The sequence below is a fragment of the Pan paniscus genome, chromosome Y, assembly GCF_029289425.2.
Source record: "Pan paniscus chromosome Y, NHGRI_mPanPan1-v2.0_pri, whole genome shotgun sequence".
Lineage (NCBI taxonomy): Eukaryota > Metazoa > Chordata > Mammalia > Primates > Hominidae > Pan > Pan paniscus.
In genome coordinates, this window is record NC_073273.2 from 44,309,906 (window position 1) to 44,438,576 (window position 128,671).

Sequence of the window (128,671 nt, forward strand, 5' to 3'; positions counted from 1 at the left end):
GGATCATCAAGCAACGGTGATCCACTCCTGGAGGCACCCTGGCCCCCCTACACCCCCACTCCCCTCCAGGGTCGGGAACCTGTCAGAGGCGGGCACTGGGGCCACAGAACAACTTGCCAGATGTCACCCCTGCTCCCAATACCATCTCTGCACTCTGCAACCTTAGGGACCTGGGAAGGCACCCCTCGTCCTCCAGGATCAGGCTGTCTGCTCCCACTGCCCTCTCCTGGCTCCCAGAGCCTGCTCCAATCCTGGCTGAGGAGGGGAGCTGCCCCATGGGTCTCCTCTGAGCTGTCCTGTTGCTCAATAAAGCTCCTGTCTTGCTCACCCTCCACTTGTCCACGTACCTCATTCTTCCTGGACGCAGGACAAGAACTCAGGACCCACCAAATGTCAATCCTAATATACCTGTAACACAAAAGAGCTGATACATTCCCCTTGGTTGCCACATTGCAGGCAATGAGGAAAGAAGCCCTGCAGTACTCTGGGGAGCCAAGACCTGGGAGCTCCCTGAGCCAGGGATGTGGGCTCCCCATTTGAGGCCGTGCAGTTCCTGGCATCTCCAAGCTTCTGAGTGCTAACGTGTTCCCCAGAGCCAGCTGTGGAAGCTGTTGTGGTACACCTGGTCCAGCTGCAGCTTTAGAGAGAGCCAGCACCCATCCTGGCACCTGGAGCTGCCTGCCCAGTGGCAGCAGCCAGCATGTGTGACTGCAGTGGCCAGACCTCATGCTTGTTCACATACCCCTCACTGGTCCACGCCTGGTTTGCCCTTGGCAAGCATGGGATCCAGGCCAGTATTATATGCCAAGCACAGCCTGCGATGCCAAGTGGGCAGAACGAGCCCAGCAGGCCAAGCAAAACTCAGGCAAAGGCGCCACCAGCCATAGAAGTTTCTGTAAGAAAACCAATATCCAAAGATCCTATAAATATGACATTAAAGTGACAATCCATGAGAATAAGAAGTTATTCTAATGGGCCCTTAAGTGGAGAACCATTGCCGAATGGGTCAAAGAAAGACCAAAGACTCTGTATGTGAAGGACCTGACCTGCCACTGCTGGCTTTGAACAAGATGGAGAAATGGGACATTTAGGCAAAGAATGCACATAGCCTCCAGAAGCTGAGAAAAGCCCTCAGATTGCCAGTCAGCAAGGAAAAAGGGACCTCTTCCTACAGCCACAGGATTTAATTTCTACCAATAATGTGAACAAGCAAGAAAACTAAGACCATCTCCCATAGCTTCCACAAAAGAATGCCGTCCTTTCTGAAATGTCATACGTTTTTTGTACTTCGTTTTGGAATGCTACTCCATCACTCTGCCCACAGAGATGGTGTGGGTAACATGTATGAGGGAAGCAAAGGTTTATTTACTGGAGGGTCAGAGGAAGTATAGGTGGTATTCCTAGAGATCTTAAGACAGTGCCAAAATCATGAGCAAATTCAAACCCTACTATTATCCACAAGGGGGAAAAAAACACATTAGGAAACGAGAATTCACTGTTTATTTGTGCAAAGAAAAAAAGATATGCTGCTACTGCAATTTAGCCACTGCTCTGTTTGGTGGCCAGCCTCTTATCTCTCTCTGCAGCAACAGTAAGTCGAATGCCCTTTCCCCTGGGCAGGGAAATCCAAGGTTTATTGCCCTGCAATAGAAGAGGAGATAAAAATAAGTACAGAAAGAAAGGGAGGAGAGAAAAACAACATCCCACCAAAACACACATGCCTCATACCTTCCTTCACATTAATAGCCAGCTAACAGAACACCACCCAACAAAATCTAAAACAAAATAAACACTTCCTTATACATGTCTCCTGAGAGGTTATCTGCCTCTCACAGTCCCTCCCACTCCTCACTGCTGAGCTGCTAAATAAAGGTCTTCCTGCTTCTATTTTATGTGAAGCAATCAGCCAACAAGTTTTTCATAAGCATCTTTAAAGGCAAGGCCACTAACTTCAGGTTCTCATAGTTTTGAAGTCATGTACTGTCAGCACCCTATCATCAGCTTTACAGAACTTTTACATGCATTTACTCACTTCCCTGATCCCCTGCTTTCAAAGGTATAAACTGAGGTTTCATAATTCAATACTGAGAAGAGGAATGGCCCAACTATAGAGCTTCTGAGTGGCACAGCCAAAAAAACAACAGCAGGCTTTGCCTCTATACCACTTCTCTCAAATATCCTAAGGACTGCCAGGGTACAAGTGAAAGATGCTGCTCCCGGGGCTGAATAGCTTGATGAAAAGCTTTTCAGTTGGCCAGGCATGGTGGCTCACACCTGTAATCCCTGCACTTTGGGAGGCCAAGTTGGGTGGATCACCAGGTCAGGAGATCGAGACCATCCTGGCTAACACGGTGAAACCCCGTCTCTACTAAAAATACAAAAAGAAATTAGCCGGGTCTGGTGGCGGGCGCCTTAGTCCCAGCTACTCGGGAGGCTGAGGCAGGAAAATGGCGTGAACCCAGGAGGCAGAGCTTGCAGTGAGCTGAGATCGTGCCACTGCACTCCAGCCTGAGCAACAGAGCAAAATTCCGTCTCAAAAAATAAATAAATAAATAAAAATAAAAAGCCTTTTCAATTATGTCCGTTGCCCTTTCCTTAAGTCTTGGGGCAAGTGACTCCATGTAAGGATACTGCATGATTTCAGAGGTGCTCCTTCACTGAAAAGGTCTCAAAAGATCCCAGAGCAAGATCATCTTGAATAAGTAAACTAACAACTGTTACGTGCCTTGTAAATGCCCTTATTCTCAAATTTGCAACTCACTCATAGCCCCCTTGCATCAATCTCCATCAACTCCATGTTCACTGATGAACTGTAAGGTGGAGTCTCAGAGGGGTTTAGCAGACTCACTTACAAAAGTAAGGGGGCATAGCACTACCAGGATTGGAGCCAGTGACCTTAATCCAGCCCATACCAGTGATGTAGCCCTGCAAAAGTTGCAAGGCTGAGTTTAACTTAATTTACTGAATGACACTGCTGGCATCTCACACAGACCACCTGAAGAGGCAGGTGTAAGGCTCTAGATCTAATCTTGTTTCTTCTCAGAGGCTCTAAACAGAGAGCTTGCTGCACTCTGTGAACCTTAACACTGGAAAAAGAACAAACAGACAAACACCAGTAGTGGATGCAGGTGTTTATGCTTTTTAGGATGAGTCTTCTTAGAAAGAAGTAAAGAGAGTGTAAGTCTTACATTGCCAATGACAAAAATGTTGGAAAGCGTCGTGGCAAAGCTGTTGCCATTGGCATCCTTCACATGCACCACATCAAAAGAACCAGGATGTCTTTCCCTGTTGGTGATCACACCAACACGACCGAGGTTGGCTCCACCAATCACCATACACAAATTGCCTAGAGGGAAAGGAAAATAAACGGAGAGGAGTCATTTTAAAACCAGACAGGGGCGTGTTGCCTTTAAAACAAATTAACACACACGGGCTCACCAGGAAAAAAAAAAAATGGAGCATCATCCCAAAATTGTAATTTCAAGAACTCTTGTCACTGTAAACGAATGCTATTTGTGAATTAGATTGCAGTCAGCATTTAAAGGCAGGCCCCTAATGATTTTTCAAATCATAAGCTTTCCCTGCATTGTTTGTCCAACAATAATTCTTCAAAGGTTGAATAAATAATCATTTTGGGGTTGACAAAGATGGCATGGAACAGCACTGGGTAGGGTGGATGGGTAGAGAGATAAGGAGGATGACTGAGAGGGAGGGAGAACTGGAGAAATTCAGGCTATGAGAAAGACACTAGACAATAATGAAAGGCTTTAACTGGACGGCTAGCTAATCCACTCTTTCAATGGGGAATCTTCTAAGGGCTCTCAGGGTACCCCTGGAGGAATACATTTGTTTCAGACATCTAGAGTTATTTTTGCGGGACATAACCATCTAATATAAGTATACTATCTAGGACACAGGCTACCTTGTCAAGGAAGTTCTACCTATCACAGAATAAACATGTTTTAAGAAAAACTTTCCCTCAAACCACTGCTAATAAAGACTCAGCCACAAGTCCTCTTTTTTATGTGAAGACACATTTAAAAAAAAAAGGAAAAAGGACACGTCCTCTTTTTTTAAAGAAGACACACCACCAAAGCCAGAGAATAAAGCCCTGTCTTAATACTAACAAAACAAAACACAAACAAGTAACCTAGCCTAAAAAACTCCAGGATAAATTTGAAATTATAACCTATGAATCAATGGCACAAACATATTACACTTATTGATCTGTCAAAAACTGATGGGAAACAGAAGAACCCAACTCAATCTGAGCATCTTAAAGATGAGGCTCTAGGATGCAAGAAAACTACAATTATCTCTAAGGTAAAAACAGATTTCTGCAGTTTGACCCTTTCTACCACAAATATATTGGTTGATCCAACATGCAGATTTTTAACAGAAACCCCAGGCCAGCTGCTTATATGTGTTTTGACATGGTGAGAAGCCATAGGAATTAAAAGGACCAAAGGTTTTGCCTCAACATTAGCAACTGTACTGGAGAGTTAGAGAAATGATTTGAAAGTAATTTTGTGTAAGATGCTATGGATACCCACTAAAGTCACAAGAAAGTACCCACAGACCCGTATCTGAAAGATAGCAAAATCACATAAAAGGCCCAAGATTTTGTTTCTTAAGTCAGCGTACTTGGCCAGTCCTTTAGGGTCCTTGTGACAACTACTAAGACAGTAAACAAGCAGCCCCTAACAACCTCAGTTACAAAGAACTTTCTTATACTATACTTTAATGTAGAGTTAAGGAAGGTTTGGATAGAAGCACCTGCTCAGTAACAAAATGCAGGGCTTGAGCTAGCTGGTAAGCAGAAGATAATCCCGAAAAAGCGGTAAGATGAAATGTCAATGAAAACTTACTATTTTGCTCAAGACTGAATTGCAGAGCCTCCTTTAAGAGAAAATCAGTACTTAGGCAAGAGTAGCAGAAATGCCTTGCAATGCTTATGTCAATTAAAAGGTGCACAAAGTTTTTTTTTAGTTCATTCTCCAAAGCCCTCATGTGGGAACACTATGGACTTAGTATGCATAGGGAAAAAAACAGAGCTAATTATGGTAAAATTCAAATTGTTAATAACAGTTCCTTCACTTCACTTGTTTGTCACTGCTTCTAAAAGTGAAGAAAGGCTACAAATTGATGAAAACATTGATTCTTTCAAGATGTGTTAAGTTCCAGTAAAAAGCCCCTGACATTTAGAATGGTGCCTACTACGGCACATTAGTAAATGGAGGTTGAAAGCGGAGACCCTTCACATGAATCACTATTTTATAATTCTTGAATGTGTCAGCTCTATTCTTTATGTCTATCAGACAACTCCCAGGAAAACAGACTGAGTGCAAACTACTGTTGACTTTTGTTGTGGGACACTCCTTTCTTTTTGATGGTCTCACAGGGACAATGGAATAGAAATCAAAGCTCCGGGTTCAGTCTCCAGGTGAAAACAGCAGACACTTCCCATGATTAGCTGGACCCCAAAGGCAAAACCCTCACAAACACCTGAGCCCAAAACAATCCTTCTTCCTAATAACTTAAAATCTGAAATTCACCCTCTCTGGACAGCCAGCAAGGGAATCTCAAGTCTTGATCAAGGTGATCTCACGCTGCTAAGACAGCCCAGATGCCAGACAGAAGCAAGGCAGAATCATCTTGATCGCATAGTTTTCTTACTAACAGTACTTTACATGTAGTGTCTAGCATGGAAGGAACTAAGACACCGTGATAAAGACCACCACCCTCAACATAGCACAAACCAAATGCAGAACTTGGAACTGCCTTAAAAGGGTGTACAAGGCTAAAAGAAAAAACAAAACATAACAAAACTAATGTAAATCAACAAGAAGCCCACCTTTGCAGAGTAACCTAGTGGATTTGAAAATCAAACAAATAATGAAAAATGTGGTTACCAAAATTAAGAATGGAAAGGAATGGGTTTAATGAAACATGTCTATAGTTGGTTGAAGACAGAATCAGAAAAATAGAAGGTGCTGAAAATAACTGCTCATGATGCACCATGGAAAGACAAAAGGATGAAAAATGGAGAAGACTGGACAAGTGGGTCTACTGTGAAAAGCTCTAATACAAGTTAAATCCAAGTCCCAAAAACTGAAGTGAGAGGAAGGTTATGGACAAAGCAGTATGTGAAAACAAAATTTTCTACTGCAGTGGATCACAGCTAGGCATGGTGGCACACACCTATAATCCCAGCTACTTGGGAGGCTGAAGCAAGAGAATGCTTAAACCTCAGAGGCAGGGGTTGCTGTGAGCCGAAATCATGCCACTGCACTCCAGCCTGGGTGACAAAGCAAGACTCTTGTCTTGAAGAAAAAAAAATGCCAGGCACGGTGGCTCATGCCAGTAATCCTTGCATTTTGGGAGGCCAAGGCAGGCAGATCACCTGAGGTCAGGAATTCAACACTAGCCTGGCTAACATGATGAGAAAACCCTGTCTCTACTAAAAATTACAAAAATTGCCAGGCACTGTGGCTTATGCCTGTAATCCCATCACTTTGGGAGGCTGAGGTGGGAGGATCACCTGAGGTTGGGATTTCAAGACCAGCCTGACCAACATGGAGAAATCCCGTCTCTACTAAAAGTACAAAATTAGCCGGGCATGGTGGCACATGCCTGTAACCCCAGCTACTCGGAGGATGAGGCAGGAAAATCGCTTCAATCCAAAAGGCGGAGGTTGCAGTGAGCAGAGATGGCACCACTGCAGTCCAGCCTAGGCAACAAGAATGAAACTCCATCTCAAAAAAAAAAAAAAAAAAAAAAAAAAGACATACAGGGATGGGGGTGGAGCAGGGTATATGAGACAGTTGTTACAACAGCAGAGAGGCCATAGTACCACAGACAGGCATCAGGCAAAGCAAGAGGTTAGGGGCTTCAGAGAAGCACAGCCAAGAAAGTACACATGCAAGCCCTGAGATGAGATTCCCAAAACCTCTAGCCTGGCTGACTGGTGAAGGTCATACTCCCTGTATGAAGACACATAGGGAAGACTGGAAGAGGTGGCTGTTTTTCTTTAGAAAAATGAGCCTAAAGAAACGATGATGTATGAGTTACCAGACAAAAAATTCAAGCTAACCATCTTAAAGATGCATATCAAACTAAGGAAACAGATACAAACAAAATCAGAAAAACAACCCATAAACAACATGAGAATTATCAACAATGTAAAGGAAACCCACAAAAAAGGATCAAACTCTGGAACTGAATACAAGTGAACAGAATTTAAAAATCACAGGTCCAGAAAGAATCTGCAAACTTGAAGACAGGCCACTGAAATTAACAAGTCAGAGGCGCAAAAAGGAAAAAAAAAAAATAAAGGTGAGCCTAAGAGAGGGAGTAGCAGACACCATCAAGAGGAACAATATACAAACTACAAGAGTCCTAGAAGGAGAAAAGACAGAAACAGAGAAAATGAGAACAGGATTTGGGGGAAAGACAGGGAGGGGCAAAAAGCCTACTAGAAGAGAATAATGGCGTAAACTCCCCAGTTGTGTGAAAGAAGATGGACATACAAATTCAAGAAGCTGAACTCCAACTAGGGTAAGCCCAAAGCATCAAGAGACAATATAATCAAACTCTCAAGAGTCACAAAGAAAGAATCTTGGAAGCAGCAAGTAAAAAGTGACTCATCATTTACAAGGGAGCTCTTGCTAGATAAGCTATAACTCTGCAATCCAGAAGACAGTGGGATGACATATTCAAAGTGCTTAAACCAAGTGACAACGAAGAGTCTAACTATAAAAGAGCCAAATATGAGTGACAATGGCCCATGACACAACCCTCAAGAGGAGGCCCTGAGAACATGTAACCAAGGTGGTCAGGGCACAGCTTGGTTTTATACATTTTGGAGAGGCATGAGGCATCAATCAAATACATTTAAGAAATACACTGGTTTGGTCAAGAAAGGGCAGGGTTGGTGGGCTAACAGGTCCAGTCTATTGGTGAATTTAAACATTTTCTGGTTGACGGTTGAGTTTGCCTGGGATTGGTAAGAAGGGAAAGGGAATGCTCAGGTTAAGATAAAAGATGATGGAGACTGAAGTTCTTCTGAAGTCTTAGGGAAGTGGTTGCCCTTAGAGACAATAAATGACCAAGGTTTCTTATTCAGATTTTAGTTTATCTCTTTCGGATTGGGAGGGTCTGGAAGAAAAAGATTTATCTATTTTAATAGAGATTCTTTACAGATGCAGATTTCTCCTCCACACCCACGAAGAGCAGCTTTGCAGGTCCATTTCAAAATATGGCAAACATGTTTTGGGGTAAAATATTTTTATTTTCTTCATTGTCTCGTAATGTTATCCCAGAGTCAGACTGGAACGTAAGTCATGAAATATAGGGTTAAATAAAACCCATCTGATGATGAGTCATGCTCATTTGTAGGGCATAACTCTCCAGATCCCTTAGATAGGGATTTGGGCAAGATAATTATCAGGGTTTAGTCCTCACAAGAATACCATAACTTTCAAAATGAAAGAAAAAATAAGACCTTCCAAGGTAAGCAAAAGCCACTAGGCTGGCCTTACGAGAAATGCTAAAGAAAAGCGCTTCAGGATGAAACAAAAGGATGTCAGACACAAAACCATATGAAAAAAAGAAAGAAAGAAAGAAAATATGAAGCTTTCTGATAAAGGTAAATATACAGACAAATAGAGAATCCTAGATCACAAAGGTGTATAAATCACTTTTAAGTCTGGTATAGAACTTAAAACACAAAAGCATATCAACAACCATAAACCAATGGTAAAAGGATACACAATAGAAAAACATTCATGTGTGCCATCAATAACAAAATTTGTCTGAGGGGATATGGAGATGCAACTGAAGGCAACAGTTGAAAACAGACTGTTTTCACTTTAAGATAATTTATGTAATCCCCTTGGTAACTACAAAGAAAATAACCATGGAAGACACACAAAATCAGAAAGGATTCAAAGTGTTCTTTTATTTTTTGTCACTATAAAAAGTAAAGAGCAGCAGAGCACAAAAAGGCAGGTAATAAGGGAGAAAAAATAGGTATAAAATAGCTACAGAACATACTGAAAATAATTAACAACAGAGCTATACTAACTAATGCCTTCCTTAACAGCAACTATTTTGACTGTAAAACAGATGAACTCCTCACCCCAATCTAAGGACACAGACTAGCTAAATGAATAAAACCAGCCAACCAACTAATCAAGTTACAACTATATGCTGTTAACAAAAGACCAGTTTCAGATTTAACGACACACACAGGCTGAAAGTGAAGTGCTGAAGTTGATGTTCCAGGCAAATAGTAAGCAAAAGAGAGCAGGGGTGACCAAACTTGGGTCAGACAAAATAGACTATAAGTGAAAAATTGTCACACAAGACAAGGCAGCTCAAAAATGCTTATGTTACAACAGAAGAAAGATCTCAAATGAATAGCCTAACTACATTACAAGGAACTAGAAAAACAGCATAAACCCAAGGTTGGCAGAAGGAAGAAAATTAAATAAAGACCAGAGCAGATATAAAAGAAAAAAACGGTAAGAAAAAAGAAAAAAAGCTAAGGGTTGATTTTTTAAAACAGATTAACAAAAACTGACAAAACCAAAGTTGAGCATGGTTGACTCACTTGGATAACACACTTCCTAATTTGAAAACAAAATACAAAATGACAGTAATTCAACAGTGTGATACTGGCATAAAAGACAGGCAAACAGACCAAAGGAAGAAAATAGAGCCCAGAAATAAACCCAAGCATATATGGCCAAATGATCTTCAACAAGGGTGCCCAGACCTCTCAATGGAGAAAAGACAGTCACTTCAACAAGTGGTGCTGGTAAATCTACGTCCCCATGTAAAGAAACAACATGAGAATACCTTACATCACACCATATACAAAAACCAGCTCTAAACAGATTAAATGTAAGGCCTTGAACTGTAAAGCTCCAAAGACAAACACAGAGACCACAAGCTTCATGACATAAGAGATATAATTTCCTGGACATGACACCAAATGCAAAACCTGACAAATTTAAAAATGCCTGCCAACCAAAAGAAACAATCAGTAAGGGTGAAAAGGCAACCTATGGAATGGGAAAAAACATCCACAAATCTTATGTCTGATACTATCTAAAGATGTCCTACAACTCCACAATACCAGAAACAACCTAGCTAAATACTGGACAAAGGACATGAATAAAACCTTTCTCCAAAGACATACAAACACTCAAAAAGATGTTCAACATCTTACTCATCACAGAACTCCAAATTTAAAAAAATAATAATGAGATATGACCTCATACCTACCAGGATAGCCACGAGGAAAAAAAAAGAAAATATATAAAAAGCAAACAACAGCAAAGTGTGGGAAGGAATGTGAAGAAACTGAAATTCTTCTACACTGTTGGTAAGAATGTAAAATGGCAAGGCTGCTATAAAAAAACGCACAATGGTTTCTCAAAAATTTCAAAACTATCTCATCCAGCAATGCCACTTCTAAGTGTGTATACAAAAACATCCAGCAGGATCTGGGAGAGTTGTCTGCACCGCTGTGTCCCCAGCAGCATTACTCACAGTAGCCAAGAGGTGGAGACAACCCAAATGTCCATCCACAGAGGAATGGATAAACAAAATGTGGTATACACACACAACTGAGTATTACTCTGCCTTAGAAAGAGGAAGGAAATACTGGCCAAGTGCGGTGGCTCACGCCTGTAATCCCAGCACTTTGGGAGGCCAAAGAGGGTGGATCACCTGAGGTCAAGGGTTTTGACTCCAGCCTGGCCAACATGGCGAAACCCCATCTCTACTAAAAATACAAAAATCAGCTGAGTGTGGTGATGGGTGCCAGAAATCTTAGCTACTCAGGAGGCTGAGGTAGGAGAATCACTCGAAACCAGGAGATGGAGGTTGCAGTGAGCGGAGATAAAGTCACTGCACTCCAGCCTGGGCGACAAGAGTGAAACTCTTTCAAAAAAAGAGGAAAGAAATACTTTCACATGCCACAACATGGATGAACCCCGAGGACATGACGCCAAGCAAAGTTAACTAGTCGAAAAGGACAAACACTATCAATTCCACTTATTAAGACACCACCCAAAAGAGTCAAATTCACAGAAGCAGAGTGGTATGGTGGTTGTCAGAGGTTGTAGAAAGGAGAAAGTGGCAAAGTTGGTTAAAGCACATAGTTTCAGTTTAACAAGATGAAAGAGTTCTGGAGATCTGCCACATAAGAATGTGAATATAGTTAACAACACTAACGAACTGTACACTTAAAAATGGTTAAGGTGGTAAATTTCTGACGTATCTTTTTTTTTTTTTAAACCGCAATTAAAAATTATTTAAGCATTTAAAACCAAACAAACCAAGAACTACAAAAAAACCTTTGCCCTCACTCAGTGGGTTTCTTGTTACTAGGAATATTGGCTTTGTCATTCTGAGATTATTTTATGTACACTCCCAGGACTAAACTAAGTAAACTAGTAAGTAATAAACAAATAAGCAAAAAAATTAATACCAAGCATGTTTGTGTAAGACAAAGGGATATATATTTCAAATAAAGTTAGGGCCGGGGCGGTCGCTCACACCTGTAATCCCAGCACTGTGGGAGGCCAATGCAGGTGGATCACCTGAGGTCAGAAGTTTGAAACCAGCCTGACCAACATGGTGAAACCCTGCCTCTACTTGGGAGGCTGAGGCAGTAGAATCACTTGAACCCAGGAAGCAGAGGTTGCAGTGAGCCGACACTGTACCATTGCACACCAGCCTGGTCAACAGAGCAAGACTGTCTGAAAGCAAAATGAAACAAAACTCCCCCAAAAACAAAACAAAACAAAAACAAACAAGTTAGGTGGGGGAGAAAAAAAATTCTGTTGAATTTTAACTGGGAATTTGATTTAATAAACAAATGAGATACAACATATCATTTCATTGGAGATAAGAAGTCCACATCCATTTTAAAAATTATTCTCGGCTGGGCACGGTGGCTCACGCCTGTAATTCCAGCACTTTGGGGCGCCAAGGCGGGCGGATCATGAGGTCAAGAGATCAAGACCATCCTGGCTAACATGGTGAAACCCCGTCTTTACTAAAAATACAAAAATTAGCCGGGCATGGTGGCAGGCACCTGCAGTCCCAGCTACTCGGGAAGCTGAGGAAGGAAAACAGCGCAAACCTGTGAGGTGGAGCTTGCAGTGAGCCAAGATCGTGCCACTGCACTCCAGCCTGGGCGACAGAGCAAGACTCTGTCTCAAAAAAAAAAAAAAAAAAATTATTCTCAAAGGTATGCAAAAGTTTGAGAGACAAGCATAAGATGCTCCTACCTACCCACTCTCCAGCTTTGTAACATTTTTAAACTCCTGGCCAGCTTTGATTCATCTTTACCTATGCAGTCCTGCGCTGGATCACTTAGAAACAAATGGCCAGTACCAAATCATTAGAACCTGAAATATTCTCGCAAGCCACTCGAAAATCTAAGTAACTCTGCAAATGTTTCTTAAGTGTGTTCCAACATATACATTTTTTCCTTTGTCCCTTTACCCAAGTTTGTCTTCATTCTTTGATAAGAATACTTCCTGAATGTAAGTATTCCTGCTATTACTTCCTGCTATTACTAGGAGGTGCATGATATCTGGTTATCTCTGTGGTCACACTGAAATCAAACAACAGGTTTAGGTATCACAAGCATGACACATCCTGTTTAATATCCCCTCTCAATGTTTTCCCCTAATGGGAATCCCTCTCAACTTTCACAGCGAAGAAACAAACGTTCTTGGCTAAAATTTTCAGGTCAACAGTAAATAACAGAAGTGCAGGCAGCACAGGTACAAGGTCATAGTGGTCAAACAATCAGACAACCCTAGCCTGTGGAGTACTCAACTCAAGACAGCCAGCCTAGGCTCAAACACCAAGGCAACTGAGGACTTTGGCTAGGTCTTAAATCAGAGTCCAAGTGAGGACTGTGGGGGTGCCATAAGCAGGTAAACAGGGAGGGCAGTTAAGCAACAGAACAAAATCAAAAAAAGCAACAGAAAAAAAGTCACTGAAGAATGGCACAAAATGAGTTGCCATTGTTTGTTGTCCCTGACCTATTCTTTCAGTGTTTCTGCATGTCTAAAAATTTCTGTTAAAACAAGTCAGGCAAAATATTTTACTTCCTTAGCTGATCAGGTATTAGCAAGCACTTGGGTATAAACCTGTCAGGAGTCAGAGCCTGAGGTGTAGGGAGGAGAAATAAAGCTGTAGACACATCTTTTTCTCATCACTAGCTTAAGATTGTCTGGACAACTTCAGCCCTTCACCTCAAGGAACACAGCTAAACTTTATCGCATTTAAAACAAACTTCCCCTCTTCTGACAAACAGAATGGACACAGAGTTTACATAGCTATGGTTTACATTCTTGAATGAGGCTGGGCTACTGGAGATAGCCCAAAGGGACATCACACCTCTACTCAACATCAAGAACCCACTGCAAACCCAAGAGACCATGACACAATATGCTCTTAGAGAAAACCAAATGTGTTTTAGTTCTCTCTAATCATAATGGGTGCACAGACAAAACAGAAGAATAAAACAGAAAGACAGAAAAAGAAAAGACAAAGAGGGAGGTGGCAGACAACACAAGGGAAAAAAAAAACTTACCTGTATCAAATTTGATAAAGTTGATTATCTTGCCAGTCCCTAAATCAATCTGCACAGTATCGTTCACCTTGATGACAGGATCTGGGTAGCGGATGGTTCGAGCATCATGAGTCACCAGGTGAGGGATTCCCTTCACTCCCACAGTAATCTTTCTCACTTTGCACAACTTGTACTATAAACACAGCAAGGAAAATCAATTCAATATGTAAACATAAAGCCAGCCTAAAGCAGTCACCCAGACATTACTTATCCCATCGATTTCCAGTATTTCCTCGGTCAGAGAAGGAGTGCTCTTGGGAAAAACTACATTAACCAGTCACAGAGCTGATGACCTCCCATACTGATTTAGTAATTTAGACATTTGGGAAACCTTGCCAAGGGGGAATCTGTTTCAGAACCCTCTGGTGGCTGCTGGAAGAGTGCTCAGCTGAACTAACCTCTGGTCCTTTATCACAGGCTAAAAGCCTGTTGCCTGTGTATCTGAGTGGTAACACACAATCAATTGGTATATCATTTTTTCCTCAGGGACATATTTCCAATTGATAGTCCTCAATGGGCAACTCTGGAGCGGTGGTAACAAAGAGCCCCAGAGACAAACTTAACTCTACCACTACTAAGAACTGCTAAGAACATGTGGCTTTTGCCAGGCGCAGTGGCTCACACCTGTAATCTCAATACTTTGGGAGGCCAAAGCAGGCAGATCACCTGAGGTCGGGAGTTCAAGACCAGCCTGACCAACATGGAGAAACCCCGTCTCTACCAAAAATACAAAATTAGCCAGGGTGGTGGCACATGCCTCTAATCCCACCTACTCGGGAGGCTGAGGCAGGAAAGTCACTTGAACCCGGAAGGTGCAGGTTGCAGTGAACCGAGATTGCACCACTGCACTCCAGCCTGGGCAACAAGAGTGAAACCCTGTCTCAAAAAAAAAAAAATCATGAGGCTTTTATGACCAGGTTAGGTAAAACAGCTGTCTCGGCCAGCTACATGCTCTCTGTACACAATGCTGCTCTTCCTCATCTCATTTTTAAATGGCACAACCCATTAACTACTTCCTTTATTCCTTGTTTAACACTTACCACTCTGGTGTTGCTCGTGACATCTATCAGCAGGAGCAGTTCAACATATCTCATACCAAGTACATGTATCAGCCCAAGAGTTATCCAAGCCCCATTTTGTTCCAGAAGCAATTTTCAGGAGATTCAAATGGTATACTATGTAATCTCAAACAAACATAATCCATTTATGGTTGCCAATGCCCATCCTACATACCACAGGCTCCCCATGGACTGTCACTGCTCAGAAGTGACAAAGTGGGTTTTCTTTCAGCTTTGTTGAGAGAAAAAGCTTATAAAAGTTAAAAGATATTAAAAACTCCACATTTAAACTGAGTACAGTCCTCTGAAGTCTCAGGACAAATTCTGGGTAAATGTGAAAATGACAAGGACAAACAGAGTGCCAGATGACAGAAAAACTCCCTGAAAAGATGACAGAAATACTCCAGAAACTGTACAATAAATGAACTCAAGGAGCCACTTTTTTGTTTTTTAATCAGCTGCTGCATTTCCTCTCTCCCGTATCTTTGGGCTCTCAGGACTAACTAGGTTTGCCAGCTTCTCTCTTATCACTGCTTTTAACCTGCCTAGGAGGTGTGGAAAGAGACACAGTAAGTAAAGTAACTACAGCTTGGGCTCATTCTCCTATAAAAAAGGCCGCAGTTGAAATACTGTCCCCTTAAGCTTCAGAGGTGCAAGATGGGAATAATTATTGCACACTACTACATCTTATAAATTTATGAGATAATGGAACATAAAGGACCTGGCAAAGCAGTAAACGTCAGCTAATATTATTTCTGCTGCTACTATAGATTTGACACCATTCAAGGTGCTATGGAGATGTGAGGCCATTTAATATAAGCCAGCAGTCCAAAAAGGTGACAAAGGCTCCTATTCCACATGTGGAACTTAGGCCACATTAACTCCCCAGTTAAGGTAAATCTGGAATTCATCAGCCTGGCATATCCAAGCCCACTTATCCATGTTAAGGCCTGGATCCTATGCAGTCAATCTAATGAGAGCACACTCTTCAAATCAAAACTTCACAGTTGACACACCCCTCCAGGCATTCTCCAATGAGTGTTCAGTTTGTTTGCCACCACCACCTCACATTTACCACCACTACTAATAGAAACTCAAGATCATTTCCAGCTTTCCTGGCCAGTGAGTTAAGCAAAGAATTGAAAGCTGCGTAGCTTCCCTGATCAGAACTGCCTACTGGACCAACCAACTGAAAACTTCAGAGACTATAATTCAGAAGTCAAACATAAATGTAGAAATTGAAGAAACTCCCAGATGCTGCATGCAAACATACCAATTAAAGCTCTTAAAAGTTGGAAGCACTTCAAGGGACAATTATGCTGACTGAGCCCTTTTCTTCCAAAAGGAAAAGGAAAACCACATCCTCCTTTCCGGCTGCCCTGCCACTGTGTGTACCACCCCCAAATTAACTTTAGGAGTGCCTTTGGGTCCAGAACTTGGCCCTAAAGGACAATACATCAGAAACCTGCTTGCATACAAACAAAAAGGCCACAGTGTGTAAAACTTTTGTTCTACTGCCTGTCATAGTAAGGCACAGCAGGACAGAAGCCCTTTGAAAGTTTGGATGGAACTTGGAGGGAGTGAATGGTGGCAGAAGGAGAGCAAACCAAACACAGTGCAAACCAAGGTGACTATAGGAATGGCCCCACCATCCAGCGATGTAAGTACTTGGCCATCCATAAACAAGTGTAATGAAGGTAATGTGAATGTGTGCAGAGGCAGGGTAGGGGGTGCTGTCATTAAGATACTGAATACAACTTGGCACATTCCTTCCAACCAGGTATAAACATCCCCATAAGAGAAGACAGATCCAATATGCAACCAAATTCAGCAGATAAGGTTATGTACCAGAACAGAAAATCATCAAGCTATGGTGCTACAGTAGGCAAAATACTTACGTGTGATGAGGCAGAGGGAGAATATGGACACAGACACAGAGTGTCCAGGGTACTGAAAGGAGGTTCACTGAGCAGCCAAGCAGAATTGCCTCAGACAATAAATGATATAACAAGGGCACAGAGGGATACTAACCTGCCCAACCTCAGGGTGAATACATGTGGATGGGGTATAATATGCCTATCAAAGCCCATTCTTCTCTTTGCCCTCTAATCCAAAGTGGAAAAGTACGAAGCTATAGTCCATAAGCACCAAAGCAGTGGGCTAAGATTCCAGGTTTCTTTGAGTCTACGGTTAAGTAAGGCTAGAGGTGCTGAGTAAGCAGACAGAGAAAACACATTTTCCCCTTATACCTCCCAAAGCCCTGGGACCAAACCATAAGAAAGATTACACCACTCAGTATACATTCTGCAACCAGTGGAGCCAGACTTAAAAACAATCTGTCAACTTCACTCTTCCATCCTTATTTAAAAGAGTAACTTGCACTTTACCTTTAAAATTTGCTATCCAATCATCAGTACCAATCCAGTGACCACTTACTAATGCAGTGTTACTTTAACCAACCTAGGGCTACTAGTGGGCATTTTCAATCTCTCCAGCTCTACTCCACGCTAGATATAAGAAACCCTCTGTCCCTGATAACCAGAGAAAGAACTCTGAAATGCAAGCTCTAGTTCTGAAATGGCTCTACACACAGTTACTGAGGTCACTATTACTGATATCCCTATTACAATCACTGCTCCGTGTTCAAAATAAAATCTGGCCCTCTCTACCTCTGCCCCTCCAACTTCACGAAGCAAGTCTTTGCATCACGGCCTGCTGAATGCATTCCTATCACCCAACTGTCCTCCACATTTTTTGCATGTGACATCCTGAAACTACTTGGGTGATTCTAAAACGTTTCCAGTGAAAGTTAATCTTGTCCCTTTTCCACCCTGGCTCATTAGCTCCAAATAGCCCAGGTAAGACAGGTCCAAGCAAGTTCTATGACTGTGAACTCATAGAAGGCCTATTCACACCTCAAAGCCTACCTGCTGCCCTCCACTTTTCATGTACATCCTGTCCAGTGTACTGTCTCAGCTGAGCTGAGAACAGTGGTAAGGGAGTCAAAATAGTTAGCAGGTACTGCTGACAGTCAGGAGAAAGACAGCAAAAACAAAACAAGTAAAAACATTTTCTTCTCCTATATCCTCCACAGATCCTTTCACTAACCAACAGTTTCTGCATGGATAGCAACAGCACCATGCAGTTCACTGCTATATCACAACATCAAACTTGAAGCCTCGTGCCCAAAGGTCCTCTGCCTTTAACTGCACATGTGAAACACCTCTGAAAAAAGATATGGCCTCTCTCTTTAAAGGTGCCTCCAGTTCCAAGTGGCCTCCCTCCATCCTGTGAGATGGTTCCCTCTGGAACTGTTAACCCAAGCTTCACGATGCATGTCAGTCCTTTAAGCATCCACAGATGACTGTGAAATACAGATTACACTTAGCAACTATCTACAAGTGAGTGAAATGCCTGTAAGCATGCTAGCACATTAACGGGTAACAGTTCTGTGTCTAACCTCTATACAGAGCTGACTGACCAGGTCTCCAGTGCTTCAAGACCAGGACAAAGGCAGGTTAAAAACTTTTGAACACTTTTATTAGTGGGAGTGCTCCTGCAAAAGCCAACTTTAGCAGGCTTTCCTCACATCCACCTCAGACGACTTTTATTACCTATGCACCTTCATGTGGCCAAAACAGCTCAGGATTTAGATCTTGGGTCCTCTCGCTTAGTAGAGGCCCATCCTGCCAGGAAACTAGAGGTTCACTAAGGGTAAGACTGGCCATATCATGAGGGGAACTTCCAGTTGAGCTAAACCTCTTACCACAGGGGGAGCCTCAACATCTGCAGAAAACCAATTATTTTTCCTCTGTCCCACAGCTGAAAAGACTGTCTTCAGATTTTAAAGATGTGACACCCCATCACCTGTCCTCCAGCCCCAAGACTCCCAAAGACTGTAGGGCTGGAGGACAGGTGAATTACCTGAGTTACCACTGGCAAGTGAGAAAGGCACAACAATGACAGCAAACAGGAGACTGCTCTGAGTTCAATCCTTAGTTCCTAGTATGGGGCTCAGCCTCTATGTGGTAAAGGAATCAGAGTTCGGATTGAGTCCTGCAAGTAGGCAGGCTGAAAGCCACGAAGGCAAGGATACAATGGATGAAAACAAAACAGTATGAGCTGAAGGACCCCAAACCAACTGCTTATAATAAAATGTCTGAGACAAAAGGAAATGTCTGAGAGAAAAAGAGAGGGTTGGGAGCCAGGGAAATAAAAGGTAGCTGAGCCTAGGTATATGTAAGCCACGCATATCTAAGCAAAATGCTTAGACAGGGTAGCCTCCAGAATGTGTCAGTTTCTGAGCACTCTCAGAGACAGAAGTTTGGAGAAAAACAGCCATTGAAAAGAACAAAATAATGCCTTTTGCAACAACATGGATGGACCTGGAAGCCATTATTCAAAGTGAAATAACACAGGAGTGGAAAACCAAAACCCCTATCTTGCTATGAGTATGCAAAGGCATACAGAGTGATATAACGGGCTTCAGAGACTTAGACGAGGGAGGTTGGGAGGGGGCCAGAGGCTCAGACGAGGGAGGTTGGGAGGGGGCCAGGGATAAAAATAACTACACATTATGTTCAATGTACACTACTAAGGTGATGGGTGCACTACAATCTCAGAACTCACCACTGGATAATTCACTCATGTAACCCAAAAAACACCTGTATCCAAAAAAATTACTGAATTTTTTCAGATTTATTTTAATAGGAGAACTACAGAGAAAAAGTTTATTCTTAACTGTTGAATAGCACTCTACCACAAGAAAACCTCAACTCTACCATCTGTCTGCTCAGCAGTCTTGACCAGTCATAATTTGTAATCACATCACCACCTACTACAACATGCCTGCCCCATTGACACCCTTTCCATACAATCTTGACTGCAAGGTGAGGCCTCCTGTCATTCTCCAAAATGAATGTCAAAGGTGAGGCTCCACTGAGAGCATTCTACGCTGTCCCTCTCAAACCACAGATAAACTCTTCGCTTCAAGTTTCCACTGCCCTTTGTACAACACCTACACAAACTAGTATGAAATCTTTCCCAGCTGGCCTCCCTCAGAAACAGATCTAACTGCCCAGGTTCCATCTTTTCTGAAACTTAAACTTCAACTGCCTATTCCCTCCACCTGTCTTCTTCCTTGCCCACCAAAAAGGCGCTAGTCTCCCCACTCATGGTCTTGATCATCTCCTTTTGCACCAGTCTCCAATTCTCTAAAACCAATTGGCAAACATCACCCACTATCTTAAAAGAAACTCCCTCTTTCTGCCTCTTTCTAGTCACTGTCCCGTATCTTCTACTTTGAGAATAACTGTCACCTTTATGAGATTCAGTCTTCTCAACGTTCAAGAATGGTAATCCATAAACCCAAGTCTCTGTTTGGTTGGTTACTCTGATTTTCTCTTTTTGATTTCTTTAACCAGTATTTTCTACTTTTCAGGAAACAGAACCTGCACCACCTAGATCCCGTTCATAAACCTTCTGCAATATGAAATCTCCCTCTCCCCATGCACACCTATCACTGAACACAAGCTGCCCAGTATCAATGAGGTTTCTGTGGCAACTATTCAGACAGCATCTACCGTAACTCTTTTGAGCAGTGTTTCAGTCCTCTATTTCAGTCAGCACTTACTTCTGTCTTATCATCTACTTGCAAGTTGCAAGGCAAGCTGAACCCAAAGCATTAAGGTACTGTCCTTCCATCCACAACTCTCTCAAGCATCCATGTATTTCACCAAGATCTGCAGCTACCATCTTATCCTACCACCAAATATTCAATCACCCTGTTCCACATGTGCTTCCTCCACACCACAGCTGGGGATGTATATTCTAAACCCCTGTCTTCTTTGCCATCTTCCAGGTGATACTTGTGCTCTCTACCCCCACTCACAATGGGAACAGGCACTGCCTTAGTTCCCATTACTCGTGTGCAAGTTCATCATGGGCTCACCCAAAGTCTTTCTTTTTCTCCCATCCACTGTAATGGCAATCACCCACAAAAACAGACCTAATCTCCCATTCTTAAATCCAGTGACTTCCATTTCCTTGGTCTTCAACAATTAATACCAAGTTGTTACGGGGAAATATTATGTCTGAAATCCATCAGGCTGTTTTCCCAAGACCCGCAAAATACCACTTTTCTAGTCTTATTTTCAAGGGTGGAGGGCTGTTTGGATGTTCTGTCTCTCCACTAACCTATGCTACCTGGTGGATTAATAAACTATGAAAAGGCTCCCTGGTGTGTCCCTGACATAACTGACATCCCAGGAGCCTCTGATTCTCCACTCTGAACTCGCTGTGTCCTTGGCTCAAGCCAAGCTAAACTGGGTGGGGTTTGTGACAGGGAATGCTCCCTTCCAGCTGCCCAAAGAAACAACCAGCAAACAAATAAGCTCAATCAAAACTTCCCCAAGTCTCTCACCTGTTACACAAGGATAAGGCCAATACCCTAACCCAGGGCAACCATTTGGCACTTCTCGCTACTATGCGATAGTCTCCTGGACACAAGATTTTTACACCCTGGCTGGCCAATCTGGTAGGGCCAGTACTAGGTATTAACAACACTCCAGTATCTCCTTGTCCCACTCCATCTCCCCCTACTTAAAAATTCACAGGGACTACCAATCTGCATTGTCTCTTGAGATCCAAATTACATACAAAGCAGAAACCAGTCATCAGATTTGATTTCCTCTGTGCTTTCTACCTTTTAGGTACAAAAGAACCCAACACCCTACGCGCCTGAACACACTGCATGATTCAAGGCCTAGTTCCTACCATCTAAAACAAAGTACCTCCTGTGGGCGAATCCACAAAAACACAATGGACCCTGCATCAAGGGACACGACCAAATAAGTCAGAAACAACCAAACAACCGATATTTGTCAATTCCTTTAGGGACTCTAATGTGTTTCCCCCAGAGAAATAACAGAGAAAAAGGCAAGCCGGTTAAACTAAGTAGAAACACATCCAATGAAACGTTGTGATTCACTTACAGAATGCATCTCATATTCAGATGGCATCTGGTCACTGTAACAGTGATTGGGTCATGTGAAAAATAAAGTCACCCCATGACCCTAAATCCAGGGAAAAGAGGAATGGATGACTGAGGGGTGATCCTGGTTTCCAAAGAGGTCTTCCCTACACAGAAAAATGGAAGGTGCTGTCCACACAGAAAGCAACTCCCTTGAAAGTTTCCTTGCAACTTCAGCCATTAAATCTGGGGAGGGAAGAGGGAGTTTTAAGGGCAGAGGCAGACATCAGGAAGTCAATCATCTTCTATGTCTAGCAAGTGCAAGGCAGCACTACTACTAACATAGTCACAGCAACCTGGCAGGAAAGCATATTATCACCATTTACAAGGAAAACAAAGACTCAAAAAAGGTTCTATGTACTGTTGCCTGCAGTTACACAATTAATGAATGACAAGAAATCTGGATTTCTACCCAGGCCTTCCTGGTCAATATCACAGATCTTTCCTGTACAGAAATATCTTGTCCTTCAGAGAACTCCTTACTTGTAATCCCGTTTCTAAAACAGTCTCGTGTGGAAAATCCATTACTTTCTATCAGTGTGCACTTACATGCCTGGATTAAACAACCAGACAAACAAGTAGAGATAGGAAATATTCCTGGAATCTGGCTTAAACACCCTCTGACAAACTTAGCAACAGACCTATCTGTCTGGAAATTACAAAGCTCACTTGACTTGCGCCAACGTACCTTTGCCTCTTCCACTGTGATGCGGTGAACAGCAAAACGGCCCTTGGTGTCATAGACCAGGCGGAAATGTTCACCTGTCTTCTCGATGCTGATGACATCTGATCACAAAAGGGTATAAGGAACATCGTTAACACAAAGTTTCTTTTGCCTGCACAGCAGAAACACTCTATGCCAGGTTGAACCTGAGAACGTTTTAGCAGCCTAGGAGTCCCCAGCGCTTGACGGAGGTGCTTGAATGAAACCAACCTACCCCTGCTCCTGTCCCAATACATGTCATCCAACAAAAGAAAGTGAATACATTTATGGCTGCTCTATTGCTTCCTATGTTCTTGTGCAATGGCTGCTTGAGACTGTGTTCTGGGTTAACGCACTCAGGATCCTGAGGAGAAAACATACATGAGCACACCCACAAATACCAGGAAACCAAATGAACAAGCAGACCTCACATTTAAGCAAGCAAGGCTCCAGGCTCAGCAGGCTGCCCAATCAATGTCCTGGCCCCCTTTACGCCCTCCATGACTTCGCTTATCAGGAGTCCTGCCTCACTCAGGATTTGGGGTTTTGAGAAAGAAAGCAAAATGCTAAAAAAAAAAAAAAAGAGGAAGGAAGGAAAGTAAGAAAAGGAAGGTCTGTCTTTTCTAACTCAGTGGCTGGATCCTAGGAATGTCCGGCCTGGAAGCCCATCCACTCGGTAGCATCCACACCTGACAAAGTAATCATCCCCCTGCTGTCTGGACAATGCTAGGCTAAAAAGCTGTATTGAGCCTTTCACCATGAAAAGGGTGAACAAAGCACTAGGTCAGAATTCCTTACCTTTCCCTACCTCCCCTCTTGGTACACTTTTTCCCTAGAGGTGTGTGACCCTTCTGCCCCTCCTCCCCCCCAAAAAAAGCTGCAAATCCATCCTTGGAGATCCAGAATAGTTAAGTCATCAACGAAGTGGGAAGACAGAGCCAAAACCCGGTTCACTGACAAAGATTCTCTCCTTGACCAATCGTTAGCCAGTTTCCTCTGAGCCCTCTTCTTGGCTAAGCTTCAACCTTGACCTATGAAGACCTCAACACTAACATAGCTTCTAAAAGCTCAAGATGAGCCCAGTCTGCCTCAAAGTGCCTGCCTGAGAAAACTCAAGGCTGCCAAAAGAATTTACTGTTTGTTCCAGCCAACACCTAAGGACAGCTCCTCTGTCTCCTAGTCTCTGACGGGAAGGTAGGAGCCTAACTTTGATAATCTGCCAGCATGCAGCCACTGCTGGCCTCATCCCATTTACATTATCAACCCCTTTCCAGCTTTTCACTTGAGCCTTGCCACTTCTCTCCCTATCCCTCCTTCTGAAAGGACCAGCAGTAACTTCCGCAGAAATCTGAAGTTCAGTGTCCGGTTTTATCACTGGCAACATGAGAGCCCTACATCTTGTCCTTCTCTCGACCTGTTCCTTCTTCAAAACAAAACAAAGAACTCTTTCCTTACCCATGAATCCAGCAGGGTATGTAACATCCACTCGAACCTTGCCATCAATTTTGATGAAACGTTGCATACATATCTTCTTTACCTCATCTCCAGTCAACGCATACTTGAGTCTATTCCTGAGGAAGACGATCAGGGGAAGACATTCCCTCAGCTTGTGGGGACCTGTCGATGGACGAGGTGCCTGTAGAAGACAAGGAAAGGTAACCTAATCTATGAAGATCCACTCCTTATGTAACCAGATTGAGCAGATGACGTACTTTAGTTCTGCATAAGTTCAGCTGAACTTAACTTGTTGTGGGGAAGAGGAATACAAGAGGGCAATTATTTTATTAGTTTAGAGGTCTGTCTTGTTAGGAAGGTCATATCCCCAACCATGGAAATCTCATTTTGTGCCCCTTCCTTCCCGAAATCTAGCCTCACAACCATCTCCACATTTTGCCCTGCCCCAAGCACCACTGCCACTCATACTCCTTCCTCAAACCTCCCTTGAACACAACACTACATCCCATGTATCTCAAGTGTAGCTTACGCTTTACCCAAAACCTTATGAAGACATATTCTACTACTCTCTCACCATGCCAGGCTTCAAAGTTCCACACAAGCCCTGCTGATGTTGCAGGACCACCCTGTAATACCCAATGTGTGTTCCTCCTCTCTTGGCTGCTTGCCGGCTTAAGTGTCATCAAATTCACACCGCAACAAATCCTGTAACCTATACTCTCGCAGTTTTGGTGTTATACTGTCCTTAGGATATCTGCTACCAGTACATATAAAGTCTCAAGGTCTGTCTTGAACACCACTCCCCAATTACCTTTTAAGCTTGATCACACAAGAATCCCTTCCAATGGAGACCGTTCAAGCTGCTTCTACAGATCCCTCTCTAGCTTTGTCTCTCTTAAAACGGACTCGCGATCATTAACCACACACTTTCATCAATGTCACAGGGAAAAGGAGAGGAACCCACAAGACTAAGGGACCAAGTTCCCAGCAAGTCTTCTTAAAAACAGTGCCTTGCTCATCCACTTAACAATAGAGAAAACAATGGCCCATCCAGGGAGGTCAAATAGTAGGTGACAGTAGCAGAGGTAGCACTTGGAAGCAGAAACTGACAGGGACAGGTTGCAAATCCAGGTCCCCAGCCAACACACTGCCTATGTTCTCTCTGAAAATATCAGAACAAGGAAGACAAGTTTCTACTACTCAGTGTTCAGAGTTCAAACTGTACCAAGAAGAGGCCAAATCAAGTTAGTTACTAAGTGCCTCCTAAATGGAGACCCTCAGAGCTAAATATAGTCTCTTACCACATTTATTCCTGCTCAAAAAACCCTTGGCATCTTAAGCGCCTCGATTCTGTCTTCTTCACACTGGCTCCTCTCTGTCTCAGAAGACCAAGACTTTACAGCTTTAACCACTCTCTCCTAGTGTGACCACACCATCAATGTGGAAATTGCCTAGTCTCCTTGTGAGATGCTTGCCTCCTGTGCCTCTGAGTATACTGCCCTCATCCTGCCAGGTATTCAAGGTTGGGTTCAAGAGCCTCCAGACTTTCTCACACAACTTCTTGCCCTTGTTTCGTGGGCTCCTGTAGCCTTTACTATTAAACCAGTAACTCGGGCTCAACGTAAAAAGCAGCTACTCCACCCTCTAAAACAAGGGGTAACTTTAAATTAAACGCATTTGATTATTAATGGGGACTCAGCGGACTGTCACTGAACTCCTTTCTTATGTGGAATTGGACACATTCATTAACCCACCCAGCTCTGGGCTCAGAAGTGCCCTCTGAAGTGGGGAGCTAAAACAGCAAAGGAAACCATCGGGACGTGACATCCTGGCCCTTTGTGGCACAGAAAAGTGCAAGGACAAGTTCAGGGTGCGGGAAGTCTTTACCAACGAAAATCCCACATAACAAACAAGCAAACGCCGCCCCCAAGAAATACCGAGCCACAGGTATTTAGCATGTACTCTTGACAAAAAAAAACAACAAAAAAAACAAAGTTATACTCACAAATACACCCGTTAGTTTGTCAAGCATCCAATGCTTCGGCGCTGCAACACGCTTTAAGTGCTTCTTGGGGCCCCGGGCCTGAAAAGGACACGAAACTCAGAGAAATTCGTTTCCGCTGACAGTGAAATGTCCTCATCTTCAGCTGTAGGAACTGCTAACGGGTAATACCTGATTCAAGGAGAAAAGATCGTCCAGCCCATACTGACGCCCCGTTTTGAACAAATATTACTTCCTGCCAGACCCCAGAAGAGACCACGCAAAGCACAGACCTTTGAAAACTTGGCGGGTCTCCCTAGCATCCGTCAAGAGAGCGTCCACAGTGTTCTCCAAGCGAATCTCAGGCTGCTTCAACGTGTGAAAATAAGCTAATCCGGGTAAAAAGCCACTGCCGGGCTGCGTCAAGGATGGACTCACGTGACGGCCCCCAGACCGAGCACAACGAGACACACTCTTCTCAGACCTCCCCTCTCCAAATCGGGTTTCCTGAAGCAGCACCAGCAGCATTCCCACCCACCAAGTAGGGGCGACCGAAAAGTGAAACATCGCCAAGGTAGAACGGCCCTTTTTCAAATGATGGAGGCAGATATACTAGGAGTTAGGAAGTATCGGTCTTACCATAGCGAAACTCTGCGACGGAAGAGAATCTGTTCTTTTCCGGTGCAACCAAATTCTGTTGTCGTAAACCGCAGGAAGTCAGATGAGTGAGAAGTTTAGTTCCAGTTTCTTATTCTTCCGCTGTAGAGTTCACATCCTGAAACTGAATTTCTTAGCATTTTCAGTTTCTGATACTGATTTACAGGTGTCACTTATGCCGCAGGACTTTTTGTTGTGCCTACCCCCCCGTCAAGTTGGCTGAGCTGGGAGGACGCAGTTTACACTCTTAAACTTATCTTTCGCCGACCTTCAAAATATTTAGCAAAAGTCCTGAAACAGCACGATTTAGGAGCCTTAAAAAAATGCCAATCGTAAGAAATAACCTATATGATTCTTTGTGACTGTGACATGCTGTGATTGCAAAATCATGATTTGTTTCGAGACAAATCATTCGTTGTTCAGGATTGGGGCCAATTTCATAGGTTTGGGAAAGTACTAAAATCGTCTGTACCGTAAACATTGAAAGGATAGGTTTTATGGCATTTGAATTTTAAGTCGAATACCTTGCTTTGGATTAGCTCGTGATGATGGCTGCACAGCTCTGTCCATGTCGTAAAACCTGCAGAACAATTCACTTTTAAGAGAGTGAAGTCGGCTATGTAAATTGTACCGCGCAGGCGTGTGTGTGGTCACAGCTTCCATTGGAATTTTTCACGCGCGTCCGCCTGACAGAATTGATATACAAAAAACAACCAGCCAGGCCGGGCACAGTGGCTCACTTCTGTAATCCCAGCTCTTTGGGAGGCCGAGGTGGGCGGATCACGAGGTCAGGAGATCGAGACCATCCTGGCTAACACGGTGAAACCTCGTCTCTACTAAAAATAAAAATGCAAAAAATTAGCCGGGCGTGGTGGCGGGCGCCTGTAGTCCCAGCTACTTGGGAGGCTGAGGCAGGAGAAAGGCATGAACCCGGAAGGCGGAGCTTGCAGTGAGCCGAGATCGCGCCACTGCACTCCAGCCTGGGCGACAGAGCGAGACTCCGTCTCAAAATAAACTAAATTAAATTAAATTAAAACAAAAAAACAACCAGTCAAATGAAGCTGCACTTCCTTAATGTGTACAATTTGATGAGTATGGACATAGGCGTAAACCCACGATACTACCATCACAATCGAGGTAATGAACATCTCCATCACCTCCAAAAGTTTCCTTGTGTTCCTTTCTGGTTATTCATTCTCTCTCTCTCTCTCTCTCTCTCTCTCTCGTGGCCAGTGCACAGGTTGGTTTCATACATTTTAGGAAGGCAAGATGTAAGCTGTAAATGGTGCAGGACATTGGGGTGGCTTGGTGGGGGGCTGGGGCAGTGGGAAGGTAGAATTTGATGTCATAAGAGACAAATGGTTGCATTATTTTGGGTCTCTGATCAGCCTTTCACTAAATACACAATTTAACTGTAACAGGAAGGGTAGAGGCCGGGTGTGGCAGCTCACACCTGTAATCCCAGCACTTTTGGAAGCTGAGGCAGATGGATCACCTGAAGTTGGGAGTTCAAGACCAGCCTGACCAACATGGGGAAATCCTGTTTCTACTAAAAATGCAAAAATTAGCTGGGCGTGTTGGCACATGCCTGTAATCCCAGCTACTCAGGAGGCTGAGGCAGGAGAATCGCTTTGGAAACTCTGACAAAAAAAACAAAAAACAAAAAAACAGGAAGGGTAGAGGAATAGTCAATTACTTTCATAGTCTGGCTCAGTGAGTCTGTATTTTTACATAAACAGCGTAGCAGAGGAAACAATGAGATAGGCATTTGTTGCAGATGTGCAGATGGAGGACTTTCTGTCTTGCACCTGTGAAGATGAGCTACCAATGTAGGTCGCCAGGGTGAAATTAAACAGAACTGCTTTGGAGTAAAGATCTTGAGGTGCATGGCTGGGCATAGAACCTCTGCCCTTTCCAATTTGAGACCCTTGGTGGGCAGTGCCTAAACACAGAGGCAACTGCAGGTTTCTGGCTGTGGGCAGTGAATCTAGGAGTTTCCGTGTGGAGGCACCAAATCACCACTGCTCAGTTTGTTTAAGGTATCTGGGTCTTTTATAATTTTTTTTTCCTTTTCTTTTTTGGTCTTTCAGTGGCTGTTTCCCTGTAGTTCCTTGGAAATTGAGGGCAATTAGCTAGGATCACTCTCTTGTGTTACCTGAATGCCAAGGAGTGAATAGGAATAATTGTCCTGCCCAGAAGGGTGAAGGACCTGTTTTTTTTTTAAATCTGTTCCAGGTGTGGTCCCTCATTCCTATGTGTGATGCAGCTCAGAGTAGACTTGCAAATGTTGCAGGAGACGTAAACCTTCTTTTCTTATTCTCCCGTTATCCTACTCAACTGGCTAAGAACAAAAAACGAACCCAGCTTCCAGTTCCTACCATTAACGTTCATGGAATGGGGAGCATGGGAAATCATGGCCTTATCAAATTATAAGGATGCCAGCAGTCAAGCCTTTCCTGCAGTGACAAAAATGAAAGCTCATAGTAGAGGCGGGCAGATCACGAGCTCAGGAGATCAGGACGATCCTGGCTAACACGGTGAAACGCTGTCTCTACTGAAAATACAAAAAAGTAGCCAGGCATGGTGGCACGTGCCTGTAGTCCCAGCTACTCGGGATGCTGAGGCAGGAGAATCACTTGAATGTGTGAGGCAGAGGTTGCAGTGAGCCGAGATCGCGACACTGCACTCCAGCCTGGGTAGCAGAGCCAGACTCTGTCTCAAAAAAAAAGACCTTGAGGTCCACAATGAATTTCTCTTTTGGGGCAATTGTGAGGAATCTATGTAGCTTTTTTTTTTTTTTTTTTCTCAGACAGAGTCTTTCTCTGTCACCCAGGCTGGAGTGCAGTGGCACGATCTCAGCTCACTGCAAGCTCACCTCCCAGGTTCACGCCATTCTCCTGCCTCCGCCTCCCAAGTTGCTGTTACTACAGGCGCCCACCACCATGCCTGGCTAATATATATATATATTGTATTTTTAGTAGAGACGGGGTTTCACCACGTTAGCCAGGATGGTCTCAATCACCTGACCTCGTGATGCACCCGTCTCAGCCTCCGAAAGTGCTGGGATTACAGGCATGAGCCACCGCTCCCGGCCCTATGTAGCTTTTTTTTTTTTAGCTTTGTCTTATTCTCATCTCAGGTTTGCCTGCCACAGTTCCCAACTTGACTTTTCTCTTTGGCCTCGTAGTGATTTGGGGGTTCCAACATTTACTTTTCCTTTCACACTCTCTTAGTTGAGTAGTGCCATATGCATAATTTCAAAATAATCAAGGTGTAAGAAAATGTAACAAACTACTTGGCAATATACACTCCTACCTTAAATCAGGGATTGGGTGATAAAGTTTCCTTCCAAACAGTAAGCAAATTGATGTGTTTACTGAGCACTTATTCTGTGCCAGGCATGCGTTTTCACTTTTCACATGGCCTAAGTGTGTTGAAAGAGCCTTAGCCAAACGGGCTAAGGGATGTGGTAATGTGGCAGGCCAGGTCTCACCAACACAGACCTCTATAACAACTGTTTCAGCACTGACTGATGGGTTAAGTTAAATATTAAAAGCTGAAAAAGCCAGTGTCCTTATACAAAGGCTGGAATGCAACAAAAATCCACCAAGAGTTTTCCCCAGGCCTTTCCTGAACCTTAAAAGCATGATTAAACAAGTTTTACTGGGGATCTGAAGAAACTCTTCAGGCCTTCACAAAAAAGTTTGTTAGGGGGTCTGAAGGAACTTCTCAAACCTTTATGATTTAGCAGGAGACAAGTGTAATCATCCCAGCACCTGCACCCACTGAGATTAAGCAAATTTACCGAGACTCCAGAGGAAAGTCTTCAGGACTCAGACCTTGCTTGTAGATTAAAAGAAGTAATCACATATGTCACATAGATGAATGCACACTTACATGTAGATATAGAGCTTAGAAGCTATAGAAGCTCTGGAAAACTTTGTAATTTTGAGTTGGCCTGGCAATAATTTCCAGGCCTTCTCCCTGTAACCGGTTGTAGAAATAAAAACTCTTCCTCCCTCCCTCTGGAGGGAAAACATGCAACTGGCACTTGTACACTCCTAAAGTCAGAGACATCTGACTCTAAGATTGGGGGATGCACAGGTAGGGGAATTCTTCAGACCTCACCCTCTCCAAAGGAGAGGCCCTTGGCAGGGGTTCTGAGGTCTAGTACTAAGCCCTCCTTAGAATTTTCTCTGAATTGCCATACTGCTTGTCCCGAATATTGTTTGGAAAGTGGAGTTTGCAGTTGAATGGGAAAGTGGGATGACATTGCATGTATCCAGGTTTTTGTACTGCTGTCTTAAGCAAGGGGCCTGGTTAATGTGTGACACTCTCATTTAGTGCTGTTTGGCCCCAGTACCCTTTGGAGTCGGGGGAGGTTTGGCCTTTAAAAATCTGCCATGGAGGCTCCTTCAGCAGAAATTTTGGTTCAGACTTCACTGAATTATCTGTTCGGGCAAACAGGCTAAAATCAGCAAGCTTATGTTGCTATCTCATGGCTGATGTTCCAAGCTATTGGATCTTTGTTTATGTGTGTGTATACAGGTCTAATGTGTTAATTTATATGTACACTTATTGTCATATGGTGTGTCTACCAAATTGGCTTATAAGTAAGAGTGCTCATAAATTAAGTAAATAAGTATAAGCAATTTTCAAGTTCATGTGACTCAAATATAACTTTACTGAACAAGGTGGCTTTAAAATTATTTAAAATAATTTTTAAAATTATTTTAGAATAAAAATAGAAATGCCTTCTGAATTGTCAGCATACATTTTGTCTGAATTTTATGTTTGTCTTTGCTAGCTATTTTAACATGTCAGTGTTTGGCACAGAAGGTTATAAAACTATAAACTCAGCCAAAACAAAATTATCTTGGTTTGCATGCTTTCTGTTGATGAATGAGAGTAACTTATGAAAGGAAAATATTTTGGGCTCCCCAAAATCACTAAGCTGAAGAGAAAATTCAAGCTGGGAATGCTTAGGGCCAACCTGCCTTCTATTGTATTCAAACTCACCCCTCTGCTCATTAAGATAAATGCATATCCGACTGCCTCCCTCAGAAAGGCTTATCAGAAACTCAAAAAAATGCTACCGTTTGTTTCCCACCTATCTGTGACCTGGAAGTTCCCAACCCCCCTCCCCACTTTGAGTTGTCCTACCTTTCCACATGGAACCAATTTCATTTTACGTGTGTTAATTGATGTATCATGTCTCTCTTATTCAAAATGTCACATTTGGGAGGCCAATGCGGGCAGGTCACAACGTCAGGAGATCGAGACCATCTTGGCTAATAAGGTGAAATCCAATCTCTACTGAAAATACAAAAAATTAGCCTGGTGTGGTGGCAGACACCTGTAATCACAGCTACTTGGGTGGCTGAGGCAGGGGAATCACTTGAACCTTGGAGGCAGAAGTTGCAGTGAACCGAGATTACACCACTGAACTGCAGCCTGGGAGACACAACGAGACTGTCTCAAAAATAATAATAATAATAATTAATAAAGTATAACAACTGAGTACAATGAATGGAATAAATGTTTTAGGTAAACCCTTTCTGTAAATTAAAATCTTAAAAGTTATTTTCGATGCTCATTTCATATCTGCGTCATTTCCAATTAAGAAAGGGTTGTAGTGTAGGGAAATATGTTCTAAAATTGTGGAATTGTTCTTATCTGTAAATGTCCATATCTGATAGTTCAGAATTTCTTACATTTTAGGGTTTCATTAAGTGTTAGGATAAAAATTCTAGTTAACATGTAATAATGAAAGGAGCCGGGCACATTCCTCAGCCCCGGGCTCAAAACAAACAAGCCCAGTACAAACACATCCCATCCTCCCATCCCACCACATATCGCCATATATCTCTCAAACTTCCTGAGCCCAGTACAAACACCACCAGGAAAGTCTCCGATAAGGGGACAGCCGTTCAAAGTTTTACTGAAAGAGCGGGAACCAAAAGAATTCCTTTGTTCCCCTGTAACTTTCAGGCTATAAAAAGCAAACACTCACATTGTTCAGGGCCCTCTTGTATGCTGTGGAATGGAGGGACCAGGTTCGAACTTGTAGTAAAGATCCTTGCCGCTTGGCTTTGACTCTGGACTCTGGTGGTCTTCTTTGGGGAACTAACGGTCTGGGCATAACAATTCTGTATACAAAATGTGCCGGAAAAGGTTATGTTATTAGGATTATGTTATTAGTACCTCCCCAGACTCCAAAGAGACAAAAACAAACAAAAAAAAATTTGTCTATTTCAGTAGTTATCCAAAAGGTAGTTCAGATTACAGATTTGAAAAGGTTATTCTTGAAACAATGTGGTAATGAACCGTTCAGTAGGTGAGAAAAATGTGGAAAAATTATATTATAAAATATTCTTTAAAACCTGATAAAGAATTGGACACATTTGGCTAATTAACATTTTCATAGCTAAAGCTCTTCCTCTTGATTAAAGCAAAGTAAGAAGTATTGTTAAAAATGCATTGACAATTTGACAGTTCTTTTTTTTTTTTACATACAGTTAAGCCTGAAGCTGGATTTAGTGTGGAGCCAAGTTTCAACATACATGCTGATGTTATGCCCAGACCGTTAGTTCCCCAAAGAAGACCACCAGAGTCCAGAGTCAAAGCCAAGCGGCAAGGATCTTTACTACAAGTTCGAACCTGGTCCCTCCATTCCACAGCATACAAGAGGGCCCTGAACAATGCGAGTGTTTGCTTTTTATAGCCTGAAAGTTACAGGGGAACAAAGGAATTCTTTTGGTTCCCGCTCTTTCAATAAAACTTTGAACGGCTGTCCCCTTATCGGAGACTTTCCTGGTGGTGTTTGTACTGGGCTCAGGAAGTTTGAGAGATACATGGCGATATGTGGTGGGATGGGAGGATGGGATGTGTTTGTACTGAGCTTGTTTGTTTTGAGCCCGGGGCTGAGGAATGTGCCCGGCTCCTTTCACTTGCATTGCTTCACACTACGTTTACTATTTTATGTGGATAGTGCCAGTACTGGAGTCCTTATTGGTCATGTTGACAGAACAGGAGTATTGCCATCATGAACAAGCACCTCATTTTAAAATTCATCTTAATCAAAAAACAGCCTAAATCCAAAGGACAGCAGCCTAATGGCAAAAGTCAGCATAATCCTAAACCACAAATAACATCTCCAACAAGAAACATTACAAACTCCTCCCCATCCAGAGACACACTAGCCCAGAGATAACCCCCTACTGCCAGAAAGATGTCAGCCCCAAGATAACCTCCCCTCCTCCCAGAGATATTCCAAACCTTCCATAAACTTCTCCCCCATATAGAAACATTCCAAACTTGTAATAAACTCCCTCAGCCTAAAACCAATATATACTCATACAGTTTGTAAGAGAAAGTGCTCCTGACTGAAATTAGCCAGAAGCCCCTCTCAAGTTTTATCTAAAACAACAACAACAACAACAAAAAACTGTCTTTCACTGTTAAATTGCATTTCATGTTTCTTCCCTTTTTTTTTAACTCTTAAAAATGTGTTTAAAGTGAATTTCTGAATTGCACAGGATGGATGATGATCTTAATAAACTTAAGGACATTGAATTGTGTATCAGGAATAAAATATTATGCATAGTTTTTTGAGGGGGTTCTGGGTAACACTGTAGCCTCCAGAGAAGATTAAATACAAAAACTTCAGGTTGATTTTCTCTTTATTTGTTTTTGCTTCTAGTTTTCATTTGTTTGCTGTTTCCTTCAGATTTTGCTTATGCATGCATATTTATATATATATATAACCATGATTTTCTTTTAGGTTCTAGTGGAAGGCTCTTATTTGGTTCTGTGAATAGTTATTTTTGTTTCCTATGCATTTCTATCAAGTCACCCTTTGTACCGTTTATCTGGAATTCCTAAGCTATCTTGGTCAGGCTTACAGGAGTTAATGGAGCACACTAGCCTTTTAACCTTAAGCTAATTTTTTGGGTTTTAGGCTTCTTGATACTTTAAGCATGTTGAATATACTTTTGTAAATAGAATTTGAAGTTAAGAATTTCTTACCAGTCAGTTTGACAGTTCTGGTCTCTTTCTCTCTGTGCAAACCAAAGTCATTGTTTATCTCCTCTGTAATGTTTTAATTACTAAAAAGAGCTTTAATTAATTCGTTTAATAATGAACTTAAATCAAATATTTTGTTTTAAGTAAGTAAAAAGTGTAATGCCTTTTAGTTCACATAACTTTAGTAATCTTATAAACAGTTTTAAAGATTATTGGTAAAATACAAATGTCTTCAAAATGTAAACATGTGGTCTAAATTATGTCCAAATATTAGGTTTGCTAAATGCTTTAAGGTTATAAGCTGCTTCTTTGTCTTTTGAGAATTGTTTAACTTGCCTGCTTTCCAGCTAGGTAAGTCCTGGGGACAAGTGGAGTTGGCCACACCCCTAGCTATGCTGGAAACAATCAGATCTTATCAACACCTAGCACATAATTAACATAACAGGTTTTATGTTAAAATTAAATTGCTAAGAATCAACATCGTAACATGCAATTAAGACTGCTAGAAACAGTTTTACATGCAAGGTGTGTAAGAACAGTATAATTTTTTTTTTAAATAAAAGGTTATATGAAAGGTTTTCACTTCTTTAAAATTTCCGAGTCATGATTTTGGCAAAATACATAATTTATGGTAATCTGAAATTCAAAAATCTAACTTCAGTTTCAATGTCTTTCCTAATGCCTGGCTTTTTGGATGGATCAGAGAGAGGGCCCCTGAAAGCATCCAGAAAAGAGATTAACAGGATTACTTGACATGCTTAGTTACTTGGGATCGTCAAAATGATGTTCAATCTTTATTTTATATTTTGGTGAATAACACTAATATACATTCCAAAATTGTATGGGATTTCTAAAATTCTAATGTCTAAATATATGCTATCCATTATAATTATGGTTATTCTTGTTTTTTTGTTTTGTTTTGTTTTTGAATTTTGAGTCTCGCTCTGTTGCCCAGGCTGGAGTGCAGTGGCACAGCCTGGGCTCACTGCAACCTCCACTTCCTGGGTTCAAGCAATTCTCCTGCTTCAGCTTCCTTCATAGCTGGGATTACAGGTGCCTGCCACCATGCCCAGCTAATTTTTCTAATTTTAGTAGAGACGGGCTTTCATCATGTTGGCCAGGCTGGTCTCAAACTTCTGACCTCAGGTGATCCACCCACCTCAGTCTCCCAAAGTGCTTGGATTACAGGCATGAGCAGTGGCTTAAGTTATTTTAAATCACAGAATAACCAAATTTTCTTATATAAACCTACTAACCCAAGAACAAAAAATTAAATACCAAGAAACTACCTTGTCAGATTTTCATGTTAAACCGGCTGATACTGAAATTGTTTAAATATACAATTTGAATAAACTCCACAGTCTCAAGTCGTGTTACCTATGATAATCCATTAGTTATCAGTGCTAATGATAAACCCATTTGTTATCAGTGCTATGCACCTAATTTGGAAAATCAACTGGTATTCAAGAGGCACTAATATTAATTAGGTATGGACTCATGGAGAACGAGCAGGATGGCCACCTTGTCCTTCCCAAGTCTTTAAAGCCTTTATTATTAAAAATTCTGCATTCCATGACTCATCATGGAAAAGATAAAATAATCCAAATTGAATACATTTGTGTGGTAACTTAACAAATTACTAAAATAGCTTGTATCCAATGTTTGGTCCCATATTCCTGGGAAAACAAAATTTTAGGTACACTTGGTCAGCTGGTGGGCCATTTAAACACTTTTAAGGGATTTCAATTGTAATTTTCAGTGCATGTTTTCTGGTTATATAAAAGCTTTAGCATGCAAGAGAGTTGATGTTATAACAGTAAATTATTATGCTACAGGGCATTTTCACCAGGTAAGGGAAGTTTTTTTTTTTTCTGGCTTCACAATTTTGTTTTATCAATATGCATCTGTGAGCCAGTATTGCATGCATATACATATGCATGTGAGCCAGTATTGCACTATCTTAATGACTCTGTAGTAAGTTTTGAAACCGGGAAGTGTGAGCCCTCCAACTTTGTTCTTTTTCAAAAGTGTTTAGGCCATTCTGAGTCCCTTGCATTTTTCAATTTGAAGTTCAGCTTGTCGATTTCTGCCAAAAAAAAAAAAAAGGCAGCAAGGATTTTGATAGAGATTGTGTTGAATCTGCATGATAATTGGTGGGGCATTGGCATCTTAAAGGCTTAATAAGTCTTTAATTTTAAGATAATAATCAATATTATCCATGAACATGGGGTGTCTTTCACTTATCTAGATATTTTTCAACTTATTTTAACAATTATTTAGAGTTTTCAGTGTATAATTTTTACATTTCTTTTGTTAAAATTTTCCAAAGTATTTTATTCTTTTTTATTCTATTGCAGATAGCATTGTTTTCTTAATGTCACTTTTTGGATGTTCATTGCTAATGTATAGAAATACAACTGATTTCTTTATATTTGTCTTGTATAACATAAACTTGCATAATTAGTTTGTTAGTAGTTGTGGGTTTTTTTTAAGGGATTATTTAGGACTTCTTATGTAGATGATGTCATCTGCAAATAGAGATAGGTCTACCTCTTTCTTTCCAATATATATGACTTTTATTTCTTTTCCTTTCCCAGTTCCCCTAACTAGAACCTCTAGCACAATGTTGAGTGGAAGTGACTAGAATGCACTGATCCCTTTCCCGTTATGTAATGCCATTTTTTTCTCTTTTGATATTTGTAGGTTTAAAGTCTGTTTTATCAGAGACTAGGATTGCAAACTGTGCTTTTTTTGCTCTCCATTTTCTTGGTGTATGTTCCTCCATCCGTTTATTTTGAGCCTACGTGTGTCTTTGCATATGAGATGTGTCTCATGAATACAGCACATCGACGGGTCTTGAGTCTTATCCAATTCGCCAGTCTGTGTCTTTTAATTGGGACATTTAGCCCATTTACATTTAAGTTTAATATTGTTATGTGTAAATTTGATCCTGGCATTATGATGCTAGCTGGTTATTTTGTCCATTAGTTGATGCAGTTTCTTCATAGTGTTGATGGTCTTTACAATTGGCATGTTTTTGCAGGGGCTGGTACTGGTTGTTCCTTTCCATGTTTAATGCTTCCTTTAGGAGCTCTTGTAAGGCAGTTCTAATGGTGACAAAAATCTCTCAGCATTTGCTTGTCTGTAAAGGATTTTATTTCTCCTACATTTATGAAGCTTACTTTGGCTGGATATGAAATTCTGGGTTGAAAATTCTTTTTTTTAAAGAATGTTGAATATTGGCTCCCACTCTCTTCTGGCTTGTAGGATTTCTGCAGAGAGATCTGCTGTTAGTCTGATGGGCTTCCCTTTGTGGATAACCCGACCTTTCTCTTTGGCTGCCCTTAACATGTTTTCCTTCATTTCAACCTTGGTGAATCTGACAATTATGTGTCTTGGGCTTGTTCGTCTCAAGGAATATCTTTGTGGTGTTCCCTGTATTTCCTGAATTTGAATGTTGGCCTGCCTTGCTAGGTTGGGGAAGTTCTTCTGGATCATATCCTGAAGAGTGTTTTCCAACTTGGTTCCATTCTCCCCCATCACTTTCAGGTACACCAATCAAACGTAGATTTAGTCTTTTCACATAGTCCCATATTTCTTAGAGGCTTTATTCATTCCTTTTTATTCTTTTTTCTATAATCATGTCTTTTATCTTTATTTCATTAAGTTGATCTTCCATGTCTGATATCCTTTCTTCCTCTTGATTGATTCAGCTAGTGATACTTGTGTATGCTTCACAGAGTTCTTGGGCTGTGTTTTTCAGCTCCATCAGGTCATTTATGTTCTTCTCTAAACTGGTTATTCTAGCTAGCAATTCCTCTAACCTTTTTTCGAGGTTTTTAGTTTCCTTGCATTGGGTTAGAACATGCTCCTTTAGTTCAGAGGAGTTTGTTATTACCCACCTTCTGAAACCTACTTCTGTCAATTCATCAAACTCATTCTCCACCCATTTTTCTTCCCTTGAGGATGAGGAGTTGTGATCCTTTAGAGGAGAAGAGGCATTCTGCTTTTCAGAATTTTGAGCCTTTTTGCGCTGGTTTCTCCCCATCTTTATGGATTTATCTACCTTCGGTCTTTGATGTTGGTGACCTTCTGATGGGGCCTCTGAATGGATGTGCTATTCCTTTCTGTTTGTCAGTTTTCCTTCTAACAGTCAGCCCCTCTGCTGCAGGCCTGCTGGAGTTTGCTGGAGGTCCACTCCAGACCCTGTTTGCCTGGGTGTCACCAGCAGAGGCTGCAGAACAGCAATGATTGCTGCCTGTTCTTTCCTCTGGAAGCTTCATTCTAGGGGGATACCCACCATCATACAGGAGATGCCAACCAGAGCTCTCCTATATGAGGTGTCTGTCAGCTCCTACTGGGAGAAGTCTCCTAGTCAGGATACACAGGGGTCAGGGACCCACTTGAGGCAGTAGTCTGACCCTTAGCAGAGCTCAAACGCTGTGCTAGGAGATCCGCTGCTCTCTTCAGAGCTCACAGGCAGGAACATTTAAGTCTGTAGAAGCTGCTCACAGCTACCCCTTCCCCCAGGTCTTCTGTCCCAGGGTGATGGGGGTTTGGTCTATAAGCCCCTGACTGGGGCTCTTGCCTTTTTTTTTAGAGATGCCGTGCCCAGAGAGAAGGAATCTAGAGAGGCAGTCTGACCACAGCAGCCTTGCTGTGAAAGCTTTTTACAGTTTGGATCTTCTGAGAACATCAAAGAAAACCTGACCTTGCCATCCACACTACAGCAAAACTTAAGGACCTTGAACTTTAGGTTTATCATCTCACAGTTCCACACTCTTGGAACTGTACATCCATTGGAACCCTTAAGGTAAAACTAACCAGGGAGGTTTCTCCCCAGAAGAGCATGCTGTCTTTGATGTAAGCAACTTTTCTAAAGTTCACAGATTAAGACTTCTACTATCATGAAACTTATCTTTGGAAATTTTATCTTGCTATTCCTCTATGAACAATAGAAATGGAAAGGAGGTCTCTTATATGCACTTATGGGGTGTACTTTTATTTGTGAATGTGTTTACAGCCAGCCTTATACATGGATAACTTTATACTTTGGTGGATACAAGATAAAGGCCCAATGTCAGTAAGAAACTTTAATGGTACATACATTGCCTCATAATCAATCAGAAACAAAATATTGGTTCATTCGTCTTAACCCACATCATGGGTTAAAGAGAACATTACCAGGAGGCCTTCACTCTTCTACAAGGGCATCATTTGTTAGGTTTTTCTTCCATGGTTTAAAATAGAAGAAGCAATGATTACAAATGTATGCTCATGATAGGCTGTATAGCAAATTCCACTGTAAAGGATGCAACAAACTTTAAATTCTCTTTTGGAGTTCACACAGAATTGGCAGAACAGAGAAGTATCTCTCCAGTTGCTGGTACTCATGGCCTATTGGAGAAATTCACTGGTAGAAGATTAATGAAAAGACTGCTTAGTTAAGTATGTAGACTCTTTATCTAGCTTATCCTTTGATCTATTTAATCTTAAGTGTTCTGGTTTGTGGTACCTTAGGTAAAGAGCATACTCCAACTTCTTGGTATTATCCTCCCAGTAGTCATGATAATACTCTCCCTGATGTGCTGTTGTTCTCTCAAAGGTTTTAAATGCTTGCCTGCAGCCATCTCTAGAATGGTCTCTCTTCAACTGGAATGACAAGAGCTGAAAGAAATCTGCAACCAGGCCAGGCGCGGTGGCTCACACGTCTAATCCCAGCACTTTGGGAGGCCATGGCGGGTGGATCATCAGGTCAGGAGTTCGAGACCAGCGTGACCAACATTGTGAAACCCCGTCTCTACTAAAAATACAAAAAAAATTAGCCAGGCTTGTGGCACGCACATGTAATCCCAGCTACTCAGGAGACTAAGGCAGGAGAATCGCTTGAACTGGGGAGGTAGATATTGCAATGAGCCGAAATCACACCACTACACTCCTGCCTGGGCGACAAGAGAGAGACTTCGTTTCAAAAAAAAAGAAAGAAAGAAAGAAAAAGAAATCTGCAACATAACCTATGAATGATGTGCTGAGATGGGAAACCCAAAATGATGGTAAATCAGAGTGGCACTAAGGCCATTGTCTCACCATGGCAACCCAAAAAACAGCAGTCACAGTCTAGGTCTTTCCAGAAAGTAAATGTAGAGCCCCTGACAGAACACATTCCTCCTTACAGCACTGTAATGCTGGAGAAGTGTCTGCTGCAGCTGCCATTGTTGCTGTTGTTCCATTTGCAACTTCTCAGTCTCAAAGATGACAGCAAGAACCAGGATCATAAAGGAGGTGGTCCTAATTGACAAGGCTGCTATGGAAAACCTATGCATAGTCTTAGCCACAAAGAGTGAAAGATCAAAAGTGGCTTCATCTATGGAGCCATTTTATGTTATTTGATAGCATAAAATTAACATGAAATGAAAATGTAAAGAGATGGGCGGGCATGATGGCTCACACCTATAATCCCAGTGCTTTGAAAGACTAAGGCAAGAGGATTGCTTCAGCCCAGGAGTTTGAAGTTGCAGTGAGCTATGGACCTGCCATTGCACTCCAGCCTGGGTGACAGAGGAACATCCTGTTTTTAAAATAAAATAAAAAAAGAAAAAACATAAATAAAATATAAAGAGATGACTTTTCAAGCAAAGGGTCTATTTGGGAAAATACAAGAATTTCAAAGCCAGGTGAAGTGGCTTATTCCTGTAATCCCAGCACTTTGGGAGGCAATGGCGGATCACATGAGACTAGGAGTTTGAGACCAGACTGGCCAACGTGGTGAAACACCATCTCTACTAGAAGTATAAAAATTAGCCAGGCATTATGGCATGTGCCTATAATCCCAGCTACTCAGGTGGCTGAGTCAGGAGAATCACTTGAACCCGGGAGGTGGAGGTTGCAGTGAGCTGAGATTGTGCCACTGCACTCCAGCCTGGGCAACAGAGCAAGACTCCATCTCAAAAAACAATTACAAATACAAAATTACAGGGCAAGTTAACAGCTAGAAAAAGAAATAGCAGTAAAATACATTTTAAAAAGCAGACATATGAAATCTCAGTTTTTACATGATTATGACTATGTAAACTGTATTCACTGCTAGACAACATTACGTGTGTGTGTGTGTGTGTGTGTGTGTATGAATGTGTGTGTTTGTGTGTTTCCTTTCCCTGTGTTTTTGGTGGGTTTAGCACCATGTACACATACATTACCAAGCTCTGAGGTTCATACACACATATTCTTTCAGTATATTGAAACATACCAGAATATGGGTGATACATTTTTAATATCTACATTTATTCATATTATCCTGAAAGCAGACCCCAGGTTCCTGGAGAAGAGAATGTATTAACTATCACCAACTTGCTGCAGTAACTGTTCCAGATCCCGTTTACCCCAATTCTCTCCTTTTCTGAAGAGAAGTGAGGAAAGCTAGTTCCATGTCACTCTACACAAACCATGGTCTGTGCTGTAGATGAGGAACCCAGAAATTTTGAAACTGACTTATGTATACATACACTCTGTCCATTAATCTCCTTTGAGAAGGAGAGAAAGCTTTATACTCTCCAAAATAAGTAGTTTCTTTTTGGGGACTGTCTCTATGGAAAAAGGGGCATCTGAGTCTTAAAACTCCTGGAATGTCTCCACAGTCTTAAGCTCCATCTGCCTTCTGAAATGTAAAAACACTCCTTCGAAGAGGTGAAATAGTCATAACTACTTATTCAGGAATCTTTTAAGATTGCTGAGATTGTGCCACTGCACTCTAGCCTGGGAAACAGAGCAAGACTCCATCTCAAAAAAAAATTACAAATACAAAATTACACAGGAAAGTAAAGAACTAGAAAAAGAAATAACAAAACCTTTTAAAAAACAGACCATATAAAAATATCAGTTTTTATATGATTATGACTATAAACTGTATTCAGTAGACAGCATTATGTGCGTGTGTGTGTGTGTGTGTGCACGTGTGTGCTTCCTTTCCCTGTGTCAAGGCTTGTTCTTTGACCAAGGCCAGTTCTCTGTGAAATTTGTTCAGATAGCCCTAACTATTTAGACATGTAACTGTATTTTTTGTATAGCCTCACATGGGGACTTCAATGTAATCTTTTGGAAGGAAATCCTATTAACACCCTCTGCACGTCCATCCTATGCATGTTAAACCTACTTCAACTGTTTTCCAAATTGAATCCAGAATCCTGCATTATAATAGCTCTGTTAAGGCTTACAGTCTCATTTTGATGGAGCGTTTCTATCCACATTTCTTGTTAGAGAAACCATTCTCAGTATATAAACTCTAATTCTGGGTATCTTTCATAACTGTTTATTTGATGATTCCTTACTTCTAACCCTCTTGTCTATCTTCCATTATTCTTTTTTCTTATACCAAAGTTAGCCTGCTGGTCTGAAACTCTATTTACTTATCTCTTTTCTCATTTTAAAGTGAAATGGTGACATCCCTGTCTTGAAAAGACATCAATCTGCCAATGTATTTACAGATTACATGAGGTGTAGTATAACTGTCTCTTCATTAATTTTTGCATAAATTTTATGTAAATTATATGGATTTAGATATAATTAACATTATCTCTACTTATAAATATTTAGGTTTACTTCCCCTGTTTCTATTAAGAACAACTCTGTGAGCATATTACATCTTTGCACACATTTTCTTGTTTCCCCAGGAAAGATTCCATTGTGCATAATTCGAAGTATCAAAAAACATGCATACGTTATTTAAGTTAAAAATTAACTGGAAAATAAACTCATTTGAAAATATAATGCATTCACAAAGTTCAAAAGTTAATGTCCAATACATGTCCAAACATCAAGAAATCCGTTCCCATCAAACCCAGTCTAGTAATGCTAGCATATAAAATATTCCAGAAAATATTAAAGTCTTTTATTTTATTTTATTTTATTTTTTTGAGGTGGAGTTTCACTCTTGTTGCCCAGGCTGGAGTGAATGGCATGATCTTGGCTCACTGCAACCTTGCTTTCCGGGTTCAAGTGATTCTCCTGCCTCAGCCTCCTGAGTAGCTGGGATTACAGGCATGCGCCACCATGACTGGCTAATTTTGTAGTTTTAGTAGACACGGGGTTTCTCCATGTTGGTCAGGCTGGTCTCAAACTCCCGACCTCAGGTGATCTGCCTGCCTTGGCCTCCCAAAGTGCTGGAATTACAGGAATTTTATAATATCTTTTGCAATTATATGATAAGTGATGCTTATTATTTACTATTTCCTAATATTTTGGCTATTTTTCTCCTGCAAAACATAATGAATGTTTTGAGAGAATCACATAGCAGGATAACTTTTAACTAAAAAGAAGAAAATCAAGCTTTCAAATAATTAAAGTTAAGGTTATTCATAGTCTTAGTGAGAATTACACCCCAGGAAAGTCTTTTGGAAAGTTTTTGTTAGACTACTCCAACACGGTGATTCAACCAAGAGCGACCGCCATACCCAGGTGGTGGTGCATCTGCGTGTGCTCAGAAATTTTATCTAATTTTTAAATAAAAGTTACCACTAAAGCAAAATATCATCAAAAGTTTGGGTGCAAGGGTACATCTGGTTATAGATTAAAGAGGTGTAATCATGAATTCCTGTATCTTATGTACAGGAAGAGGCAAGGGTCAGGGTCATTAGACTTATCTTTTCTAAAAATGCAGTGATTCATGCAACAGACATGGAAACCCATGATCTGTCCTGCTTATCATTTTCAGGGCATTCTTCCAGAGGGCTGCATTCCATCACGATATGAGGGCTTTGTAAACTTCTGCAGGCAAGCAGAATAAGCAAGCCTGGCTACTTACATCTGCTACTTTGTCACAACTTAAAATGACATCCTTTATCTTCTAACTTTCACTGGTGTGCCTAATAAATCCATAAGCAAAAGAAGCAGTAGAGTGATATGCGTAACACTGACCTCTGATATTAACAACATGTGACAAAACCATAAGTAAATTTTGCCTATTCACCTTGTTAACACAAACTGGTAGAATACAAACTTGGTTACTCTTAGAGGTTTTTGTACTGAAAGAGATAAGATTAAATTTATTACTTTCTAAAATGCAACTGTGTATTGTAGGACTTGTTATAATAAACGTGGATGGGGATTTTGTTTGTCTAAGGGCCAATTAAAATAACACAGAAGAACTTACTTCTGAAAATTTGTTTTCTTGCTTAAGTTCCATCAATAAATACAGTGTGAAATGTTAATTGATATTTTATTTACAAAATGTGAAGCTTGCAGAAATTATATAATCTGTGTCCTCCAAATTTATATTGGGAAATAAAGTGATTCTCAATCACAGGGAACCATAACCATCTGATTGTTATCACTCCTGGAATATAATATGGCTTCTTCCTCTGCTCAAATATGAGTGATTATGTTTTAGTGGCATTTCCCAAACTCCCTGAGGTTGACTTAAAAGCAAAAACTTGACCAGGCACAGTGGCTCACACCTGTAATCCCAGCACTTTGGGAGGCCAAGGCAGGCGGATCATCTGAAGTCAGGAGTTTGATACCAGCCTGCCCAAGACGGTGAAACCCCGTCTCTACTAAAAATACAAAAATTAGCCAGGCCTGGTGGTGCATGCCTGTAATCCCAGCTACTTGGGAGGCTGAGCCTGGAGAATTGCTTGAACCTGGGAGGCAGATGTTGCAGTGAGCACACCAGTGTACTCCAGCCTGGGCAACAGATCAAGATCAAAACAGATAAAAACAAAAACAAAAACAAAACAAAACAAAAAACAAAAACTGTCCTCTCATCCCTTAGTACTTGGATCACTGTGGCACTATTCCATATGTTTAGAATCCAGGTGTTGGACTCTTCTATAAAGGAGCAGGGAAACATGCAGGACCTATTCATTTATGTATGGATCATCAGTGCCTGGTGCTTCTGTGAAAAAAAACAAGGAGTTACATACAGGAAAATACTTAGGAGGATGTATAGATTCTTGTGTTTGCTGTAATAAGTTACCACAAACTTGGTGGCAGACAACATAAAATGTATTTTCTCACAGTTCCACATGATACAAAATTCACACATCAGTATCCCAGGGTGGAAATGAAGGTGTTGGCAGGACTGTGCTCCTTTCAGAGGCTCTAGGAGAGAATCTATTCCATTTCTCTTTAGCATCTTGTGCTTGCTGCCATTCCTTGGCTGTGGCTGCATACTCCAGCCTTGGATTTTATCGTCACATCAGGTTCTCTATGTGTTTGTGTTATGTGAGTTCACATGTCTCTTCTTTATAAGGAAAGTTACTGTGGCATCTATGGTCCACCTGAATATTCCAGGGTGATCTCTCATCTCAAGGTTGTTTATCATATCTGCAAAGACCCGTTAGCAATAAAAAAAATTATTGCAGTGACAAAGAGTAGAAAATTAACGTCTTTGCAGGGCCCAGTTTTCAACCCATCTCACAAGATTTGACATAAAATTGCTGGATAATAAGGATGATCCAGTCAAAACCTTTAACATTATTTCAGAAATTCAGGGCCGAGGCAGTGGCTTATCCCTGTAATCCAAGCACTACAGGAGGCTGAGGCGGATGGACCACTTGAGGTTCAGAGTTCAAGACAAGCATAGCAAATATGATGAAACATCATCTCTACCAAAAAATACAAAAATTAGTTAGGTGTGGTGGCACATGCCTGTAGTTCCAACTACTCAGGAGGCTGAGGGGGAAGGATTGCTTGACCCAGGAGTCAGAAGTTGCACTGAGTTGAGGTCATGACACTGCACTCCAGCCTGGGTGACAGAGCAAGACCCTGTCTCAAAAAAAAAAAAAAAAGCCAGCATATCTGAAAATATGCTTTAAATCACTAATCCTGATAATCAGGGAAACAGAAATTAAAACTACACCGAGATATCACCAACATGTTGGTGATGATGTGGAGGAAAGAAAACCCTTGTACACTCTTGGTGGGAATATAAATTAATATAGCTACTTTGGAAAGCTGTATAGACATATCTCAATGAATTAAAAATAGAACCACAATATAATCCAGCAACCTCCTTCCTAGATATATCTCCAAAGGATAATGAAATCAACGTGTTGAAGATCTGCAGTCTCATGTTCATTCCAGCATTATTCACAATATCCAAGATACAGAATCAACCTAAGTGCTTATCAGCACATGAAGAAATGAAGAAAATACGGTATAAATGAACAGTGTAATACTATTCAACCTTGAAATAGAAAGAAATCTTTCCATTTGTTACATTGTGTATGAACCCAAAGGGAGGTTATGTTAAGTGAAATAAGCGAGGCATAGAAATAGAAATACCACATGATATCACTTATATGTAGAATCTGAAAAGTTTGAACTTATAGAAGTGGAGAGTAAAGGCGTAGTTACCAGAGGCTGGGAGAGATGGGTGGAAAGAAGAATGGGAAGGAGTTGGCCAAAGTTTTGGTAAGTCAGTGGAGATGAGTTTTACGGATCAATTGTATAATATGATGACTACAGTGATAATGCATATTTCAAAATTGCTAAAAATAATAGACTTTAAGTGTGCTTACCTAATTAGCCTGATTTATACATTCAACATATATACATACAGCAAAAATGTCACAATATACCTCATGCATACAATTTTTTATGTATTAATATTTTCAGCTTTTTTTGTTTTGTTTTGTTTTGTTTTTAGATGGAGTCTTGCTCTGTCGCTCAGGCTGGAGTGCAATGGCACAATCTCGGCTCACTGCAACCTCCGCCTCCTGGGTTCAAGCAATTCTTTCACCTCAGCCTCCCGAGTATCTGGGACTACAGGCATGTGCCAACACACGTGGTTAATTTTTGTGTTTTTAGTAGAGACGGGGTTTTACCATGTTAGCTAGGCTGGTCTCAAACTCCTGACCTCAAGTGATCCCCCAGTTTGGCCTCCCAAAGTGCTGGGATTACAGGCATGAGCCATCACACCAGGTCCTAGGTATTTTATTTTATTTGTGGCTATCACAGATGGAATTACTGTTAGGCCTCTGAGCCCAAGCTAAGCCATCTTATCCCCTGTCACCTGCAAGTATACACCCAGATGGCCTGAAGTAACTGAAGAATCACAGAAGTGAAAATGGCCTGTTCCTGCCTTAACTGATGACATTACCTTATGAAATTCCTTCTTCTGGCTCAGAAGCTCCCCCACTGAGCACCTTGTGTCCTCCGCCCCTGCCCACCAGAGAACAACCTCCTTTGACTGTAATTTTCCACTACCTACCCAAATCCTATAAAACAGCCCCATCCCTATCTCCCTTCACTGACTCTCTTTTCGGACTTAGCCCGCCTGCACCCAGGTGAAATAACAGCCTTGTTGCTCACACAAAGCTCGTTTGGTGGTCTCTTCACACGGACGCGAGTGAAATTTGGTGTGAAAATTACTTTCCTGGTTTTTTTTCCTCAGATTTTTTGCTGTTGGAATGTAGAAATGCTACTGATTATTGTTTGTTGATTTTGTACCCTGCAGCTTTACTAAATTTGCTTATCATTTGTAATAGTCTTTTGATGTAGGTGTTAGTTTTTTCCAACTATAAGATTACATCATCTGCAAAGAAAAAAATTTGACTCTGTTCTTTTCAATTTGGATGGCCTTCATTATTTCTCTTGTCTGATTGTGCTAGGTAGAACCTCCAGTATGATGTTCAATAACAGCGATGAAAGTGGGCATGTTTGTCTTGTCTTTCGTCTCATCTTGTTTCAGATCTTAGAGAAAAGACTTTCAGTTTTTCCCTATCCAGTATGATACTAGTTGTGGGTCTGTCATATATGGCTTTTATTGTGTTGAGCTATGTTCCTTCCATACCAAGTTTTTTGATGTTTTTTGTCATAAAGAGATGGCACATTTTATCAAATACTTTTCAGCATCAATTGAAAAGATTGTGTAATTTGGAGAGGTTGTTTTTCATCTTGTTGGTAAGATGTATCACATTGATTGATTTGCATATGTTGAACCACCCTTGCATCCCTTAGATAAATTACACTTGGACATGATGAACAATCTTTTAAATGTGTTGTTGAGTTAGGTTTTCTCTTCACAATTTTCAAGCATGAAATTGGTTATTAACTATAGTCACCATGTTGTACAATAGATCTCTTAAACTTATTCCTCCTGCTTAACTTAAAAATTATGTGCTCTTTGATCGGCATTTCTCCAGTCCTCCCCACCAATAAGCCTCTGGTAACCAGTATTTTACTTTAAAATTTTAATGTTAAGACTAAAAATGTTGGCAGGGCACAGTGGCTCACACCTGTAATCCCAGCACTTTGGGAGGCTGAGGTGGGTGGATCACATGAGATTGGGAGTTTGAGACCAGCCTGGCCAACATGGTGAAACCCCATCTCTACTAAAAATACAAAAATTACCTAGGCATGGTGGCAGGCACCTATATTCCCAGCTACTAGGAGGCTGAGTCAGGAGAACCACTTGAACCCAGGAGGTGGAGGTTGTACTGAACTGAGACTGTGCCACTGCACTCCAGCCTGGGTGACAGAGTGAGACTCCATCTCAAAAAAATAAAAAATAAAATAAAATACCTAGGAATAAACTTACTCAGAGAAGTAAAACACTTCTATAATGAGAATTATGAAACACTGATGCAGGAAATTAAAGAACACACACAGACAGACACACACATACACACGGGCACACACACACACAATGGAAAGGCATTCCCTGTTGATGGATTAGAAGAATCCATCTTATTAAAATATCCATACTACCCAAAGCAATCCACATATTCAGTGAAATCCCTATCAAAATACTAATGACACTCTTCACAACAATAGAACAAAAATATTTCTTAAATTTGTATGAAACCACAAAAGACCCAGAATAGCCAAAGCCATTCTGAGCAAAAAGAACAAAACTGGAGAAATCACATAACTTGATTTGCAGTTATTCAGCAGAGCTATAGAAATCAGACAACATGGTACTGGCATAAAAACAGACACATAGACCAATGTAACAGAATAGACAACCAGAAATAAATCCATACATCTATAATGAACTCATTTTTGACAAAGGTGTTAAGAACATACATTGGGGAAAAGAAAGTCTCTTTGATAAAAGTGCAGGGAAAACTGGATATTCATATGCATAAAAATGAAACTAGGCTCCTGTTTCTCACCATAAACAAAAATCAAATCAAAATGTATTGAAGACTTTAAGATCTCAAGCCATGAAACTACTGGAAGAAAACATTGGGAAGACTCTCCAGGGCATTGGTCTAGGGAAATATTTCTTGAGTAATACCAGGAAGCAAAGGCAACTGAAGCAAAAATAGAAAAGTAGCATCACATCAAGTTAAAAACCTTTTGCAGGCCAGGCACAGTGACTCACTCCTATAATCCCAGCACTTTGGGAGGCAGAGGTGGGCAGATCACCTGAGGTCAGAAGTTCACAACCAGCCTGACCAACATGGAGAAACCTCGTCTCTACTAAAAATACTAAATTAGCTGAGTGTGGTGGCGCATGCCTGTAATCCCAGCTACTCGAGAGGCTGAGACAGGAGAATCACTTGAATCCAGGAGGCAAAGGTTGCGGTGAGCCAACATTGCACCATTGCACTCCAGCCTGGACAACAAGAGCAAAACTCTGTCTCAAAAAATAAATAAAAATAAAAAATAAATAAAAATAAAAAGCTTTTGCACAGCAAAGGAGCCAATAAAGAGAAGAGGCAACCCACAAAATAGGAGAAAATATTTGCAAACTATCCATCTGACAAGTGATTAATAACCAGAATATATAAGAAGCTCAAACAACACAGTAGAAAAAAGTCTGGCAAGAGATCTGAGTAAAAATTTCTCAAAAGAAGACATAGTAATGGCAAATGGGTTTATGAATACGTGTTCATTATTATTGATTATCAGAGAAATTAAAACCAAAATTACAATGAAATGTAACCTCACCCCAGTTAAAGTGGTTTTTGTTCACAAGCCAGGCAATAGTAAATGCTGGCAAAAATGTGGAGAAAAGGGATTTCTAATACACTGTTAGTGGGAATGTAAATTACTAGAACAACTGTAAAGAACAGTATGGATGTTTCTCTGAACACTAAAAATCCAGATTGCTGGATTGTGTGATCCAGCAATCTCACTGCCAAGTATATACCTGAAAGAAAGGAAATCAGCATGTCGAAGACATACTGTCATCCCCATGTTTATTAAAGCACTCTTCACAATACCCAAGATTTAGAAGAAACCTAAATGTCCATCAACAGACAAAACAGGCTGGGCGTGGTGGCTCATGCCTGTAATCCCAGCATTTTGGGAGGCCGAGGTAGGCGGATCACGAGGTCGGGAGTTCAAGACCAGCCTGGCCAACATGGTGAAATCCTGTCTCTACTAAAAATACAAAAAAAATTAGCTGGGTGTGGTGGTGGGTGCCTGTAATCCCAGCTACTCAGAAGGCTGAGGGAGGAGAATCGCTTGAACCTGGGAAGCAGAGATCACGCCACTGCACTCCAGCCTGGACAACAGTGTAAGACTCTGTCTCAAATTTAAAAAAAAAAAAAAAAAAATATATATATATATATATATATATATGCACACATACACACACACACACATATATAATATATATACACACACACACAACTGCATAGTATTCAGCCATAAAAAAGAATGAGATTCTGCCATTTGCAAAAATATGTATAAAACTAGAGGACATTATGTTATGGAAATCAGCCAGGCAGATTTTTCATGTTCTCACACATTTGCGAGAGCTAAAAATTAAAAGAATTGAACTCATGGAGATGGGAAAATCCTTACCAGAGGCTAGGGAGGGTAGTGGGAGGGGGATGATAACAATAAAGAAATGATAAATACTTGAGATGATGGAAACCCAATTTACTCTGATGTAATTATTTATACATTGTATGCGTGTATCACAATATCTCATGTATCTCATAAATATATATACCTATTATTTACTCATAAAGTAAAAATAAATACATGCAGCTAGAGGTCTGTGAAAGTCAGTTATATCAATTGGGGCATTCTTGTCACACCCATCACTCAGGACACATACTATTCTTTCTTTTTATTTATTTATTTATTTACTTATTTATTTTTTGAGACAGAGTTTTGCTCTTGTTGCCCAGGCTGGAGTGCAATGGCACAGTCTCAGCTCACTGCAACCTCCGCCTCCCGGGTTCAAGCAATTCTTCTGCCTCAGCCTCCCAAGTAGCTGGGATTATAGGCACCTGCCACCACACCTGGCTGATTTTGTATTTTTAGTAGAGATGGGGTTTCTCCATGTTGGTCAGGCTGGTCTCGAACACCCGACCTCAGGTGATTTGCCCACCTCAGCCTCCCAAGTGCTGGGATTACAGGCATAAGCCACGCACCCGGCCTATTATTTCTGCCTGCTGTAAGCACAGTCCAGTTTTATGTAACAGCTGCTGAGACAACCTGCTGCTAAACTAATATGAATTCTACCCACCACAATCAGTCACCAATCACAGCTCCCCCAAACTTTACTAGTGCCAGTGAACTTTCTTGAAGAAAATAATGTAACATTTTTCTCTCTCTCACTCTCTCTTTTAAATAAAATCTCTAACTTTCTGTTTCTTCCTCAAACTACCAAAGTTCACCTGGTCTGTGTCTATGCCCCAAATAGCAATTCTTTCTTCCCAAATAGAGTGTTTTAATTTCAGAGAAGTTGAAATATTATATTCTCTCCATATCTCTATATTCTATTTGACCTTGACATGCTTTGTGTCAGAAACAGGATTCCAGAGCTGACTCATTTTTGAGAAAATTGCAGGCCCATACAACTATAATGTGAGGAACTGACACTGGGGCCCTTTGAGCTGCCCTACTTCTGCAGGTTGCCTCTTTCCCCTTGTAATTTTTTCTATTCTAGCTTGATGCCCCAGAATTCTGAAACTATTCTCAGTATTCTTATAAAATTAGGATTATTTACATAAGTTCAATTAAAATATTCTCTATACCAAAATACAATTGAAAACATTTGGTTATATTTCCAAGACTGATTAAAATGTCACTTTTTTTGAGACAGAGTCTCATTCTGTCACCCAGGCTGCAATACAGTGGTGTAATCTCATTTCATTTTCATCTCCACCTCCTGAGTTCATGCGATCCTCCCACCTCAGCCTCCCGAGTGGCTGGAATTATAGGCATCCGCCACCATGCCCAGCTAATTTTTGTATTTTTAGTAAAGACGGGATTTACCATGTTGACCAGTCTGGTCTCAAACTCCTGACACTCATGTAACTTGTACATCTCAACCTCCCAAAGTGCTGAGATTATACAAGTGTGAGTCACCACCCATGATCTAAAATGTCATATCTAAATGATGTTTGAACTGAAGTCTCAACTTTGGTCAAATTCTGTTTTATTTGGACCTGGATAGAGAGGGGTCTTGCCCCTCAGGTGGGAGATCTCGTTTGTGAGGACTCTTCTATTCCTGGTTGACTTCAGTCTTAAGGTCCAGGTGAAAGAACTGTTCCCTTTGGATTGAGTTTTTGTTAAAAAAAAAAAAATTCCTTCTTTTTTTTTTTTTTTTTTTAGATGTTGTCTCACTCTGTCACCAGGCTGGAGTGCAGTGGTGCAATCTCGGCTCACTGCAACCTCTGCCTCCCAGTTTCAAGTGATTCTCTTGCCTCAGCCTCCTGAGTAGCTGGGACTACAAGTGTGAGCCACCGTGCCCAGCTAATTTTTGTATTTTTTTTTTGGTGGAGACAGGGTTTCACCAAGTTCGCCAGGATGGTCTCGATCTCCTGACCTCGTGGTCCCCTGCCTTGGACTCCTCCCAAAGTGCTGGGATTACAGGCATGAGCCACAGTGCCCAGCCAATTTCTTTTTCTTTTTAGTTGGAGAGGACAGCTTATTGTCTTTCCTGGTAAGTACATAGTTTGTTTTCCATCTGTGCTTGCATTTAGTTGGCTTTTGTGTATATGGTATTAAGCCAGAGCAACCCCAAAATGGGTTCTCAAGGTTGAAAGGCAAAATATTTTCTGGGATTCCAACTGGAAACATATTCAAACACTAGAGAGGATATCAAACAGTCTATCATCCTTACAACTACACTAAAAGATGACACGTATAAAATTACACACTCCAAATAAGCAATGTGTATCAGCTAAACAACAACAGACAGCAAAAAGAAAGTGTTCAGAAACAGTAATAAAAACTTCCCCAACCTGTAATAGCACTGGATTTGGCTGGGCATGGCGGCTCATGCCTGTAATCCCTGCACTTTGGGAGGCTGAGGCAGGTGGATCACGAGGTCAGGAGACTGAGACCATCCTGGCTAACACAGTGAAACCCCGTCTTTACTAAAAATACAAAAAATTAGCTGGCCTGTTGGGAGGCGCCTGTAGTCCCAGCTAACCAGAAGCCTGAGGCAGAAGAATGGCATGAACCCGGGAGGCGGAGCTTGCAGTGAGCCGAGATTGCGCCACTGCACTCCAGCCTGGGCAACAGAGTGAGACTCTGTCTCAAAAAAAAAAAAAAAAAAGAAAAGAAAAGAAAAGAAAAGAAAAAAGAAATAGCCCTGGACCAGGGAAATGTACAGCCAAATTCTACCAGGCATATAAAGCAGAGCTGGCAACAATTCTACCGAAACTATTCCATAAAACTGAAGAGGAGGGACTCCTCCCTAACTTATTCTGTGAAGTCAGCATCACTCTAATACCAAGGCCTGGCAGAGATGCAACAGCAGCAAACACAACAAGAAAAACCTCAGACCAATATCCTTAGTGAACATAAATGCAAAAGTTCTCAGTGAAACATTGGCAAACCAAATTCAGCAGCAAACCAAAAAGCTAATCTACCACAGTCAAGTAGGCTTTATTCCTGAGAAGCAAGGTTGATTCAGCATATGCAAATAAACAAATGTGATTCTTGCCATAAACAAGAAAAATCACATGATCATCTCAATAGATACTGAGAAGGCTTTTGATAACATTCAACATCCCTTCATAATAAAAATCATCAACAAACTAGGCATTGAAGGATCATATCTCAAAATAATGAGCAATACATAACAGACCCATAGCCAAAATTGTAATGAATGAGCAAAAGCTGGAAGGATTCCCCTTGAGGATCAGAAAAAGACAAGGATGCCCACTCTCACCATTCATTTGTTACATAGTACTAGAAGTCCTTGACAGAGTAGTTATGCAAGAGAAAGAAATGAAAGTCATCCAAATAAGAAGAGAGGGAATCAAACTATCTCTGTATGCTGACGATATGATTTTATGCCTAGAGGCCACATAGTCTCTGCCCAAAGGCTCCTAGATCTGATAAACAACTTCAGCAAACTTTCAGGATAAAAATCAGTGTACAAAAAGCAGCAGCATTTCTATACAGCAGTAACGTCAAAGCTGACAGACAAATCAAGAATGCACTTCCATTCACAATAGCCACAGAAAGAATAAAATACCTAAGAATACAGCTAACCAGGGAGATGAAAGGTCTTTACATGAGAATTACAAAACACTGCTCAGAGGAATCAGAGCAGACACAAACAAATGGAAAAATGTTCCAAGGTTATAGATAGGAAGAATTAATATCATTAAAATGACCATACCACCCAAAACAATTTACAGATTCAATGCTATACCTATTAAACTACCAACGACAATTTTCACAGAATTAGAAAACAAATTATAAAATTTAATTCTAAAATTCATTTGGAATCAAAAAACAGACTGAATAGTCAAAACGATTTTAAGCGGAAAGAACAAAACTGGAGACATCATATACAACTCAATGTCAAACTATACTATGAAACTACAGTAACTAAAACAGCATGATACTATGGAAAAAAACCAGACATATAGACTAATGGAACAGGTTAGCAAACCCAGAAATAAAGTCATACGTCTACAATCATCTGATCTTCAACAAAGCTGACAAAAATAGACAACACAGAAAGATTTCCTATTCAATAAATGTTGCTGGAAAAACTGGCTAGCCAAATGCAGAAGGTTAAACCTGGATCTCAGCCAGATGCAGTGGTTCAGGCCTGTAATCCCAGCACTTTGAGAGGTTGAGGCAGGTGGATCACGAGTTCAGGAGATCGAGACCATCATGGCTAACATGGTGAAACTCCATCTCTACTAAACATACAAAAAATTAGCCAGGTGTGGTGGTGGGCATCTGTAGTCCCAGCTACTCAGGATGCTGAGGTAGGAGAATAGCGTGAACCCAGGAGGCGGAACTTGCAGTGAGCCGAGATTGCACCACTGCACTCCAGCCAGGGCGACAGAATGACCCTGTGTCTCAAACAAACAAACAAAACTAGATCTCTTTTTATTAGCCATATGCAAAAGTTACCCTCAGATGGATTAAATGCTTAAATGTAAAACCTAAAACTATAAAGACCAGAGAAGAAAATCTAGGAAGTACCATTCTGGATATTGAACCAGGCACAGACTTCATGACAAGGACTTGAAAAACAATTGCAGCAAAACCAAAACTTGACAAGTAGGACCTAATTAAACTAAAGAGTTTCTGCCCAACAAAATAACCTATAGTAGAGTAAACAGAGAACCTACAGAATAGAAGTTAATATTTGCAAACTACGCATCTCTCAAAGGGGTAATATCCAGAATCTATAAGAAACCCAAACAAATCAACAAGCATACAACAACTTTATTAAAACCTGGGCACGCTTCATTAAAAACTGGGCAAAGGGGTGGGCGCGGTGGCTCATGCCTGTAATCCCAGCACTTTGGGAGGCTGAGATGGGCGGATCACTTGAGGTCGAGAGTTCAAGACCAGCCTGACCAACATGGAGAAATCCCATCTCTACTAAAAGTCTCTACTAAATATACAAAATTAGCCAGGTGTGGTGGAGCATGCCTGTAATCTCAGCTACTTGGGAGGCTGAGGCAGGAGAATCACTTGAACCCAGGAGGCAGCAGTTGCAGTGAGCTGAGATAGCGCCATTGCACTCCAGCCTAGGCAATAAGAGCGAAACTGTGACTAAAAACAAACAAACAAACAAACAAAAACTGGGCAAAGGACATGAACCAACACTTCTCAAAAGAAGACATATACATGGCCAACAAGACATATACAAAAAAATGCTCATTATCACTAATCATTAGGGAACTGCAAGTCAAAACCACAATAAAATATCATCTCATACCACCCAGAACAGCTATGATGAAAATGTCAGTAAATAACAGATGCTGGTGAGGTTGCAGAGAAAAGGGAATGTTTACACACTTGATAATGGGAATGTAAATTAGTTAAGCCACTGTGTAAAGTAGACTGGAGGTTTCTCAAAGAACTTGAACTATTATTTGACCAAGCAATCCCATTACTGGGGATATACACAAAGGAACATAAATTGTTCTGTTATAAAGACACATGTACATATATGTTCATCACAGCACCATTCACAATAGCAAAGACATGGAATCATCTAGATGCCCATTGATGGTGGACTGCATAAAGAGAATGTGGTACATATATACCATGGAATACTATGCAGCTGTAAAAAAAGAAAAAAGAAAAGTAAAATGATGGCCTTTGTAGCATCAGGGATGGAGCTGGAGGCCATCATCCTTAGCAAACTAACACAGGAACAGTAAACCAAATACCCACATGTTCTTCACTTATAAATGGTAGCTATGAATTAAGAACTCCAGGGCCTACTTGAGGAGGATTGAAAAACTACATATCAGATATCACACTGATTACCTGAGTAACAAAATTATCTGTACACAAAATACCCAAGACATGCAACTTACCTATGTAACCAGCTTGCCCACGTACCCCTTGAACCTAAAATAAAAGTTGAAAAGAAAACAACAACAACAACGTTATTTATTTATTTGTTTATTTATTTATTTATTTCCTTGCTTATTTATATATTTATTTTTTGAATCAAATTGTCACTCTCTTGCCCAGGCTGGAATGCGGTGGCATGATCTTGGCTCACTGAAACCTCCATCTCCAGGGTTCAAGTGGTCCTCCCACCTCACCCTCCCAAGTAACTGGGACTACAGGTGCACACACCACACCTGGCTAATTTTTGTGTTTTTCTCAGATAATGTGTTTTTGTATTTTTTGTGGATAATGTGGATAGCCATGATACCATGGCTAACTCTGGTAAATTTGTTTTTTGATTATCCTTCTGGTTAAAAAATGACTACTTTTTTTTTAAGTGACCTACGAGTTTGTTTCAATCAAGTGTTCTGTGCCTTTTAACATCTTTGGCAAACTTGCCCAAAATCAAATGCTAAATGTAAATCCCTTTAACCTAGAATTAATGTTTGAATTTTCCAGTTGGGCCCCTGAAAAGACTCAAAAGACATATCTCTCACCTTTTGGAGATATTAGATAATTAGGCCTATTTGATAAATTACATAAGAAATGGCTATTGTTTGAATATTTGACCCTCCAAACCCCCTGTTGAAATATTATCCCCAACGCTGGAGGTGCAGCCTAATGGATCATCTTTGGGTCATGGAGGTGGGTCCCTAGTGTACAGATTAATGCCCTCTCTGGGAGAGGACAGCGAGTCAGTTTTCACTCTATCATTTCCCTCAGGAGTTGATGGTTAAAAAGAGGCTGGCCCCTCCCTCTCTTTCCCCTTGCCCCTGTCATTTCTCTAGTTCCCTCTCTGGCCATATAATCTCTTCAGAGGCTGCCTCCCCTTTCCTTTCCATGAGTGGAAGCAGCCTGAAGCTGTCACCAGAAGCTGATGTTAATTCCAGGCTTCATATATAGCCCATAGAACTGTGAGCTACATGAACCTCTTTGTAAGTTACACAGAATCAGATATGCCTTTACAGCAACACAACTGCACTGAGACAGAAATATGTAATACTAGATCTTTTTTTTTTTTTAGATGTATTCTCAATGTGTCTCTCAGGCTGGAGTAGAGTGGTAAGATATCGGCTCACTGCAACCTTCTCCCCCTGGGTTCAGGCGATTCTTCTGCCTCAGCTTCCTAAGTTAGCTGGGATTACAGGCACCCACAATCACACCCAGCTACTATTTGTATTTTTAGTAGAGATGAGGTTTTACCATGTTGGCCAGGTGGGTCTTGAACTGCTGACCCTCAAGTGATCCACCTGTCTTGACCTTCCAAAGTACTGGGATTACAGGCATGAGCCTGTGCACCTGACCAATACTAGATCTTCCTTTAATTGCATTTACGGGTTAATATAAATATTTCAAAATTAGGCTGGGCACGGTGGCTCAAGCCTGTAATCCCAGCACTTTGGGAAGCCAAGACGGGTGGATCACAAGGTCAGGAGATCAAGACCATCCTAGCTAACATGGTGAACCCCATCTCTACTAAAAATACAAAAAATTAGCTGGGCGTGGTGGCAGGTACCTGTAGTCCCAGCTACTCAGGAGGCTGAGGCAGGAGAATGGTGTGAACCTGGGATGCGGAGCTTGCAGTGAGCCAAGACCGTGACACTGTATTCCAGCCTGGGCGACAGAGTGAGACTCCATCTCAAAAAAAAAAATTCAAAATTATATAAATTCATAGATCTCTAATATCAGTCATTATTCTTGTGTTTATCTTAAAATGCTATATGTAAATGAAATATCCAAATATCCTTGTTAACTATAAACTTTCATTAGATTTTTAACCATGGCTACTCTAAGCCAACATGCAAATTCAGGAAATACAGAGAACACCATTAAGATATACTACAAGAAGATCAACCCCAAGACACACAATCATCAGATTCTATAAGGTCCATATGCAGGAAAAAATGTTAAGGGCAGCAGAGAGGAAAGTCAGATCACCTCCAAAGGGAAGCTTATCAGACTAACAGTGGAATACTCAGCAGAAACCCTACAAGCCAGAAGAGAGTAGGGGTCAATACTCAACATTCTTAAAGAAAAAAATTTTCAACCCAGAATTTCATATCTGGCCAAACTAAGCCTCATAATCAAAGGAGAAATAAAATCCTTTTCAGACATATGAGTGCTGGAAGAATTTATCACCACCAGGCCTGCCTTACAAGAGTTCCTAAAGGAAGCACTAAATATGGAAAGGAAACACTGGTACCAGCCACTGCAAAACACATGAAATTATAAAGACCAATGACAGAGTGAAGAAATAGCATCAACTAGTGTGCAAAATAACCAGCTAGCATCATGATGACAGGATCAAATTTACAAATAACAATATTAGCCTTAAATGTAAAGGGCTAAATAACCCAATTAAAAGACACAGCCTGGGAAACTGGATAGAGTCAAGACCTGTTGGTGTACTGTATTCAAGAGTACACACTTTACTCAAAATAAAAGGATAAAGGAAAATGTATCAAGCAAATGGAAAGCAGAAAAAAACTAGGGGTTGCGATTGTAGTCTCTGATAAAACAGACTTTAAACCAACAAATATCAAAAAGACAAGTGTGGTCCATTCCAAGATGGCTGAATAGGAACAGCTCTGGTCTGCAGCTCCCAGCATGATCAATGCAGAAGAGAGTGATTTCTGCATTTCCAACTGAGGTAACTGGTTCATCTCATTGGAACTGGTTGGACAGTGGGTGCAGCCCATAGAGGGCGAGCTGAAGCAGGGTGGGGCATCGCATTCCCTTTCCTAGCCAAGGGAAGCCATGACAGATTGTACCTGGAAAATTGGGACACACCTGCCCAAATACTGTGCTTTTCCAACAGTCTTAGCAAACGGCATACCAGCAGATTATATCCCATGCCTGACTCAGCAGGTCCCATGCCCATGGAGCCTTGCTCATTGCTAATGCAGCAGGCTGAGTTCTACCTGCAAGGCAGCAGCCTGGCAGCAGGAAGGGTGTCCACCATTGCTGAGGCTTGAGTAGGTAAACAAAGAGTCTGGGGAAGCTTGAACTGGGCAGAGCCCACCTCAGCTCTGCAAGGCCTGCTGCCTCTGTAGACCCCACCTCAGGGCAGGGCGTAGCTGAGCAAAAGGCAGCAGAAAATTCTGCAGTCTTAAACGTCCCTGTCTGAAAGCTCTGAAGAGAGCAGTGGTTCTCCCAGCATAGTGTTTGAGCTCTGAGAATGGACAGACTGCCTCCTCAAGTGGGTGCCTGAACCCCATGTAGCCCAACTGGGAGAAACCTCCCCTTAGGGGCTGACTGACACCTCATACAGGCAGATGACCCTCTGGGATGAAGCTTCCAGAGGAAGGATCAGGCAGCAATATTTGCTGTCCTGCAATATTTGCTGTTCTGCAGTCTCTGCTGGTGATACCCAGGGAAACAGGGTCTGGAGTGAACCTCCAGGAAACTCCAACAGACCTGCAGCTGAGGGACCTGACTGTTAGAAGGAAAACTAACAAACAGAAAGGAATAGCATCAACATCAACAAAAAGGACATCCACACTAAAACCCCATCTCTAGGTCACCAACATCAAAGACCAAAGGTAGATAAAACCACAAAGACAGGGAGAAACCAGAGCAGAAAAGCTGAAAATTCTAAAAACCAGAGTACCTCTTCTCCTCCAAAGGATTGCAGCTCCTTGCCAGCAATGGAACAAAGCTGCACAGAGAATGACTTTGATGAGTTGACAGAAGTAGGCTTCAGAAGGTTAGTAATAACAAACTTCTCTGAGCTAAAGGAGGATATTCGAACCCATCGCAAGGAAGTTAAAAACCTTGAAAAAAGATTAGACAAATGGCTAACTAGAACAAACAGTGTAGAGAATAGCTTAAATGACCTGAAGGAGCTAAAAACCATGGCACAAAAAATATGTGACACATGCACAAGCTTCAGTAGCTGATTCGATCAAGTGGAAGGAAGGGTATCAGTGATTGAAGATCAAATTAATGAAATAAAGTGAGAAAAGAAGTTTAGAGAAAAAAGAGGAAAAAGAAATGAACAAAAAGCCTCAAAGAAATATGGGACTATGTGAAAAGACCAAATTTACATCTGATTGGTGTACCTGAAAGTGACAGGGAGAATGAAACCAAGTTGGAAAACTCTTCAGGATATTATCCAGGAAAATTTCTCCAACCTAGCAAGGCAGGCCAACATTCAAATTCAAGAAATACGGAGAATACCCAATGATACTTCTCAAGAAGAGCAACCCAAGACACTTTAACTGTCAGATTCACCAAGGTTGAAAAGAAGAAGAAAATGTTAAGAGCAGCCAGAGAGAAAGGTCAGGTTACCCACAAAGGGAAGCTCACCAGACTAATGCGGATATCTCTGCAGAAACTCAACAAGCCAGAATATTCAACATTCTTAAAGAAAAGAATTTTCAACCTAGAATTTCATATCCAGCCAAACTAAGCTTCATAAGTGAAGGAAAAATAAAATCCTTTACAAACAAGCAAATGCTGAGAGATTTTGTCACCACCAGGCCTGCCTTACAGGAGCTCCTGAAGGAAGCACTAAACATGGAAAGGAAAGACTGGTACGAGCCACTGCAAAAACATGACAAATTGTAAAGACCATGGATGCTAGGAAGAAACTACATCAAGTAATGGGCAAAATAACCAGCTAACATCATAATGTCAGGATCAAATTCACAAATAACAATGTTAACCTTAAACGTAAATGGACTAAATGCCGCAATTAAAAGACACAGACTGGCAAATTAAATAAAGATTCAAAACCCCTCAGTGTGCTATATTCAGGAGACCCATCTCATGTGCAGAGACACACACAGGCTCAAAATAAAGGCATGGAGGAAAATCTACCAAGCAAATGGAAAGCAAAAAAAAAAAAAAAAAAAAAAAAAATAGCAGTGTCTACAATCCTAGTCTCTGATAAAACAGACTTTAAACCAACAAAGATCAAAAGAGACAAAGAAGACCGTTACCTAATGGTAAAGGGATCAATTCAACAAGAAGTGCTAACTATCCTAAATATATATGCACCCAACAGGAGCACCCAGATTCATAAAGCAAGTCCTTAGAGACCTACAAAGAGACTTAGACTCCATACAATAACAATGGGAGACTTTAACACCTCACTGTCAATATCAGACAGATCAATGAGACAGAAGGTTAACAAGGATATCCAGGACTTGAACTTAGCTCTGCACCAAGGGGACCTAATAGACATCAACAGAACTCTCCATCCCAAATCAACAGAATATACATTCTTCTCAGCACCACATCGCTCTTATTCCAAAACTGACCACATAGATGGAAGTAAAGCACTCCTCAGCAAATGTAAAAGAACAGAAATCACAACAAACTGTTTCTCAGACCACAGTACAATCAAATTAGAACTCAGGATTAAAAACTCACTCAAAACTGCACAACTACATGGAAACTGAACAACCTGCTCCTGAATGACTACAGGGTAAATAACGAAATGAAGTCAGAAATAAAGATGTTCACTGAAACCAATGAGAACAAAGACACAACATACCAGAATGTCTGGGACACATTTAAAGCAGTGCGTAGAGGGAAATTTATAGCAGTAACTGCCCACAAGAGAAAGCAGGAAAGATCTAAAATCAACACCCAAACATCACAATTAAAAGAACTAGAGAAGCAAGAGCAAACAAATTCAAAAGCTAGCAGAAGGCAAGAAATAACTGAGATCAGAGCAGAACTGAAGGAAATAGAGACATAAAAAACCCTTCAAAAAATCAATGAATCCAGGAGCTGGTTTTTTCAAAAGATCAACAAATTGATAGACTGCTAGCAAGACTAATAAAGAAGAAAAGAGAGAAGAATCAAATAGATGCAATAAAAAATGATAAAGGGGATACCACCACCGATCCCACAGAAATACATACTACCATCAGAGAATATTATAAATGTGTCCACGCAAATAAACTAGAAAATCTAGAAGAAATGGATAAATTTCTGGAAACATACACCCTTCCAAGACTAACCCAGGAAGAAGTTGAATCTCTGAATAGATGAATAACAGGCTCTGAAATTGAGGCAATAATCAATAGCCTACCAACCAAAAAAAGTCCAGGACTAGATGGATTCACAGACAAATTCTACCAGAGGTACAAAGAGGAGCTGGTACTATTCCTTCTGAAATTATTCCAAACAATAGAAAAAGAAGGAATCCTCCCTAACTCATCTTATGAGGCCAGCATCATCCTGGTACCAAAGCCTGGCAGAAACACAACAAAAAAAGGGAATTTCAGACCAATATCCCTGATGAACATTGACGCAAAAATCCTCAATAAAATACTGGCAAACCGAATCCAGTGGCACATCAAAAGTCTTATCCACCACAATCAAGTCGGCTTCATCCCTAGGATGCAAGGCTGGTTCAACACATGCAAATCAGTAAACGTAATCCATCACATAAACAGAACCAACAACAAAAACCACATGATTATCTCAATAGGTGCAGAAAAGGCCTTCAACAAAATTCAACAGCCTTTCATGCTAAAAACTCTCAATAAACTAGGCATTGATGGAACATATCTCAAAATAATAAGAGTTATTTATGACAAACCCACAGCCAATATCATACTGAATGGGCAAAAACTGGAAGCATTCCCTTTGAAAACTGGCATAAGACAGGAATGCCCTCTCTCACCACTCCTATTCAACATAGTGTTGGAAGTTCTGGCCAGAGCGATCAGGCAAGAGAAAGAAATAAAGGGTATTCAATTAGGAAAAGAGGAAGTCAAATTGTCCCTGTTTGCAGATGACATGATTGTATATTTAGAAAACCCCATCATCTCAGCCCAAAGTCTCCTTAAGCTGATAAGCAACTTCAGCAAAGTCTCAGGATACAAAATCAAAGTGCAAAAATCACAAGCATTCCTATACAGAAATAACAGACAAACAGAGAGCCAAATCACGAGTGAACTCCCATTCAAAACTTCTACAAAGAGAATAACATACCTAGGAATCCAACTTACAAGGGATGTGAAGAAACTTTTCAAGGAGAACTACAAACCACTGCTCAATGAAATAAAGTAGGACACAAACAAATGGAAGAACATTCCATGCTCATGGATAGCAAGAATCAATATAATGAAAATGGCCATGCTGCCCAAGGTAATTTATAGATTCAATGCCATCCCCATGAAGCTACCAATGGCTTTCTTCACAGAATTGGAAAAAACTACTTTAAACTCCACATGGAACCAAAAAAGAGCCTGCATTGCCAAGACAATCCTAAGCAAGAAGAACAAAGCTGGAGGCATCATGCTGCCTGACTTCAAACTATACTACAAGGCTACAATAACCAAAACAGCATGGTACTGGTACCAAAACAGAGAGATAGACCAATGGAACAGAACAGAGGCCTCAGAAATAATACCACACATCTAAAACCATCTGATCTTTGAGAAACCTGAGAAAAACAAGAAATGGGGAAAGGATTCCCTATTTAATAAATGGTGCTGGGAAACCTGGCTAGCCATATGTAGAAAGCTGAAACTGCCTCCCTTCCTTACACCTTATACAAAAATTAATTCAAGATGGATTAAAGACTTAAATGTTAGACCTAAAACCATAAAAACTGTAGAAGAAAACAAAGGCAATACCACTCAAGACATAGGCATGGGCAAAGAATTCATGAGTAAAACATGAAAAGCAATGGCAACAAAAGCCAAAATAGACAAACGGGATCTAATTAAACTAAAGAGCTTCTCTACAGCAAAAGAAACTACCATCAGAGTGAACAGGCTAGCTACAGAATGGGAGAAAATTTTTGGAATCTACCCATCTGACAAAGGGCTAATATCCAGAATCTGAAAAGAACTTAAACAAATTTACAAGAAAAAATAAACAAACCCATCAAAAAGTGGCAAAGGACATGAACAGACACTTCTCAAAAGAAGACACCTATGCAGCCAACAGACACATGAAAAAATGCTCATCATCACTGGTCATCAGAGAAATGCAAATGAAAACCACAATGAGACACCATCTCATACCAGCTAGAATGGTGATCATTAAAAAGTCAGGAAATACCAGATGCTGGAGAGGATGTGGAGAAACAGGAACACTTTTACACTCTTAGTGGAAGTGTAAACTAGTTCAACCATTGTGGAAGACAGTGTGGCGATTCCTCAAGGATCTAGAACTAGAAATACCATTTGACCCAGTGATCCCATTGTTCGGTATATACCCAAAGGGTTGTGAATCATGCTACTATAAAGACATCTGCACACGTATGTTTATTGCGGCACTATTCACAATAGCAAAGACTTGGAACCAACCCAAATGCCCATCAATGATAGACTGGATTAAGAAAACGTGGCACACATACACCGTGGAATACTATGCAGCCATAAAAATGGATGAGTTCATGTCCTTTTCAGGGACATGGATGAAGCTGGAAACCATCATTCTGAACAAACTATCACACGGACAGAAAACCAAACACTGCATGTTCTCACTCATAGGTGGGAATTGAACAATGAGAATACTTGAACACAGGGCAGGGAACATCACACACCGGGGCCTGTCATAGGGTGGGGGCTGGGGGAGGGAAAGCATTAGGAGAAATACCTAATGTAAATGACAAGTTAATGGGTGCAGCAAACCAACATGGCACACGTATACCTACGTAATAAACCTGCACGTTGTGGACACATACCCTAGAACTTAAAGTATAATTTTTTTTAAAAAGTATGACCAACACAAATAGGGGGAAAAAAAGACAAAGAAGGGCATTACATAAAGGTAAAGGGATCAATTCAACAAGAAGAGCTAACTACCATAAGTGTATATGCAGCCATTACAGGAGCACCCAGATTTATAAAACAAGTTATTAGAGACCAACAAAGAGAGTTCAATTCCCACACAGCAATACCAGACTTTAACGCCCCATTGTCAATATTAGACAGATCAACGAGACAGAAAATTAACAAAGATATTCAGGACTTGAACTCAGCTCTGTACCAATTGGACCTAGCAGATATCTACAGAACGCTCCATCCCAAATCAACAGAATATACGTTCTTCTCAGTGCCATGTGGCACTTACTCTAAAATCGACCACACAATTGGAAGTAAAACACTCCTCAGCAAATGGAAAAGAACTGAGACCTTAACAAAGAGTTTCAGACCACAATGCAATCAAATTAGAACTCAAGATTAAGAAGCTCACTCAAAACTGCACAACTACATGGAAGTTGAACAACCTGCTTCTAAATAACTCCAGGGTAAATAATGAAAAAATTAAGGCAGAAATTAAGAAGCTCTTTGAAACCAATGAGAACAAAAAGACAACATACCAGAATCTCTGAGATGCAGCTAAAGCAGAGTTAAAAGGGAAATTTACAGCACTAAATGCCCACATCAGAAAGCTAGAAAGATCTCAAATGAACACCCTAACATCACAATTAGAAGAACTAGAGAAACAAGAGCAAACAAATCCATAAGCTAGCAGAAGATAAGAAATAACTAAGATCAGAGTGAAACTGAAGGAGATGGTGACACAAAAAACCCTTCAAAAAATCAATGAATTCAGGAACTGGTTTTTTGGGAAAAAAAAAAAAATCACACACACACACCCAATAAGATAGACTGCTAGGTAGATTAATAAAAAAGAAAAGAGAGAAGAATCAAATAGACACAATAAAGAATAATATCAGGGATATCACCACTGACCCCACAGAAATATAAACTACCACCAGAGAATACAATAAGTGTCTCTAGGCAAAAAAAACCTAGAAAATCTAGAAGAAATGGATAAATGTTTGGACACATGCACCCTCCCAAGTCTAAACCATGAAGAAGTAAAATTTGTGGATAGACCAATAACAAGTTCTGAAATTGAGGCAGCAAGAAATAGCCTACCAAACAAAAAAAGCACAGGACCAGATAGATGGATTCACAGCTGAATTCTACGAGAGGTACAAACAGGAGATGGTACCATTCCTTCAGAAACTATTCCAAACAATTGAGAAGAACGAACTCCTCCCTAACTCATTTTATGAGGCCAGCATTACTCTGATACCAAAATCTGGCAGACACACACACACAAAACAAAACTTCTGGCCAATATCCCTGATGAACTTCAATGTGAAAATCCTCAATAAAATGCTAGCAAACAGAATCCACCAGCACATCAAACACTTATCCACCATGATCAAGTCGGTGTCATCCCTGGGATGCAAGCCTGTTTCAACATATGCAAGTCAATAAATATATTCCATCCCATAAACAACCATTGACAAAAACCACATGATTATCTCAATAGATGCAGAAAAAGCCTTCGTTAAAATTCAACATACCCTCATGTTAAAAACTGTCAATCAACTAGATATTGGTGGAACATAATATAATATAATTATATATAATTATATCAAAATAATAAGAGCTATGACAAACCCACAGCCAATATCATACTGAATGGACAAAAGCTGGAAGCATTCCCTTTGAAAACTAGGACAAGACAAGTATGTCATATGTCATCATTCCTGTTCAATATCGAATTGGTGGTTCTGGCCAGGGCACTCGGGCAAGTGAAAGAAATAAAGGTATTTGAACAGGAAGAGAGGAAGTGAAATTGTCCCTGTTTGCAGATGACATGATCCTATATTTAGAAAACCCCATCATCTCAGCCTAAGAACTCCTTAAGCTGATAAGCAACTTCAGCAAAGTCTCAGGATACAAAGTCAATGTGCAAAAATCACAAGGATTTCTATACACCAACAATGGACAAGCAGAGAGTCAAATCAAGAATGAACTCCCAATCACAATTGCTACAAAGAAAATAAAATACCTAGGAACACAGCTAACAAAAGATGTGAAGGACCTCTTCAAGGAGAACTACAAACCAAAGCTCAAGGAGATAAGAGAGGACACAAACAAATGGATCGTGTTTGTTTCCATCCTCATGGATAGGAAGAATCAATATGGTGAAAATGGCCATATTGCCCAAAATAATTTACAGATTCAATGCTATTCCCATCACTGACATTCTTCACAGAATTAGAAACAACTATTTTAAAATTCATATGGAACCAAAAAAGAGCCCATATAGCCAAGATAATCCTAAGCAAAAAGAACAAAGCTGGAGGCATCATGCTACCTGACTTCAAGCAATACTACAAGGCTACAGTAACCAAAAGAGCATGGTATTTGTACCAAAACAGACATATAGACCAATGGAACAGAACAGAGACCTCAGAAATAGCACCACACATGTACAACCATGTGATCTTCAACAAACCTGATAAAAACAAGCAATGGGGAAACAATTCCCTATTTAATAAATGATACTGGGAAAAACTGGCCAGCCAAATGCAGGAAACTAAAACTGGAACCCTTCCTTACACCTTATACAAAAATTAACTCAAGATGGGGATTAAATACTTAAATGTCAAAGCCCAGACCATAGAAACTCCAGAAGAAAACTTAGGCAGTACCATTCAGGACATAGGCATGGGCAAAGATTTTAAGATGAAATCACCAAAAGCAATTGCAACAAAAGCAAAAATTGACAAATGGTATAAAATTAAACTAAGGAGCTTCTGCGCAGCAAAAGAAACTATTATCAGATTGAACAGGCAACCTACAGAATGGGAGAAAATTTTTGTAATCTACTCATCTGACAAAGGTCTAATATCCAGAATTTACATGGAATTTAAACATATTTACAAGAAAAAGTCAAACAACCTCATCAAAAAGTGGGCAAAGGATGTGAACAGACACTTTTCAAAAAAGGCATTTATGCAGCCAACAAACATTAAGAAAAGCTCAACATTACTGATCATTAGGGAAATGCAAATCAAAACCACAAAGAGATAACATCTGACACTAGTCAGAATGGCAATTTTTTAAAAGTCAAGAAACAACAGATGCTGGTGAGGCTGTGAAGAAATAGGAATGCTTTTACATTGTTGGTGGGAATGTAAATTAGTTCAACAATTATGGAAGACAGTGAGGAGACTCTTCAAGGATCTAGAATCGGAAATACCATTTGACGCAGCAATCCCATTACTAGGTATATGCCCAAAGGAATATAAATTATTCTAATATAAATGTAGATGTACACATATGTTTTTCACAGCAGTATTCACAAGGGCAAAGAGACAGAACCAACCCAAATGCCCATAATGATAGACTTGATAAAGAAAATGTGGCACATATACACCATGGAATACTATGCAGCCACAAAAAGGAATGAGATTTTGTCCTTCACAGGGTCATGGATGAAGCTGGAAGCCATCATCGTCAGCAAATTAACACAGGAACAGAAAAACAAACACTGCAAGTTCTCACTCATAAATGGGAGCTGAATAATGAGAACACATGGATACATGGAGGGGAACCACACACACTGGGGTCTGTGGTGGGGAGAGGGGAAGGGGAGGGAGAACATCAGGATAAATAGCTAATGCATGTGGGGCTTAAAACCTAGATGATGGGTTGATGGATGCAGCAAACCACCATGGCACACATATACCTGTGTAACAAACCTGCACATTCTGCACATGTATCCCAGAACTTAAAGTAAAAAGTAATTTTTTAAAAAAAGAATAACTGACAATGTTTTTATGACTGTTATTTGAGACATCAATGATCCTTTACTCAAATGTTTTTTCTCAGACTTAAAGAAATTTTCTATCTTAACCTATCCATAACTTTTTACAATTTGTTAAAGTACACTTTTATTAACAAAGATAAAAATATTTTCTTTTCCCTTTTCTATTTTGATTCCTGAAGATTTCAAAACTATTTATGAATAGTCTTATGGAAATATGGTTATTTGCCTAAGTCTAATAAAAATGTGCTCTCTCTTTGTAGCAGAATACGACTGAAAACATGGGTTATACATTTGAGTACAATTCCATATAAAAGTATACATAAAATGTGTGACTTTGAGGGTCTTGCAATATGTAAATAAAAACTGTCACTTCTTGTCAGGTTCATGATTTCTAAAGCTGTAAGCAAAACCTAAAGTCTGCCTTGGTTTGGGTTTCTAGCCTCAATAAGTTTTTAATCTGATATTCCTGTATGAAAATGTAAAAAGAAGAAAAAAAGCTATGATACACCTGTTACTAGATTGTAGCTGTCTATATTGTCTAGAGCCCTCCAATCCACATTGGTTCCATAAAACACGGAAACAGAAATTGCGGTGTTCCTGAAGTCTTATAAGCTGATTATATACATATATATACATATATACATATATATGTATGTGTGTGTATATATATATATATATATATATATATTTTGATATGGAGTTTTGCTCTTCTTGCCCAATCTGGTGTGCAATGGTGCAATCTTGGCTCACCACAACCTCAGCCTCCCAGGTTCAAGAGATTCTCCTGCCTCAGACTCCCAAGTAACTGGGATTACAGGGATGTGCCACCGCGCCCAGGTAATTTTGTATTTTTAGTAGAGGTGGGGTTTCTCCATGTTGGTCAGGCTGGTCTCGAACTCTGGACCTCAGGTGATCTGCCCGCCTTGGCCTCCCAAAGTGCTGGGATTACAGGCATGAACCACTGTGCCTGGCCCAGACACATGTTTTTAAAAACAAGTCTTCTGCATGATACATGAGGCAGCAAATCACAAAATGAATAGATTTGCATGAGCTGCACCAAGAGTTTACCAAACCACCCAATGCCATCACCAGAGACATTCAAGACAAGACAAAAAGTTGACATTTTCCCACACTGTACACAACATTTCCTAAGACATCAGAACAAGACTTTAAATCAGAATGAGACTATCACCCCGCTAATGCTACCTTCTTCTTCATTTGGCAGGATAAAATTTTCCAGTCAGTAACTGCTATCGGTAATTCGACAAAACCTGGCATAAGGAATCCTTTTAGTCCACCTAGTGGCCAACTGAAAATATCAGTATCGCAACTTTTTGTTCAAATCATACTAGTGGGTCCCTTTTTATAAAGCTGGTGTTCTTTGCTTTAAGTCAATCTAGTCATAAGATCTACTAAACAACTAACACAGATCTCATCCAGTTTACCCCACAGGCTTTTTATTTGTCTGGCTTTTTGCTCTTAGTCTTAGGATCTTAGTTTAAAACTGTTAAACAAACTAAATTTATAATATTACTATTAATTATTTTTATATATTTTTTTAAACTTCGTTTTTATTGCCTGTCTAATCCTCGTAAAGCCAACTCTCCTACAAAGATAAAGTTCTCGGGTGCAGTGGCTCACGCCTGCAATCCCAGCACTTTGGGAGGCTGAGGAGGGTGGATCACCTGAGGTCAGGAGTTCGAGACCAGCTTGACAAACATGGTGAAACCGTTTTTACTAAATACAAAAAATTAGCTGGGCATAGTGGATCATGCCTGTAATCCCAACTACTTGGGAGGGTGAAGCAGAAGAATCACTTGAACCTGGGAGGTGCAGGTTTCAGTGAGCCAAGATTGTGCCATTACACTCCAGCCTGGGCAACAAGAGTGAAACTCCATTTCAAAAAAAGAAAAAGATAAAGTTAATGCAACACTTTGAGACAGTTGCTGATGCTTATGGACTAATAAGACAGAACTTGATGCTGGACTCCAGACAGATTAGCTTGAGAAAATGTTCCCTTCTGGCCTCAAATGTGACCTCCATAATGTTCCCCTCCACATGACTGAGAAGCAACCAGGACAGGTCCATCCAGATATTAATGGACAATTAAGCCTAACTTCAAAATGGTTGATCAGCAATGCTTTCAGAGAAAGGTCTTTATCAAAATGGAAAAATGGAAAAGTTGATTATACAAGTTGGGTCACTCGTGATAGCCAACTGAAACAGAGTTGAAAGGCTGGGGTTTGTGGGGCCATAATGGGTGAGGAAACAGGTTACATAACATTGTTCCAGACTGGCTGTGGTGGCTCATGCCTGTAATCCCAGCACTTTGGGAAGCCAAGGCTGGCGGATCACTTGAGGCTAGGAGTTTGAGACCAGCCTGGCCAACATGGGGAAACCCTGTCTCTACTAAAAATGCAAAAATTAGCTGGGCATGGATGCACACACGTGTAATCCCAGCTACTTGAGAGGCTGAGGCAGAATTGCTTGAACCTGGGAGGCAGAGGTTGCAGTGAGCCAAAATTGCACCACTGCACTCCAGCCTGGGGACAGAGCTAGACTCTCTCTCAAAACAACAACAGCAACAAAAGATTGTTCCAAGAACGTAACTCTCAGCTAGCCTGGCTACTGAAACAACTTGCTAAAAATCTAAGACTAGTTTTATGCACCACCATCAGCTTGCTTGCCAGCTCTCCAAAACCTGAATAGTGCCAATGAACTTTCTCAAGGAACAATACACCATTTCTCTTTTTCTTTTATAAAATCTTAAAGCTTGTGTTTGTTCCTCAGACATACTGATGACCACACTGTCTGCGTGTAGGCACCAGATTGCAAGCCTTACTTCCCAAATAAAACGTTTTTATTCAGAGATTCATCTTCACATTTTCAACAGAGCAAAACAAAATCACACAATGAATTTATAAGCATCTCAAATAAGAAAAGGTGAGCCCAGACAAAATATAGACAGAGACAGTTTTTTGTTTTGTTTTGTTTTGTGTTTTTGAGATGGAGTCTTGCTCTGTTACCCAGACTAGAATGCAGTGGTGCAATTTTGGTTCACTGTAACCTCTGCCTCCCAGGTTGAAGCAATTCTGCCTCAGCCTCCCAAATAGCTGGGATTACAGGTGTGCACACACACCCAGCTAATTTTTGTATTTTTAGTAGAGACGGGGTTTCACCATGTTGGCCAGGCTGGTCTCGAACTTCTGCCCTTGTGATCTCCCTGCCTTGGCCCCCCAAAGTGCTGGGATTACAGGCATGAGCCACCACACTCAGCCAGAGACAAGGTTTTTATCTAACAGGAATGTGTGTGTGTGTGTGTGTGTGTGTGTGTGTGTATTTGTGTATGTTTTAACAAGAATAAAAGACAATCCAGATATCAAACTGCTAATCATGCGAACTACTTCAAATGAATTCACATTTAAGCTATAGTCCTGCATCAATCACTCAATAATGGGGATACCTACTGAGAAATGCATCATTAGGTGATTTCCTCATTGTAAGCACATGATAAAGTGTATTTACAGAAACCTAGGGGGTGTAGCCTATTACACGCCTAGGCTGTATGGTAGAGCCTAGCACTCCTAGGCTACAAAGCTATAGAGCAAGTTACTGCAAGAAATCCAGTTGGCAATTGTAACCCAATGGTGAGTATTTGTGTGTAAACATGGAAAATATACAGTAAAAAATATAGTAGAAAACATGAAAAAAAGTAATACAGCTATACAGGTAGGATACTTGCCATGATTAGCACTTGCTGGGCTGGACGTTGCTCTGGGTGAGCCAGTGAGTGAGTAGTGAGTGAAGGTGAAGGCCCAGGACCCGACTGTGTAATACTGTATGCTTCACAAACACTTAGGCTACACTAAATTTATGTTTATTTTTTTATTTTGAGACAGAGTCTCGCTTTGTCACCCAGGCTGGATTGCAGTGATGCCATCTTGTCTAACTGTAACCTCTGCCTCCCAGGTTCAAGTGATTCTCCTGCCTCAGTCTCCCAAGTAGCTGGGATTACAGGCGTGAGCCAACATGCCCAGCTAATTTTTGTGCTTTTAGTAGAGATGGGGTTTCACCATGTTGGCCAGGCTGGTCTTCAACTCCTGACTTCAAGTGATCTGCCTGCCTTGGTCTCCTAAAGTGCTGGGATTACAGGCATTAGCCACTGGGCCCGGCCATTAAATGTAATTGTTAATCAACAACAAATTAATCTTAGCTCACTGTAACTCTTTTTACTTTAGAAGGTCAGGCGTGGTGGCTCATATCTGTATTCCCAGCACTTTGGGAGGCCAGGCGGATTGCTTAAGCTCAGGAATTTAAGATTAGTCTGGGTAACATACTGCAATGCTGTCTCTACAGAAAATACAAATACTAGCCAGGCATCGTAGGCAGAGCCTGTGAACCCAGCTGCTTGGGAAGCTGAGATGAGAGGATTGCCTGAGCCCAGAAGGTCAAGGTTGAGGTAAGCCTGCACTCCAGCCTGTGTGACAGAGTGAGACACTGTCTCACCAGAAAAAAAAAAAAAGCGAGAAAAAGAAAATAATGCCATTTTGAAGTTACAACTGCAAACAGTGATGCAATCCGATACCTTGCTTGGGTAGTTGATGGTTTTGCCTCAGGTCATGAGAAATCTTTTTTTTTTTTTTTTTGAGACGGAGTCTTGCTCGCTCTGTCTCCCAGGCTAGAGTGTAATGGCATGATCTTGGCTTAGTGCAACCTCTGCCCAGGTTCAAGCAATTCTCCCGCTTCCGTGTAATCCCTCAGTGGCTGGAATTACAGGCGCATGCCACCACACCCGGCTAATTTGTGTATTTTTAGAGACCGGGTTTCACCCTGTCGGCCAGGCTGGTCTTGACCTCCTGACTTCAGGTGATCTGCTAGCCTCGGCCTCCCAAAGTGCTGGGATTACATGTGTGAGCCACGGTGCCCAGCTGAGAAATCTTAATTCAGTCAAAACAAACACAGAGCTGGCACCATACCCATGACTTGGGACCACCCTAGAAAAAAGTTCATCAACCATAGTTGTGAAAAAGATCCGAGGAGACATTTCTACCAGAGCTGGTAAAAGATCAATGGCAAATGTTATTCAGCATTCCCCAAGATCTTCAGCCAAGAGATAGGACAATTGAATATGGACTGGACTGGCAACTTCCCACAGATTAGATAGGGTATTTCTTGTGAGAAAGTAAGGAATCCCCTGGGCAGCTACAGTGCCCTCTACTGATCCTTTTGGAGTTTGGGCCAAAACGTTCCACATACCAGGACACCAGAATACAGCCCCTTTGGTCAGCTGTTTAATACGGTTGTTTGATGTTGCTTATAGATAACTTCACCCCTCAGGCAAAATGCTTGGTATGTACTCGCAGCCCATAATCCTCAGGCTGCCAATATTCTAATAATGACTGAGATAAAAGTTCCACTGTCATTTTGTTTAATGGGAAAGAACTGCTCTGCCAAGTACCTACAAAACACTGCTATTTCTGCCCATAATCTTCTGTTCTTCTTACTTCTCTGACCTATGAAAGGAAAAATGAACCTCTTCCTACAGAGGGCTCAACATTATGCTAACGACTTACAGAAGAGGCCTGCTGGGTTTGCGTTTTGTTACCCTTCTCAACACTTCTCGTCTGCCTTGGCGGGCATCGTCTATGCAGGAAAACGACCGGCAACACTTAAAAAGCATTCATGAAAGCTCTTCAACATTAGAACAGCACATTAGCTGGTATGACAGGGGATGATGTGATTAATTGACCTACTGATAAGACTCATTTCAGTAAATGCCACACAAGAATGTATAATAGGCTGGGTGCTGTGGGTCACACCTGTAATCCCAGCACTTCGAGAGGTCAAGGCGAGCGGATCACAGGGTGAAGAGATTGAGACCATCCTGGCCAACATGGTGAAACTGGGTCTCTACTAAAAATACAAAAAATTAGCTGGGCGTGGTGACATGTGCCTGTAATCCCAGTTACTCAGGAGGCTGAGGCAGAAGAATCATTTGAACTCATGAGGTGGAGGTGCAGTAAGCTGAGATTGCGCCGCTGCACCCCAGCCTGGCAACAGAGCGAGACTTTGTCTCAAAAATAAATAAATAAATAAATAAATAAATAAATAAATAAATAATAAAAAAGCATAATAGCTAGCCTATCCTACCCTATATCTAAAATTCAAAAGTAATAGTTTTTGTTATGAAATCTTGTAAGTCTTGCCATAGAGTTTTCCTCAAATTCAGGTGACACCAACTGCAGGGCACTTAACTCAGTTGGTGCCCCTATGTTAATAACAAGGGAACCACACCCATGACTCATAACCCACCCTTACTCTGGGAGTAGTGTCAATACATTATAATCCTGCAGGCCATGCACTCACTTGCTACAGACCGGTCCTGATGATCCAGCTTAAACTGGTGTGCTCCAAATGGTAGTGAATGATTACATGAGTGGCTCTAATCTCTGTCCTTGGGTACCACAAGGTTGGCTAGAATGCTGCACTTTAGGTTCTCCATGGGTCCAAGGATGATGGATAAATTTAGTTGGCAGACCTGCTAATCTCCTACATGTGATTAATAGCTAGACAAGAGCTATTTTTCATTGGAATGATCATTTAGCACCATCTTTGGGCATTAAAGACATTACCTATTAATGGCATGTAGAAGCTCTCACTAAGAATATTCAGCAGGCTCTCAATGAAAGTTTCCAAAGTATTTCTTGAAAGAACTCTGAAATATCCCTCATGTATACACTGTTTGGTGAAATTGCACAGCACTGGATATCTTAATTGCTGCACAATAGAGAACCAGTGCAGCAGGTTATTATAACTGAATGCTATTTATATATTCTAGATAATTCTGACAACATAATGGTAGCCCTGCAAGACATGAAAAGCCAGATAACTGCAATGTTTGACCGTACCCTCCCTTTATCCCACTGGCTTTCTCCTTGGTTTAGTTCTGGGGGCTTACAATCGCAAAAGCAGTTAATAATTCTTGTTATCGTTTACATTGCCATTGTGGCCTTTTCTTGAAACTAGAACATAAATTTATTAATACAATGTCTGGCACTGGATGCCTCCTTCTAAAGTCTCAGGGACCATCTCAGAAGAGGTAAGCACATGACATTGGAACAGCTGAATTAGAGGTAGAGTGTGGGGACAAGAATTACTTTAGTTTAAAATCTGAATCTGGCTAACATTGAGTCTAGAAGTAACCTCCAAAATGTCTAGTTTTTGTATTACTCTTTATGTAGAAATATCTATTAATTGTTAAGTTTCCTCCCAAATAACCCCTGTTGTTGTAGAAATTATAGGCTGTCATGCCTGCAGCTAACTACACATTCCTTCCTGAGCATGTATTCTTTCTTCCCCAAGATATATGCCATGGATATGGGAGATTGCGATGCAAATATCTACCTGTCTAGTGGACACCCAAGACCACATTTTGTCTGTAAGTTTCCCCAGTAAGTCATCCCATACTGACAAATTGGATTTGTCTGCCCGCTACTTTGGTTTCTTGGTTCCTTCTGCATTTAGGAGTTGCTTTGCATGTATATGGTCTTTCTGAAGAAAAGCAGGTCCTAAGACCCTCGTTCCAGAGGGGCCTTCCCTATACTCAAAGGAAAGGAGCTGATGGCACAGAGAGGCCCAGAATCTGAACACACAGGACTTGCTAAGTTCCCCATTAGATCTGGTACCATTAGAATCTGGGCTTCTTTTGTCCAGTCGTACTTCTGCACACCTGTCCACTCCATCAAACTTAAGTGTACGAACACACAGCTGGCCAGGCGCAGTGGCTCACGCCTGTAATCTCAGCACTTTGGGAGGCTTAGGCAGGTGGATCACGAGGTCAAGAGATCAATACCATCCTGGCTAACATGGCGAAACCCCATCACTACTAAAAATACAGGAAATTAGCCCGGCATGGTGGCAGGCACCTGTAATCCCAGCTACTTGGGAGGCTGAGGCAGGAGAATTGCTTGAATCCAGGAGGTGGAGGTTGCTGTGAGCCAAGATCACGCCATTGCACTCCAGCCTGGGCAAAAAGAGCGAAACTCTGCCTCAAAAAAACATACAAACAAACAAACAAACAAAAACACATAGCTTTCTGTTTCTTTGGGTCTTCATTTTTGAAGGTTCTCATGTCATGTAAAGCATTTACTAAATAAATATGAGTGTTATTCTCTTATCTGTCTTTCATCATAGTGTGTCACCTATTGGCTTTGTTGACAGGTGAGAAAAATATATTACTTTTTCTCTCTCCTAGGTTGGGGGCAACTCCCTACTAATGTAAGATTTTGAAAGATGCAAAATGTTCATCTCACATCACAATCGTAACAATCTACATGCAGCCAAAAATAAAAGAGTTTCATGAATCACATTTTCACTGGGACTTGTATATTAATACCATTGCTTTAGACTTCTCCTACATCATTACTTTAGGGTAAAAACATTTAAATGGAGCATGAAAAGAAATTACTCACCATAAATAAGCCTAGTTATAGTTTTATTTTAACAACAATTTTTTGTGTTCTTCATCTGTAGCTTCTTTGTGACCTGAACAAGATTTGAGTAGAAATAACTTCTCCCAAAAAGCCAAAAGGAATTACAAAGAGGATTAGCAAAAGAAGAAGCCCTATTTCTTTTAAAAGCTTGCAATATTAAGTGCCCTCTTGCTGGTATAGATTAAATACAAATATAATAAAGCAAATGTAAGTGATATTATAAATGAGAAATTAGATATAACCAAAGCTATGAGAGAGGCAGTAAAAACTAATTACAAGACGCTTATAATAACTTATAACAATTAAAATTATTTGAAAATGGAAAGTAAGTATTGTTTTTACCACAAAATACAAACTACTAACCATCATAGATCAGACAAAGACTTACCACTTTTTAATTACCAGATTCAAACAATTGTTTTAGCCTTTTTCTAATCAAATTTCAAATAACATATAATTGCTAGGTAATACAAAAATTTGAAAAGCCCGGAATTCCTCAGATTTTTCCTGTTGTGGTTATTGGATACTTGCTGCAGGTTTCTGCATAAAGGCTATTTTACAAACAAGCAACATTTTTTAGCAGTAAGATACTAAAGCCATTGTCAGTCGAAGAAGGCAAAAACGGGCACAAATTATAATAATCATTGTTATATTATTGTTTTGAAGGTTAAGATAAAAAGGATAAATGCAATTTTAAGTCCAAAATCAGGAAAGTATTTTTGAAATGTATGACAGCTAAAGGATAATATCTCTTAACTATAAATCACTAAAGGAACAATATTTTTCAGAAGAAAAATAGAACTATTCATGATTTGACCAAGCCTTTGGACACTAAACAAAATATTTCAAAACATTAATAAAAAGAAAGCAGTCTCTAATCTTAATGCAACAGACTGAGAAAAAATAATGTATGGAAGGGTACAACAGAATGCTTCCATGAGGTATCTTTAAAAACTGTTTCCTAAAATGGTTCTTGGTCAAACAGCTGCTGGCTCACTAGACAAAGAGGAGTGTAGTTAGCCTTGGACAAAAAGGAACTGAAGGAAGACCCTGGAAAAGATCAAAAGTGACCTTCATTTTATGGAGAGAAACAAGCTATAACATGTAGTATCTAAGCTGATTAGAAGAACTAAAAAGAGAAGCTCATACTTGTGCATCAGAAGGTAAATGAAAAGAGTGAAGTTACCTCTTTGTTTTAAGGAAGAAAGGAAAATTGTGGATGTCATCTGTTTTCTGTTTACATATTTCAGGCATGGATAGCCACAATGTGATTTTAAGACCGTTAGTTACAACTGATTTGAAAAAAAAAAAATGCTTCACTCTATGAGAAATTTCTTCCCAAGTTTGAAACCTTGTTTTTACAGGCAATTTCCTATACTTTGAAAAAATCAAAATAATAAACTAAAAGAAAAATAATTCAGGTGAGGTTAGAGAAAAAAACAGGCAGCATTATTTTAAAGTTGTAAACTATTTTGTTTACTTATAGTTTAATTTACATGTAGTAAATATGCATTTGTAAGGTTCTTCGGCTCAGGTAGGAGATCATTCTATTTCCCACTGCACTCTACTTCATCCTCCCACCGGCAAATAATTAGATTATCCCTGGGAAAAAAAGATGCCAATAAAATTGATCATGTTTAAATGCATCAGTTGCTAGGTGATTTATCTGATTAAGTCTTGAAACAGTAGAACCTAGCAATTAAAGTGAGCATTAATTTCTACCTACCAAATCAGAAGACTATTCTAACTTTTTGAGAATTAGATGTTGAAAATATGGCCCATGAATTTAGCATGGTTAAAATAAAAAACATGCAAACAAAGCAAACCCAACATCTTGAAAGGACATTTGACTCTAAAGTCCCAAAAATAATCACAAGTCTAAAAATCCTAAGTTTAGTGTTACTCTATTACACCTTTTTATTTGTAAGTGTCCTTTCACAAAAGTTTTAAATTTTGCTCTTGTGCATTTTATTTACCTTTTCTTTTGTTGTTTGTGTCTTTGGTGACCTGCTAACCATTAGACTTCAAAAAACAGCCTATAGCCAAGCTGCAGGATAAATGAACACATAAGTTGACTTAGAATAGTCAACTCTGTCTAGTATACAATTTATGGGGGATGGTTTATGACCACATATATTTCTACTTTGATGGGAATATCTTGAGATAAAATTAGAGAGAATGAGTGGAGTAATATTCACAACATTTTTGCTGCATTCATCCCTGAATTTGAAGAAATACCAAAGTACATCTTGTGAGGAGAAAAAATAAATAAATTCGTATAAAATGTTGTGGGTTTTATTCTTTATGCAGTGGTAAACTGTGTTTGCATACACCATAGAAATTAAATTAGGGCTACAAAGGATATTTAACTAATGAGCATAAAATACCTTAATGTACCTCAAATGCAATTAATTGCATTGGACCAATCTAAGTTACTATTCTTTCTTCAGTTTTCATTTTTATTTCATTATTCATTTCATTTTTATTCTGATATAAAAATGAACCAGGATCTGTGTGAAATTATTTGAATCTAATGTCTTTGAACATTTTTCTTACCATACCTTAAGATTAAAAAAACAAAAAAAATCCCTTAGTTTGGCAACTTTTGCTGTTGGTTAAGCCCGTTTGGATTTAACATTGACAGGACCAGCTAACTTCCTACCAGTTAACATTGCTTGTGGGCCTGACTGATGTAAAAATATTTAACAACTGTTGAGAAATAGTCATCAGTGAATCTTAAAGGTCGTACTCATATAAAACAATATAGCGCTTTAACTTTTTATTTACTGAATTTGAGAGAAAGGAATAGTGTTCCAGAAACTGGGATCACTCAGGCGCTCAGGGAAGCATATGGTTAGCTGATGATACAAAGGCCCAATATTGGAAGAACTGTTAATGTAGTCCCCTGGAGACAGTGAGTGAATTATTAGCCCTGGTTGAGAGATTAAAATGTGTTGATATGATATTATAGAGGCAAATTAAATGCTCTCGGCCTCTGCCTGCACCGTTATTTTTGCATGTAGGTTTGTTACTTTACAGGAGAACCAACACTTTTGTTTTTCCTTTTTTTTTTTTTTAAGTGGTTGAGTTTCTTTTTCTGAACCCAGAGGCATGTTTACACATTTCATTAATTTAAGTACCAGAGAAGTATACTGAGAACCTACTACATGTCACACACTATCCTAGGAGCTGTAGACAGAAAAATAATAAAATTTCGTGTCTTTATTTAAATTTTGTTGACTGCCACCCCCAAGTGAGTCTCCTCACAAACCCCGTCCTGTAATATATGCATCTGGGAGGTCTTTTTTGCCTTTTTAAAAACATATAGATGGTTGGACATATGTATATAAGAATATAAAATTCACCACTTTATCTTTTGTGAATGTGTGCTGTGAAGAGCTCCTTTACTGGGGTGATGGAACCAGTGGCTCCAAAGTAAGGAGCTGGTTTACTGCTGTAAAGGGTTCGCGGCTTTGAATTTCAAGCTCTGGTTCTGTGTCCTTGGGCACCTGCGCGTGAATCGTTGCCGCGAGGCTGGGCCAAGTTAAGGCCCCACGCAGTTTGGCTTCCGGGCCAAGGAAGCCCCACAGGGTGCCCTACAGGGTGAAGCGGCTGAAGCTGGTAGTGGTTCCGAGGAAGCGGTCAAAGTCCCGCTCCAGAAGCTCCTCTTCTTGGTTGTCATTCCCGGAATCCCGCCAGGGGTTTGGCTTCCCCATCGACACCTCCTCCTGTTCAGTCACCATCACGTATCCCACGAGGCCGGACGGCACTGCCACCTCGTCGCCCCGTAGACTGCGGCCCCGAAACTACACTTAAGAGTCCCTCGGGGCCCTGGCGGATGGCAGGCGTGATGAAGCGCCGCACCGTGGTGGGCCGCAGGGTATCAGGTGTAGTGTGGCGGGGGCGGCGTCCTGCAGTGTGGCTGGGCGCAACTGGACGCTGTACCTCTCGATAGCCGCCTAGTCGCCGCTCTCCATCCTCGCTCCTGTGCGACGCCACTTTGTCCCTCTTAAAGTGGACGATTCAGTAGTACCGGGGAACGAAGGCAACAAGAGCTAACCATAGCAACAACATTTTGTTTTTGAAACCCATCTTGCAACTGCCTGACTGCAAAATGTACTTGCAGATTCTGCAGACAAAAATTGCTCCCACTTATTAAAAGACTTCATAGTCAAAACTGACTTTTTACCCAAATCCCTGATTCAAGGACTTTTGCCTAGAAACTCATGAACTGTTAAGATAACCCTTCATTACCAATTAAGATAATAGGTTGTAAGTAACCTAATGAGTACCAACTTTCTCTTATTTCCTTTAAAAACTGTCTCTCAAAACAGCCGGTCACGACACAATGTCAGATGCTTCTGGAATCTGTTTCTCTAATTACAGTTCTAAAACTGCCAACAAACTCCTTATTTGGACTTCAGTTTCTCTGACTCTTTGGTTCACCATGTTGTGCAGCCATCACCTCTCTCTAGTTCCAGAGCATATTTTATCAATCCTCAAAAGAAACCGTGCATCCAACAGCAGTAACTCCCCACAACCTCTTTCATCCAGTCCTTAGCAACCATTAATCTGGTTTTAGTCTCTATTCATTTCCTTTCATGGATATTTCATATACATGGGATCATTCAGTATCTGGCCTCTTGTATCTGACTTTTTCACACAGTATAACATTTTCAAGGTTCACCTATGTGGTGCCTTGTGTCATTTTTTGCTATTTTCATGTCAGGTTTTGAAATGGTATGTTTTTTTCTCATCTTGTAAGGGATTTCCAGTTGTAGAAAATCTGTTTCTGTGTATGACTGCAATTTAACCATTTTATTTGCTATCCAGATACATGTTTTAACTTGAGTCAACTATATTTCCACTTTGTATAATGAATACTAAATTTTGTATCTTAGATACTAAACTTTAGTAGATAACTAGGATACAAATTACAGTTTTCATATTTTTCTTTTCATGGAATATAATTTTTTAAACTTTCTGATATTAATTCATTATAACATTTACTGGACAACCCAACCACCTTTGGTTCTATGAACTCTTTTCATATTTTACAGGATTTTTATTTTGTTGTCTTAGGAATTGTGGCATCATTCAGTTTTGCTGAGAGTTTATTTTTATTAATAGGTTCTGTGTACTATGCAACCTGTACTTGTTACTCCTGTTTTGCAAATATGGCATTAAAACATTGGTGAGTGGGGGGACTTTCCTCCCATTTTATTTCAGCAAAGAAATCTTGTCATTTCTCTTCAGACTTTAAGATTTATTGAGGAGAGTTATTCACTTGTTTAGTCTGGTAAACTGTGACCTTTAAATTTTGAAGGAGGTTGAACTAAAAGGTGAAATATGATAAATTGATGGCTCTATTTGTTGTGAATGGAAATTTAATTTAGACTTGTAAAAGATTGTTTTTTAAATTGCTAATTGTGTGACAGTGAAGAGAATGACTTCAAAATATCCCACTATACAATCTGCAAAGAAAAGAATTGTGTCCCCTTTTTAGTGTAGCTTAACACTTCACTGAAACTGTTTTGAGTTCTTAGGTCATCTTTTTTTTTTCTAAACGAAACAATTACTTTTTTAAAAGTCAAATGTTAGCCATCCTAGAACTTGGGCATAAAATACTTGTAAGTATATGCTAATATTCTGATAGTTAATGTCTGTGAAAAATGTGTATAGAATTTTCAATTTTTAAATAGAAGTGAAGAAAAAGCGATAATAATTACTATAAATTCAATATGCAGTTATGTATGTATGTGTGTGGTTAACACAATTAGGTTCTCATTAAGCTTTGTTTTTTAAAGATAACATACACATATATTGATAATGATAAACAATTCATATAGCTTTTTGTATCCTCTCGTTTTGTGACATAAAAGGTCAATGAAAAAATTGGCGATTAAGTCAAATTTGCATTTTTCAGGACAGTAGTAGAGCAGTCAGGGAGGCAGATCAGCAGGGCAAGTAGTCAATGTTACTGAATTACCATGTTTTGCTTGAGAATGAATACATTGTCAGGGCACTAGGGGGTAGGCTGGTTGGGAGGGGTTGAGGGGGTGTTGAGGGCGGAGAAATGAAAGTTTCATTACAAAAGTTAACGTAACAAAGAACCTGGTAGAAGTGAGTTTTGGATAGTAAAATAAGTTTGGAACTCTGGCACCTTTAAATTTTGTCGAACCCTCGTTGTTTTTGACAATGCAATCATATGCTTCTGCTATGTTAAGCGTATTCAACAGCGATGATTACAGTCCAGGTGTGCAACAGAATATTCCCGCTCTCCGGAGAAGCTCTTCCTTCCTTTGCACTGAAAGCTATAACTCTAAGTATCAGCGTGAAACGGGAGAAAACAGTAAAGACAGCGTCCAGGATAGAGTGAAGCGACCCATGAACGCATTCTTCGTGTGGTCTCGCGATCAGAGGCGCAAGATGGCTCTAGAGAATCCCAGAATGCGAAACTCAGAGATCAGCAAGCAGCTGGGATACCAGTGGAAAATGCTTACTGCAGCCGAAAAATGGCCATTCTTCCAGGAGGCACAGAAATTACAGGCCATGCACAGAGAGAAATACCCGAATTATAAGTATCGACCTCGTCGGAAGGCGAACATGCTGCCGAAGAATTGCAGTTTGCTTCCCGCAGATCCCGCTTCGGTACTCTGCAGCGAAGTGCAACTGGACAACAGGTTGTACAGGGATGACTGTACGAAAGCCACACACTCAACAATGGAGCACCAGCTAGGCCACTTACCGCCCATCAACGCAGCCAGCTCACCGCAGCAACGGGACCGCTGCAGCCACTGGACAAAGCTGTAGGACAATCGGGTAACATTGGCTACAAAGACCTACCTAGATGCTCCTTTTTACGATAACTTACAGCCCTCACTTTCTTATGTTTAGTTTCAATATTGTTTTCTTTTCTCTGGCTAATAAAGGCCTTATTCATTTCAGCTTTACTGGTATTTCATTTTAAACTTAATTTCAAGACAAGTTGTGTCAACACGATTAACATGCAAAGAAATAAGACATCCAGAAGTGACCCTGCCTATGTTTGTGGCCGTCAGACTACTAACTTGATACAAACGGACACAGTGGCTTACTTTAAATGCTCTAATGAGAAACACACTTCAAAATCGTACCAAAAAAAATCACACTTCTATATGCAGCGTCTTAAGCAGTCCTTTCTAGAGCGTGTATTCATTGGTCTTTCAGCTACTTTCTACGTGTCTATAAATTGCAGGTAACTAAGCAATGGATATGTAAGCAGGATCAAACTTGTTTCTTTCTCTCCCCTTCGCGCTGTGGAAAAAACCAGTTTTGCCTCCACTTGCAATTCAGTTCCTTTACTCCATATAAATCCAAACGGTTGACATTTCCTTTCAACTAGTTATAAGATGCCTCTGGTAAAACAAAATCTTTAATTCCTTGTCATTTTTGTATCTCTATGAAACTTATCATTTTGCCTTTCTTCTGAAAACTATCTTTTAAAATGGCAATCTACTTGTTTCCATGGCCTATTAACTTTTAAGCCTGTGGAATGAAAAATACAGAATTTTCATTCTCAACAGGAATGTTGAGAACGCCGACTACCCAGATTATGGAGATGGAAGGGTGGGGGCTGGTGACCCAACTGGTTTAATTTGATGGGATTTAAATGAAAATGTAATGCCAAGACTTCATAAAATTTGCACATAAGCTAAAGCAGGAAACTAGAAGTTTACAAATAACTGTAAACCACAGTTTAAAGTATAAATTACAAATAAATTTTTCTACAATAAAAATAAATCAAAAGTCAAAATTAATGGCATGTATCAAAGTCAGCTTTCCAATATTTCAAAACTTCTCAGAGACATTACCTTAAATAATAAAACTCAAATACTAAAAGAGTGTATATTAGACATGGCTGTCATGTTTCTCAAAGTTCAGGGTTTAAAAAAAGCTGTTAATTCATAAACCACTTTATTCCAGAGACAATATTACTTAATCTGAGCTTTATGCCAAATGAGAACTGTATATTGCCCGTTACCTTTTAAACACTGACTCAAAACTACTTTGTAATATTTAAAACCACTCTTTTCACTCTCCCAAAAATAACACCCATTCTGACCTTCATTACCATACATTAATTTTCCTTTTCTTGAACCTCTGACACAGATTCTCTGTTTGACCAAACTTTAAGTCATGTTTCTGAACCTTCTCCTAGACTCGCCTGTGCACTTCCTTGCCAAACTTAGTTTTGGCAAAGAACTCTCCTAAGCCAGGTTAGCAAGACTGTACCCCCACCGCATATCTGATCACACTCAACACTTGATCGATCACCCTCAATATCTGATCAGGTTTCTCATCCTCCACCACTCTCTAGGTGATGTCTGATCAGCCTAGCCTGTCTTGAGCAAGAATCCTCCTTATCTGTGATGTCTTCTCTTAGTGATTGTCCATCCATTGACCCTACTCCCTGCTCCTTGGCTATAAATCCCCACCTGCCCAGCTGTATGTGGAGCTAAGGCCAATCTCTCCCCCAGTGCAAGACCCCATTGCTGTGCTGTTGGTCATGAATAGTCTTCCTTATCAAGTTTGAACAAGTATCACTGAATACCATTTTTCCTTAACAATGTGAATAAATATAAATACAAAATATTATGTGGAGCTTCTTTTGCTTAATAAATTTTGGTGGTTTTCAGATTATTAAAAATTATGACATCATGCATGTATACATTTTGGAAAGACTAAAGCTAATGTATCTACTACCTCATATACTTCCCTTTCCTTTTGCACTGGGAACATTTAAATTGTATTCTCTTAGCAATTTTCAAGCATACAATACATTCTTATTACCTATATTCAACATGCTTTACAATAGATCTGAACTAATTGCTTCTATCTAGATGAAATATTATAATTTTTGAATAACAATACTCATCTCTTCACCTGACCCTACTAGAGGGTAGCCACAATTCTACTCCCAAAAATATGAAAGACTTCATATTTGAATACCCTCCTGGCCCAGGGGCAGTGTTATTCTTCTCCATATCATTCTAATTTTAGTGTATATGCTGCCCAAACCAGAATTTTTAAGAAAAAATTGTTGTGCATATTTCATTCTATTTTTGTTGGACAAATGAATGGACACTTTCTGGTTTCAATTATTACAAACAGTGCTTTTTTATACATTCTTATACATGTACAATGGAGAACATTTATAAGAATTTCTGTGAAGCACACTCCCAGGAGAGGAATTGATACTTTATGTATGGTTTACTTAGGAATTACTGAAATGAAGCATTTTTGTATTTTTGTGATGTTTAAACAAACATCAATAAACAAATTCTAACTATAAGTATCAAGTGTGCTTTGGCTGCCAATGGATGTTTGCTATATTTTAAAATGCCAACACTTAAAATACATTAAGAGGGAGCTTGGTACTGAATAAAGAACACAGGCTCTGGAAGGTAAACCCTTCAGCTTTGGCTCACTTGAGTGCCACTTACAGGCTTGAGCTTGAACAATTTACTTCGCTGTCTGAGTCTCAGTTTTTTCAATTCTGTAATAATTTTGTTAGTTGAAATGCTATTTACTAATAAAACCAACCAATGAAGAGATGTTAAGGCTACATGAATTAAGGTACACAAGCATTAAATAAGTGAGTGTATATAAGAAATACTTAGAATAGGCTGGGAGCGGTGGCTCACGCCTGTAATCCCAGCACTTTGGGAGGCCAAGGTGGGTGGATCACGAGGTCAGGAGATTGAGATCATCCTAGCTAACATGGTGAAACCCCGTCTCTACTAAAAATACAAAAAATTAGCCAGGCTTGGTGGCGGGCGCCTGTAGTCCCAGCTACTTGGGAGGCTGAGGCAGGAGAGGGCGTGAATCCAGTAGATGGAGCTTGCAGTGAGCCAAGATGGCGCCACTGCACTCCAGCCTGGGCGACAGAGCGAGACTCCATCTCAACAAAAAAAAAAAAAAAAAGAAAGAAAAGAAAAGAAAAAAAGAAATACTTAGAACAGACATCAGCATTAGTGAAGAATTAACTAAATATTTGCTATTATTAACCTGAAAGTAATTGCTCCATCTAAAAAATATCTTAGTGAAGAGTAATGTAGATATTCATGATTGATTATAGACATTATTTCATTAGGCATTGAAGTGGGTAATGTTTTTCCCAATATTGTGCAATGTCACGATTTTACTGATGTGAAATACATTAATTTTCCATATTTGTTCCAAATCTGTTCCACAAAGATTTGTTTCTACAAAGTGTAGAAACAAAGGGTAGTTATCAGAGTTCTAGTATTTCAAGAAATTTAATTAATATTTTATTTCATATTGGACTATGTAATAATGTCAAGAGTAAAAATCTTCATGAGATATTGTGCACAGATCTTTTATTTATAGATGCATGAACTTTGGCAAATGCATATGCCTGAGTAACTATCACCCCAACTAGGTTACAAGCTATTTACATCATTCCTTCAACCCTTAAAATTTCCTGTGCCCTTTTGCAATTCCTCTGTCAATTGCATGATTTCTATCATGCAATTGAGAGATTTTTTTTTTTTTTTTTTTTTTGAGACAGAGTCTTGCTCTGTCACTCAGGATGGAGTACAGTGGCCCAATCTAGGCTCACCGCAAGCTCCGCCTCCCAGTTCACGCCATTCTCCTGCCTCAGCCTCCCGAGTAGCTGGGACTACAGGCGCCCGCCACCACGCCTGGATAATTTTTTGTATTTTTAGTACAGCCAGGGTTTCACCGTGTTAGCCAGGATGGTCTCGATCTCCTGACCTCGTCATCTGCCCACCTCGACCTCTCAAAGTGCTGGGATGACAGGCGTGAGCCACCACGCCCGGCTGAGTTCAAGGCTTTATATCAACCGAGCTGTATTCTGAAGGGCATCTGGCTTCTTTCATTCAGGTTGAAATTTGCATGAGTTTACAACAGTTTGTGTACACTGTTGGTGGTGAACACTGGGCTATTTTGAGCTTGAGGCTTTTATTAATAAAGCTGCTATCAACAGTTGAGCTCAAGTCTCTAAGTGGACATCTGTTTTTAATGTACCTGGGCCAACATCTAGGAGTGAAATTTTCAGCTCAGTTAATTTTGTGTGTACCTTTCCAAGAATTTTCCAGGGTTTTTGTGCTATTTCACACTGCCACAGCAATGTCTGAGCTTTCCGTTGCTATACATGCTCACCAAAATTTGGAACTGTTAGTGTCTTAAATTTTAACCACAGAATGAAGGTATGTAGTTAAAATAATTAAAGTGGTTATAAAAATATACTTGATTTTCTGCTAGAACAAGTTACCCCTCATTACTCTTCTTCCTCAGAATTTCTAAGTTATAATCAGTTTTCTTAAATTTGAATATTGCTGATGTTCCTTAAAATCTCTATGCTCTTTACAAATGACCAGAAAGTTCTGCTTTTTAGACTGAGATCACATAAAGTTGGTAGATTACAGTAGGGAAATTAACAGAACTACAAATACGTTTAGCAAAAACAACAACAACAAAAGTTCTGGATTGCTGTTTGTTAGTTTAATAATGTTCTTCATATTTGTCCAGAAAATTTTTGTAAGTCTAAAATATATGTAATTTGAGTTTTCCTTGTTGTCAGGTAAGAAAGTAATCCTTCCTCCTACTTTTCATTAGAGTACTACCTTTAGAAAACTAGTATTTTCCCCTCTGTTTTTTGAGGTATATGTAAATCTTTTTAAGAACTAACTAAGCCAGATGGAAGGATGGCACCCCAACAGGTCTTTCTTAATGGCCTTGAGCCTTCTCTTTGAAGTGTAAGGAGTGTTCCCAAGTCCCCTTGTCTTTCCTGAGCAAATTGAGGGTCAGGCTGCTATTTTTTTATGGCCCAATAATGAGATGCAGATGAACTGAGGAGGAAGAGAGTTTTTATTTCTACAAGTGGTTACAGGGAGAAGGCATGTAGATAATATTACCAGACCCACTCAAAATGATAAAGTTTTATAGAGCTTATATACCTTCTGAGCTATACGTCTATGTGTAAGTGCGCATTTATGTAACGACATAAATGATTAACGTTTTTTTTTTTTTGAGGCGGAGTCTCGCTCAGTCGCCCAGGCTGGAGTGCAGTGGCGCAATCTCAGCTCACTGCAAGCGCCGCCTCCCGGGTTCACGCCACTCTCCTGCCTCAGCCTCCGGCGTAGCTGGCACTATAGGCGCCCGCCACTACACCCGGCTGATTTTTTTGTATTTTTAGTAGAGACGGGGTTTCGCAGTGTTAGCCAGGATGGTCTCGATCTCCTGACCTCGTGATCCGCCCATCTTGGCCTCCCAAAGTGCTGGGATTATAGGCCTGAGCCACCGCACCCGGCCTTAACTTCTTTTAATCTATAACTAAGGTCTGAGTCCTGAGCATCATCCTCAGGAGCCTCAGTAAATTGACTTAATCTAATGGGTCCAGGTGCTGGGGTGATTACCCTCATGTTGTCTCCTGCTAAATCCAGGAGGTTTGCAGAGTTCCTTCAAAGCCCCAATAAACTTGTTTGTGGAGGCCTGGGGAGTTTCTGCAGACCCCCAGTAAAAGTTGTTTAATCCTAAATGGGTCCTGTTAAGAATTCCTTCATTATTTTGTCATGCTTTAAGGCCCGGGAAAGTCCTCGGAAAAACTCTCGGTGGGCTTTTGTTACATTCCAGCCTTTGTATAGGGGCACTGGCTTTTAATATTTAACCACTCAGTCAATACTGAAACAGGTGTTGTGGGGGCCTGTGTTAGTGAGACCTGGCCTGCGACACTTCCACTCTCAGTTTCCAAGTGCTCTCACTCATACACTGTGAAAGGAACATAAATCTCGGGGCCCCCAAGTCACTAAGCTAAAGGGAAAAGTCCAGCTGGGAACTGCTCAGGGCCAACCTGCCTCCCATTCTATTCAAAGTCCCCCCTCTGCTCCCTGAGGCAGATTCGTATCTGATCGCCTCCTTTGGAAAGGCTAATCAGAAACTCAAAAGAAAGCAACTGTTTTGTCTCTCACCTGTTTGTGACCTGAAAACCCTCTCCCTGCTTCCAGTCTTCCTGCCTTTGCTTCAAGTGGTCCACCTTTCCAGACGGAACCAATATACTTCTTTTTTTTTTTTTTGAGACAGTCTTGCTCTGTCGCCCAAGCTGGAGTGCAGTAGCATGATCTCCGCTCCCTGCAACCTCCGCCTCCTGGGTTCAAGCGATTCTCCTGCCTCAGTCTCACAGCCTCAGGCACACACCACCATGCCCAGCTAACTTTTGTATTTTTAGTAGAAACAGGGTTTCACCATATTGGCCAGGCTGGTCTCAAACTCCTGACCTTGTGATCCACCCACCTCGGCCTCCCAAAGTGCCGGGATTACAGGTGTGAGCCACCTCGTCTGGCCTAATTGAGTTTTTTTTTTTTTTTTTTTTTAGAAAATTGGTTTAAATTTAAATAGTGGCTTAAATTGGCTTTCAATGAATATGTGTGACCCTGAGCATTTCTAACACACATCAGCTGGTCAATTGCATAATTCCCTCCTCTTTGAATTTTTCTTGTCAGCAAATGGAATCATCATATCCCTCTTCTTTTAGTCGCCTCATAGTCTCTCTCCTCCATTTTCTTTTTCTTTTCTTTCCTTTTCTTTTTTTCACCATCCGTCTGTTTTGGTAGGAGCTATCTATACACAGTTTGTGCTCTATAACCAGAATTTCTGCATCTATAGATCCAACCAGTCTTGTATTGAAAATATTTCAAAAAATAAAATATAGCAATCCAATAAAAAGTAATACAAATAAAAAATAATATAGTATAACAACTATTTGCATAGCATTTACACCGTATCAGGAGTTATGAGTAACCTAGAGATAATTTAAAGTATACCAGAGGCTGGACACCGTGGCTCCTCCCTGTAATCCCAGCACTTTGGGAGGCCAAGGTGGGCAGATTATGTGAGGTCAGGAGTTCGAAACCAGCCTGGACAACATGGTTAAAACCCGTCTCTACTAAAAATACCAAAATTAGCTGGGAGTGGTGGCACATACCTGTAATCCCAGCTACTTGGGAGGTTGAGTCAGGAGAATCTCTTGAACCCGGGAGGTGGAGGTTACAGTGAGGCAAGATCGTGCCACTGCACTCCAGCCTGGGCAACAGAGTGAGATTCTGTCTCCCAATAAATAAATAAAAATATACAGGAACATATACTTGCATTATATGCAAGTACTGCACGTTTTATATGAGAGACTTCAGCAGCTGTGGATTTTGGCATCTGCGGGGAAGAGGGCGTCTTAAAACTAATTCCCCATGAATTCTGAAGGATGACTGCATTGTGCATATTAAACTCTCCCTGGTGGTATGAGCAGTAAGGAGCCTCTTCTAGTTGACAGCTCATCTTTTGACTTTTTTCAGAGCCTGAACTTGGAACATTATTATTATTATTATTTTTAAAATGTAGACATAGTCTAACCCATTTTTAAAGGTTATGCTTCTTTTTTTTTTTTTATACTCTCACTCTGTAGCCTCAGCTGGAGTGCAATGGCAGGATCTCGGCTCACCGCAACCTCCACCTCTTGAGCTCAAGTGATTCTTATGCCTCAGCCTCCTGAGTAGCTGGGACTATGGGCGTGGTTATGCTTTTTGTATTGTATCTAAGAAAAACCTCCTAACTCTGAGGTTATAAGACATTTCCCTCTATTTTTCAAAAAAAAAAAAAGTTTTCTTTTATATTCAGGTTTGTAATCCACCTGTAGTTCATTTTTAAGTATTACATGAGGCCGGGTGTGGTGGTTCACACCTGTAATCCCAGCACTTTGGGACACCGAGGTGGACAGATCACCTGAGGTCAGGAGTTCGAGACCAGCCTGGCCAACTTGGTGAAACCCCGTCTCTACTAAAAAAATGCAAAAATTAGCCAGGCGTGGTGGCACATGCCTGTAGTCCCAGCTGAGGCACGAGAATTACTTGAACCCGGGAGGAGAAGTTTGCGGGGAGGTGAGATCACACCACTGCACTGCAGCCTGGGTGACAGAGCGAGACTCCGTCTCAAAAAAAAAAAAAAAAAGTATTGCATGAGGTTGAGATTTGATCACGTATCATCCACAAGAACAGCCAATTGTCTCACTCCTGCCTATGTGGAATTTGGTTTCTTCTCTCATTGTTTTATAGCTGCGACCTCTCTCATATGCCAAGACACAATTCAGTCTGTTTCAAACCCTTCTGAACCTACGCATTGCTCAGTTTCTCTGTCTCTGAGCTACGGTTTTCATTTCTTTCTTCTTTTTTCTTTTCTTTTCTTTTCTTTTGAGACAGGGTCTTGCTCTGTCACGCAGGCTGGAGTGCAGTGGCGTGATCATGCCTCACTGCAGCCTCAACCTCTAGGGCACAGGTGATCCTCCCACCTCAGCCTCCTGAGTAACTGGGACCAGAGGTGCATGCCACCATGTCCAGCTAATTTTTAAAAAATTTTTTGTAAAGATGGGGTCTCACTATGTTGCCCAGGCTAGTCTCAAACTCCTGGGCTCAAGAAATCAGCCAGTCTCGGCCTCCCAAAGTTCTGGGATTACAGGCGTGAGCCACCACGCTCAGCTCCACATCTTTATTCTTAATAACATTTCCATCTACAGATCCTGGTATTTCTGGGGAAATGCTTTTTAAAATCTCACACTTAGATCTTTAAATTTCCACTTTTAACTTAACCTGAGGTGCAGGCTGGGTCAAGATTCCATTATCATTCAGCGAATCATTCTTTTAGTGGGAAGAATCTCTATTTGGGCCTCAAAGTTGTTTGCACCTCGAAGGTTATTTTGTCTGATTTTGCTAGCCCAACTTGGCTTTCTTCTAGTGGTGATTTGCTTTGCGCATTTTTTTCCAGCTATTTTCACCTTCTCTTTGGCATTTTGTTGCAAATGCTTCTCTCGTAAATAGCATGAAACATTTTATTTGTATTTTTAGTAGAGATGGGGTTTCACCGTGTTAGCCAGGATGGTCTCGATCTCCTGACCTCGTGATCCACCCGCCTCGGCCTCCCACAGTGCTGGGATTACAGGCGTGAGCCACCGCGCCCAGCCCAAACATTTTAAATTGCATCATCTAGTCTCCGGCTTTTTACAGATTTATTAAATCACTGAACATCTAACATAACTAAGGATTCACTATTCCTACTATTTTATTTTACTTTTCTTCTTTTCTAATTCCTTCCTTCTTAACTTCCATTTAGTATTCAGGTTTTTAATTTATTATTATTATTTTTATTTTTGAGACAAAGCCTGGCTCTGCCACCCAGGCGGAAGTGCAGTGGCGCAATCTCAGCTCACTGCAACCTCCACCTCTGGGGCTCAAGTGATCCTCCCACCTCAGCCTCCTGAGTAGCTGGGACTACAGGCATTCACCATAACACTTGGCTAATTTTGGTATTTAACTTTACTCTTCATTTTTTTGTATTTAATTTTATTCTTCATTCTTCATTTTCATCCACTAGTTCAGGAGTTATATGTTCAATTTCTATTTTTAGCAGGAACACTTAACCTTCAAATGTCAAAATCCAGCAATATCTAACTACTTTTACTCAGTTCTTCCTTCCTTATCCTCTCTGTGAAGGTAGCCTAATCTTCAGAAGTTAAGTTTCACTTTGTTGTTAACACCAGTTATTATTATTTTTTTAAACAGCTAACAGTCACTTAGTTTTACCGGCTTGTTTTCAATGTCTTTGGCTGGCATTGCTATTCGCATCCTGCTGTGCTATTCAGGGTGTGAATTTCTTCTTATGGCAGAGCATCATTTGGAAGATTTTTCAGCAAAAATTGCAGAGCTCCTTGTTGGAAATCTTTCTGCTATCATCACTCTCCAACAGCAATTTAGTTGCATTTTCAATTCTTGCTTGATAGTGAACATTTCTTGAACAACCTATAAACACCCGTCCATTGACTTCCTGACATCTCTCATGGCAGTCAAGGAGTCTGCTGGAAGTCTGGGAGTTATTTCTCTTTTTGTTGTTGTTGTTGTTGAGACAGAGTCTCGCTCTGTCGCCCAGGCTGGAGTGCAGTGGGAGATCTCGGCTCACTGCAAGCTCTGCCTCCCGGGTTCATGCCATTCTCCTGCCTCAGCCTCCCAAGTAGCTGAGACTACAGGCGCCCACCACCATGCCCGGCTAATTTTTTTTCTATTTTTTAGTAGAGACGGGGTTTCACCTGTAATGCCCAACCTCGTTTTTACTAACCTGTTTTTAGACTCTCCCTTTTCCTTTACTCACCTAGCCTGGTTTCCACCTGAATGGACTCTCCCTTAGCTAAGAGAGCCAGCCACACTCCATCTTGGCTCTTTCACTGGCAGCCCCTTCCTCAAGGACTGAACTCGTGCAAGCTGACTCCCAGCACATGCAAGAATGCAATTAACTGATAAGATACTGTGGCGAGCAATATCCACAGTTCCCGGGAATTCGTCTGATTAGTGACGCCCAAAGCCCCGAGTCTATCACCTTGTAATAGTCTTAAAGCCCCTGCACCTGGAACTGTTTACTTTCCTGCAACCATTTATCCTTTTAACTTTTTGCCTACTTTATTTCTGTAAAATTGTTTTCACGAGACCCCCCGCCCTCCCCTTCCTAAACCAAGATATAAAAGTTAATCAAGCCCCTTCCTCAGGGCCGAGAGAATATTAAGCATTAGCCGTCTCTCAGTCGCTGGCTAATAAAGGACTTTTAATTCGTCTCAAAGTGTGGCATTTTTCTAACTCGCTCAGGTACAACATACCGTGTTAGCCAGGATGGTCTCGATCTCCTGACCTTGTGATCCACCCGCCTTGGCCTCCCAAAGTGCTGGGATTACAGGCGTGAGCCACTGCGCCCGGCCCCGGGAATTATTTCTTTTTCTTTTCTTTTTTTTTTTTTTGAGACGGAATCTCACTCTGTCACCCAGGTTGGAGTGCAGTGGCATGATCTCGGCTCACTGCAACCTCCACGTCCCGGGTTCAAGTGATTCTCCTGCCTCAGCCTCCCGAGTAGCTGGGATTACAGACATGTGCCATCATGCCCAGCTAATTTTTTTATATTTAGTAGAGACCGGGTTTCACCATGTTGGCCAGGTTGGTCTCGAACCCCTGACCTCAGATGATCTGCCCACCTCGGCCTTTCAAAGCGCTGGGATTACAGGTGTGAGCCACCGCCCCCAGCCAAAGGTTACCTTTTTAATTGTAAATAAATAAATAAATTGAAGTCAAATTTACATATAATTAACCATTTAAAAGTGAATAATTCAGGGGCATTTAGAATATTCACAGTGTTGTGCAGCCATCACCTCTGTGTACTTCCAGAATGCTTTCGTTCCCCCAAAAAGAAACCTGGAATTTATCAAGCAGTCACTCTCTCTTTCCCCTCCAGCCCCTGGCAGTCACGACATTGCTTCTGGTTCTAGGGATTCACCTATTCTTGAAATTTCATCTTCATAAAAATATACACTATGTGATCATTTGTGTCTGGCTTCTTTCTCTTTGCAAAATGTTTTTGAGGCTCAACCACTTTGTAGCAATTTTCAGTGCTTCATTCCTCTTCAAGGCTAAATAATATTCCATTGTGTGAATGGACCACATTTTGTTTATCCATTCCTTCCACTGATTAACATGTGAGTTATTTCTACCTTTTAGCTATAATGAATAGTGCTGCTCTGAACATTTGTGTACACATTTTTCTTGGAACCCGTGTTTTCTATTATTTTGAGTACATACCTAGGAGTGGAATTGCTGGTTCATAGAGTAATCCTGTATTTAACTTTTTGAGGATCCACCAAAGCATTTGTTCACAGTGGCTGTACCATTTTAGACTCCCACCAGCACTGTACAAACATTCCAGTTTCATCACATCCTTGCCAACACTTGTTATTTTCCATTTTAGATTTTAGCCATCTCAGTGGGTACGAAGTGGTGCTTCACTGTGGTTGTGATTTGCATTTCCCTAATCACCACATTTCGCTTTCAATATCTGCTATCTGGTACAGTTGTTGCATCTCTTTCATATACCCCACAGTTCTGTAAAACATCCTCAACCATCCCCTCCGTAAGCATCAGTTCAAGGACGTTGCCTCAGTTTTTCCCAGCCAAAGAGACACTCACCTGAGTTTGGCTTCTTGGTGGGTTCTGTGAACAAAGAGAGAAAATAAATGCAATATGCATTGAAGATTCATCGGAAGCATGAAGAAAGGCCATGAACGCCCTGATGAAAGGTGAAAAGGGAGTGACAAAGCCATACAAAGTAAATGATATAGACACAAATTCCATGTTGAATTGAGAAAAAAGGCAAGAAAACACCCTTAAAATCCATTCAAAAACAATCCACCCTTGAGGCTGTGAGGATGCCCACAGGATGGCCAAAGTAGCTGAGAACATCCAAGACAAGTAAGTGAGCCACCTGCCCGTAGAGCCACCACAGGGCTGGACGGTGGAGGGGGAGGCAGGGGGAGGCAAAAGAAAAGAAGGAGAAAGACTTGCAGCTTCCAGAATGATGGCTTATCTCCCTTTCTTTCATTCATTCATTTATTCATTCAGCAAATATGTATTGCATGGATGTGGATATCAGGTCAGGAGTGCTCAGGGTGCAGCCTGTGACTGCCCTGCTTAGTGAACCTGGGTGTGCAGTGTGGATGGGCAGATGAGGGCAGGAGGAGGTTTGAGGAAGATGGCTCAAAGGAGGTGGAGTCGGCCATGGCTGGGAAAATTGGAGCTTCAGGGCTGTGCAATGGCCAGACTTCTTCCAAACGGAGGAAACACTGTATTTGAAAGCACGGTTTACATAACAGCCTAGCATTGCCTTGGTAGGAGGCGGCTGGAACACAGGGGTTTGTGTGTGGTGGGGACATTCACTGGGGATGCAGAGACTGCAAGAAGGAGAGCTTGAACCTCCAAACGGGGCATGTGGTTTCGCATGTCCTGTATTTTAATAGGTTTCTCATCACCTTTTCTCCTTCCTGCCACCTCCCTCTCCCTTCCTGCCCTCCCTTCTTCCTTCCTTCTCTCCTTCCTTCCTTCTCTCCTTTCTTCCTTCCTTCCCTCTCTCCTTTTCCCCCTTCTTCTTTCCTTCCTCCCCACCCTCCTTTCTTCCTTCCTCCCCTCCAACCTTTCTCCTCTCCCTCTCTCCTTCCTTCCCTCCGTCCTTCCCTTATTCTTTGTCTATCTTCCTTTCTTCTCCCATTTTTCTTTCTTTCCTTCCCCCCTCCTTTCTTCCCTTCCTCCTTCATTCCTCCCCTTCTTCCTTCCTTCCCTCAGTCTTTTCTTATCTCCTCTCCTTTCTTCTTCCTTCCTTCCCTCCATCGTTCCCTCTTCTTCCTTGTCTTCCCTCCTTGTTTCCATCCTTTTTCCTCCCTCCCCCCCTCTTTTCCTCCGTCCTTTCATTGTTTCCTTCTTTTCTTTCTTCTCTTCCTTTTCCCTTTCTCCCTCCTCCTACCCTCCCTCCCTCTCTCCCATCCTTCCTTTCTCCGTCTTCTTTTTAAAATGTAAAATTATAACGATTTTTTAAAATAGTGATACACTCACAGAGTTTCTTAAAGCCCAGGCAGTATAGACAGTGAAAAGTGAATTCCCCACAGTCGCCATGCAGGTGACTGTGCTTCCTCTGCACTGGGACTTCCTTCCCATAAGGAAGGGCTGTGTGTGAACAGGCACATGCCTGCCCATTCATGGGGGGCTCTTGGTAGCAAAACGATGCATTCAAAGATGTGTTTGCAGACACTGGCAGTCCTCTAGGTGAGCAATGAAAAGGTAGTAGCAGGTGAGTGGAAAAGAAGTTTATTTATGTGATTTTTAAAAAATTAATGTGAAACTCACATATAAAATTTGACATTTTAAAGTGTGCAATTCAATGGTGTTTCATATATTCACAATATTGTACAATCACCACCTGTATCTAGTTCCAGAACAGTTTCATCCCCCCAAAAGGAGACCCCATAGCCACGAGCAGTCCCTCCCTTTTGTCCCCTCTTCCAGCCCAACAATCACTAATCCACTTTCTGTCTCTCTGAATCTGCCTATTCTGGACATTTCATATTAATGGGATCCTACACCCTGTGGCCTTTTGTGCCTGGCTTCTTTCACTGAGCACATTTTCAAGGCTCATGTAGCATGCATCAGAACCCCCTTCCTTTTTAACAGCCAAATCATATTCTGTTGCCTGGAGGGACCACATTCTGTTCATTCATTCATCCCCTGATGGACAGTTGGGTTGTTTCCACCTTTGGCTTATTGTGAATATTGCTGCTGCAAACATGGGTACACAAATAACTGTTTGAGTCCCTGCTCCCAATTCTCTTGGGTATCTGTCTAGAAGTGGAACTCCTGGGTCACATGTCAGTGATCTTTCAGATCAATAACATGTCTTGTTCTGTATCTGAGCCTACCAGCCAGCCCCTCCTTCACTATTGCACAGGGTTCTCTTGCAGATATGCCTCATTCTTTATCCAGATCAAACGCTGGTGCTACACACTCGGTCTGAATTTTGGAGATAATCCCCCAATGCTTCCAAAGTGGTTGCAACCACACACCTGCCTCCAACCCCCACCCCTCAATCTGCCTTGACAGGGTAGGATTCAACCTTCACCTTTTCTAACTTCATGGGAGAAATGGCATCTCCATGTTGGGGTGAGTCATTACATTTTCCTGTTGCACTGACAACAATTTTGTATCTGCTTTGTAGGATAATTATTAGCAAAAACATCACTGTGTGCAGAAAACTGGGAGAGAGATGAGTTCCTATCATCTTGTTGTTGGCTTTTTAGGATCAGATCTGGTTATCATTCTCTCTTCCTCCAACAAACACCATTATGTAACTGCACTGGTCAACCAGTTGTTCCCAATGCTAAAGCCCAATGGATTCTTCCTCTGTGTACACAAAAGTTTATTTTTCTTTCAAAATAAATGTTTGGTTCCATTGTGCCTGCATTAGAAACCAAATCTTTCCCTTTCTCCCACCCACCACGGTCTGAATACACCTGAATCTCAATTAGACTATCTGCCTCAAGCAGGACTTTCTGCAGGGCCCAGGACACATATTTTCAGCATTCTGGTCAGCCAGAAAGGTTCTAGCTGAACTTGGACTGATGAAAACACAGAATGGGAAGATTCCAGGTCCTCAGTGCCCTGGAGAAGAAAAACTCACAGCCCCGTCAGTGAAGGTAACCAGAGAAGTTGAGGGGAGAACGGAATGAAGTGTGCTCTGGGAGGGGAGATTGGAGGCCACGGATTGGGATCGGGGTGTGGGACAATGAGGGATATGAACTGAAGTGTAAGAAAAGCAGAAACTGGGCCAGGCATGTTGAGGCACGTCTGTAATCCCAGTGTTTTGAGAGACCAAGGTAGAAGGATTTCTTGAGCCCAGGGGTTCAAGACCAGCCTGGGCAACATAGTGAGAATCCGTTTCTACAAAAAAGAAAAAAGAAAAAAATTAGCTTGGCATGGGGGCACACACCTGTTGTTCCAGCTACTTGGGAGGCTGAGGTGGGAGGATCACTTGAGCCAGGAAGTCGAGGCTATGTGGTAAGCTATGATTGCACCACTGCACTCCAGTCTGGGCATCAGAACGAGACTCCCATCTCAATAAAATAAAGTAAAATAAAATAATAAAATACTAGCATATTCCTAAACCACAGGTTTAGAAGCACAGACCTACCAAGAAATGAGTCTGAGACTTTTAGAGAGTGTGTAAAGGTTTGTCTCAAGGTGTCTGCAATCTCCTGCAAAGAACAGAGATCTCAACACCAAGAAATTCCCAACACTGGCCCAATCCAACCCCAAAGTAACTATACAGCTGATGCTGTTAGATCCAAGCTGAAAAGGGAAGGCTCCCCTTGAAATATCGGCACTTACCAGGGTCATCAAGGGCATCTGCCAAATCAAAGTCTCTTTGACCTATTGGGAGCAAACAGGGCATAAGTCACCCCATGATGGAAAGGCCAGAATCCCCCTTGTTCCTCACCTCATGCTGCTCCCCTCCTCCTGCAAGCCTAGGGTCACCCAGAGCACTAAAACTAACCTGACCATGAGCTACGTGGGAGATGCAACCACCACCTCCACCTAGTCCCAGAGCATACTCATCACCCAAAAGAAGACCCCTGTCCCCATTCAGCAGTTAGTTCCCCTCCCGCCTCCCCAGCCCCTGACAACCACTATCCACTTTCTGTCTCCATGAATTGTCTGTTCTGCAAATTTCATATAAATAGAATTCTACAATATGTGGTATTTTGTGCCTGGCTTCTTTCATTGAGCATGATGCTCTTCAGTTGCGTTCACGTTGCAACCTGTGTCAGAGCTTCATTCCTGCTCATGGCCAGGAAACTTTGAAGGAAGCCTCTCTCCAAGCACATAGACTTCTCTCCTGGACTGTCCCACTCACAGTTTAGGACAGGCATTTCCCCCCCACTCCCCAAACACACACACAGAGTCTAGGTTGAGAGGGGCTGCCCTAGAAGAAGGTGAAGCATAACAATGTGAGGGTCCTGGATGCCTGAGAGACTATATGGAGCATAGGACACCTTTGCCACCTCACCTGGCTGCAACACAAACAAGAGATAAACTTTTAATTCTTTGGGGGCTGTTTGTTACAGCAGCTAGCCTACACTGACAAATACAGGGTCAGGAAGCAACCTGTGTGGACAAGCTGAGGTTCCTACCTGATCCAAAAGCAGTTAATCTAATGAATGCGTCCGCAGCAGAGAGAAGAGAACATTCACATCTTTGTGACACATCATTAAAAACACACTGCAGAATTTGTGAGGGTGAAGGGTCCCTCCTGCTGAAATATATGCACACCTTGATCTTGTTCCTCACTTGCCTCTGCCAGTACTAGCCTTGTAGAGAAAACACCACCAGAGAATTTATCAGGAAGTAGAGGATGCAGCCAGGAGCACATTGAATCAGCACTTACTATGCATTGAGTTCTGTTGCAGTAATGCCAGGCACCCAAGAGTCTCATCTGCCCACCCAAGGATGTTGGTATGACCAGCATGCGTATTTCCCAAAGGAAGAAACTGAGGTTCTGGGAAGTTCAGGGCAAGGCAGGAGCAGAGTCAGAATCTACAGAATTGTCCAGGGGGGACAATCTCTCACTCAAACACTAAGCCCTGGAGGAGGCTAAGCCTGGGGGAACCAGGTGAGCCCTAGGTGCTGGGTCTCCCCTGCTCTGATGTCTGTCTCCCTCCCAAAAATCGGTCTGTCTGGGTGACGCTTGCTCTGGGGGAAGGTTCAAGGGCTCCAACATAGATTCGTATAGGCTGTGGCATGGCTCCAGTCAGATGCCACCCGGGCAGGCATTGCAGCTCCTTGTGGAGGCAATTAGGGCCTCTCCGGAGCAGAAGACGCATCCCCAGACAGGAATCCCTAAGTCAGGACAAAGTCACAAACCTTGGAGGGAAGGGGAACTCTGAGCCCAGGGTGCACACAGCAGCTGCCCCTGGGCCCAGACTGGAGGCTGGGAGCTGGCGGTGCCATCACAGGTCAAATCCCACCCGGCCGTTTCTCTTAAACTCTGGGAGCCCCCACGTCCCTCTCAGATGACATTCTCTGTTACCGGCGATCACTACAGGCTCGCCTTTAAGAACAACCCAGCCAATCTTTGCTCCGTCCAGCTCTCTTCTTATTTTTTTTATTGTTGTTTTCTTTTTGTTTGTTTTGTTTTTAGATGGCGTCTCTGTCGCCAAGGCTGGAGTGCAGTGGCACAATCTCAGCCCACTGCAACCCCCACCTCCTGGGTTCAAACGATTCTTGTGCCTCAGCCGCCTGAGTAACTGGGATCACAGGTGCATGCCATCACGCCCAGCTAACTTTTGTATTTTCAGTAGAGACAGGGTTTCACCATGTTGGCCAGGCTGGTCTCGAACTCCTGACCTCAAGTGATCCACCTGCCTCGGCCTCCCAAAGTGCTGGGATTACCGGAGTGAGCCACCGCACCTGGCCTCCTCCAGCGCTCTTGATCATCATGGTCCAAGCTGCTCAGACTGGGCTGGGGGACAGGAACCGTGTCAGCCTCTTGGATCTGTGCAACATCTGCCCTCCAAGGCTGCCAGCAGTTCCAGTCGAGACACCTGTCCAGGACGCCAAAGTGAAGCGTCCCGGCTATGCACACACACTGTGAGAATTTACATTCCAATCTGTGTTCACCGTTGACCAATATCTTTCACTGTGTTATGTCTCCACCCATCCCAGCAATCCCAGGCATCCCCTCAGCAACCACTTAATCTCCTCCAATCTGTGCACCCGGCCACTCCCTGCTGTTGCCCTAAATAACCGAAGGCCTCGGTGTTATCTCTCCCCTCCCGGCCCCTCCTCTCTGAAATGCTGTTGCATAAAACAGGCAGGTGGCACGGGAGGGCCGCAGACAGCTCGTCTCATCCTGCAGCAGGAGGCCAGGTTGCAGCGGAGGCTCCTTCAGCTTTGAGATGCTCCGGATGACCCTGAGAGATGACAGGAATTGGGGGTGGGGAGGGTCACAGAGGAAGCGGAGCCTGGGGGTTTTAGGCTTTGCTTGGTTTCAGGGGTTGCACTGCAGCCAGAAGTTGCTGCATGAGTGACTCACACACACGAGGCCGTTGTTGGTCACACCCAGACTTCGTTACATAAACCAGGCGGACTCCGGCCAGCATCACACGGCCTGGGCACTGAGACAGTCTCCAGTCCTGCATGCCAGGCAGGAAATCTACCTCCCAGGCAGGGCCCCCTGTCCTCTCTCCTCTCCAGGGAAGTTGCAGCAAAGCCACGGCTGGGGCCCTCACGGGCCTGGAGTAAGACCCCCGGGCTGGGAGATGTCCCAGGTAGACAACGCTAACTGTGGGGTCTCTGTCTCCAAGGTTGGGTTGCACATGACGCTATTGCTTTCATGGGGTTTATTTTCCACTGGGAACATAAGACGGGGCAGGAACAGGAGATCTGTTTCCGATTTGCTTTGCTTATAGTTAGTGAACTGAGCGGCTTTTAATCAAATCCTTGTGGTCTGGGATCCCTAAACCCCCAAGAAGAAAGCAGCCTCATTTTGTGCTGGGACTATGACAACGGTCCTCGGTTGCTGGCATCCTGGAGATGTCGATTAAGTGGCTCCTGCTGGTGGATGGGTGGGCCGAGCGCTACACATGAGCCCCCGGTAAAGCTGTGCTCCGGACCCTTTGGAGCTAAGCCATGTGATACAGCACTTTGAAGCATTCTTCCGTAGCCTGCAGTCACCAAACCCCTCTGGGGCCCAAATTCCACCCCTGCCGGATTCAAAGATGCTTCTTATTGGAGTTCCCCTGCCTCCCACCCAAATTCTTTATGTTGATTCAGACCTGCACGTGGTTCAGGCTTACGAGACAATACCGCCAAGTGCAGGCCTCAGCAGCAGCCTCAGAAGCAGAAGTTTCTCTCGGAACTTCTCCAGTCCCCCTGTCTCTGAGTCCCATTCTCCCCTAAGGCACCGAAGGAACTAGAATCCCTCTTCCCCAAGACGGGTCCCAGAAACAAGAACGCCTTTCCCCCCGAAGCCAGCCATAAAACCTAAAAACAGGAATCTAACTTTCCCTCTATCCTATCTGTATAAAGAGTGGCACAGGCTGGGCGCGGTGGCTCACACCTGTAATCCCAGCACTTTGGGAGGCCGAGGAGGGCAGATCACAAGGTCAAGAGATCGAGACCATCCTGGCCAACATGGTGAAACCCCGTCTCTACTAAAAATACAAAACTTAGCTGAGCGTGGTGGTGCGTGCCTGTAATCCCAGCTACTCGGGAGGCTGAGGCAGGAGAATTGCTTGAACCTGGGAGGTGGAGATTGCAGTGAGCCAAGACTGTGCCACTGCACTCCAGCCTGGCAACAGAGTGAGACTCCGTCTCAAAAAAAAAAAAAAAAAAAAAAAAAGAGAGAGAGAGAGAGGCCAAGAAGAATCTAGACACACAGGCCTGGCTGGGTTTCCCCACTCAGGCCATTAGCATTGGATCAGGCCCTTTTTGTCCAACCCTATTTCTACACAGCTGTCCAGACTTGGATGAACCAAAGCATAAATATAAACAATCTCCCCTTGTAACTTGGGGTCTTCATTCTGAATGCTCCCGTGTATACACATTAAATACATTTGTATGTCTTTTCTCCAGTTAATAAATCTGCTTCATGTCCATGATTTTCAGTAATGCTTCAGGGGCCACGACCCCAGAAAGTCAATATAACAAACAGCAATTTTGCAAAGCAAAGAACAGTACCATTGCTCGAATAATAATAATGCAATGTCGAGGCCACCGCCCACTGAACATTAGCTGCCACCAGCACAGCTGCCACGCAGCACAGGAGAGCAATGGACCCACAGCAAAACCTCTGCTCCCCACTGAATTATTTACCTCGCTTTAAAGAAGAAAATCAGCTCCCAGCAGGCTCTGAGCAGAAAATGAAAAGGAACACACAGAGACTATCTAAATCCCTGACCCCAATTACAGCTATTGCCAGCAGAATTTATACACCACGGAACTGAATCAGAGCCAACTGCAATCATTACGGGACGTGCAACCACATTAGCAAATTCAGACAGGCTCTTCTGTTTCATTATTCAATCCAATGTCCTTTGATCTGCATGCCCTGGAGAAACAAAGCCCTTTCAAGCAATTGTTTTCTTCCTTCCTTCCTTCCTTCCTTCCCTCCCTCCCTCCCTCTTTCTCTCTTTCTCTCATACAGAACCTCACTATGTTGCCCAGGCTGCAGTGCAATGGTGCAATCTCTGTTCACTGCAACCTCCGCCTCCCAGGTTCAATTGATTCTCCTGCCTGCCTCAGCCTCCTGAGTAGCTGGGATTACAGGCGCCCCCTACTATGCCCAACTAATTTTTTTAATTTTTAGTAGAGATGGGGTTTCACCATGTTGGCCAGCCTGGTCTCAAACTCCTGACCTCGTGATTCAGCCACCTTGGCCTCCCAAAGTGCGGAGATTACAGGCGTGAGCCGCCATGCCTAGCCTTTTTTTTTTTTTTTCATAAAGAATCTCACTATGTTGCCCAGGCTGCAGTGCAATGGCGCACTCTCGGCTCACTACAACCCCTGCCTCCCTGGTTCGAGCGCTTCTAGTGCCTCAGTCTCCTGAGTAGCTGGGACTACAGGTGCATGCCACTACGCCCAGGTAATTTTCGTATTTTTAGTAGAGACGGGGTTTCACCATGTTGGCCAGGATGGTCTTGAACTCCTGGCATCAAGTGATTCACCCGCCTCGGCCTCCCAAAGTGCTGTAATTACAGGCATGAGCCACCGCCCCCGGCCTATTTTTTATTTCTTTACATCGGATTGTACTGGTTTCCTCTGAAGTGTGGGTTCATTTAAATCAACTTTCTTGGGTCAGCTGCTGCAGATGAAGCCACTTAGTGGGTACTAAGCCCATAGAGCCCTCCTCAGCTTGAGGAAGCCCACAGAGGGGAAAGTTCCGAGGTTTTACAAAGCTGGCACAGGGACCCCGAGAAGGACAAATCTTGACTTCCTTCAGGCAAATCCTAAGGTTTCTCTTTGACTCCAGTTCAGCAATTAAAAAATACCTATGTGTATATATAGAAAGCATATGATAATGGTTCTTGTGACTGAACTTGTGACCGGAAAGAGGTCTGGAATCAGACCCCAGGAGAGGGTTCTTGGACCTTGCACAAGAAAGAATTTGCGGAGAGTCCATAAAATGCAAGCAAGTTTATTAGAAAAGCAGAGGAATGAAGAATGGCTCCTCCATAGACGGAGCAGCCCCGAGGGCCACTGGTTGCCCATTTGTATGGTTCTTTCTTGAGGATATGCTAAACAAGGAGTGGCTTATTCATGCCTCCTCTTTTTAGACCATATAGGGTAACTTCTGACATTGCCATGGCATTTGTAATTGTCATGGGGCTGGTGGGAAGATACCAGTGAGGACCACCCAAGGTCACTCTCGTCGCCATCTTGGATTTGGTAAGATTTGGCCGACTTCTTTACGGCAAGCTGTTTCATCAGCAAGGTCTTTATGACTTGTGTCTCGTGTCAACCTCCTATCTCATCCTGTGCCTTAGAATGCCTTGACCATCAGGGAATGCAGCCCAGCGGCTCTCGGCCTCATTTTACACAGCCCCTACTCAAGCTGGAGTTGCTCTGGTTCGAACACCTCCCACTAACTCAACTGAGGTCCACCGGCCCTGTGCAGTAAAGCCAAACACTGCCATTGGGATTGCAGCGTGAGGAAGTGAGGCATTTATTCCGGGCTATTTAGAGGGCATCAAGCAACCTCCTTGATGCCTTAAGACCCAACCTCCTGGGTGGCCAGTAGGTGAGGGTTTTCAATGGCAAGGAGGCAGAGGTTACAGGCAAAGCCATAATACATGCAGGCTATACATTGCTTTGATCTAAAAAGGCGGGATACCTGGAAGCAGGGGCTTAATGTGGATTCAAAGTTTCTCTGATTTGTCATCGGTTAAAGAGGCGAAGTTTGTCTGAGCATTTGGGGTCAGCAGAAATCAATGTTAGTTCTGGCCATTGGTGTGACTTCCTCCAGCACCTCCCCGCACCCCCTTCCACCCCCCTCCCACCGCCACACGCCCCTGGGAAGGAATTTAGAACAAACATTTGTAATGAGAATTCAGGCCTCAGTTTCTCTTACCCAACGTCTATGAGCCAGCAGATGGCATTTTTTATTTGGTGGGGGTCTGGGTTCCTGAAAATCAATTCAGGGCCATATAGTAAGATGTTATCTTGGCTGGGCATGGTGGCTCACACCCGCAATCCCAGCACTTTGGGAGGCCAGGGCAGGCAGATTACCTGAGGTCAGGAGTTCCAGACCAGACTGGCCAATATGGGGAAGCCCTGTGTCTACTAAAAATACAAAAATGTGGGCGTGGTGGTGTGCACGTGTAGTCCCAGCTACTTGGGAGGCTGATGCGTGAGAATCACTTGAACCCAGGAGGTGCTGGAGGTTGCACTGAGCCAAGATTGCACCACTACACTGCAACCTGGGTGACAGAGCAAGACTCCATCTCAAAAAAGGATGTTATCTTTAGTCTTTACAGGAAACTAAACATATTGAGGCTCTAACTTCCTTGGCTATTGTTCTACACTACAATCACCTTCTTGCTTATCAAGCTGCTCCATGCACTTCTCAAGGCCAGCGAGGTGCCTGGAATTTCCCTTGAAGGAACTCAAGGTTTTCCTTTATTTCCATGCTAGGGAGAGTGCCTGGCAGGCCCCTAAGAGGGGTGTCCTTGCTCCATCTCACTCTCTCCCAGGACGGCATGATTCACAGAGTAAAAAAAATTCAATCATATGACTAGGTTAGGACTGTAGGTTGCAACAGAAAGTGACAAGGAAGGCTGCTGCCCCAATGGGGAAATCTTATTCCTGGTGGGCCTTGTTTGCCGAGGGCTGGGTTCCAGTTTATCCCCATGGATAAAATGAAATCCATTCTGTTCTCTACTTGGTTATGAAGTTTATGTTTCCAGCAGGACAGGAAATCAAACACAGCTGGAGTCTCCTCCTCCACACCTCAACATGAATATCCAGGGACTCCTTAATGCTCAAGCTCACTGGGGCTGCAGATGCCAGAGCTGAGCAGGCCGCCCTGGTGCATGATATGCTCCTCGGAACCCATGAACCCTCCACGGTCTCAGCATCCGAGCAGCCCAGCCTCTCCCCAGAAGGTCAACCAACCGGCCCCGTTCTTGACTTCCCAGTGACCGTATTATGCAGTTGCAGATTGAAGCTCTATTAGAGCAAACATTGGTAATGAGAATTCAGGCCTCAGTGTCTGTCTGTAACACAACAGACGGTGTCTGCAGAGATCGAAGTATTTTGTCATCAAAGAGGAAGGAATGATCATTCATCACAAAAAGCAAGACATCTTTGGTGCAAGGAAAACTCGAGGAAAATACCGCAGACCATGCAATGAGGCACTGGTTGATGGTGTGTTGTAAACCCATCTTCCCAGAGTGGCATGCATACGGATCCCTCAGGACATGGGTGACACACAGACTATGCTTCAGCAGGTCTGTCTGGGCCCAAGACACAGTGTTTCTCATCAGCTCCCAGGGGATGTCAAGGCTGCAGATCCATGGATCTCACTTTGCAGGACAGAGACTTGGTAATGGCTTCCCAGAGTTGTTACAATGAAATCCCAAAGACTGGGCAGCTTAAACAACAACCTTGATTCTCCCATAGTCCTGGAAGCTGGAAGTCTGAGATCAAGGTGTGGGCAGGGCCGGTTCCTCCTGAGTCCTCTCTCCTGGGCTTGTAGATGCCGTCTTCTCCTTGAGTCCCCACGTGGTCATCCCTCTGTGTGTGTCTCTGTGTCCTCATCTCCTCTTCTTATGAGGTGTCTTAGTCCATTTCAGGCTGCTGTCACAGCATACCATAGACTGGGTGGCTTATAAGCAACAGACATTGATTCTCCCACAGTCCTGGAGGCTGGACATCTTGAGATCAGGATATGGGCAAGGCTGTTTCCTCCTGAGGCCTCTGTCCTGGGCTTGTAGACGCCGTCTTCTCCCTGTGTCCCCACGTGGTCGTCCCTCTATGTGCGTGTCTGTGTCCTCATCTGCTCTTCTTATGAGATGTCTTAGTCCATTGCAGGCTGCTATCACAGAATACCATAGGCTGGGTGGCTTACAAACCACAGACTTTTATTCTCCCACAGTCCTGGAGGCTGGAATTCTGAGATCAAGGCATGGGCAGAGCTGGTTCCTCCTGAGGCCTCTCTTCTTGACTTGTAGACACCCTCTTCTCCCTGTGTCTTTACAGGGTCATCTCTCTGTGTGTGTCTGTGTCCTTATCTACTCTTTTTATAAGGACCCCAGTCCTATTGTATCAGGGCACAACCTCCTGAGCTCATTGTACCCTTCTCACCTCTTTAAAGACCCCATCACCAAACACAGTCATGTTCTGAGGTCCTAGGGATTAGGCCTTCAATATATAAATTTTGGAGACGCACAATTCAACCCTTACAGCGGTAACTCATTCATTGGAATACAAATGTGTTTGTCCACTGTGGCTGCTGCCATAGCAAAGTCCCACAGACCAGGCTGTTTAAACAGTGGACATTGATTCTCCCACAGGCCTGGAAGCTGGAAGTCTGAGATCAAGGTGTGGGCAGGGCTGGTTCCTCCTGAGAACTCTCTCCTCGGCTTGCGGATGCCATCTTTTCCCTGAGTCCTCACAGGGTCATCCCTCTGTGCATGTCTGTGTCTTCATCTTGTCTTTTTATAAGGTCTGCAGTCCTGTTGGATCAGGGCCCGACCTAGTGACCTCATTTTGCCTGAATCACCTCTTTTTTTTTTTTTTTTTTTGAGACAGAGCCTCGCTCTGTCGCCCAGGCTGGAGTGTGGTAGTGTGATCTCGGTTCACTGCAACCTCCACCTCCCAGGTTCAAGCGATTCTCCTGCCTCAGCCTCCCAAGTAGCTGGGACTACAGGCACGCCCAGCTAATTTTTTTTTTTTTTTGTATTTTTAGTAGAGATGGGGTCTCACCGTGTTAGCCAGGATGATCTCCATCTCCTGACCTCATGATCTCCCGCCTCAGCCTCCCAAAGTGCTGGGATTACAGGCACGAGCCACCGCACCCAGCCTGAATCACCTCTTTAAAGACCCCATCTCCAAACACAGTCACAATTGGAGGTCCTGCAGGTTACGACTTCCATCTGTAAAATTGAGGAGGGTACAATTTGGCTCACAACAGATTTAAACCATGGAACATGGTCAATTACAATGGGGATGCCATTGGACAGCCTGGTTCAGTGGAGATAACCAGGGTTTGGGAATCTGGAGAGACAGTTTCATCTCAGCAACATCACGCGCCTGGCCTATGCCCTCAATAATACTCTTCCTTAATTTTTTTTTTTCTGAGACAGAGTCTCGCTCTGTTGCCCAGGCTGGAGTGCAGTGGTGCAATCTCGGCTCACTGCAGTGCAATGGCACAATCTCAGCTCACTGCAACCTCTGCCTCCCAGGTTCAAGCAATTCTCTCACCTCAGCCTCCCGAGTAGCTGGGATTACAGGCACACGCCTCCATGCCTGGATCAGCCCAGAATCCAGCCACATGCAGATTCCAGATCAGCCCAGAATCTGGCCACATGCAGATTCTGAAGCATTCCCAGAGGTTGGGATTCACAGACTACAGCAGAGTTTCCCAGCCTCAGCACCGTGGCTGCACACATCACTCACAGGTTTAGGTGCCTCTGGCCCCTGATCCATCGGGGGAATCCCCAGGAGCTTAGCCGTGTCTGGCAGAGCCCCACCTGCAGGCAGAACCCCACTTTTCTACCCCCTGTCTGCCAATGAGAAAGAGGAAAATGGCTGGAATGAGGGGGGCCCTCACAGGAAGGGTCAGTTGTTATCCAAGAAAGGGGAGACATTTCTTGGACTCCGTGCCTGTCTGCTAATTGGCTCCAATATTTGCCAGATGTCTTCACACCCAGGTGCCAAACAGCCATAGACTTTTTCTGCACAGCCCCTTCCTACTCCAACAAGGAAACTATGGAATGCTTAGCTTCTGGGTTATATGTGCCATGGCTCTATGCCCTATGGGGAAAAGATCCTACAAGTGCATTCTGACAGTAAGATCCATTTAGAAATGCCCCAGACAACTATACCATACCTCCTATACTGTACAGGACAACTATACCTCCAGACAACTATACCTCCTACAGTGTACAGGAGCATGACATTTCCAACCTGTCCCCTTTCGCAGGGTTAGAAGTTACAACTAACAGCAGGTTCTCCACTACAGCACTAATGACACTTGGGGCTGCATAACTCTCTGTCATGGGTGCTGTCCTGTGCACTGTAAGGTGTTGAACAACATGCCTTGTCTCCACCCACCGGATGCGAGAACACCCATCCCAGTGCAACTACCAAAATTGTTTCCAGACATTGCCAAGTGTTACTTGAGGAACACAATTATCCCTGAGTAGCAGAAGAATGTCATAGATAGATGATGGACTGCTAGATAAATAGATAGATTGACAGAGGGATGGATAGATAGGTACATAGATAGATACATAGATACACAGATAGGTAATAGAGATGAGAATTGGATAGAGAAGTAGGTAGAAAGATAGATAAATAGATAGATAGACAGACAGACAGATACATAGATAATAGAGATGAGAGTTGGATACAGAAGTAGGTATAATGATAGATAGATAGATAGATAGATAGATAGATAGATAGATAGATAGATGATAGAAGACAGAAAATCATTGACAGATAGATTAGGTAGATGATAGGTGTATATAATAGAGACAGATAGGTCGATGGATAATGGTAGATGATAGATCTAGAGATAGGCAGACAGACAGACAGGATCTCTCATGCTAAGGCAAGATTCCTCAGCCTCAGTCCTACTGACATATGAGGTTGGATCATTCTTTTCTGTGGGGCGTCCTGTGCACTGCAGGGTGTTGAGCAGCATCTCTGGGCTCCACCCACTAGATGCCAGCAGCATCCCTGCTATCAGTGTGGCAACTCAAAGCCTCAAGATATCGACAAGTGTCCCTGTGGATAAACATGATCCCTGGTTGAGAAAGGCTGGATGGCAGCATCTGTATCTGGGGGTGTCACCTTGGGCCTGCATAGAGTGAATGACACATCACCGAATTGGAGAGCACAGAGCTGCCTCCCCACTGTGGCAGTGATCCATGAGACTCCACGCAAAGGTAACCACATGGTTGCACACAGAGTCATCATCTCTTAAAAGAAGTACATAGCTCCGCTTGGGCATCACCTGGGGTGCTTCTTAAAATGCAGGTCTCCCAGCTCCCAAATGCCTGACCCACACCTGCTGAATAAAGACCTCAGTGGGTGGGGACGGGGTGGTGCTTTTAATACCTCCTCCCTTCAAGGTGATGACCTGCACATCAAAGACAGAGAATCACTGCACTAAATGGCTACATGCTCAAGGTGACAATGGCAGGGAAATGACCCATTTGTGGTTCCCTTTCCACACCTAAAAATTTGCTAGATCCTTTGCAGGGAAGGAGGGGGCAGGGAGAGAGGGGGCACCAGAATGGAAGCAAGTCAAGAAAAATATAACTGAGACGTAGGATGAGGCTGGCGTGGTTTGGGGTTCTGTACGCTGGCATGGTATGGCTTCTCACCTTAGGCGATCATCATAACGTTTTTCTCTTTTTTTTTTTTTTTTTTTTTTGAGATGGAGTCTTACTCTGTCACCCAGGCTGGAGTGCAGTGGTGTGATCTCAGCTGATTGCAACCTCCACCTCCTGGGTTCAAGCGATTCTCCTGTCTCAGCCTCCTGAATAGCTGGGATTACAGACACCCCCCACCATGCCTGGCTAATTTTTGTATTTTTAGTAGAAACAGCGTTCTGCCATGTTGGCCAGGCTGGTCTCAAACTCCTGACCTCAAGTGATCTGCCCAACTCGGCCTCCCAAACTGCTGGGATTACAAACATGAGCCACTGTGCCCGGCCCACAACTTCCCCATATCCCAATTTTTAGAAGTAAACTAAACAGCCTGTGACAACCTAATGCAGCAAGTAATGAAAAATACTTGCCACAATCCTCACTTACCTTTACTCAACAGGAAGTACTCAGAAATATGATTTGCTACTGTTCAGAGCTCTGAGTGATCTTTTTCATAAGTCTTTTTTAGTCTTTACATAGAAACACAGCTCTATACAAATGCACACACATTTTAAGTCATGTTGATACGGACAGGAGGCAGGAAGATACTAGATAGAAGAGGGCACTTCCCCAGCAAAGGCCCCGCCCTCAAGCCTGGAAACCTGTAGTCCTAAATGGAAACAGGCATTCCTATTTTTGTGCCCAAATGTTGCCTTTTGACCCACCATGCCTGCCTGTCCTGTACCCATATAACCCCAAACCCCAGACCCCATGTACAGACAGACAGATGAGCAGAAAAGGCGAGGAACCAAAGAGCAGCACAGCAGAGAAGGAGAGAAGAGAAGGAACATCTGAACACTGAGAGGTGTTCAGCTGGGGATGGTTGGAGAAGAGATTAGCCGCAGGACAACCAAACTCCAGGGGAAGATCATCTTCCCACTCCATCCCCTTTCCAACTCCCCAACCATCCCGCTAAGAGTCATCTCCATCTGGCAACAAAGTCTTCCGCATTTACCATCCTTCAGCTGGTTCGTGTGACCTGATTCTTCCTGGATGCTGGACAAGAACCCGGGTACCAAGACGGCACTGAGCTGGCTAACGCTTAAGCCATGTGCGGATGGCAGAGCTAAAAGAGCACTGTAAAACGCCCACTGGGGCTTCGGGGGTCGCAGGCACCCATCCCTAGATGCTACCGTGGGGCCCAGAGCTCAAAAACACTCACACTAGCTGCTGCACCTGCCCGTCTGCAAGTTCTGCCTCCCATAAGACGTTTCAGTGTGCAGCGGTCAAACAGATCAAACACACCCCTGTCGCACATCCTGTGAGGGGGGGGGTCAGGGAACTCTCAGGTTTCAAATCTGATAAGGGAATAATGTACAATAGACTTGGAAGAGACTGTCTTAGCTGGTGTATATCCTGGACATATATCCTTTTCTTTTAATTTATTTTTAATTGATGCATAACAGATGTACATAGCTTCAGGGTACATGTAATAATTTAATACATTTATATAATTTGTAAAGATCAAATCAGCCTACTTGGGATATCCATCCACCTTAAATATTTGTCTTTCCTTCATATTAGAACCATTCCGACTCTTCTATTTTGAAATCTACAATAGATTATTGTAAACTAAAGTCACCCTACTGATTATCTAAACACTAGTGCTTATTTCTTCTATCGAACTCTGTCATTTTCTTTTTTTTTCCCTCAATAAATGACATTTCATACGCTGCCCTTTGGGGTTTCCACTTCTGGTTCTCAGCTTCTTCTCAGCTGTTAGAAGACCTGATTTTGTCTCGTGCTCCTTCATGCCCCTCTGGATTGGACGGCAAATACTAATTAAATACAGTGGAAATGTGAGGCTGCTAAAACATCAACCTCTATTAGGAATATGGCCGTCTTGCTATTATCTTGTTTTGTATTGATAATTTAGTAATCATCATAATGATTTACAGCATATTAACCGTGAACAATATTCTGTCTTCTTTATTTTATTTTAAGTTCCGGGATACGTGTGCAGGACGTGCAGGTTTGTAACATAGGTAAACATGTGCCATGGTGGTTTGCTGCACCTATCAACCCGTCACAGAGGCATTAAGCCCCACATGCATTAGCTATTGATCCTGAACAATAATCTGTTTTCTTAAGTACTTCGTAGCAATCATCGCACCAGCCTTGCAGAATGTTTTTGGGATCTTGGGAATGTGCTCCATTTCCAGCTGGTGATGGCTGGGGATGAAACAGGGTCGCCTGTGCATTTAACTAATTTTTACCCAGGACATACCCAGCTGCTGCATGTACATCATGTTATTCACACAGAAGGGCCCTGATCCAGACCTCACTTTCCTTCCAGTCCCTCCTGTAACCTCCCTAAGGGGCGCTACTTGTGTCAGAGGCACTGGAACAAGAGCGACTCCATCTTGAATAGGGGCTGGGCAATAGAAGGCTGAAACCTACTGGGCTGCATTCCCAGATGATTAAGGCATTCTGAGTCACAGGATGAGACTGAAGGTCTGCACAAGATACAGGTCATAAAGACCTAGCTGATAAAACAGGTGGTAGTAAAGAAGCCGGCCAGAACCCACCAAAACCCAGATGGTGATGAGAGTGGCCTCTGGTTGTCCTCAGTGTTACACTCCCACCAGCACCATGACAATTACAAATGCCACGGCAATGTCAGGAACTCTGCATGGTCTAAAAAGGGGAGGCATGAATAATCCAAGCCTTGCTTAGCATATCACTAAGAAATAACTATACAAATGGGCAAGCAGTAGCTCTAAGAGCTGCTCTGCGGAGTAGCCATTCTTTTATTCCTTTACTTTCCTAATAAACTTGTTTTCAGTTTATAGACTAGCCCTGAATTCTTTATCGAGCGAGATCCAAGAACCCTGTCTTGGGGTCTGGATCCGGACCCCTTTCCTGTAACACTTGGAGGAGGGATGATTCTGATTTTCAGAAGACAAGGCTTGGGATAGAGCGGGATGCTCACTGGAGTCTTCCGAGAGAGAGCTACAAGACAGCTCAGATTCTGCTGCCGGCTGCCCCCGTCCAAATCCTCAGTGCCTCAGTTTACCCATATCTGTGATGGTTAATACTGAATGTCAACTTGATTGGATTGAAGGATACAAAGTATTGATCCTGGGTGTGTCTGTGAGGGTGTTGCCAAAGGAGATTAACATTTGAGTCAGTGGACTGGAAGGGGCGGACCCACCCTCAATCTGGATGGGCACCATCTAATCAGCTGCCGCTGTGGCTAGAATATAAGCAGGCAGAAAAATGTGAAAAGAGACACTGGCCTAGTCTTCTGGCCTACATCTTTCTCCCAAGGTGGATGCTGGAACATCAGACTCCAAGTTCTTCAGTTTTGGAACCTGGACTGGCTCTCCTTGCTCCTCAGCCTGCAGACGGCCTGTTGTGAGACCTTGTGATCATGTGAGTTAATACTTAATAAACTCCTCTCTCTATGTATATTTCTATTGCATTAGTTCTGTCCCTCTAGAGAACCCTGACTAATACACCATCTGTAAAATGACATCAGGCACGACACTCCCGTCATAGGGTTGAGGGACAATCAACTAAGTTAATCCATGCCTAGTGCATAGGAAGTGCTGCCGTCAGTCAAAGAATTTAGCGCAGGACAGGGTGTGGTGGCTGATGCCTGTAATCTCAAGATTTGGGGAGGCCAAGGTGGGAGGATCGTTTGAGCTGAGACGTTCAAGTCCAGCCTGGACAACATAGTGAGATCCCGTCTCTACAAAAAGTTTTAAAAACTAGTCAGGCGTAGCGGCAAATGCCTGTAGTTCCAGCTACTCTGGAGGCTGAGGTGGGAGGTTTGTTCGAACCCCTGGGGTGAAGACTGCAGTGAGCTATGATGGAACCACTGCACTCCAGTCTAGGTGACACAGTGGGCCCCTCCCTCAAAAAAATTAAAACACATTAAAAAAAAGAAAACATTTTATGTCACAAGTGCATTTAATACAACTACCCTACCAAACGCCATAGCTTAGCCTTACCAGCCTTCAAAGTGCTCAGAACACCAGCCAACAGATGGACAAATCATCTAGCACAATGTCGACTTTATAATGAGGTGTTGCATACGTCACATAATTTATTGAATATTGTACTGAAAATGAAAAACAGAATGGCTGTATGGGGCTGGGCACGGTGTCTCACATTTATAATCCCAGCACTTTGGGAGGCCGGTGGATCACCAGAGGTCAAGATTCAAGACCAGCCTGGCCAACACGGTGAAACCCAGTCTGTACTAAAAATAGAAAAATTAGCTGGGTGTGGTGGTGGGCACCTATAATCCCAGCTACTTGAGATGCTGAGGCAGGAGAATTGCTTGACCGTTGTATGGGTACTCAAAGTACAGTTTTCGTTTCTACTGAATGCATACCAATTTTACACCGTTGTAAAGTTGAAAAATCTTAAATTGAAGCATCATGTCAAACCATGGTAAGTTGGGAACTGTCTGTATCCGCACTTTGTAGAAGTTGATTTGCCCAAGGGGATATGGTTAACCTTTGGCTCTTACTGTGAATGATACAAACTCCTGGAAGTACTTTTCTGGGGAGGTGGGTTTGCTGTTGAGCATCTCCCCGTAAACAGAAGCTAATGAATGCATGGCCGCATTGTCCACTTACTAGGTGAGATCTGAAGACAGCACAGAATAATAAAAAATTCTCACTGCAGATCCTAGACTATGTCCACCAGGATCTATCCATCCCGACACCGCCTCCGCCCATAAACAACCAACTCCAATCTTAATGACGTCCATGTCTTTAAATAGGATAAACAGGAAATGCTGCCACAGGGACATCTGAATGATGTCTTTTAACTCCTAACAGAAATACTTCTCTCTCTTAAGATGCGCCCAGGCGTTCCCTTCTCTGAAATCGCCACATTAAAATGACCAAAGAAACTTACTCAACCGTTGTTCAAATCCTGTATTTTATGAGTTCACTGGAGTTTCTCAAAGAGGTCTTTGTACGGAACTGAAAAATCTAATCTTGGAGTCTGGGACAGCCAGCCTGCAAGTTTATATCGAAGTTTTTGATGTGAACAATTCAGGTGGTTTTAATTTGCAAGAATGAATGACAGTGTTTAGGAAAAGATTTAAAAATCTGAACAAATGCAACCCTTCCAGCAAACGAATCTCTGGTAATCTGCCCCACGGGATGAAGTAGTTTCAACTCTACTTTTACTGTATGGAAATGGTCAGAACTAATTTTTAAAATCAGAAAGAAATGACTGGCATTCCACACACACCCAGTCATGCTTGAATCACGGAGTTAAATAGGTCATTTTTTAAACGCGTGGGACACATGGATCAAAACAGGAAAATATGGCGAATATCTAGATGGTATCAGCTAACATCCTGCCCTTCTGGATCTAATTCCCAGATTCCAAATGGGAGCAGCCCGTCTTCTCCCTCCCCTCTCAGCCACCCATCGCTCTTAGTCTCCTTTCTAATCCCATTGGGCAAATTATCCCCATTCACTTCATAGCAACTCCTTTGGAAAGAGTTTCTTAAAGCAAGAATAGAAAAATCCATGCCCAGGCAGATCTCCCTCAAAGCAAAATGCCTCTTACCTCGGGCGTGCATTAGAAAACACAGGAACGCAAGACAGGGAAGTCCCCACCAGCTCTCCATGGTTTGCTTCAGGATGCAAGAACCTCAGTGGACTCCCCAGCCAAGCGGATTGTGAGACCCGGCCTCTCCACCCTCCTGTTGTTGACTTCTGGTCTCCCAGCTTGGAAGGAAGGGAGGCGATGTCTTCAAGTGGAAAATATGAGCCGAACTGCCAGAAACAAATGGGCTCCAAGCTCAGATCCCAAACTCCACAGCTGAAAACCTGTGGGACCAGTGTAGGCACACTCAGTCGTGTGTCGGAGCCAGCCTCCCCGGGCTGCCCCAACCAATCTGCAGCAGCGCAGAGGATGGGGAAACTGGGGTGGTTCCCAAGCACCAATGGGCATCTCAGGCTTCTGGAAGCCGGCACACTTGCTTGGCAACTCTGCTCGCTGCGGGTGTGGGAGCTGTAGCAAGTTCAAAGTCACCAACCCAGAAACCAGAGAAGACACTGGCCGCCTGTAATCTTCCTCCTGCAGGACGTGATTGTACAGTGATACCCAGTGGGGGGTTAATGTACACATCAGTGCAAAGACCTCAGTTGAAGTCTTGCCTTTTATACCTAACAAACTCAGTGACTTCCAAGAGGCATTTTTTATCCTCAGCCTTCAGTTGTCTCTGTAGGTGGCAGAACTAATATTTCAGCAGATACGGTTGTTCAGGAAAAGGAGATGACATGTGGCTTTTTGTGTCTTTCATTTAAATCTGAGACATTTTATGTAACTACCAAAATTTACATCTTCTGTTTGAAATCTCCTTGGAGAAGAAACATGACTGGATAGCTGAGTTCGATGATGACTCCTGCTTTCACAATGGTTTTAATTATATTCTTCCCTGCAGATCTGTGACTGTGTCTAATTTATCCATATACAACTCGTGGGTTAACCCTTACACTCTACCTACCATGAAGCAGTAGGCAAGCACTTAAAAAGTTACCATTTGCAAACAGCTTTGAAGTCCTCTGGTAAATAGATTAACTGCAGGAGAAAGGGGAAAATCAGTCTTAGTTATAAGGGCAGCTTCTAAATTCCCAGAGAAGCAGGATTCATGGCAAACGGACCCAAAAGGAGAAATAAATCTTGGACTTTTCTCTCTGCAAATTTGAGCATCTGGAGTGTTAAGTCTGTTCATGTTGTTGACCTGGTGTTTGGGAGTTGTCTTCTATGAAATATCTTCCTTTTTTTTTTTTTTTTGAGACAGAGTCTCACTCTGTTGCCCAGGCTGGAGTGCAGTGGTGTGATCTCAACTCACTACAACCTCCGCCTCTCAGGTTCAAGCGATTCTCCTGCCTCAGCCACCCGAGTAGCTAGGATTACAGGCACCCGACACCACGCCCGGCTAATTTCTGTATTTTTAGTAGATACAGGGTTTCACTGCATTGGCCAGGCTGGTCTTGAACTCTTGACCTCAAGTGATCCACCTGCCTCGGCTTCCCAAAGTGCTGGGATTACAGGTGTGAGCCATCGCGCCTGGACTGCAACATCTTTATAAAGGTAAGTTACTTGGATGGATTAAGTTCCTGTGCACACAGGTGTGTGTGTGTGTGTGCACGTGTCTGTGTGTGTGTGCGTGTGTGCATGTGTGTGCATGTATGTGTGTGTGTGTGTGTGCGCATATGGGGGAAATGCTCTAAGGCAGTTAGCTTGTGCAGTCCTAAGCTCTGAGTGGCAGAGTCCAGGAAGCAGTTGATGCATTTAGAAAGATATTTCCTTCAAAGTCCCCTGACCCTAAAGAGGACTGACACCGTGACATCTGCTACAAAGCGGATGGACGTCAAAAACTGGATGCTGAGTTAGAGAAAACAGACACAGAAGAACGCATTGTGTAGGATTCCATTTCTCTGAAATGTCCAGAACAGGCAAATCTGCAGAGACAGAAAGCACATTGCCGGTTGCCAGGGGCTGCAAAGACGTGGGAATGGATATATTGTGAGTTGCATTTTTTCTCCCGCAAACTTCATATATTGAAGCCCAACCCTTCAGTACTTCAGAATGTGACTTTCTTTGGAAATAAGATCTTTGCAGATGTATTACTTTGGTGCAAAAGTAATTGCAATTTTCACCATTACTTTTTTTTTTTTTTTTTTTTTTTTTTTTGAGACACAGGCTTGCTCTGTCACCCAGGCTGGAATGCAGTGGCGTGATGTCAGCTCACTGCAACTTCTGCCTCCTGAGTTCAAGTGATTCTTCTGCCTCAGCCTCCTGAGTAGCTAGAATTACAGGCGTGCACCACCACACCTGGTTAATTTTTGCATTTTTAGTAGAGACGGGGTTTCACCATGTTGGCCAGGCTGGTCTCGAACTCCTGACCTTGTGATCCGCCCACCTCGGCCTCTCAAAGTGCTGAGATTACAGGCGTGAGGTAGCGTGCCCAGCCCCTCGCTATTACTTTTAAAGGTGAAAACTGCAATTACTTTTGCACCAACCTAATCATTAGTTAAGATGAGGTCATACTGCAATATGATTGGTATTTTAAAAGAAGAGAGAAATCTGGACACTGACATGCACACGGGGAGAAGGCCTTGGGAACATGAAGTGGGAGATTGGGGTGATGCACCTACAAGCCAAGGGATATTGGCAGCAAACCACTGGACGCAATGGGAGGGGCATGGAATCCATTCTACCTCACAGCGTCAGAAGAAATCAGCCCTGCTGGCTGGGCCCGGTGGCTCACGTCTGTAATCCCAGCACTTTGGGTGGCTGAGGTGAGCGGATCACTGGAGATTAGTAGTTCGAGACCAGCCTGGCCAACATGGTGAAATCCCGTTTCTACTAAAAATACAAAAATTAACTAGGCATGGTGGTGCGCGCCTGTAATCCCAGCTACTTGGGAAGCTGAGGCAGGAGAATTGCTTGAACCCAGGAGGCAGAGGTTGCAGTGAGCCAAGATTGTGCCACCGCACTACAGACTGGGCAACAGAAACAGAGTGAGACTCAGAAAGAGAGAGCGAGCAAGAGAGAGAGAAGAAAGAGAAAGAAGAAAGAAAGGAAGAAAGAAAGAGAAACAAAGAAGAAGGAGGAGGAGGAAAGGAAGGAAGGAAGGGAGGGAGGGAGGGAAAGGGGAAAGGTAAGGAAAGGAAGAAAGAGAAAGGAAGGAAGGAGGGAAGGCAGGAAGGGAGGGAGGGAGGGAGGGAGGGAAGGAGGGATTGAGGGAGGAAGGGAAGGAAGAAGGGACGGAGGGAGGAATCCACCCTGTTTGCTCCTTGATTTCAGACCTCTATGCTCCAGAACTGTGACAGCTTAACTGTCTGTTTTTTAAGCCCCCTCCCTAGTTTGAAGCATGTTTTTATGACAGCCCCAGGAAGCCAATATAAAAAACAGCTGCTAATGGGATTTCTTTTGGGGGCAGTGAAAATATCTTGGAACTAGGTAGAAGTGGTGGCCACAAAACACTGTGAAAGCAGCAAGCAACCTGAATTGTTCACTTTAAAATGGTGAATTCTCCTGTCATCCCAGCACTTTGGGAGGCTGAGGCAGGTGGATCACCTAAGGTCAGGAGCTCAAGACCAGCCTGGCCAACATGATGAAACCCATCTCTACTAAAAATACAAAAATTAGCCAGATGTGGTGGTGACTGCCTGTAATCCCAACTACTTGGCAGGCTGAGGCACGAGAATTGCCTGAACCCGGGAAGCAGAGGTTGCAGTGAGATGAGATCACGCCAGCCTGGGTGACAGAGACTCCGCGTCAAAAAAAAAAAAAAAAAAAAGGTTAATTCTATGATTTGTGAATTTCACCTTAATAAAAAAAATGTTTCCCAAAAGGTAGTGAGGAATTAGGTTAAATGGTTAAATTCAGGAAATCCTCTCAGATGTAATGAAGGTGCAAAATAATTGCTATGATTTCCACCATGCCTAACATGTGCCAGTGTTGTAAGTATTTTACATGCTTCTTAAGGCAAGAGTAGACAAGCTTTTCTGCAGAAGGTCAGATAGTAAAGGCATTTATCTTTGCAAACCATATGGATTCTGCTGCAATATGTAACCAATGTCTGTGCGCCAAGTGGACTTTATGAACATAAAAACTTGAGTGTCACATAATTTTCATGCATCACAAAATATTATTGTTCTTTGGAGTTTTAAAAATTATTCAGACATGTAAAAACCATTCTTGGCTGGGCACTGTGGCTCATGTCTGTAATCCCAGGACTTTGAGAGCCAGAGGCAGGCGGATCACTTGAGGCCAGGAGTTCGAGACCAGCCTGGCCAACATGGTGAAACCCTGTCTCTACTGAAAATACAAAAAGTAGCCGGGCGTAGTGGTGCATGCCTGTAGTCCCAGCTGCTCAGGTGGCTGAGGCAGGAGAATCGCTTGAACCCAGGGGCGGAGGTTGCAGTGAGCCGAGATCATGCCACTGGACTCCAGCCTGGGCGACGGAGTAAGACTCCGTCTCAAAACAACAATAACGACAATAATACAAAAAAATTCTTACCTTGAAAGCTGTACAAAAACACACTGTGGGCAGATTTGGCTCCTGGGTTCTAGTTTGCCGACATCAAAGCTGTGTGTTGTGGGAGTCCTGTGAAACACAGTTTTATCACCTCTGCTTCACTAAAGTATGGTCAGGGCAGGCCGTGTGCCCGGCGGTAATACACGGAGGCTCCAGATCAGAGCACGTTAGGGGAAAAGCACTCTACTTCACCGCTCGAAGCCTCAGCTGATCAAATGCTGGGAGCTCACAGACACGGCAGAATTTACAAAGCCAACTTTAATTTTCACATCCTCGATAACCTTAAAAAGCGTGAATGCATCTCCTTTTCAATGTTCATGGGATGCTCCTGAAAATTCACAATTGCACTACAAAGAAAGCTTTAGCAAACTGTTTTTTTAAAGTAGAAACAAGACAGAAGACATTCTGTTGCTGTAAAATTGGAAATAAGAATATTCTAGGCCACACATGATGGCTCACAACTGCGATCCCAGCACTTTAGGAGGCCGAGGCGGATGGATCACCTGAGGTCAGGAGTTTGAGACCAGCCTGGCCAACATGGTGAAACCACATTTCTACTACAAATACAAAAATTAGCCGGGTGTGGTGGCATGTGCCTGTAATCCCAGCTACTTGGGAGGCTGAGGCAGGAGAATCACTTGAACCGGAAAGGTGGAGGTTGTAGTGAGCGTAGATCAGGCCACTGCACTCCAGCCTGGGGGACAGAGTAAGACTCTGTCTCAAAAACAAAATAAAAAGTAATAAAAAATAAAAGAATAAAGATATTCTTATTCTGTGTCACATGAACTTCCTGACTTTGTGATTCACCCTGGCACACATACAGACATGGATACAACAGGTTTTTAAGATATAAAATCAAGAAAAAAATCAATCTATTCCTTTCTTAGGAGCGTTGGTCAGGAATGGGCAGGAATTAGGTAGAAAGGTGTGTGCACGTTTCATTGCTTGTAGACACTGCCTGTGATGGTTCATACTGACTGTTAAGCTGATTGGATTGATTGACACAAAGTATTGATCCTGGGTGTGTCTGTGAGGGTGTTGCCAAAGGAGATTACCATTTGAGTCAGTGGGCTGGGAAAGGCAGGCCCCCCGCCCTTAATCTGGGTGGGCATAATCTAATCAGCTGCCATCAAGGCTAGAATATAAAGCAGGCAAAAAAATGCAAGAAGAGACCCTGGCCTAGCCTCCCAGCCTACATCTCTGTCCCGTGCTGGATGCTTCCTGCCTTCAAACATTGGACTCCAAGTTCTTCAGTTTTGGGACTGGGACTGGCTCTCCTTGCTCCTCAGCCTGCAGATGGCCTATTGTGGGACCTTGTGATCGTGTGAGTTAATACTTAATAAACTCCCCTTTGTGTGTATATATATATTCCATTAGTTATGTCCCTCTAGAGAACGCTGACTAATATACAGCCAAATCACCCCCCAAGGAGACGGTGCAAATTCACAGCAGCAAAATTGAAAATGGATAATGAAACCAGGAAAGCAAACAAAGCAACAATATCACCCGGACGTTTTAAAAAACTTTTCATGTTGAGTTGACAGGAAACAAAAGCTGAAAATGCTAAATACTAGAAAATGACCATGATACAAACTCCCCATGAAAGAACTTGAGAGCTTGTAGTACACAGATGAAAAGTTAGAACCTCGCCTGTTTACAACATTAAGCAAGAAAGAATGAAAATAAATGGAATGAACATTCAACTCAAGAAGTCATCCTGTGTGGGGAGAGTGGGTATCACATGAAACTCCAGAAAAGCAGGTGGAGGAAATTAATGCATTGAAAATTGAGAAATGATTTGCCAAGTAATTTAAACATTATCTGAGAAAACTAAAGTAGACGAAGATAACAAACTAAAATAACGACAGCACAAAACAAGAAGAATGCGAGCTTCTCCATACACTTGGAGGATGCGGAAGAATTAGAAACAACTACTTTGTTCTAATCTGCACTGTGATATTTGAAAACTTAAGTAAACACGAATGACTTTCCAATGAAGAAGTAGAAATACAGAAAGTTTTTTTTAAAAAAATTCATTTCCCAGCCGGGTACAGTGACTCATGCCTGTCATCCCAGCACTTTGGGAGGCCGAGGAAGGCAGATCACTTGAAGTCAGGAGTTTGAGCCAGCCTGGCCAACATGGTGAAACCCCATCTCTACTAAAAATACAAAAATTAGCTGGGCGTGCTTGTATATGCCTGTAATCCCAGCTACTCGGGAGGCTGAGGCAGGAGAATTGCTTGAACTTGGGAGGTGGAGGTTGCAGTGAGCCAAGATTGCACCACTGGACTCCAGCCTGGGCAACAGAGTGAGACTCCATCTCTAAATAAATAAATATCTCTCCATCAGAAAGAAACAAAAACCCTTTGCCCCCTCTAAAACACACACACACACACACACACACACACAGCCCATGCCCAGAAAACTTTAGCCATCAGATTTTCCACGAGAAAGAAGAAAATCTACCAAAATGTATGTATGAAGAAAGCACAATATTGAAATATATTACATGCAAACATATAACACACATGAATTTGACTTTTGAATATTGACACAATAATCCTAAAGAAAATAACAAAACTAAAGTGTAACACCAAATAAGATTGGATTGAAGGATGATATATGATATGTCATTATATTTAATTCACCATATTAACAGGTCAAAGTAGAAAACCATAGTCAGCATGATGCAGCCCAAGAAAACACTTGATTGAATACCCATTCCTGACAAATGTTCTTAAGAAAGGAATACATTTTTTCATTATTTTATAGATGAAAACCTGTGTAACCCTCACAAAAGTGTTAGAAGAATAGATACTTTTTTTCACGATTTTTTTTTTTTTTTAGATGGACTCTTGCTCTGTGGCCAGGCTGGAGTGCAGTGGCGCGATCTTGGCTCACTGCAACCTCCACCTCCCGGGTTCAAGCAATTCTCCTGCCTCAGCCTCCCGAGTAGCTGGGATTACAAGTGCGTGCCACCATGCCCAGCTAATTTTTTGTATTTTTAGTAGAGACAGGGTTTCACCATGTTGGCCAGGATGGTCTCGATCTCCTGACCTCTTGATCCAGCCACCTCGGCCTCCCAAAGTGCTGGGATTACAGGCGTGAGCCACCGCACTCGGCCTTTTTCATGATTTTATATATGAAAACCTTTTGTATCCCCACAAAGGTGTTAGAAGAATTTTTTTTCATAATTTTATATATGAAAACCTGTTGTATCCCCACATAATGTTAAAAGAATAAACTTTTTCATAATTTTATATACGAAAGCCTGTTGTATCCATGACTGTATGTATGCCCATATGAATCATGAATTAAGGAAGTTACCATGGCACAGAATTAACATAAGTAGGCAGTTTAAATATATAAAAAATGAAAGATACAAATCAATATAAAAATATGAAAAGGCTATGAAGAGATACAAAAGAAGTCAACTAAGAAAAGAGATGCATTGGGCCTGGCGCGGTGGCTCATGCCTGAAATCCCAGCATTTTGGTAGGTCGAGGTGAGCAGATCACGAGGTCAAGAGATTGAGACCATCCTGGCCAACATGTTGAAACCCCGTCTCTACTAAAAATACAAACATTAGCTGGGCATGGTGGTCTGTTCTCTTCTCTGCAATACATGACAACTTTTCCACATTGAGAACTGTCTCCCCATTAAGGCTTCCAAAATACATGTCGCTATGAAAGCTTGGAGAGGGCTCCACTTGCATTTTGTGCTAACATCATAGAGATTTAAAGTCCTGATATTCGGAATGGGATTGACGTCATAAACTTTCCTCCACCGGAAAATGAGGATATCATCAGTACGTCCTCAGTCGCACAGGCAGGCTAACGTGAAGCTGTTTAAATAGTCATCCAGAGAAAGGCGATTTCAAGGGAATGTTTCATTTCGCCACTGATGATGGTGTTAAAAACTGACTGCTGCACGTCACAGCAGCTAGGCTTCCCATGAATGTCTCTATGCAAACGTATGGTGTTACCATACCCATGTCAAAAATCGTCTGATGTGGGGAAAGAGGTTGGATGAAGGAGTCAGTCATAAATGCTGGGTCTTTCCCCTTTCTAAGCTCAGAAACTCCGCCTTCAATTTCAGTTCTGGGTGGGAGTCACCCAAGCAGTCTCCCTGCCATTGAGGATTCGACACCTTTTCACATCCCGTCATTCTCAGGATATTGAAGGGCACAGCCAGCTGGCTTTTTCTGGCATTGGAGTTATTTCTTCTGATTTTGACACTAGTGATAACTTGGAGTACGTAAAATTGGGTGAACACAGTGGCGGGCACCTCTTGGTTATTTATCTTACCCTTTCATTGCTTCCTTGAGCAAAATACCTATAGGATGCCACCTGTGGTGCAGGTGTGTGGAGGTGACCTTCTAGATTCTCCAGGATGTATTGAGACATCACAAATGCCTCATCCTCTCCACCCTTGAGGGGGCCGACCACGGATGTGCACGTTTAATTGTTTAAGGACACTGTCAGTCCATTCCCCATAGAAGTTTCGCAAATGCCCAGGACTTACATGATGTCTCAGATCTGTTTCCTAAGAGCCCTACAAACTTTCTGATTACTGCCAATCTCTTAGTTGAAAAACGGTATCAAATGGGCTATCTTCATAAAATCATCTGCGTTCCATTTCTGGAAAACATGTGAATTGCCCTTTGTTTTTATACGGGTGTTGGGTTTTCTCATTGATCTATAGGGACTGTTTACGCCTCAGTGAAGTAGGTGGCAGATATTCTTTTTCACTTAATCCTTAGTCTGGTGAATCTTCAAGGGCTGAAAGCTGGATAAACCAGCATGCCTGGCCGCTTTGCTGAGTGACCAACGACACGTTATAAAGTTAGAGGGTGGTGTTTCTAGTCCTCCCCAATGAATCATCAAGAATTGTCTTTGAGGTCAGATTCTTCACACTGACTAACTTTAGAATCAAAAAAAGAAAAAATGCATTAAATCTGTTGTCATTCTATGAATAACACTGACATTTTTGTAAGTATTATAATCATACCATCCACACAAATGGCTCATTGTAATCATACTATCCACAGAAATGGCTCATTAAACAAGAAGCAGAAGAGTAAAAAGAAGAATAGTAAAAAAAAAAAAAAAAAAAAAGAAGGGGTATTTTTTTAGATATGTCAAATTAGGGCTTATTTATAAA

The 128,671-nt window shown here is 42.1% G+C and overlaps 3 protein-coding genes, 1 non-coding gene and 1 pseudogene across 7 annotated transcripts; 1 reads left to right on the forward strand and 4 right to left on the reverse strand.

The window, feature by feature from the left end:
* Positions 1-1,482: 1,482 nt before the first annotated feature.
* RPS4Y1 (ribosomal protein S4 Y-linked 1) lies at positions 1,483-29,638 on the reverse strand. Of its 3 annotated transcripts, none has more exons than XM_055107045.2 (7): positions 26,530-29,638; positions 25,915-25,992; positions 23,910-24,090; positions 22,440-22,537; positions 13,625-13,796; positions 3,189-3,346; positions 1,483-1,641 (listed from the first exon to the last, which is right to left on the reverse strand). In XM_055107045.2, the coding sequence occupies exons 1-7, from the start codon at positions 26,530-26,532 to the stop codon at positions 1,540-1,542; spliced, it is 792 nt and encodes a 263-aa protein (XP_054963020.1). In that variant the 5' UTR covers positions 26,533-29,638; the 3' UTR covers positions 1,483-1,539. The 3 variants fall into 3 exon arrangements, with proteins under 3 accessions (XP_054963020.1, XP_054963019.1, XP_063458102.1); XM_055107044.2 differs by having other exon boundaries at positions 26,184-26,551; XM_063602032.1 differs by having other exon boundaries at positions 1,483-3,346.
* Positions 29,639-32,322: 2,684 nt separating this feature from the next.
* On the reverse strand, positions 32,323-121,416 carry XG (Xg glycoprotein (Xg blood group)). 2 transcript variants are annotated; one of them, XM_063602034.1, is made up of 5 exons: positions 119,020-121,416; positions 101,216-101,257; positions 97,475-97,498; positions 57,285-57,318; positions 32,323-32,696 (listed from the first exon to the last, which is right to left on the reverse strand). In XM_063602034.1, exons 1-5 carry the CDS (start codon positions 119,078-119,080, stop codon positions 32,540-32,542), a joined length of 318 nt encoding a protein of 105 aa, XP_063458104.1. In that variant the 5' UTR covers positions 119,081-121,416; the 3' UTR covers positions 32,323-32,539. The 2 variants fall into 2 exon arrangements, with proteins under 2 accessions (XP_063458104.1, XP_063458105.1); XM_063602035.1 differs by lacking the exon at positions 32,323-32,696 and adding an exon at positions 55,796-56,486 and having other exon boundaries at positions 119,020-121,415.
* Positions 78,396-82,387, reverse strand: LOC129395541 (ribonuclease H2 subunit C-like; annotated as a pseudogene).
* SRY (sex determining region Y) lies at positions 81,812-96,362 on the forward strand. The gene has a single exon (XM_063602033.1). It carries the CDS (start codon positions 84,609-84,611, stop codon positions 85,221-85,223), a length of 615 nt encoding a protein of 204 aa, XP_063458103.1. The 5' UTR covers positions 81,812-84,608; the 3' UTR covers positions 85,224-96,362.
* On the reverse strand, positions 87,372-87,476 carry LOC129395792 (U6 spliceosomal RNA). Its single transcript, XR_008623006.1, has one exon. It is a non-coding gene; the product is annotated as a U6 spliceosomal RNA (small nuclear RNA).
* Positions 121,417-128,671: the final 7,255 nt, after the last annotated feature.

What these genes read in the sequence shown, in the direction of transcription:
- RPS4Y1 (XM_055107044.2), bottom strand. Translation starts at nt 26,213, where the DNA reads ATGCTAGGGAGACCCGCCAAGTTTTCAAAG. An exon ending in CTTTATCAAATTTGATACAG is followed by an intron (nt 3,347 to 13,624) that starts GTAAGTTTTTTT and finishes CTTTCCCTCTAG; the next exon opens with GCAATTTGTGTATGGTGATT. An exon ending in ACATTTTTGTCATTGGCAAT is followed by an intron (nt 1,642 to 3,188) that starts GTAAGACTTACA and finishes CTTCTATTGCAG; the next exon opens with GGCAATAAACCTTGGATTTC.
- SRY (XM_063602033.1), top strand. Translation starts at nt 84,609, where the DNA reads ATGCAATCATATGCTTCTGCTATGTTAAGCGTATTCAACAGCGATGAT.
- XG (XM_063602034.1), bottom strand. Translation starts at nt 119,080, where the DNA reads ATGGAGAGCTGGTGGGGACTTCCCTGTCTTGCGTTCCTGTGTTTTCTA. An exon ending in CACCAAGAAGCCAAACTCAG is followed by an intron (nt 57,319 to 97,474) that starts GTGAGTGTCTCT and finishes CTTTTATTTTAG; the next exon opens with GTTCAAGGGGTACGTGGGCA. An exon ending in TGGGCAAGCTGGTTACATAG is followed by an intron (nt 32,697 to 57,284) that starts GTAAGTTGCATG and finishes TTTTGTATACAG; the next exon opens with AATTGTTATGCCCAGACCGT.